This window comes from Kogia breviceps, chromosome 8, assembly GCF_026419965.1.
Source record: "Kogia breviceps isolate mKogBre1 chromosome 8, mKogBre1 haplotype 1, whole genome shotgun sequence".
Classification (NCBI taxonomy): domain Eukaryota; kingdom Metazoa; phylum Chordata; class Mammalia; order Artiodactyla; family Physeteridae; genus Kogia; species Kogia breviceps.
This window is the reverse complement of record NC_081317.1, coordinates 92,590,633-92,721,903: the sequence shown is the minus strand read 5'-3', so window position 1 is coordinate 92,721,903 and position 131,271 is coordinate 92,590,633. Positions and strand designations below refer to the sequence as shown.

General features: G+C 48.4%; 1 protein-coding gene across 15 annotated transcripts; it reads right to left on the bottom strand.

The window, feature by feature from the left end:
- Positions 1–27,069: 27,069 nt before the first annotated feature.
- On the bottom strand, positions 27,070–131,027 carry COL15A1 (collagen type XV alpha 1 chain). 15 transcript variants are annotated; one of them, XM_067039761.1, is made up of 42 exons: positions 130,902–131,012; positions 130,412–130,508; positions 130,244–130,329; positions 95,067–95,614; positions 93,584–93,658; positions 92,013–92,093; positions 86,746–86,893; positions 83,490–83,599; positions 80,932–81,087; positions 79,595–79,747; positions 77,518–77,667; positions 76,861–77,001; positions 72,694–72,744; positions 71,432–71,518; positions 70,134–70,259; positions 69,189–69,251; positions 64,136–64,171; positions 63,578–63,718; positions 63,328–63,396; positions 62,471–62,506; positions 62,283–62,366; positions 60,930–60,995; positions 58,148–58,183; positions 56,223–56,285; positions 53,761–53,829; positions 53,616–53,651; positions 50,543–50,596; positions 50,383–50,442; positions 48,629–48,697; positions 48,470–48,511; positions 45,460–45,505; positions 43,576–43,656; positions 43,107–43,156; positions 42,908–43,009; positions 41,874–42,018; positions 37,968–38,032; positions 36,507–36,635; positions 36,310–36,369; positions 35,513–35,572; positions 30,500–30,685; positions 29,166–29,281; positions 27,070–28,156 (listed from the first exon to the last, which is right to left on the bottom strand). In XM_067039761.1, exons 2-42 carry the CDS (start codon positions 130,420–130,422, stop codon positions 27,943–27,945), a joined length of 4,101 nt encoding a protein of 1,366 aa, XP_066895862.1. In that variant the 5' UTR covers positions 130,423–130,508; positions 130,902–131,012; the 3' UTR covers positions 27,070–27,942. The 15 variants fall into 15 exon arrangements, with proteins under 15 accessions (XP_066895862.1, XP_066895863.1, XP_066895868.1 ...); XM_067039762.1 differs by lacking the exon at positions 130,902–131,012 and adding an exon at positions 130,717–130,868; XM_067039767.1 differs by lacking the exon at positions 77,518–77,667 and having other exon boundaries at positions 130,717–131,027.
- Between the last annotated feature and the right edge of the window lie 244 nt (positions 131,028–131,271).

The following is a 131,271-nucleotide window of genomic DNA, read 5'->3' as shown; positions in this document are numbered from 1 at the left end:
TGCCTGATTTTCTTGTATTCCTTTAAAGAATCTTGAACTTTTTCCTGACAGTGAGCTAGGTTACTTGCAGATTAATTTGATTATTTTGAGGCTTATTTTAAAACTCCTTTAGGACAAGTCCAAAGTAGCCATTCATCTAAGACTAATTTTTCCTCACTTGTAAGGTACGGCCTTTCTGGGATCTCTGTTAAATGCTCTATATATTCAACAAAGTGTCTCTACTCTGGCTGGAGAGAGCTCAAATGATTCCTGAACTTGTCGGAGCTCAGAATTATCTGAGAACAATATAGCGTCTCAATAATTTTTCTTTCCTCTAAAGTTGTTATTGCTGGCTTTGTGGGGTTTCCTTCCGTGTGTGCGGAGATGAATATTCAACCACAGACTCAAACAGACCCCCTATGCAGCTTTCTAAACATTCTACATAGCTCCTTTCTCTCCTGAACTCTTGCCTTGCAAATTCTAGCAGCTGCAGGCTCGCTGAGCGCTGGTCTCTATCTCCTCGATTCAGAAGAAATGTTGAGCATCTGTGTTTGTTACTCATTTGCATATCATCTTTTATGATGTGTCTGTCCAAGTCTTTCACCCAAGTCTTTTATTAATAAGTTACAGGCGTTATCTATATAATCTGGATATGAGTCCTTTGTCAGATGTGTGTATGGTAAATAGTTTCACTCTGTTATTTTATTGTTATCCTCAAAGAGCAGTAATTTTAAACTTTTTCTTTTATAGTTAGTTCTTTTTGTGTTCTGTCCAGAAAATATTTGCCTACATTCAATCACAAAGATATTCTCCTATACATTCTTCTAGCTGCTTTATAGTTTTAGCTTTTACATTTAAGTCTTTGAGCCATCTTGAATTAACTCTTGTGTAAGATGTGAGGTATGAATCAAGGTTCAGTATTTTCCACACTGACATTCGGTTGATGCATGACTTGAAAAAAATGTTCTTTCCTAATAAAACTACACTGGTAACTGCGTCAAAAATCAGTTGATTGTGCGTTTGTTTCTGGACCCTCTTTTCTTTTACATTGGTTTATTTGTCTAACTTAATGCCAATATCACTGTTTTGATCACTACACTTTATGGTAAGTCTTAAAATCATGTAGAGTTAGCCCCCCAACTTTGTTCTTCTTCAATGTCATTTTGCCCATTCTAAGACCTTTACAGTTCCAGGTAAATTTTAATGATAGTTTGTCAATATCTACAAAAAAACCTGCTAGAATTTTTATTGGAATTGCATTGACTCTATAAATCAATTTTGGGAGAATGTACATCTTTATAATATTGATTATTCTAATTTGTGAGCATGGTATATTTCTCCATCTATTCAGGTCTTTAATTTCTCTCAACAATGTTTTGTAGTTTTTATTGGTAGGAGCCTTTTGTAACATTTGTTAAATTTATTTCTAGGTAAATTTTTACATTATTGTAAGTGGAATTAATTAATTTTTTTTGGGGGGGGGGCATACCACACAGCTTGTGGGATCTTATTTCCCAGACCAGGGATTGAACCCCGGCCTTAGGCAGTGAAAGCACAGAGCTTTAAACACCAGGCCACTAGGGAATTCCCTGTAATTAATTTTTTAATTTCATTTTCTAATCTTTTGTCATTTCCATTAAGTTTTCACTTTAATTATTTTTCATTTGTAAAAGTCATATTTGGACCTTTTCCAAATCTGCTTGATCTTTCCTTATATCTCCTTGTTTTTCAATTTGTTCTTTTTAAAAAAACAATATAGCAATCATAGTTATTTCCTACTTTTGTTTGTGTATGATATTTCCAGTATTTGAATTCTTGTGGGTCTATTTCTTCTGTCGGTTGTGTCTCATTTACAATGCCTCTGTGTGAGGATAGTTCCTTTTTATTGAAAGCTGTGCATTTCCTTGAGATTTTATTTGTGGAAATTCTTTAAGGTCTGAGATAAAGGTAGGTTCCTCTATTGAGGATTTGTACTAGTTCTTGCCACCTGTACCACTACCAGTCTCAGATTAACCTAACAAATTATTGGCTTGAGTTTGGGGGGTGGGGGTTGTTTGTTGTCTACTGTTTAGAACACACAGGTAATATGAACTTGGGCCTCAAACTACATGAGGGGCAGATTGTGGTCCCACAGGCTCCATAATGACATTAATTTCCCTTTTTTTGCTTAACACCTAGGGTCTTGCAACCCCTTGGTGGTTGATGGGGTCAGTAGCTATTTCCGGTTTACACAAACTGGGAGTGTAGACATTTGGGGGTCTCACCTTTACGGACAAGGTGTCTAGGGGCCTTGGATGGCCCTGGTCTCTGTACTTCATGATTCCCTGTCCTCTGTGAGGCCCGACAACAGAAGCCAAGTCCACCTGGTTCAATCAATGCCCTCAGAGCCACAGCCAGCACAGTCCTTCTTTCACTTAGTACTCACTTAGGATTTTTGCCTGAGACTCTCTTACTTTCTTGCCAGCTCATAAATGCATTTAGGAAGATATAGTGCCTCTGCGTTTAAATTTTTTTCCTCGGAAGGGTCAATCCACCAGTGATCAGGAATGGAACTCCTACTACCTAACATCCTGCAGACGTCTTAAAAATCGCTATCCAGTTATCTGTTAGAGCAGAATACAGTCGTAACTGTTATAGGTCTCACAGGGGTTCAAACAAAAGCTGTTTTGCAATACAGTATGCGAAAAACCTTGCTTCTGGCAGTGTCTCTACCCCTTCTCAAACATTAAAAACACACTCACAGTCTGTCTCTCCCCACTCGCCTCTGTCAAGCTGGTTTCCCCAAATGCTTGGGTTACTTTTAAGAAAATGTTTTGGTTTTTGTTTTTTATTGTTTTGTTTTCACTTGGACTTTTGTTATGAACGTCTAATTTTAAACACACTTGGACTTTTGTTATGAAAGTCTAATTTTAACACACTACCGACAAAGGATTGCCCTGTGGAAAGTTTCTCTGCTTTGAAGAATTTACTTATTTATTTAGATTAATTCAGTAAAAGTCCCACAGATACTGGAAAACAGAAGTGGACTCTTTTTGCTCACGTGAATTTGTGAGTGTGTATGTGTGTGTATATTTAATCCTGGTAGTTAACCTTTCCTCATTTTTTTTTTTTTTTTTTTTGCGGTATGCGGGCCTCTCACTGTTGTGGCCTCTCCCGTTGCGGAGCACAGGCTCCAGAAGCACAGGCCCAGCGGCCATGGCTCATGGGCTTAGTTGCTCCACGGCATGTGGGATCTTCCCGGACCAGGGCACAAACCCGTGTCTCCTGCATCGGCAGGCGGATTCTCAACCACTGCGCCACCAGGGAAGCCCAACCTTTCCTCATTTTTGACTGCTTGATCTGCAAAGACAGATACAGGTATATTAAGCTCTCCTTCCTACTTTCCTCTTTCCTCAGAGACACAGCTCCTGGGCCTGACCACCCTCCTTACCCCAGAAGAGAACCAAAAAGTAATGCCAATCTTCTGGCCCCTGTGAGTTAGGGCTGGGGGCTAGCAGGCTGGAGCCGTCTTCTCTCTGGCCCCGAGAAACAGTCCCAAGCTGCAGACTGTGGCTCTGTTTGCACCAGTCCTGCCCTCAGACAGCTGGACGTTAAGCAGTCCCGGCCTCCCTCTCCGGGTCTCGGCCTCCCTCTCCGGGTCTCGGCCTCCCGTGGGCTGATAACTAGGTTCTGCCGTGTTCCCAAGTCTAGGCTGCTGCACTGGTCACCTGTGTTGCCTACATCCTCTGTCTGGCCCAGACTCCTTTTTATCACCCTCCTTCCAAGGCTGGAATCTCTGGCCAAAACCAAGCTCAGTGGATGAGTGTTTGCTCCAGGCAGACGGACCTCCTAATGTGGTTGCCTCCGCTTTTCAAGTACCCATTGCTGCTCTCTCTTCGTCTGTGGAAACATCTTGCTCCTTGTTGGCATCTCCAGAGCAGACTGTCTGCACGTGATCACGTGTCACTCTTCCCTTGGTTGCCGCCTGCCCTGACGAGACTCGGTGCCTCATTAAGGTCTCTTACCCTTCCTCTGGGTTGGTCTGTCCTATCCAGTTACATTGTCTCAGGGAGAGCCCAGCTTTTCCCCCTGGTCAGCCAGGAAGATTCCCTGTGGGCAAGACAAATTGAGGGTTTTCAATAGGTTGCCCCTACCCCTTCCCCTTGGATCAAATTTCCCTTTAACCACACGTTCTTAAAAAGAACAAAGAGAAAAAAGAGCCAGAAGATATGGAGCACATAGCCATGTGGCCTCTTTGTAGGAGATCTGCACAAGTTAAATTTGACACACACACACACGCACACAGACACACACACATACAAATTCACTTGCACATTTAGAACTATACATCCAAAAAACAGCACCCACGTTTCACGAGAGAATTCAACAGAAACACAGCAGTACTGGGGAGAGCTTAATACAACTCTAAGTGGCAGATCAAGCAGTCAAAAACAATCAAGAATAAATACCAAGGCTGAGTACACGCTCACACTCCCCCCGCCACACACACACACACACACACACACACACACACACACACAGTCACTTGCGCAAAATGCAGAGTACTTCTATTTTTCAGTATCGATGGGACATTTACAAAACTGATCATACATGAAGAAACCTCAACAAATTCCTCCAAAGCAGCAACAGTAGAGGATAAATCCCTGTCTCTGGTGTGCTTAAAGTTGAGCGTTTGTAACAAAAGTTCAAGTGAAAACAAATTCAAAAAACACTTAACAAAAATTTCCTAAAGTAACCCAAGCATTTGGAGACATCAGCTTGAAAGAGGGAGGAGGAACGACAGCCTGTGAGCATGTTCTCGCAGTTGGAGAAGGGGAGATAATGCCAGAAGCTGAATTTCTCTTGTACTGTATTGCCAATAGCTTTTGTTTGAATTCCCTTCGATACCAATAGCAATGAAGACTATTTTAGTGCCAGAAAAAACTGACGGTGACTTTTAAGTTTGTGCAATGGGTGGGGAGGCGGGGAGTGGGAAGGTGGGGGGCAGAGTGGAGAGTGGACATTCCAACGTATCAGGTCTCCCAACAGGTCGGGATGGAAGTCTGCATTTACAGGCAAGCAGGTGGCCCACAGCCCCCAGGGCAGCCTCCACCCACCTAAGTCAGCAAGCACCAGCCCTGCATAACTCCTTCCTACCTACAGCGCAAGGGCAAAGGATCCCATTCATCTAATTATAGTATCTTGGCCACAAGCAACCTCTAAAAATTCTCTGGGCCCAAGAGGGATGCCGACTCTCTCCTGAAGGTCTTTTGCAAAGGAAATGGCAGAACCTACAGACCTGTTAAGTTACCTGAACTGGAAAAACTAGGATGAAGGAGGATGAGCCTTAGTGGGCTTGAAATTCCCTGCCCTTTAGTTTGGGTGCCCTGTGTTTCCAGTTCCATCTGAATATGGCACTTTTTAAGCCAGACCAACAGGATCCAAGCAGCCATGCTGGCCCCAACCAGGTTGAAATTTCCTGGTGAACCTCCCCTTGGTGTCTCTCAGCATTCCCCTGAATGCCAGATGGCACGTTAAAGACATAATCGCACCCCCAACTCAATAGCCGGAGCTTAGATTTGATCTCATTAAACAAGAGTAGGCTGTTCTGTTCTTTTCCGAGCTCTGAGGCAGAAGACTTGACGTATTGCTTTTTGACCCTTCTCCGGATCTGTTTCCTTACCTGTGGAAAGTATGGAGGGATGTTTGGGAAGACTAGGGAGAGAGTTAAAGCTGCTTTCTAGAATCTGGATCCCCTACACCTGTGGTCAGGGAGGAGAAACATTGCCTCCTAAAGCCTCTCGTAGTGGAGATTCTTTGGGTTACAAGAGAAAGCCAACTCGAAAGCATAAAGCAAAAAACAAAAGAAGAAAAAATGGGCTGAAAGACCAGAAAAGAACAAGGGCAGATGAGGTCATTAGCTCTCAAGCTCTCTTTTTCTCCATCTCTCATCTCAGCCTGTTCTCTGTCTAGTCCTCATTCTCCCCTCCAGACACACTCTTGCATGTATTGGGGTAGAGGGGATGACCACCACCCTCTCCTGCCAGACACTCTGAAACTAAATCCCAGGGATAGACTCTGAATGGCCCAACTGGGGTCAGGTGCCCATCATTTGGGTCAGGGTTTCTCAACAGAGAGGCTACTAGCCTTTCGAGTAGGGACAATTCTTTGTTATGGAGCACTGTCCCGGGAGTTGCTGATGTTTAGGACCCCTAGTCACTAAATGCCAAAGTGCTCCCCAGTCATTGTGACCACAACCACCAAACTGCACACCCCTCCCTTTCCCAGGCCAGGGCTGTGGGGTGCAATACTGCCTTATGGGGAGAACCACTGCCTGGTGCCAAACACTGAAGCCAGGGGCTCGGGGCATGGTGATTAGTGCCCTTGCCACCTGCCCTTTCCTGTGGTGGAGATCAGGATGAATGGGCCATTGGGTTTGGCAACACCGCCAGACACATAAGGCACCGGTGGTTGGGCAGGAGTCATTTCCCAAAGGAATTCTCTCACCAGGTTCCTATTACCAGAAGGGATGCTGTGCAGACAAAGCCCCGTGGCTGTTGGTTGCAGGCCTCTGCCCCCATCTTTCAGGGCAGACGTGAGTGCTCCCAAGGTGAAGCGTTACCATCCTCCTTCCACCAACCAGTCCCCAGGCCTCAGTCACTCCACATCCTAAATCTCAGGACTCCAGCTCAAAACCGATCCCCCCTTCACCTGGCATGGAGGCCCTCCTGGTCCCTTATGTTTTTGACTCCTCTACTTGCTCCCTGGACTTTGTACCCAAGAGGCTGAGGGTCCCTACATCCCCAGTCAGCACCAACAGTCACTTGCTGGACCAAACAAGAGCCACAAGGGAGGTTCTGCGGACTAATCACACCAGGGCAAGTGCTGTTTCTCCTGTGTGAGCCCATCAGAACCAGGCCATGTGGCGTTCCCAGGGCCCTGGCCACCTTCAGAGTTCTGAGGAAGAGGGAAGGAGGGGCTGTTTCTTGAGGAGCCCCAGTGTCTTCATGGCTCCACAGCTGAGCTGAGGGATGAGGCACATGGCTGCAGGAGCCAGGTTCTGGGAAGCATCTCGTGTGAGTCAAAAGCAAAGGCTAGGACATATTTCTCGAAGAGATTTCAGAGAGCTGAGCATTGGATGAGCGCTGCTCAGGAGGGGACAGAGCATGCTAGCATGGCTAGCTCCGCCCCCGGGGTCTCACACCCAGCACCCCAGAGGACAGTTCTTGACTCCTCCTTCAGACTCCAGAATGTAACTCAAACTCCTTCCTCATTTCCATTAAGATAGTTGAGACAGCATGGTACTTTCCAAAGGAATTTAACTGTGAAGCTAAAGGAAATGAAAGAAGAAAATTCTGTAAATCCACCAAGCTTATAGAATCTGTGTCTCAGCTTCTGGCAGGTTCTATTCCACACTCTATTTGAGAGTTCCTTTTATGCATGACTCCATAGTATTTCTGAGGTGGGTTTCTTCCTCCCAGTTCCAACCAAAAGCCAGTATGGGGTCAGGTCTCCTGGACACACTGCTTTCTCTGTCCTAGTCCTCATGGGTAGAGTTGAGTGGGGGAAGGGCGGGTATCCCCCGGAGGGGTGAGACTTCAGCATAAGATCTTTCCACTCAACTGTTCTTTCCTTCTCAAACATAGGTAGGTCACCTCCTCTTAGCCTAGCTCTTTTTTCCTTCTAGGAGCTCATAGTATAGGGAGGGAGATGGCTACACATGATTAATACCTATTGTACTGTCATAACTCCAGTAGAGCTGGACCACCTCTTAGCCCCCTTATCATAATGTTTCACCAAAAGAAACAATGGTCTGACTTCCCCACACATGCAAAATGTCATATAGGTTTTTACTGAAAAGAAAATGTTAATGGTGCCAGAAGGATTACACTGAAATCTCACAATGTATCCTGTGCCACCCCATGCTCTTCCGTCTTTCCGAGAGGCCCTCTATCCATTCTAACGTATATCCAGTAGCCTCCTCCTTCCACTTCTCCCGCTACCCAGATCTCTATCCCAAAAGCCTTGGGAATCTGGCAGGCTGCCAGAGATGGCAGGAGGGACAATTTGCTCCTGTTTGTGTCACCACGATGCAACAGTACAAGTGTGGTGGTGGCGGCCTTCTCTCTTACCACTCTTTTCTCTGTCCATCCCCAAGCATTATTGCTCTCCCTGGGGTGTGTCCCACATCTTCTCACTTTGACTCAACTTACAGTTCTTCCTGGACAACCTCAAATGCTCCCCTGCCTGCCACCCACCCCTGGCATGGACACGCAGCTGATTCCCAAACCCCTGTTTCCCTAGGAATTCAGCCTCCTAAGTTTCCAGGTTCTTCCAGTATGTAAACTACTCCTTAGGGCTACCTGGAGCTTGAGACAGACCTGTGGCTGCCTACAAAGCTCTCTTTAGGGCAGCAAAACCATGACTTTTATAAGTAGGTTATTGATGATGTAACTTGGAAATTACCCTGTGTCTTATTTGTTTGCTCTTGGTCTCTCCTCCCTCCCCAGCAAATTTTGACCTGGGATGGAGGTGGGGTGAACAGTGAATAGCCCATTTGTGTTTCAGACCAGATTGGCATCTCCAAAGTATTTATTGGTGAAATTTCCAGGCCCGTCAAAGGATTTGGTTGGATTCCCTAAGAGACAGATCCCTGGATTAATTGGGACGTGTGTCCCCCCACTGGGGCCAGGGAGTGACACATCCTAATTGGCTGAGCCCGAGGATTACTGTCCATCCCTGAACCAATCATATGGCAACTGGCTGGGATTATGGTAATTGTTAAGGTCAGTTGTGGATGCTCAAACACCTAGAGCTCATCCAAACCACAAGGTAATCCCTCTGTGAACTTTCACAAGATAATATTTACCCTTTGCTACCGGGAACACATGCTGATATTTTGTAATCCTAGCTTCTTGACCAGGTAATGCTCAATTCTATTTCAATTCTTAAAAATCCTGGTCTGAGCCCAGTAGATTGACTTCACAACTCACTAATGGTTCATAGCCCACAGTTTGAAAAATGCCACTCAAGGTTTGCAGAAACTGCTTGCATTGTTTAAATGGTTGTTAAACTGTGTCATAAATTCTCCAGGAGTTTAAGAGGGAAATGTGTAAGGAAGTGGAAGTTGGGTTAATAGAGGTTCCAGGGCTTCCCTGGTGGCGCAGAGGTTGAGAATCCGCCTGCCGATGCAGGGGACACGGGTTCGTGCCCCGGTCCGGGAAGATCCCACATGCCGCAGAGCGGCTGGGCCGTTGAGCCTGCGCATCTGGATCCTGTGCTCCGCAACGGGAGAGGCCACAACAGTGAGAGGCCCGCGTACCACAAAAAAAAAAAAAAAAAAAAAAAATAGAGGGTACAAGGTCATTAAGGGGTGGTACTTGCCACTTGTGACTCAGAAAAAGCCTTGAGAGAAGACATTTTTGAGCTCCAAAGTGGGACTCCAGCTTCAAGTAATGAGACAGTCCACTGGGACTATCCCCCTGAATAGATCAGATTTGGGACTACAAGGGACTCCCCTGGAGTGACAGTATGCACATGCAACACAGCTGGATGCCCTGAGATGTTTTGTTCTATGATTTTTCTTAGCCAGAACCCGACTCCAACCTCTGACAAGACTTCTTCAATTCTTTGGAGAGCGTGGTGAGCAGACAGACACTTTCTTGGTCACGCTAGGGCCAGCCTTGTCCAAACACCTACTGTGAGCAGGGCAGTGTCTGTGTATGTGGAGGATGTGCAGGAGGAGTGAGGATAAACAGGCCATGTACCCATTTATATAAAGTTAAATGACATACACAAGTAAATAATATACTTTTCAGGATACATTCATGTGATAAAGATAAAATTCAGAATAGTGGTTGAGATTGAGAGAGAAAGATACAGGGAAGGGACATAGAGGGTTGTTCAACGGTTATGGCAACGTTTCATTTCCTAATCTGCTAGATACATGGCTGGTTGTTTTATTATTTATTAAACATTAACAATGCAATGTAGACACGTTGTGCATATACACACATCTATTAGGTATGTATGACAAAAAATATAATAAGCCATGAACCCTATGCTTAATGAGCTCACAGACTTAAGTGGAAGACAGCCATAATCACAATGAATATATTACACAATGAGATCATAAGAAATATAAAGAAGCAATTCATTCTGGCTAGACTTATGACTTTGGGTAAGTTATTTTATTTCTTGAAGCCTCAAGCTTTTCAGATACATTTTATAGATAGAGAGATGTTAGATAGATAGATACTAGACAGATGATAGATAGATAGTAGAGAGATGATAGATAGATGACAGATATATACATATCCACATATATAATAGGTTTATTATGAGAATCAATTGATACGTGATGCATGAGAAAATCTTTGACAAACTGTGAAACACTGCAAAAATTTGAGGTAATATTATCACTTTGGGCATATTTTCAACTGTGTATTTCTTCTGTGAAAGTGCTACCCCACACAGTTTGGGGCTCAAGTGGCAGTCTAAAGGAAACAGGTTGTAAGTAACTATCAATTATTCTCAATCTAACAAAACTTTGTGTCTAGCACGATAAAGATGCAAATAAAGACGACATTGGCTACCACGGAATAGCTTGTGATTTTGTCAGAACAGGGACTTGGAGCTTAAGGGCTCCATTGGGACCCAGGACTTGGACTAGCGTGCTGCTGGGGGTGGGGGGAGGGTGTCAGAGCTGAGAGGCGAGTGCCGGGCTTCACCTTCCCTGGGGGCTCTTTCGGTCAAGTCAGCAGACCCCTGCCGCAGTGATCAACACTGGGCCCTGGCAGGTGCTGCTTCTCCCTAGTGCTCTGGCCTGAATGTGGACCAAATGCCCCCCCCCCCCCAGCTCTTCTCAGCCTCTGAAAGCACAGGAACACTCTGGCTTCTGATGCTGCCAGAGTAGGCTCTCTTTCAGGATTGCTGGACCCTGTCCTCTATTATATGACACACCTAACATCAGCCAGATGCCCAGCCCAGCTCTGCCGGCTTCTCCTCCAGGTCCTGGTTTCTGGCTCCTTGCCATCTCCTTTCCACCTTAAGGTCTCGGAGGCTTGTTCTCCAGAATAATGTTAGAATTTGTTGTTAAGACCTAAGAGTTCAGGCTCAAGGACCCTACAGACAAACTGACGCCTAAACTGAGGCTCCGAATATTCTCTCTCCTGGGATAGAATATGTCCCAGAGCTTGGGGGAGACTGAGACCCCAGGTTAGAATCAGGTAGTTTATCAGTCAGAGTCTCAGCTGGACAGGTGGCACACTCAAATGGGGTCACTGGAGGGGAGTTTAATAAAAGGATTATTTTCAAAGAGATGGCCAGGTATGGAGAAACCACAAGGGAGAATGCAGAACACCAAGGGCTCATGGAGGCACTGGTAACAGAAGGTGCTCTTACCAGCACAGGCCTGAAAAGGGGAGGAAGAGCTACTGGTGCCTGGAGAGAGAGTCCTGTGCAGGGAGCTGCTTGATGGGAGCTGAGCTTTTCAATGGGGGAATGCAGCCAGACCTAGAGATCCCATAGACAGGGAACCCGGCAAATAAGTACCCTAAGCTCACTCTTCTCCCTCCCTCCCATCTCCAGCCAACTGGCCTAACCTAACTGGATACCACAGGGCAAGAGAAACCACTGCTGTATTCCAGATGGATCAGGTTGCAGGGCACAGAGCCAGGTGGGTCTGGAGGAGCAATAGGCTCACACAGCCTCACTGTGAAAGTGGGGGCAGCTCGACAGGCCTGCAGAGCCCAACAGTCAAGATGGGGAACCCAGAGGGTACCAGGTAACAAAAACACAGTCAAACAGTAGATTTGGGAAGACTACCTTCAGACCACAAGAATTCAGAGACAAAAAGGCCATTGGGAGGTGAGGGCACATCCTTGATGGCTGCATTCAAGTGTCCCGTGTTTAAACCAAGACAAAGTCACATCTTTGCAGAGATATTTTTGGCATGCAAAAAACGAATTCATTTAGCAATTTCACTTGAAGCAGCAGGCTGAAATTTTCCATCAACTGCTTTCAAGGACATTTAGAAGCAAATGTGTAGCAGACACTCCCTTACAAGCATCCTTGAGTGACTTAATGGAAAGATCTTCATGCAACAATTCAGAAGACCTCAGTGATAGACTTCACTCTGCCTCTAACTCACTGGGTCCTTTAAATCACCCCCCTTCCCCTCTCTGGGCCTCAGTTTCCTTCTCTGTAATGTGAGAGGGTTGGCTATGATCTCTAAGATCCCTTCTGATTCTGGCATGCTAAGATTTTAATAGAAACTATACGATCAGGACAAGTCTTGACACATTGGTCTTGGCAGTAATTTTTTTTGGATAGGAAACCAAAAGCTCAAGTAACAAGAACAAAAATAAACAAGTGGGGCAACATCAAACTATCAATAACAAGCTTCTGCACAGCAAAGGAAACAATCAACAAAATGAAAAGGCAACCTATGTAATAGAAGAAAATATTTGCAAACTATGTATCTGGTAAGGGGTTAATATCCACAATTTATAAGGCACTCATACAACTCAATAGCAAAAACAAAAAACAAAAAAAAAACCAAAAAAAAACAAACCCCAACTTTAAAAATGGTCAAAGGACCTGAATAGAAATTTTTCTGAAGAAGATATACAAATAGCCAAGTACATGAAAAGATGCTCAACATCACTAATCATCAGGGAAATGCAAATCAAAACCACAGTGAGCTACCACCTCACACCTGTTAGAATGGCTGTTATCAAAAAGGTAAGAGATAACTAGTATCAGAGAGGATGTAAAGAAAATGGAATCCTTGTACACCATTGGTAGGAATGTAAATTGGTGCAGTTGTTATGGAAAACAGTATGGAGATTCCTCAGAAAATTAAAAATAGAACTACCATATGATTTAGCGATCCCTCTTATGGGTATATATCCGAAGGAAATGAAATCAGTACCTTGAAGAGATGTCTACATTTCCATGTTCATTGCAGCATTATTCACAATAGCCAAGATATGGAAACAACCTCAGCATTTTCCAACAAATGAATGGATAAAGAAAAATAAAAATATATATATATATAATTCAGTCTTTAAAAAGTAGGAGATCTGCCATGTACAACAACATAGATGGACTTGGATGACATTATGCTAAGTGAAATAAGCCAGACACAGAAAGACAAATACTGTATGATCTCACTCATATGTGGAATACAAAAATGTCAAATTCATAGAGGCAGAAAGTAGAATGTGGTTACCAAGGGCGGGAAGGTGGGGGAATGTTGGTCAAGGGGTACAGAGTTGCAGTTATATATAATGAATATGTTCTAGAAATCGAATGTACGTCATGATGACTATAGTTAATAATACTGTAGTGTATTGTATACTGGAAACTTGCTAAGAGAATAGATCTCGGGTTCTCTCATCTTACACACACACATACACACGAATGGTAACTATATGGAGAGATGGATACATTAACTAGCCTGACTATAGTAATCATTTCACTGTGTATATGTACATCAAAACGTACTTTTTTTTCTGGCCGCACCACTTGGCTTGTGGGATCTTAGTTGCCCAACCAGGGATTGAACCCAGGCCACGGCAGTGAAAACATTGAGTCCTAACCACTGGACCACCAGCAAACTCCCCAAACATGTACATTTTAAATACATACAATTTTTATTTTTTATAAAAAGGAGAACCAGTCATGATGTATCAGCACAGCCAACTTGGCAGTTACTATGTGATTCCGTTTTGCAAGTTACAAAATTGTTTCTTTGAATTTGCTTCTTTCAATTTCTTTAAAATTGCTCCATTTCTCTAACACAGCAAAGAGGCAAGAGAAAATAATTGCTTTCCAGTGGACTCATGCCCATGAAAACAAACCCGAGTGTACTGCTGCTGAAAAGAATCCAGTCTGCCACACTTCCTATTTATTTGGCTTTGGAGAATTGGGCAGAGCAGAACTGAGGGAGGCGTGATACACCGCACTGAGTCATCACCTGAAATGGCTTCCACCTCCAAGAGCCTCCCGCAGTCCGGGCTGCGGCGTAGGCCTCCTCTCACAACTTCCCCCTTAGTGCTATTTCTCCACAGAAGAAGACCCCTGCGCTCACTTCCTCATTACAATTCCTGCCCACAACGTTCATTTCTCTCGTCTCACCTAGAAAACAAAACCAGCGTCTGAATGTGTACTCTTTCTTTGGTTCCTGGCATTAAATCTGACTTCCTGTGAGAGGGATTTGTTGTGTTTCCCTGTCCACCTCCTCCTTTCTTAAGGGAGAGCACACTCACCTTCTTCCTTTAGAGATCTGCTCCTCCCCTGCTGCAGCCCGGCAGTAGATTTTACCGAGGTTGCCAATCACTGATTCTTGACCCCTGGCCACAAAGATGATGATGCAACCTGAGCCTGACCAATCACAGAACCCCACCCACCACCCACCGGCCTCCAGGACTGAATGAGGACACTGATAAAAGCTGGGGCAATCAGCTGGGACTTATAGCCAGTAAAGCAGGGGGAGGAAAGAGACACCTTCTCATTGCCTAGGCATAACTGAGCTAAATAATACAAGCCAGGAGCTTCCGGTGGTCATGCCTTCTGTGCCCTGTCCTTGCCAGGATGAAGCCAACTCAAGGAAGAGAAAATGAGGCCCGAGCACAGAGAAAAGTCAAGGTGAGTGATGGAGGCAAAAGGATGGGAGCAGGGGGGAGAGGACTTGACAATATTGTTTGTTTACTGGACACAGTGATCTCAGTGCCAGGCCCACCTTTTACAGGAGCCAATAACTCTTCTTTTTCTAAATTAAGCTAGGTATAGCTTGATTTCTGTCCCATAACCAGCATAATACAGAAATTGATACCTGCAAAAGGGGGACTTGTGAGTAATAATAGACTCTAAAACGTGGAACTGGCCAAGGCAAGGTGGTGAGGAGGCAGGAGGATGGGGAGAGGCTGGCCTTCCAGGCCACGGACTGGTAAGCAGCCTGGCAATATTTGCCAGCTGTCAGGAAAGGTCTAGGTCCAAAGATGTCAGGATGTCAGAGTGGGTTGGCTTTGCGCTACCCAAAAGGATGCTTCCGTCAAACCTGGGCTGTTTGAAAGCCATAGGGAACAGCAGGGAGATAAAAAGAGAGGTCCTTTCTCTTGCAGCAAGATTTCCAGGGTGCAGAGATTTTGATGATTTTTCCTTAAAGTAATTCAACAGCAGAAATCTGTGGTTGGAAAGAGGGATACCCTGGGGGAGCTGGAGGAAGAGGGAGAATCTCATCCTGAAACGCCACTGGGTGGAACACAGCCCAAGGCCTCTGGGGACCTCCATCACCTTGTGGAGCTTCAAGTCAGCTCAGTCCAGGAGGAGGAGTCCCCAGAAAATGGACCCTGTGGTGAAGAGCAGAGATCGCTTCCCTCTGGGGTCCAGACTGCCACTGCTCAGTGGAATTCTCCCAAGTCCCCCAAGAGGTACGACCAATAGGAGGACAGAAAGAATTTGCTCCTCTGCCAGAGCAATGAGTTTTTGCTGTCCCTGTGCAGAAGAATGGGATGTATCTACTCGGCAAATGACAACTACCTGGAATTGTTTCCCCTTCCCCCTTTTAAATAGAATTTCACAAACATATATGGAGTGGTTCAATGTACCATTTAATCACAGGTGGCAAGAGCATGAGTATGGCCAACTGGCCTCTCAACTAGAACCTGATCAAACTATTGCTTTGTCCATTATTCAACACACAGTTACTGAGCACCTACTCAGATACTCTTCTAGACCCTGGAGATATGATAATAAAGAAAAACAACCAACTGAAACCAAATCTTGCCCATCTCTTCCTTCCCATACCAAGAAGAGTACAACTGTCCAGGCAATGGGCCAGGCTCAAATCCCAGGAATCCTTCTCTCATAACTGAGACCTTTCAGCAAGGCCCCTCCTAAATTCATCCCAAATCTGCCCACTTCTCACCATATCTGCTGCTTCAGCCATATCCCAAGACATCATCACCAATCAGCTAAGTCACGGCAATAGTTTATTAACTGGTCCATTTGCCTCCATGGTCCACTCAGCGCACATAAGTCACAGTGGTCTTTCCAAACAAAAATCAGTTCCTATAGTTTTAAACCTAATAGATCTGGTGAAATCAAAAAATCTAGATAGTTGTCTCTATCTCAATAATAAAATGAATGCTACCTTCAGGAGGCATGTGTTTGTGAGACTCTCTTTGTGTACTTAAGGAGTCCACGCTGGTTTTGTATTTTCTGATGGTGGATAATGTCATGATGATACTACTGCCTCAAAAATTAAAAATAAAACAAGTTCATGTCCCTCTCTTGCTTAAAATCCTCCAGTAGATTCTCAGAGCAACCAGACATAAAGTCCAAACAGTTTACCTTAGTCTACAAGAGCCTAGGTGATCTGCAGCTGCCTACCTAGACTCCCTTGTATTGCTCTGTCTTCTCTCCCATTTACTCTCCCTCCAGCTCCTTCCAGCTTCTTTCTGTCCCTTAGACACACCAAGTGAGCTTGCATCTCAAGACCTTTACAAAATTTGCTGTTCCTCCTTCCTGGGACACTATTCCGCCAGGTCTCTGCCTCCCTTCCATTGTTCAAAGGTAACAGGATGGGGACTTCCCTGGTGATGCAATGGTTGGGAGTCCGCCTGCCAATGCAGGGGATGCGGGTTTAGTCCCTGGACTGGGAAGATCCCTCGTGCCGCGGAGCAACTGAGCCTGCACACCACAGCTGCTGAGCCTGCGCTCTAGAGCCCGTGAGCCACAGCTGCTGAGCCCACGTGCCAGGACTGCTGAAGCCAGCACACCTGGAGCCCAGGCTCTGCAATGGTACAGGCCACCGCAGTGAGAGGCCTACGTGCAGCAACGAGGACCCAATGCAGCCAAAAATAAAAATAAATAAATTTATGGAAAACAAAACAAAACAAACGTAACAGGATGTTCACTGGGACTTTTCCTGTAGTCTGGGAATTCCAGCTAAAGCCCAGAGATGAGAACTAGAGAATGGCCCTTTCTTAAGACAGCGGCTACCATGACACCAGGTTCCTCTCCCAGAGCTCATGGAAAGGTGTCAGACAGTCCCTACCACCCATCCCTCCTTTCTAATCTTCATGAGATGATGGGGAAGGAGAGAAGGAGGAGAGTTAGAGTAAGAATCATCTGCCTTGTGGGGAGTGCAGTGTTTGTGATGAGAGGTGACCTCCCCCTAAGCCAAATATTGGGGAGTCTCCAAAGAACCAGCAATAGAGAGGGGTCACTAAGAGAAGGGGAAATTGGCATGCTGTTCCCAAGTCAGTTATCCTTTTCTAATTTGCCCTTGGACTTAGCTGAGTAAGGTAGAGGAAGATCGACTTTGTTTCAAGATGGGAATTGGGGCAAAAGGGGAGCTACCTATACTCTACTGTTGCCCTGGTGAGATTCCCAGTTGGGCTAAGTGGACATTACAGAAGGCAGTTGGTCCCACCTCCTGTAGGAAGGTCCTCCAGAGGATTCACCAGCATTTGAGTGCCTGCCACAGAGAGGGTGTCAGTGGCCACTGTAAGCTAGAGAAGTAGGAACAGCCAACCTGGAAAGGATGACAGCCCTGGCCAGGTAAATAAAGAAACCCTTGTCCTGTTTCCTCTCCTCCCTCCCACCACAAACACACCTGAAGGGCTTAGCCTTGAAGAAGGAAGGGGAGAATATACCCCAGAACTTGGTCAGACTCCTTCCCCATCTTCATTCCTAGAGGTCAGGATCTCAGCTCAAGAATGCTCTGTGTGAGGGCAGCGGAAAGGGAAAAGAGACTGAAATAGAGTTTGTGACAGAAGTCTTTTTTTAAAAAATATATTTTTCTATTTATTTATTTATTTTTGGCTGCATTGGGTCTTCATTGCTGCACGTGGGCTTTCTCTAGTTGCGGCGAGCAGGGGCTACTCTTCGTTGTGGTGCACGGGCTTCTCATTGCAGTGGCTTCTCTTGCTGTGGAGCATGGGCTCTAGGTGCACGGGCTCAGTAGTTGTGGCTCGCGGGCTTAGTTGCTCCGCGGCATGTGGGATCTTCCCGGACCAGGGCTCGAACCTGTGTTCCCTGCATTGGCAGGTGGATTCTTAACCACTGTGCCACCAGGGAAGTGACTGAAGTCTTAAAGTAGACTTTTAATACCCAAGAAGTCATGGAATCTTCCTGTGTCTGTCCCAGGCCTGTTTGCCCTCAAGGTGCATTTCTCACTCTTTCCCAATTCTGCCCTGTGTTGGGGGTGGGAGCCTGATCCCTGCAGGCCATGCTGCCCAAGCTACTGGCTCAGATGACTTCAGACTACCTTTGGTAGGTGAGGGATTGGAAAGCAGGAGGAAGGAAGGAATCAAGGCATTTTTCTTCCACCCTATCTGCCTTTAGTGCAGTTTCTGGCTGTGGGCTCTTCTTACTTTATGACTCCAGGCTCAGCCCGGTCCAACTTCTGCTGCCTGATGCTCGTTTCTAAGCTCTGGTAACACACTCTCCTTCCTTTGTCCCTCTTTTGATAATATCTGGTTAGTCTTACTGTGTCCTATTCTGTTCCTCAGCTTTCCCAACACTCATGTAACTAAGTGTCTGCATCAGATTCCCTCTGTTTCAAATACTGAGAGTGCTTTTTATCTTTTGGATGGACCTTAACTCATATACTTCCCCAGAGGTTCTATACTACAAAGGACTGTGCCCCAAATATAGCCTGGCCAGGGATAGCATCTGTAGGAAGTCAAATAGTTCTATGTTTATACCTTAATCAAGACATCTCAATACACCAGTTGCTAACATCTCAACTCAAATGTCATCTCTTCAGAAAGTTATCTCAGCATCCCCCTCCCCAAATCACACCTCATTATTTTGTCTTCTTTTAGATATTTTCAGTACCTGATTTCATCTTATCTATTTATTTGTTTGCATGCTTATGATCTAGTTCCCCTCCCACTGGAATATAAGATCTTCAAGGGCAATTACTCTTCTTCTATACCCCAATTTGCTCAATAAATAATTAATAATTTAATGACCAGCATTAGGACCTGGTGGAATGGAATGTACATCATCCAGAGACCCTCAATTTGCAGCAGCTAGATATGATAGCTGAATGTCACTTTGGTTGTCAAATCTCAAGGAGGGGGTGAGTGCATTTTTATTGTATGTGAGTTAATTGTATTGTACATATGGGAAAGAGAGAGAGAGAGAAACCCAAGATGGTGAATGTAATAGGCATCTTTCATTTTCATTTGCCAATTTACCTTTTCTTTTGTCTGTAGCATCATCCTTTCTTTGAAGAATTTCTCCTATCCTGGCCATAAAACTATCTAAGAATATAGAATTTGGGGAGATGAGATTTTTAAAATAATCTTTTACATTTCATTTGTGGTTAGAATATTCAGATTTTCTACATATTTTTGCATCAGTTTTGATCATTACATTTTCATAGCACATCATTGATTATGATACCTCTATAGATGTACTTTCCCCCCCTTTCTGTCTCACTCTCCCCATTCTCTCTCTTTTGCTTCCTGGGATCACCTGCATCAAGTCTTGTCTTAGGCTGTGCATTTGGGGACACCAAAACACTCATCATCACAGTCTGGGAAATGTTTGATGTGGACACAGGATAGGATTAATGGTGGAACTTCTAAGTCAGCCTCCCTCCTGCTTGTGGGGATGCCTTGAAGAAGACTGCAGTATGGATGAACACAAAATGCCATACTGTTTAAGAGCTGTGACACTGGGGACACCTTAAATATGAGAATATTGTGAGAAGAAGCATCCTTGCCTGAGATCTGAGAAAGCGCCACGGCATGGATTGGCAGAGATCTGTATTGGTGGCAGTGGACGGGGGGGGGGTGGTCTAGGTGTCAAGACACCAGAACAGGGTGGTCATGTCAGAGCCAATCTCTTCAAGACCAGCATGACTTCAGCACAGTTCTCAGCATCATAAGCTCCCTGCTAACTGCCGGTGGAGCACTGACACCGGGGAAGTGAGTCTGGCGCAAGGGACGTCTCTGAGTTCCCCTCTACCAGCAGGTACCCACAGGTAAAAAATGAGTAGACCTGATTCCTGGGAAAAATATAAGCAAACCTAGACTATCTGAAGGTAGAATTATTAAAGAATATTTGGGGAAGAAAAGGACTTTGTGTTAATTTCCCACCTAGGAGATCAGACTTATAATTTGGGTTTTAAAGGAAACATGAACCTATTTTATCATCACAAGTTGGTAAAGTCTGGAACATATTTTACAACCATACTATCAGCGATTATTTAGTCCAACCTTTCCCCAAACTCACTCATTTGCCTACTATCCTAACAATATACCATTTGTACTGCTAGTTACCTAATATCTTTCTTGAAACCAACATATTTTTAAAAACTTAAATACCCACGTAAGCTTCATATTGAGTAAAAACAAACATGAAATGATTGATTTGGTGCTCCCTATGTATTTCTAACACATATGAAAGTAAGTATATAGCCATTGGGCTTCCCTGGTGGCGCAGTGGTTGAGAGTCCGCCTGCCGATGCAGGGGACACGGGTTCATGCCCCGGTCCGGGAGGATCCCACATGCCGCGGAGCGGCTGGGCCCGTGAGTCCGGAGCCTGTGCTCCGCAACGGGAGAGGCCACAGCAGTGAGAGGCCCGCGTATGACAAAAAAACAAAACAAAACACACAAAAAAACAAGTATATAGCCATTAAGGGAAAAATCACCTCAATCTAGATGTGGTACACATATTACAAATTGGGAAACACTGATTAGACACAACTATAAATTACCCTGACTTTGTTTCTTATTAGATTTCTAGTGTATTACAATGCCCTCTACTTTGTGAGAGCCTAATTCTCTGTTCATTTATATTGGGTTATAAATTGTTCCACTAAGATTGTTTCTCACAAAGGGTACTTGGGTGTTATAATTTCGAGTCTTGACATTTCTGGAAGTCTCTCTCCTTTGTTCTCAGTTTGGCTGCAAAATTTTAATGTCATAATTCTTACTCTACAGGATTATTTACACATTGCTCCATTGTTTTCTAATTTTTCATACTGCAAACGAGAACTCCAACGCCACTCTGAATTTCTTTCTGTAATGAAAATTTATAGGACTTTTACACTATACTTGAAATTCAGAAATTTTACCAGATGTGCCCTTGGGTGAATTTTTTTGCAACACTTCTGCCCAGGACTAGTGAATCACTTTAATCCATAGCTAAAACTTTCAGCTCAGGAAATCTCCTTTCATTATTTTGTTAATTGATATTTCACTTCTTATCCATTCTTCTCTCTTATGCTATGACTCCTCCTGCTATATGAATATTGGGACATTATATCTATCACTCTCTTATTTTTTTTAATTAATTTATTTTGTCTGCATTGGGTCTTCATTGCTGTGCGTGGGCTTTCTCTGGTTGCGGCGAGCGGGGGCTACTCTTCGTTGCAGTGCATGGGCTTCTCGTTGTGGTGACTTCTCTTGTTGTGGAGCACAGGCTCTAGGCGCCCGGGCTTCAGTAGCTGTGGCAAGTGGGCTCATTAATTGTGGCTCGTGGGCTCTAGAGCGCAGGCTCAGCAGCTGTGGTGCACAGGCTTAGCTGCTCCACGGCATGTGGGATCTTCCTGGACCAGGGCTTGAACCAGTGTCCGCTGTATTGGCAGGTGGATTCTTATCCGCTGTGCCACCAGGGAAGCCCTCTCTCTTATTTTTTTATCTCATGAATTTATCTTTTTGTCTGTGTTCTGAGAGGATTGTATTAATTCTTATGAGTTTACTGATAATTCACTAAATCAGTTTTCAATAGTATATATGTGGCAGTCCTATTTTATTTGGGGGCTCATACAATTATGTATTCTATTCTCAAGTAGTGTTCCTTGCTCTCCTAGTATCCCATCTGATGCTTCTTTTACCCTCTGACATTTCACTGAAACACAAATTTGAATTTTTCAAGTTGGCTCCTGTTCTCTGTAATAATTCTTTTTGATAAAAGCCATTGGCTCTGATTGATCTGCTGGTTCCCTTTTTGAGACTTTTTAATCTCCAGATGACTGAGGAGATTCGTCAAATCAGATATATGTTGCTATTTATAAATACGAAAGCCTGTATTGAAAAGGATTGATAGCTCTTCTGAGTGCTGGCAGCAATTGCCACAGGTCCCCATAAGCTTTCCCTCGCAGGTCCCAGAGTATCTTTGCCTCCAGCCCTGGCTAGCATAGTGCTGTGGGCACCAGCATCTGGACAGACTCACAAGCAGGCCCCGCCTTTGTAAGATATCCAATCACACTAGGTCCATTCTTCCAGAAATTCTCAAGACTTCTGCCTGGTTGATGTTGTTCTTCCTTTATAACAGTGCTGTTTCAGAGCTTTTTCCTCCTCTTATTTTTATTACTTTCATCATTTCAATGAGATTTGGGGAAGTTACTGTAAGCTCAAATTATTATCTTGAAATAAAACCTGCGTGGCTTCCCATCAGACTGAGCCTGATGCAACTGGCTCTGTGGTGCCGGCCCGAAGACCTCCAACTTCCGATAGCCAGCGTTTACATCTCTTTACCTGAGAACTTTCTCTGGCAGCCCGAGCCCACTGCGACTGAGCATGGCAGGTCAGAGGTACTGGAATGTAATGCCCCTCCGCCTTTCAATGACTGGTGGATGTTGGTGTATAAATACCACAGTTCCTTGTCCCTTAGGTGGGAAACTCTGAGGTGCCTGTTCTACACTGGATCCCAGAGTTCCTAAGAGGAGAGGATGATCTGGTCACCCGCAGTGGTGACTAGATGCCCCCTTTAAAGCCTGTCTTCCCTTCCCTATCTCACTTCCCCATTCCGCTACTGGTGTGTCCCGGGATCACCTCCCACATAAACTACTGGTAAATGAATCCTCATCTAAGGAGGACTCCAAATCAAAACACTGACAGTGTGGCAAGTTTTTTTTTTTTTTTTTAGAAAGTTCTCTCTCCTGGTGTAGAGAACGAACTGGAAGGGAGAAGCTGTGGGCCAGGAGATCAGCATGGAGATGTGAGATGCAGTCCTACAGAGGTAAGACAGGAGCCTGCTCTTTGTCTCAAAGGAGGACCAACACATGCAGCAAAGCAAGAGTGCCCCGAGATATTTTTAAAAACACTTTGACATTTGGAAGAACAGAAGTAACCACCATGGAAATATCCAGACTTTGCTGAACCTCCTCGCACCTACTTTACATCTCATTATTATTGTTGCTGTTATTACTAAGAAAGCACTCAGAAAATAATTGTTGAATGAGTGAGTAAGTAAATGACTCCCGGGCTGCTGGTTGGCTGCTGGCACCATTCCCTGAGAGAAGGATCAGAGGAGAAGGAGCACGTCTGGAGGAAGGGGTGGGGGAGGCAATGTCCTATGAACATATCAGATAACAGGGCATTCTGGGTCCTGCTTGGAACTCAGGGTGCTGGGCAGGCTTAGGCAGGGGAATAATCAGATTATTTCACTGTCATTGTGGCACATGCTCCTGTCAATCAGAAGGAATATAGCCCCAGTGCCAGAGCGGAATCATGGAGCCCCTACTGGGCCAGATGATAACATTTTAGTTGTAGGGTCATGCGGAAGATAAGCAGAGGGGCAGGGGAGCCAGGACGCCCAGGGGCTCAGGACAGTGGATATTCACCAACAGGTACAGCTGCACTAGCGTGTACAGGTTGAGCCAGAGCTCTGGGCTTGAAGGCAGACAGAGAAACCAGGCAGATTGGAAGACGCCATCCAGCAAGTCTAGAGAAAGGGCCCCCAGCTCATCTTGAGAGACATCTAGGGCAGGCCAAGGATGGTGAGCACTTACTCAGGGCCACAACCCCACTCCCAGAGCTTCTAACAACTTAACTCAGTGGAGATAGTTTCCTTGACTACCTCTATTTTACAGATGAAGAAACTGAGCTGCAGGGAAGTGTTGAGTGTAGGGTATGATTTTCAGTAACTTGCGGATGATTTCACGGCTAGTGGGTGGCAGAGCCCAAATTCAAACCCAGACAAAGGCCTGTCTACTCTCGACTGCCCTGTTAAGTTGGAGTACAAGATGGAAGATAAAGGTGAGATCAGCCAGCGGTGATCAAAGAACTCTGAGGATGCTCAGCTGTATCTTGGTGACTCAGGAGCTCAGGGAATAACCAGAGAGGTACTCCCCTAGCACTGGGTTAGGCAGGGATTGCACACAGACACTTGCCCCAACTGGTAAGGTCTTTGAGGAGTTGGAGGAAGAGGAGATACACATGGGATTTGAAACAATCTGTGGCAGGAGTATAGGCTTGGTGGATTTGAAAAGTGGGGGCACCATTTCTCCAAATTCAAACATGGTGCTGGCTACAAAAGCATTATTGAATAAGTATCTCTGAATGGATGAACGAATAAACAAAAGACCTGCTTGATCTTTCTCAAACACAGAACTGATCCCCATCCCATATCTCAGCTTCTTAAAATCTTCCCAAGCTGCTCCACCAGTAGCAGGATGAAGTCCACGTACCTTATCCTAGAATTCAGGGCCAGCATCTACCATCACATCCCCTACACTTAGCCCTTCCCTGCTGCTGGGTGCTGGAATCTCTCTCTCTCTCTCTTTGGTCTTTTTCTCAACCTCTTGAGCCCTATTTTCTGGTCATTGCAAACCTCCTCACATTATGGGTGGAGGAAGTATTTCTTTTGCATAACTCATCTTGGATGGAGCTGCCACTCACAGTCATAGACACACAACATGAGTGGGACCAACCAGAATCCTTTCAGGAATTAATATAATCCCAGAGGGAGAGGGAGTCTTCTCTTTCCTCTGAGGCCACCCTCTGGGATCTGGAGTAACGTAAGCCTGGAGCTATGAACAACCCCTGGCACACGAAGGAATCTTGTTCTCGCTGAAGGGAAGGAAGACACATATAGAGAAAAGCAGAAGCAAGACAGACACACACACACACACACACACAAAGAAAAAGAGAAACAGACTAAGTGACGATGTTGCTTGAATCGCTTGGATTCCCTGTCCTTCCTGGTTTCATGAGCTAAGACATTCCTTTTTGTTGTTGGTTGTTTGTTTTTTGGCTTATGAATTTGCCTTGTTTCCCTCACTGATCTCTATTCAGCTGGACTGGACTGCTGCCACTCCTTGAGGTCCATGCGGTCTCCTACTTGCACCCCCTACAGGTTCAAGCCACATGGTCCAAGCCATCTAAATGCAGAGGGTGCAGGAAATTTGAGACTGGCTCTTGTGATCCATTCTCCTCGTTCCCTCGCTTCTTCTGAGTCACCACCACGCAGACACGTCGATTTTGGCAGAGAGCTTGCCCTGGACTTCCCCCTTCATTCTGTGTCTCCCCCAACTCCCCTTCCTTCCCAGATTCTCGGCTCCTTCATGCCCTCCACAGTCTGCCTCCCCCATGGAACCTGGCCCCTGATGTGAGTGGATATGGGACAGCCGCTTCTGTCTTTCTGCTTCTGAACAGGGGACCTTGGATGCTGCCGGCTCCAGACCTTGAGAGTCCACACTATGGACTCAGAGCAAGCACCCCAAGAACTCTTGCACTGTAAAGACTAATGTGGCCTCTCTTCCCTCCCCTATTATGCCTGAGAGCGCTAGCCTGCTCCCCAGCCTTGAATGACATTCAGGCATAAAGTGAAGGCTGGAGACCTTTCAATCATTGCGTTTCACTTGTGTGACAAGATCTAGGTGTGAAATACACCAGGTGTTCAGAGGAGGAAGCATGACAAAAGGTAGGCAGGTTCAGAGGACGGGGGGATGTCACAGAGGAAGCAGAGTCTGCATTGGCTGTTGGCAAGAGGGCTAGGCTAGACCTAGAGTGGTTAAGGCTTTCCCAAGATGGGGCAGGGCACGGACAGCAGCCTGGTAGAGGGGCCTATGTGGCTCACTTAAGTATTCATGAGGCCCTCAGGCTAGTGGCCTTTGGCAAATGACAGGAAAACTGATGTTCAGTGAAGGGCCTTGAATGCCAGGCCCAAGATTTTGACCATCATTCTCAGAGTCTAACCGGGACTGGGGGTGATGCAAGGCCTCTTCTGGGAGGGCCGGTTGGTCATACCCTCCTTCGGTGCACAAAGAGGACTGAGAAGCCAGGGCATGAATGTCAACCGCCTTCCTGGGGTCAGCAAAAGGGGTCTCCCCTCCTTTTGGCTCCCCCAAACCCCGACACCACCCTGCACCTTCTGTGGCCCAGGGCCGTGGTGGGCTCTGGCTAAAACAGAAGACACCTTCTTTTCATGACCTCAGCACCGCCTGCTCCCCTCCCCCCTCAGTTTCTGTCCATGCTAGGCACCCCACCCCCCAGCCACCGGGTGGGTGAGTGAGTCCTCAACAATCCCTTCTGGGGCTTTCCAACCTATAACTGTCTCCATCCCATGACTCAGATTTTCACTGCCCTTCCATTTAGGAAGCCCCTAAGTGGAGGTTCTGGGCTGTCTGCCTTTTTTGGTCCTCCATTTCCTTCCTACCCCAAGAACTATTAGGGTGGACTCACTTCGCTGAGTTTCTGGGCCAGCCCAGCTGAATGGGAGGAAATATCCCAGCATGCCACTTGCCTGGTGATTCTGTTTCTCCTGCAGCATCAAGCCAAGAGCCAGAGAGTCACAGCCTGGGAGCTGGGAGGGAGCGAATAGGCAGCCTTGTGCAGTTGCTCCTTGAAATGATCCTGGGCACTGGAGTGAGACGGACCCTGGGCCTGAAACCAGACCCACCATTCAGCAGCCTTGTGACCTGGAACAAGTGACTTCCTGAGCCTCAACTTTTTTTTTTTTTTTTCATTTGTGAAGTAGAGATAAAACAACTTACCTTGCAGGGTTATGAGGAAAGATAAATGGGACTTATGTGAAGTCTGATATTTAGGAGCTGACAGCTGATATTTCTTATTTTATCCCAACCTCCTTGAGAGAAAAAGGCAGATTTGCCCAAAGTCATGTGTTGAGACACAGTTGATCCTGTTTGTCACACTGGGGCTCTTCTGCCCCCACTGAGTGGAAGACAACAGGCAGGAGCAGAGGAGCATGATGGGAAAATCTTCCTGTTCTCTGATCGTCTCCCGAGGGGTAGCACAAGTGGCGGTGACAGGGTTAGCAAACCCACCCCAGGGCCGCTTCCACATCACTGGTGAAGAATAAAGGAACTGGGGGAAAAAAGTGAAACAGAAGAAAGCGCCTGGAAAAGATGTTTTTATGTTCACTTACATGGAAAAAAAAAGAATCAAAGTGTACAGCATGAAGGTATACGTGTCTCAGAAAATTCATCCTCATGAACCTGTTTGTTGAATCGCAGTTATAATTCAAACACTACCAAATGGAAGTTATAAAATCAGGGTGGGGTGTGGGGAAAGGGCCACCACAGGAAAGGTAGTAATTATGTGCTACTTCTTCTCTAGTTTCAGACCATTGGGAGTTTAAACTTTTCCAGCAAGTCATTTATATAAACAGATGCCATACTAAAATATGTTGTGTCAAAATATAAAACTCCTAAAGCAAGATGGCAATATTTTAGGAAAAAAACATTAGAGTCTGGTAATATCAGAAAATACAAATAGGGTCATCTTGAGCAGTTCTGTTTCTCTGTGTGAACAGCAGTTGCAAACAACGGATGTATAGTAAAGAACAAAACATTTGGTCTGCACATAACTTAGAAAGGGGTACATTTCTAAACACTGACTTGGTAAGAAAACATGAAGGACATCTTACACTCAACAACGGTTAAAAGAAGGAAATCACTTTCTGAAGGATGCAGTGGGCAGAGTGCCAAGGCCTTTGTTTTCACCTTGCTCTTAACCGTGTTGGGATGTGTTTACACTGCATGGGTTTCCTGCAGAATCTAGCACCAATAGATGGATCAGATTTTATCTTTGATCTGAGTCCTTAATGTCTTCAGTTTTGAGTGTATTGAGGTATGTTTTCTTTGGTTGCTGTTGTGATGAATGTGTAATAAAAAACTAATATTTACAACGTTTAAACATTTTAGATTTCAGTGTCAACTCTTCACATAAAAAGAAATTGGAAAACTTTTAAGAATCATGGGAAGGTCATTACTTCCTCGCATCTGTCATGAAACTGTTTTCGATACACAGAACAATTAGCCTATTAGCACAGCTGTATGCTTTCTGGTCCAGAATCTTCCCCGTGCTCAGCGGGGAGGCCAAGCCCATGACTGCCATGTCGGCGGTTCGCCACGCTTCACAGTACTGATCCACAAGACGGACTCCGTGGGTGCTGGAGCCGTGCCAAACGACCTTCTGGGGCCTGAAAAGGAATTTTGTTGTGTTACTTTTTGGAATGATCCTTCTTTGTGGCATATCTCGGTGAGCAAATTGGCATAAGTCTAGTGAGTCAAGTCAAGCTCCTGAACCCTCCACGGTCTGACTGCACATCACCTCTCTGTCTTTATCACTGTTTCCAACTTTCTGAACACACTGCATTCCAACCATATCCAGCTTGTACTTGCTCTGAAATCATACTCTCTGCTTTCGTGAATCTGAACCTTTGCTCATGAGGCCCCTTAGTCTGGAATGGCCTCGCTTTCATTTTCAGTGATTCCTTCTCATCTTTCACAAGTCCATTAAACGCCCCCTCTTACAGGAAGGCTTCCTGATTCTCACCACCAAGGAATAATGACTCTTTCCTCTGTGCTCCTACCATCTTATCTGTTTCTCCATTTTCCAATGACAATATTACGTCTAGAATTGTAGCTAGTCTGTGTCTATCTTCCCACAGACTATGAACTTTGAAAGGAGAGGGGCTGTGTAGGTTTATTACTGTGCCTTCCAGGCCTGGCATTAGGCCTGGCATAGAGTAGACACTGAGGAAAAGTTTACTGAGTTGTTCTATTCTTAAAAGCATACATCATTTTCAAAGAATTAGAGTGCAACTCACAGTATAGGGTTAAGGAATCACCAAGAATAGCATTACTTACCACTTATTAAGTGCCTACTGTATGCTAGATGTTCTCACACTTACCTTTAATTCTCACAACAGTCTTATCCATATGGATATGATTATCCTGCCCATTTGACAGGTGAGGCAACTGAGGCTCAAAGAGTGGAAGTGCCTTGCTCAAGGTCCCATATTAAGTTACTGGACCCAGGTCTCCTGGTTCCATGGCCAGGCTCTCTCCATGGCCCCTGGCTGCCTCACTGAGGCTTTACGCTGGCAGCACCCCAGAGGAGCAGCTGATAGGGGCATCCCATTGTTAGACTGTCTCCTAAAACTGTCTATCATATGATATACTTCAAGGGCTTGCATCTCTACTTACCAAGAAGGATCTGTCATTACGTCTCGGCCATCAAAGGAATATATTGGAACATGTGTGTTGAATTGACCTCCATGACCAGAAAAAATTGAGTCCCAATTATTAAAAAGTACTTGGCCCTATGGAGACAAAATGCCATATTAGAATCATTATACAAACAGCCTGCAAATATTTATCCATTCTTCAAGGCCCAGAAGTCCCTAACCCCAATCCCAGATCCTGGACAGAGTGAGAACTCAGGAAATACTTGTGGTTTGATTTTATCATCTTTCCTTGAACCCTTTTGGCTTTACGGTCTTATTTCTTGAGGTAATTTCTTTTACTATATGTGTATAACGTCTCCTCCCTATCAAAAGTGTGTTTTAGGTCTTTATCATTTGCTATTTTAAACGTATATACTGAGCTTCAAATTTGTGCCAAGCCTTGTGCCAACCTACAAGTGGATGATGTGGAGATGAATTTCTTACTCCTTTTCCTTCGGTTCTTTGTATTCCAAGAATACAATCTGAGGGGCTGAATGTGGTAGAATAGAACCTTGGAAGATGGGATGGGGAGTGCTGGGTGTGGGGCCAGGATGGACTTGCCAGCCTCAAGGTTCCAAACTGGAGTACTGGGGTCACAGGGACCAAAGGGTCTCGAAGCACCTTTGAGGTCTGGTTAGGGGTCAGGACCCAGGATGTGTGTGAGCACCAACAGGGCTGCCCCTCCATAGCCTTAAAGGAGTAGAGGCTATTTCCATGGTACAACTGAGGGGTGATGCGGGGCCCTGCCTTGCCAGGGAACGAGGGCAGAGAAAGATCTGAGGGTACCAAACCAGGGTGCAGGACAGAGTGGCTCTGCTTTGGGACCAGTGCTCGCCAGCTGTTCTCTGGTGCCACTCAGCCAGTGCTCTACAGAAGGCATCCTCAGGTGGAACCAAGAGGGGGTCAAGGAAACTAATTCCAGTTTGTAATAACTTTGAGTAAACTGCTTTCTCCCTGTGAGCCTCAGTTTCCTCATCTGACAAACAGAAAAGTATAACTCCCATTTTTATCGGGAGTATCTATTAAGATCATGGATATGAAGTGCATTGTAAACAAACACAAAAGCTATGTAAATGAAAGAGGTCATTACTATCCCTCCTGTCTGCTCCAAGGGTCATAAACCATCCAAACAGGAAGGGCCATTGTAAATATAAGGCAATGAGGTCCAGAGAGGGAAAGTAACCACCCAAAGTCACACAGCTAATCAGGGCCTTGAAACAGCATACTTCTGATGATGTTAGGATTGGCAACTGCCTCTAGTCCCTGTGGAGACCAGTCCATCCAGGAGGCAATGGGAACGATGTTTATTTTTACCTTAAGGTTCACTATTGGAAGGCTATATCTCTCTGCTTTCCTCACAACTGTAGAGAGATCTTGCAAATGGGAGGACAAGAATGCTTCGTAGGTGGACAACAGTCCTGCTGCCCTGGCCTGCTGGAAGCACTGAAAATCAGCTCGAATGTCCCCAGAAAATGGCGTGTTCAGAGCGACCAAGTGTAGCTGAAAAAAGTGAGAGAAAAGATAGTGCAGTTGAAGAATTAAAGCAAACTCCAACCCCCATAACCATCACATGTTCCTAATAAGATCCCAGACTTGCTGCAATGGAAGGCACGCTAGAGGTCACCTTACTCAACCTCTACCTGACATTGGAATTCTAGCCCCTGCTGGACCATCTTCAGGGAAGGAGAGCTCAGGTCTCCCAAAGCAGCCTGTGTCAGCAATCTGAACAGCTCTAAGTAGTAGAAATTTCTTCCATATATGAGAAAAACAAAACAAAATAAAGCACTTCAGAGATCTGAATCCAGTCTGCAGGCAGGCCATCTGTGGGTCTGCCCCTCATTGAGTTTCTAGGAGGTTTTTAAGCTGGCTTCCGTCCTAGATCTCAGAGCTACATCAAGCTATCTGCCTCCTGCCCTTTCTTCCACCTCCTGAGTAGGCCTGGGGCTGATCATGAGGGACCAGAGGGAAAAGGCATTGAAAGGAGAAGGTCATGCCATTTATTACCAAGACTGCTGGGATAGACCCTTTTGGAAACTAGGGGTCATACAGTAATTCTAGCCTCACATTCCTGCCACCTTGGTCAGGAGCCCAAATAAAAGCCATTCCATAATCTGCTTTCTCCCCCTCTTTCTCTCCCCAAGCCCAGCCTTCTTTTGCGGCCCTCTCTCCCAGCCCTTTCTGTCGTACCCTCTGAATTATACTCCATAGTCAAGGAGTAGTCATCTCCCTCCTCAATCTCATGTCAGGAGTAACTTTTATCTCATTAGCATAGAGCTGGTGCAGGACCCGGGCCCAAGTCGCCAGAAAAGGAAAATATTGTTAAATATCTTAAACCCATCTTCCTCCCTCTTATGTGTCTGAAGACCGTGGCACCCGAAGGAAGAGGCCCTATGGTCTCATCACCTTTCTGCTGCTGTGTTTCTGGGGGCTACACCCAAGGGCAGCCCTGAGGGACTGTGCTTCCCTGATACCAGAGGACACCTAGGAAAGGGGCAGCGGTGAGTGCGGGTCTCCCTGCCACACCTCCAACCACACCACCTCCACCTCTCCTTCTTTAAGGAGATGCACAGAGAAATGTCTGCAACGATGGCTGCTTCTGAATGGTGAGATTGGGGGCTTTTATGTTCTCATGTTTCTATACCTTTAACCACTGGAACATTTCTATCATGGATATCATTTTTATGAAGACAGTGACATTTCCACAATCAAATGTTAAAATGGCTTTTTGAAGATGGTTGTAGTTGTGTAAAATTATAAGTGATTTACTATTTTCTTTCCCACTCTTTTTTTTTTTTTTTTTGTGGCTGTGTTGGGTCTTCACTGCTGCGCGGGCCCTCTCTAGTTGCGGTGAGCGGGGGCTGCTCTTTGTTGTATGCGTGGGCTTCTTGTTGTGGTGGCTTCTCGTTGTGGAGCATGGGCTCTAGGTGCGTGGGCTTCGGTAGTTGCAGCACATGGGCTTAGTTGCTCTGCGACATGTGGGCTCTTCCTGGACCAGGGATCCAACCCGGGTCCCCTGTATTGGCAGGTGGATTCTTAACCACTGCACCACCAGGAAAGTCCCCTTCCCCATTCTTTTTATTCATTGTCCAAATTTTCTACAATGAATATGTATTGCCTTAGAATTTATTTAAAAATTTTGTAGCTACTGCCCTAATGTCTCCCCTCATAACTAAGCTTTTTTTTTAGTCTTTTTTTTTTTTTTTTTTTTTTTGCGGTACGCGGGCCTCTCACTGTTGTGGCCCCTCCCGTTGCGGAGCACAGGCTCCAGACGCGCAGGCTCAGCGGCCACGGCTCACGGGCCCAGCCGCTCCGCGGCACGTGGGATCCTCCCGGACCGGGGCACGAACCCGCGTCCCCTGCATCGGCAGGCGGACTCTCAACCACTGCGCCACCAGGGAAGCCCCATAACTAAGCTTTTTGAAGGGTTACCTACACTTGCTTCTCTATTTCCTCACCTCCCATCTACTCTGCAACCAACTAGAATCTTGTTGGCGTCCTCCATGCTACAGAAATGCTTTTCTCTAGTTTCTCAATTTGAACAACACCTTTTAGTTCTTTCAATGGGCCTCTTGGCAGCATTTTGACACTGCTGGCTTCTATCTTGTTTGGCATTCTTTCTTCCTCTCTGGCAATGGCTTCTCAGTTTCCTTCTCGTATGTCTTCCATCAGCTCCTTTTTGTTTTTGCTCCTCAAAAACCAATCTCTTCTCACCATATAGATTCTCTTTTGAGAATCTTACCATCCCCAAGACAATTTCCATAGCTCTGCTGAAAACTCCCAAGTCTGTATCTCCAGACCAGACCCACCGCAGGGTTGCAGACCTTCTGATCCTGCTTCCTCCTGGTGGTCTCCACTCAGATATCCTACAGGTACCGCAGACTCACCATGCCCTACATTAGTTCCTGTTTGGTGAATGGCAGCACTAAAGGAAACGTGTTTCTGGTGTCCGCCAAGTCCATGCCGCCTTCTTTGAAAGTGTCCCCACAATACTTGCTAAAAAGAGTGGCCTCAGGCCATTCAATTTCATTCTCTTGGCTGCTCTTTTTTTTTGTTTTTACATTTTAAAAAAATTGGGGTATTGTTGCTCCACAGTGCTGTGCTAGCCTCTGCTGCACAACGAAGTGAACAGCCATGTATACACATATCCCTTCCCTCCTGAACCCCACTCCCACCTGCCTCCCATCCCACATACCTAGGTCACCACAGAGCACTGAGCCAAGCTCCCCTCACTACACAGCAGGCTCCCGCCAGCCATCTGTTTTACACATGGCAGTGCACATACATCAATCCCAATCTCCCAATTCATCCCCTCCTTGTGTCTACACATCCACTCTCCACATCTGCATCTCCATTCCTCTCTTGGCTACTCTTATTTTATTTTATTTATTTTATTTTATTTATTTAATTTTTTGTGGTACGCAGGCCTCTCACTGTTGTGGCCTCTCCCGTTGCGGAGCACAGGCTCCAGACGCGCAGGCTCAATGGCCCAGCCGCTCTGTGGCATGTGGGATCTTCCCGGACCAGGGCACGAACCCGTGTCCCCTGCCACCAGGGAAGCCCTACTATTTTGTAAAAAAAATAAATTTATTTATTTATTTTTGGCTCCGTTGGGTCTTCGTTGCTACACGCAGGCTTTCTCTGGTTGCGGCGAGTGGGGGCTACTCTTCGTTGTGGTGTGTGGGCTTCTCATTGTGGTGGCTTCTCTTGTTGCAGAGCACGGGCTCTAGGCATGTGGGCTTCAGTAGTTGCAGCACACGGGCTCAGTAGTCGTGGCACGCAGGCTCAGTAGTTGTGGTGCATGGGCTTAGTTGCTCCACAGCATGTGGGATCTTCCCGGACCAGGGCTCGAACCCGTGTCTCCTGCATTGGCAGGCAGATTCTTAACCACTGCGCCACCAGGGAAGTCCCTTGGCTACTCTTGATTTGACTGGGAGTAGGCCCATGTAGACTACCTCTCCCAAGACTCTGAATTGAGTCAGGTGGTACTGAGCTCTGCAGCTGTAAGATCCCATAGAGTTGAGGCCAGGATCAGTGCCATGGCAACCCAAGGCTGTGCGCAAGTTTTGCAGATGTATCCTATGTCTGTGTGCTGGGGTGGGGGTGGAGGGGAAGCAGGAGGAAAGACCTTTGCAGAGGCTGGCCTGTAGAGATACTAATAGCAGGAACAAGAGTCCACAGGCCCCGTTGTACTTCCTGCGATTGAGTTCCAGGAGGTTCCTGCAATTATCTGAACAAAATCTTCATTTACACTAGTGAAGAAATAGAGTGAGAGTTTCAGGTCTAAGAAACAAAATGATCCCTGCAAAAAAAAAAATCTATCACTAGGGCTTCCCTGGTGGCGCAGTGGTTGAGAGTCCGCCTGCCGAGGCAGGGGACACGGGTTCGTGCCCCGGTCCGGGAAGATCCCACATGCCGCGGCTTAGACCCATAAGCCATGGCTGCTGAGCCTGCGCATCCGGAGCCTGCGCTCCGCAACGGGAGAGGCCACAACAGTGAGAGGCCCGCGTACCGCAAAAAAAAAAAATAATCCAGCACCACTCAGTTACCCAAGCAGAAACCTGGGCATCATTCCTGATCCCCTCGTCCTCACTGCCCCATACCCAACCAATGACCAAATTGTCACTCCTGCCTCCTTAATTTCTCTCCCATCTGCCCACTTTTCTACATGTTCACTGCTGTGATCCTAGTTCAGATAATACAGTAACTACTTAACTGTCTTTGGGTCCCTGGTCCTGTGCCCTCTAATCCATTTGTACATTATAAGCAAGGTAATTTCTCTGACGCCAATCTTATTTACCCTTGTTTTCCTTAAAATCCTTCAATGTTCCCCCACTGCCCAGTGGAAAAGGCCAGAGGCCTTGGCTTGGCTTTCAGGTCCTTGATGACTGACCTTGCCCTATGCAGACTATACTTTTCCCTTCCCTGCCTTGAACTCTACTCCTTCAGCAAGACTGAAATACCTGGAATTAGAGAAATGTACAGTGCTTGCCCTTGCCTCCCTCTGTTCCATAATCCCTCTGCCTGGAACTCCCATTCCCCTCCCCTTACCTGGCTCTCCCTTGTTCTCACCTGTCCTTCAGGTCGTGATTTAAAGGTCACCTCCTCCAAAGAAGGCAGACTTCTTTGACCTTCCTAACACTCCCAGTACCCTGTGTTTGCCTCACCCCAACGACTTCTCACACTGTATTGGAATTACCTATTTTTTATTTGCCTCTCTGGCTCATCTATGTGCATCTTGAGGGTAGGAACTGTGTGCCAAGCATGAGGCCTGGCACATGACAGACATACTTTCGGCATCTGTACAGTAAATGCATGAATTGTACTTACTGCAGGGCTGTCATAATTAACACTTGAAACAGACGCCAGTGGAAGCTGAAGCTGATGAGACTGTCAGGTAAAAAAGGAAAAAAAAAAAAACAGTCCTGAATATGCATTCAATCTGTTCTTCACCGTACACTAAGGTACCAGTGCAATGTTTCTTAGAAAGCTGCTTTAAACAGTTTGTCATGGTCTTTGGACCACTCTTAACTGTGAAGAGTTTCACACATGAACGAAAAATTATCCTCGGAAAGGGGGTGGATATTCTCAAGACTTTTAGGAAGAGTGCTGAATCAAGGAAGAAGTCCATGTTTTACAACCAACTCATTCACTTAATAGAGCAAGGCACCTCTTCAGAGCCTCAGCTTCCTCACTTGCAAAGTGGGAATGCTACTACCTGCCTCAAAGGGTAGCTGTAAGGTTAGAATAGTGGACAATGCAAGCTGCTGTTGTTCTTATCAGGCAAGGAAGTCTCAGTGTCAAATATTAAAGGGCTCTTCTAGATTGCTTATGCCAACCGTGTTTTCACAGATCAATAAACTGAGGCCAAGAGAAGGGAAGTCCCTTGCCCAAGAGGATTCAGCTACGACATGGGAATGGCAGGTCTCCAGCGTCTGGATCCAGCTCTCCCTCCAGCTGTTGTGAGAACGTTCTGTTGGCACTTGGTAATTGTGGGGCTTCTGCCAGATAGTGAACCACGCAGAGCTGGCTGTCCAGAGTCTGGAGAGCTTGATACCGGATGCCAAGGGGATTCAGCAAGTGCTGATGAATGAAGGAGCTAGAGGTAAGGCAGGGAAACGACTCACATTGCTGGAAAGCGCAGGGGGTGGTGGGCTGTCATCCGGAATGGGGATCAGTTGTCCCAGCTTTAAGGAAAAGAGTACGTTGAAAATGAAACATCAACTAGAAACTGTTCGCCTATTTTCAAATCAGAAAAATGGCATTTACAGGAGTAGAATGTTATTTTTAGAGGGTACTTGGAGGCAGTTTGTTAAAGGATTACCTGTAATTTTTTCCAGCCATCTCTGACACGAATGAAAAACTCGGTGCTGTCCTTCAGGTAGATGAATGTCCCTTCTATGACCAAATGGGCTTTCTGCAACATGTCAGCCATGTTGCTAAATGCTGTAACCTGTCAGATAATTTAAAATTCCAAACACTGCGGTTATCATCACAGCGATGGCACAATTTGAAAAACTGGCCTCTTTGTAAAGTCAAATATGAGCCATCTCCTCACAGTCAGTGGCAAGGCTTATTGTGCCACAGAGAGATATATAACTTCATTAATAACCAAAGGACTTTCTTTCCGATAAAACAAAAACATGCATTACCTTGAAACACAAATCTCAATGACAATAAACAAATTAAAACAAAGAAGATAGTATCCTGAGGGTTCAAAGACATTTAAAAACTGTTAACAGAGTTGGCTCTGTTGGACGTTGGTCATTGCCACTTCCATTTGTGTGAGCTGCACAACAGCACCAACATTGTTACATGTGTTTTGTTAGCTCATATGCTGCTCCTTACAGGGTTTCAAATTTCTTTTCATTTGGAGTAAGAAATGTAAGCAAGTGAGTTACTTTCCCTACGTCTTAAATCTTTTTTGCCTGGTTGGGTAGTTCCAGTATTAAATACACAGCAGAAAATGGGGGTCTGTAATTTCTCTGTCTAGAAAATTGCCAGAGATCAGACAGCCATCTTGGCCTATCCAGGCACAGGCATAAAAGCTGGAAAAAAATCTATTGAGAAGTATCAAGCCTCAAAGAAATATCAACCAAGGAAGCTGTTATTTTTCTTTTCAACTGAGAAAGATTATAAAAACTTAATGGTCACCTAGCTTTGAAGATGACTTTGTGATTAAAATGACTTAGGCATCCCCCAAAGGTACCAAATATCGAAATTCCATCTACTGTTGGACAGTTCTTCATCTGGCAGCCCAAATTTCCAAATAAAATCTATCAAAGACCAAAGAGCATTCCTAGAACTCCTGACATCCTAATGAGGTATTTGTCCCTGTTTCTGTGCGTCACAATAATCTCTGTGTGCCATATCCTGCTCCAGTGATCTGCAGGGTAACAAGGTACAAGAGCCATCCTTTGGTAGAATGGAGAAGGCTGCATTACCCTGGGGAAATGCAACCAGCACAGGGCCTCCTGTGATGTTGTTTACAGTCTTGTGCCTGTGTTTTCTGATGTAATATGACTGGCTCTTGTTACAGTTTAGTCGATTAAGGATTGGAAAGGTGGAACTTAAATCATAAATGATTTTGTAGTCTGTATCTTTTTACTTAATAAGTCATCCAAAGAGATAATAAATACCCTGTTTGTGAAGTTATACCATTTCTATTGTCATGGAGGCCTAACTCCAACAGAGAAGGTGTGCCAGCCCCTAAACACTGCAGCCAAAGTTCCAAGGAAACCCATCCAAAGCAGAAGGATGAAGACACACTGATGATAATACTGACCAGGTTCCTGGATCCGGGAAGCCCTGGCTGTCCTGGAGGGCCAGGTGGGCCTGGAATGGCCACAGCTAAGACAAAGCAGAAAAGAGAAGTTACAAAAAAGCACACTCTCTGCAAAATGCCTTCGATGTTCAGCTGGTCACTGAGGGGAGCGTTCACCACCCCACTCACAGTGCTGCAAAGTGTTGCAGCTCGTAACCGAATCTTAGGAGCTCTGGGCCCAGCATATGACTCAGCCACATTGACTGGTTTGGGGGAGAACTGAGATTCTTGACTGTAGCCCTGGATGAAGTCATGCCTAAGACTTTCCAATTTTATAAGTGAAAAATTCCTGTTGTTTCAATTGTTTGTATAAGTCAGTCTGAGTTGAATTTTCTGTCACTTGCATCCAAAAATGCTCTGACTCATACAACTTATTTCTCCCAAGAGACAAGCAGGTAATTACTGAACAGAGGAAGCAGGCTTAGAAAGAAGAAAAGGTGCTAGGCTACAGCGGGGGCAGGGTAGGGCAGTGACAGGGGCCCTGGACGTCCAGCCAGGAGACTCAAGTTCCTGATCTGTCAATTCTCAGCTGTGCGATCTTGGGGAAACAACAAGCTCTCTGAACCCCAGCTTCTTCATCGGTGAAATGTAAACAGATATTTCTTCACTAGCCTGTGTTGAGAACGGAGAAGAACACAAACTAGGAATGTGCTTTGCAAATTGTATAGCATCCAACCAGAGATTCTTACCTTTTGAAGAGTCAAAATGCCCTTAAAAATCAAATCAAGGCTATTGCCCTCTCCCCTAGAAAAATGCATACCTGCATATCTGCAAGTGCACGCGCACCCGCGCACACACCCACACACACAAACACACACACACACTTCTACTTAGAATGTTAGTGGGATGATAGCTCCCTGAGGGACATCTTTGAATTTTCTAGGAGTTTATGGTTCCCAAATGAAGAGTCCTTACTTTAGGCAAACATAAAGAAATGTTATTATAGCAATTCCGCTGCTCTCCTTCTACCTCTCTGATCTCCAGTTCCCCCCAGAATCTGCAAAACTCTTGGCAGAGTTAAGGATGTTTGTACAAGTCCCAGTAAAATTACTGTATGAGATTTTTGAGGTCACTGCAAATAAGCCTGCAGTCTGACACAGGACCTGAAAATTCATACACAGGTGGTGAATGTCTAGTGGAGACAAGGTCTGAGGACTTGCATTTGGACCCCAGCCATGCCTCTTCCTAGGATTTGTGACCTTGAGTCAGACTCTTAACCTCTCTGAGCTTTGGTGCCTTCATCCATAAAATGAGTTTTATAATCTTATGTATTTCATCTCCCTCCTGGGGTTGCTGTTAAGATTAAATGGGATAGGGGCTTCCCAGGTGGCGCAGCGATAAGAATCCGCCTGCCAATTGCAGGGGACATGGGTTCGATCCGTGGTCCGGGAGGATCCCACATGCCGCAGAGCTACTAAGCCCGAGCACCACAACTACTGAGCCTGCGCTCTAGAGCCCGTGAGCCACAACTACTGAGTCCATGTGCCACAACTACTAAAAAAGCCTGCGCACCTAGAGCCTGTGCTCCGCAACAAGAGAAGCCACCGCAGTGAGAAGCCTGTGCACTGCAACGAAGAGTAGCCCCCGCTCGCCACAACTAGAGAAAGCCCACGTGCAGCAACAAAGACCCAGTGCAGCCAAAAATAAGTAAATTTTTAAAAAAATTTTAAAAAAGATTAAATGGGATAATGGATATGGGAGTGTTTTGTAAACTGTGAATTGCTATATATATTATGTGAAGGGTAATCCTTTTCAATGGAGCAAGGAGTCCTAGGGCCCCCTAGTTTAGGGCTACTATGGACAACAGAGTCTCTGAATCCTGTACTCACCCTGCAATGCCCCTCCACCTCTTGCAATTCCTATGTATCCCTCAAGGTTGTGTAGGCACCTATGGTTTTATCCACCCAGCACCTTCTCTCTTTACAGGACCAGCATCCTCACTTGCTCCTGAGATCTTCCCCTTCACCTCTATGACCATTCAGGTCCAGAAGGAGCTGTCATGGTCTCATGTAATCCCACCTCCTGGCCACAGATGATTGGTCCAAGGTTGGGCATCTGGCCCAAGACGGGTCAGTCAGAGTCCTTCCCCAGAACATCCCCACCCCAGGGCTTTTCAAACTAAAACTGAGAAACAAGGCCAAGATTTCTAGATGACGGTGGAAGCTGTAGGTTGTCAGTATTTCTCGTCACGCTGAGGATATGGGCTATGGCGATGAAGCGTGATGCTGCAGTCAGAGAGCAGCTGAGCAAGAGATGGCCAGAGAATCCTCGCAGGGACTGAATCCCCGGTTCCGGCTGTACCTGAAGTCTCACTGCATGCCTGCCACCCTTACAAATTGATTGTTCACATCCTTCTGCATATCCAATAAGTTTCCCTGTGCACTTGAGCTAGTTTGAGTTCCATTTCTGTCACTTGCCCCAAAGTCACCTCCTGTGTAAAGTTCTCCCAGACGCCCCAGACATTGTAGGTCTCCTCCCAGGTGTGCTTCCACCAGACCTGGCTCATGCTAACCCAAACAACAAAAAATGATGCATTCATGCTATTATTGCTGCTGCTGTTATTTTCCACCGTGGGCACAGTGGAAAGAACACAGGCTTCGGAGCTACTCTGATCTGGGTCCTAATCCCATTCACACCACTTATTAGCTGTGTGACCTTGGAAAGGTTCCTAAACATCTCTGGGTCTCACTTTCCTACTCTGTAAAATGTGGATGCTAATACTTTCCGTGCAAGGCTTTCTGAGAATCCAGTAAGATAATGTAGTAGCGTAACCAGCAGAGTGCCTGGCACTTGGTAAGTACTTGATAAGTGGAGATTTTCTTCTATTTCACCCATTTTTCATTTGAGAAAGTGAGGTACCAAGGGGTAAAGAAATTTTTACATAGAAGGGTAGAATCAATGCTGGTCCTCAAGTCCCTTAAGGCCCAGGCATTGACGAAGCAGCCAGGAAGTTTCCACCCACACGTGAAAAGACGTTCATCATTATTAGTCTTTAGGGAAATGCAAACCAAAACCACAATGAGATATCACTTCACATGAATGAATGATGACTAGAATAAAAAAGATATGATAATAACGAATGTTGTTGACAATGAGGAGAAATTGGAACCTTTTGTACACTGCTAGTGGGAATGCAAAATGTTGCAGGCACTTTGGAAAACAGTCTGGTGGTTCCTCCAAAAGTAGAGTAACCATGTATATGACCCAGCGATTCCACTCCTAGGCATTATACCCAAGAGAACTGAAAACATATGTTCACACAAAAACTTGTACACAAATGTTCACAACAGCACTATTCATAATAGCCAAAAAGTGGGAACAACTCAAATGTTCATCAGCTGATGAATAGATAAACAAAATGTGGTATATCCATACAATGGAATATTATTCAGCCATAAGAAGGAATGAAGTACTGCATGCTACAACATGGGGAACTTTGAAAACATTATGCTAGGGGAAAGAAGCCAGTCACAAAAGGTCACATATTTTGTGATTCCATTGATATGAAATGTCCAGAATAGGCAAATCCATAGAGACAGAAAGTAAATTCCTGGTTTCCAAGATCAGGGAAAGATCAGGAAAAAGAGTAGTGACTGCTAATTGGTACAGGGTTCCTATTTAAGGTGATGATAATGTTCTGGAATTAGAGAGAGGTGATGGCTGCACAACCTTGTGACTATATTAAAAACCATTAAATTGTGTACTCTGGATGGGTGAATTTTATGGCATGCAAATTATATCTGAAGTTAAAAAAAAAAAAAAAGAAAAGAAAGAAGGCTCCATCCAGGAAACAGCCCTCTGTTGGACAGTGTGGCTTTGACATGCCACCCAGGTGTGGTGACTCTGGGCACCGCTCACAGTACTGACCTGCTCCTAGGATAGCTGGAGGTCCTGGTGGCCCCGGGGGTCCCTGTGGCCCGGGGGAACCAGGTCTCCCAAAGCCAGGTGGCCCAGGCAGGCCAGGAGCACCTGGGGGTCCCTGGGGCCCGATGATGGTCTCCCCTTTCTGGCCCTGTCAAGTGCACAGTAACAGAAGAGAGAAAGCTCCATTAGTCACTAGAAGTTCCATCTGTTCTTTTCGTCAGGACATTGATAAGAAGTCAGTAAACACCCTCTACCATCATCCTCAATCCTGGCACAAGCCAGGAGGTGGAAGACCTAAAGAGCGGTGGCCCAGTCATTATGTTGAATGACAGCAGAGAAGCCTAGGGAGCCCTGAACTCAGAAGGGCCCCCGGAGCTTATCTAGTCCAGCCTCGGCATTTCACAGATGGAGAAACAGAGGCCTAGAGAGGGGCAGGGCTTGCCCGAGGTCCCAAAGCAAATCAGCAGCAGAGCTAGAAGGAGAACCCTGGTCTCCTGGCTTTGCTTGGTCTATGCTCATGGCGAGTTCCAGGTCCAGAATTTGCTCCTGGTTCCTGAGGGTCAATGATCTGGTCATAATCTCAGTGGAGGCATAATTTGAACTTCTCTTTCGTGATCTGGAGAAACTTCTCATCCTAAGAAGACCAAGCCGGTCTACAGGCTGCTTCTTTGATGAAATTTCAGAAGAATCAGATAGCCCCCTAAAAACATCTCCCTCACCTTCCCTTCTGATGTGTTTACCATTAACAACTCTTTGTGCTGAGTGAGTTTTCCACCACTGATGTGAATAAGGCACGGTGGTGGGTTACCTGGAAGCTTCCTGCGTGCATGTGGCCTTGGCTAGTTCCCTTTCCTCTGTGGCCTCTTCCAGGCTCCCCACCCATTAGCAAGTATGGGGGAGAGAGGCCAACGCCCAAGGCCTGCCTGCAGCCTGTGGTGCTGTGACTGGCCCTTGCTCCCAGCTGCCTCATCACACTGGCGGGCTTCAGGAAGCACCTTGACTCCCTGAGGAAGGGGTGTGGAGGGGTCGCTACTCACCACCAGGCCTGGACTTCCCGGCAGGCCCGGGGGCCCTGACACAGAGAAGCCGCTGTCAGAGTCTCCTTTTTCTCCTTTGATCACCCTGTCTCTGTTCTCCCCCTGGAAGCAGAGAACATCCAGTAAGAGTCAGATGAACCAGTCTCTGACATAAGCCTGAGAACTTGGAAACACAGGCTAGATGTTGAGAAATGCTCACCTTCAAGCTGTTCAGAAAATGTCTCAGGTAAGTTGGATCCACAGGAGGGCCTGAAAAAGAAACACTTTTTAAAAATCCACAATCAATCTCAGAAGTTCAAACACCAAAGCCTCCAAGTTGGCAACCATGATGAGTTCCTAGCAGAAGTGACCCCACATTGGTTTAGCTGACAGAGGGGGCACTGGGCTTGGAAACAAGCACTAGTCCAGATCCTGTGACCCTGTGGCATCCTACGCTTGTCCCTGGTCCTCTCCAGGCCTCGTTCTGCAGATGAAGCTGGAACGATCAGAACTTCCGGTCTCTCTTGACAATGTTCTATCTTGCACACGTGTTGCCCATGACTGGGTCTCTCTGGAATTCCATGGAGCTTGTGGACAGGGTGGTAATGTAATTAGCCTTACTTACTGGCTCAATTGGATTTCTCAGAAACAAAAATCAAGGGCAAGATCCAGAGCAAGAGTTGGGATACCTGGTGGTCCCTGGGCCCCCTGGTCGCCTTTTTCTCCTTTTGAGCCGGGAAGACCCCAGGATCCTTTCTCTCCTTTAACACCTGCCACCAAATACACACACATTAAAAAAAAAAATGATAGTGGAAAATCACCTTCATTCTATATAAAACATTTTTGAGACAAGTTTTGAAACTGAGCCCCCTGAGCTAAATCTACTCAACAACAAAGGCCTATTGAGGGTATAAAATCCTTTGCTATAGGATGGAGAGGCAGAGGTAGATGCAGCAGACACAATTCCTGACCTCGGAAAGCTCTCAAGGAGACAGACACAGTGAGGGTATCGCGCGGCAGGATGGAATAAGTACCATCCTCAAGGTGCCAGCAGTGCATCATGGGAGCCCAGCAGAGGCTACAATTAACTCCCCTGGATGCCTTCATGCACGTGGCCTGAGACTCAACACCAAGTCAAGCTCCCGGTCCCATCCCACCTAAGCCTGGGCAGCACGGTGGTCTAAGGGGAGGGGAGGACTCTCCGGGAGTGCCGCAGAGGACAGCTAACGGTGCTACTAAGTATTCCACTCGCAAAGTTGGAAGAGTGCCAACAGTGAGGTACGCCACTCCCCACAGGACTTGGGAGAAGCACTGCTTCTGCAGAACCGGCCTTAGAGCCCTCTCTCCTCCCCCAACTCTTTATCTGGGAGAGGGGCTCAGAGAAAGCCTCCTGGGAGTACAGAGTTTGGGAAGGGAAGCAGTCCCCTTTCCCCACCTAGATAAGTGGGTGGACACTAGATCTTTGAGTTCCCGGTTCCCAAGAGAGATCAGCTGACCAATGTGTGCCTACACACTGGGGATCCAAGAAAGCAAATCCAGCTCCACCCCTCCTCCTCCCCAAGGTCCACCTTGCAACAGGGGTAGGGAGAGCCTTGAATTGGATCTGAACAAGCAGTTTGAGAACAGCCTGGACTTTGTAACCAAAAGTGACCCCAAACCCATGAAGCCAGATACCAGCAGGGACACCACCACCTAAGCAGGCCCGGAGTGACAGAGCCGAGCCAGAGGTCAGTGCTGGGGGCAGAAAATAAAGGCAAAAAAAGGCCTTTCCCTGTTTAAACTGCAAGCGTTCAGACTTCTCAATCAAAAGGGGCACGCATGGTGTGACAGTGTGTGTGGGGACAGGGAACCAGAGTCACTGCTTGCCTGCAGGCTCCCATCTCCTGGCCTATCCCTCCCCTAATGTGTGGTAGATAAGCTCCTACAGGCCACGAACATGCTGATGTTTACTAATCACTAAGAGCCAGTGCGTCTCACACCGCACTGTGTATACGCCTCAGAGGGAGCTTGTGAAAATGCAGCTCCTGATCTAGCAGGTCTGCGATGAGGCCTGAGATTCTGCATTTCTAACAAGCTTCCAGGAGGTGTTGACACTGCTGGTCCAGGAACACTCTGAAGCAAAGGCCTTCTGAGCTCCCACGGCCTCCCCTGCGTTAGCTCTTGGCATATTGCATTGTAACAACTTTTAAAATAGTTTCACCCAGCAGAGTCTAAGGGCCTGGGTGACAAGAAGAGCATGGGATCCATCTGTCTTAGCCCAGTGCATAGAATAGCACCAGGCAAGGAGAAGCTATCAGTGGATGTGTTATGAACAAACTAACACATGAATGGAAAAATGGAGTGCAGCCTGCTAGCTAGGAGGCTCAGCCAAGATACACAGAATAGGCAGATGGGTGACACAAGCAAACAGAGGTGCCCAGTCCCACAGCCTTTGTCCAGCTACCCATGACACCCAGACAGATCTTCCTGACCACCAAGTCTATGCCCAGCACTGACAACTGGAAACCATCTCTGCAGAGATAGGAGGGTCAGGAAATGTCCCAGAGAAACAAGGTGAAGACAGGAGTGTGTACCATGAAAAGTGATGAGTTCTGAATTTCCAGGATATGTGGTACCAACCTAGAGAGAGAGAGAAAGCCAAGGTCATACACTGCAACCCTGTTCTGGTGTTTGCATGCACAGGGAGCCACAGTCCCCTGTCCTGGGAGCGAGGGGTGAGGTCATGGAATCAGGCCTTCCTTGGGTGTTGTAGCCCCCAAAGGCCCTGAGTTTCCTGGCATCCCTCATGCAAGGCATCCCAGACCTTCAACTGGGGCAGGGTCAGGGGGTGGGGGCAGGGAGGGCATCATGTAGCTGAGCTGGGCTGAGACCTACTGGCTGAACAACTCTGCAGAGGGAAAGCCCAAAGATTTAAGACAAAAAGTCATGGCAATTTTGGTCTGGTCAACTGTGAGTGCTCTTGCCCTCCGTTCTGATCAATCAGGATTGATTCATGTGAGAGATCAAGCACTCGGGCAAGTGATGTACTCAAGCCATGAAGCTGGGCCAGCCGTTAGCTTTGCTGCCATGTGTAATCAAAGATGAGCCCACTGAACAGGAGTTGATGGTGGTGATAATTAATAAAGGGGAGTTATCATTAGATTGGGGGGCTATTCTAGACTTCCCATTAAGTGCCAGGGGTCTGGAGTCCAAGCTATTCAAGATAATATTCCTTCACAGTTCATCCCCAGTTTCCTGCATTTCTTTCTTTTTTTCTTTGTCTATTAAAACAGAGCCACCTGCCACCCTGCTTTTAATAGTCCACCTTCACCTTTTTCCCAGTTAATATGCGGAATCAAAATGATCCCTCTCACACCAGATCCTCCCATGCTTTTTTTTTTTTTGCGGTACGCGGGCCTCTCACTGTTGTGGCCCCTCCCGTTGCGGGGTACAGGCTCCGGACGTGCAGGCTCAGCGGCCATGGCTCACGGGCCCAGCCGCTCCGCGGCACGTGAGATCCTCCTGGACCGGGGCACGAACCTGCGTCCCCTGCATCGGCAGGCGGACTCTCAACCACTGTGCCACCAGGGAAGGCCCCTCCCATGCTTTTGGGTGCAGCGTCACAAGATGCTCAGGGGTCACCAAGAGAAGATGAGGGGAGGGGACAGGAATTTTCCAGGAAGAATATTTCTAAGTTAATGATAAAGGCAGCAGTGCCCAGCTGATATCTTACAGCTATGCTGAGAGTTGCTCCACTCCAGGGGTGGATTGTTAAGGGTAAATTGTTAAGGTATTAGAAAGGGGCTGAAATGAGAAGGGGCTTGTGAAATGCTGGATATGAGAGGAAGCATTTCTTTTTCAAATGTCCACTTTGAGAGCTGGTCAAGAAACATCCATGCCCCAGCCTGCATGGTGTCCAGCCAGGCAACATGAAATCAAAACCCAAAAGGCTCTGAGTTCATCTTTGGCTTATTTTAAGGAACGTCATGACCCCCAAAGGCCATGGTCACAGCAAAGGGTCCTAGCACAGCTCACGGTAATTGCAGTAGCATTTTTACGATGCTCTTGAGTTTTTCAAGTACTGTCCCATGGCCGGTTCATTTGAAGCCTGATATCATGTTTGCTGGGAGGGGCTTCGGGCACCAAATTCACGGTGGGACCTTGCCTCTCTGGGCTGAGGTCTCCCCTTCTCTATGGCTGGGAGGCAGCCATCTCTCAGGAGGGTCTCTCCAGCCCTGACGTTCTAGGATTCCTTTCAGGCCACTGATGTAAACGTGACCTGGTTAGCTGTTGTCCTCACATAGTTCCGGGAGCCAGCAGGCCCCTTGGTCACCTTACAGAGGTGGGTCCTATCCTCTGCCTTCCATGCCAGAGTTCCCTGGGCTGCAGACCTGGGTGTCTCAAAGTTTAGACATGGACAGATGTCTGGGCAAACACTCAGCCAAACTGCGTCATTTTAAAGCCCCTGACCCAAGTCTCATCACCACCTCCAACAGGAGTCAATTAAGAACCCACTTCAAAGAATCTTCTAAACTGTAATTTGCAAGCTCACGAGAACAGAGGCCACACCTGTCTAGTTCACCCCTGTGGTCCCAGGGCCTCACTTGTACTTGACACCTGGTAAGTCCTTGATACATATTTGTTGAATGAATGAGAGAATAGTTATGCACAGTTCCATGACTAATGCCTGTGCATGTGGAGAGGCCCACCCTCCCCGGGTTTCCCCACACCTAATATGGGTGACAACCCGGGGACACTGCACTGACCAGCTGGGCGACCAGGCACGTGTCTGACCCCTTGGGGTGCCTGTACCTGCTGCCTGGTGGTCAGGGGACCTGCATGATAGCCCCAGCTCCGTCCGTCCTGTGACCTTAGACAAGTCAGTGAGCTTGTCTGAGTCACAGTTTGTTTCCTCATTATGAAGGGGGAGAGAAAGTCCCTCCTCTCAGGGTTGCGTGCTGTGCAGTAATATGACAGTTGAGAAAGGACAGTTATAGATTGTAGCCCAAAGCTCCCAATGCAAAGAGCACTGGTCAGAATTGCCTTTTTATTCTCAGCTGTATTTTAAGGGGTCTATTTCCCCCCTTCTTATACTACTCCAAGTACAAAGCTAACGTGCTAACATGAAGCTAACAAAACACACTGCTTTTTTGTGTGTGTGTGTGGTACGCGGGCCTCTCACTGTTGTGGCCTCTCCCGTTGCGGAGCACAGGCTCCGGACGCACAGGCCCAGCGGCCATGGCTCATGGGCCCAGCCGCTCCGTGGCATGTGGGATCTTCCCGGACCGGGGCATGAACCCATGTCCCCTGCATCGGCAGGCGGACTCTCAACCACTGCGCCACCAGGGAAGCCCAACACTGCTTTCTGACTGCATTAAAAGACACACTCTGTCCACATGTGTGCCCTTAGAAGACCCAGTACATTTCAGTGCCACAATCTATTATCTAGAAACCTCGAGTCACTCAAGGGTCTATATGCAGGTGATAGAAGACATCAAAGAGGACACTGACAGACAGAAGGGGCTCAAGACAAAAACTCGTCTTCTCTGAGTTGCTTTCTATGCCAAAGCCTGCTCTATAAGGCAGTGACTATATGCTACTTACCGGCGTTTTGCAGTGTGGCCGGACTGGAACCGGGAAGACGGCCTGTGGGAAGTCAGAAGGGGAGGAGGGAATCAGGACTCCCGACGCGAGCTTAGGCTGCTCTGGGGCTGCTCCCCGCGCCGCCTTCAGGTCTCCCCCACCTCCCCACTGCTAACTTACTCCTTTGATGTTAATCACAGCTCCAGGTGGTCCTGGGGGGCCTGGAGGACCAGGTAGGCCAGGTGGGCCCTAAAAGGAGGAAAGAAAGGCCATTCCTGAGTTCAGGTTATGAATTCAGAGGCAGCTGCAGGACACTTCCCCAGGGTTTGGAGACACAATGAGGAAAGGAGGGTCCTCTAAAGCCAACTAACTCTTCCCATGGGTAGGCCAGTCTCTTCCCAGAGCACACCTATGTCCATGGCCTCGCTGCAACTTCACAACAGCAGAGCAAGTATCATCGCTGGTTTACAATTGGACATAATGAGGACCAGAGAGGGGAAGTGACCTGCTCAAGGCCACACAGCAATACATGGCAGAATGGAGACTGGAAGCCAGATTCTGACCCCAAGAGCAGTACTCAGAGGATACTGAGCCCACCACCTCTATCGATGCATCCCTCCTATGGAGGGGTGGGTGGAGTGAGGCCTTCCCAGGATACAGTGCCTGGGAGAGCCCCTCATAAATGTAACAATAAACGCCAACTCCTGTTAGATGGCAAAGTCACTTTCAGAGCCACGTCAGCCTGGCCTTGGCACCATGCAATGTTTTCTCCACCAAACCTGGAGCCGAAGCTGGACCTGCAGCAGAAGCTGCAGGAGGGGAGGGGGAGGGGGAGGCTGTGACCACAGGTGAGAGGCCTCCGGCCCACGAGGAAGCTCCATGTGATCACTCAAGTGCAGGCACCGGTGTCTGCTGTACCTAGAGCCACGGTAGGCTTGGTGAGTGAGTCAGTGCCCAGTGATTCAATACGATTGCATTTCTGCATTTCTAGGCATACAAAGCGGCACAAAGAGAAGCAGCAACACACTTTGAGCTGCACTTGCATACAGCAAATGGGGGACCTTCAGTGGGTCACTAACTTGTACAGGCCCTAGTTTCCTCCTGTGTAAAACAAGAATGCCACTGAGTTTCTCTTAGGAGAGTTACTATCAAGACTGAGATCCTGTCCTCAAAAGCACTTTGTAGAGTGTCTGATACACAGTAGGTGCTCAATAAATGCTGGTTTCCTTATTGCAGACGTGGGACCCCGCTGATGCTCCGGTGTCTGTCATCTTGTGAGGCCCTGCCTACACAGCTGGTCGACCTTCCGCGTTCTCTCAAGAGCACTCACCGAGCACCCCCAGCAACATGAGAAACCCCCAGGACTATGTAACCCAGGAAGGATGGGATATTACCCGAGTCAGAAGACCTGGGATTTGAAAGCAGACTTCTTTTTTTTTTTTTTTTTTTTTTTTTTTTTTGTGCTACGCGGGCCTCTCACTGTTGTGGCCTCTCCCGTTGCGGAGCACAGGCTCCGGACGCGCAGGCCCAGCGGCCATGGCCCATGGGCCCAGCCGCTCCGCGGCATGTGGGATCCTCCCGGACCGGGGCACGAACCCGTGTCCCCTGCATCGGCAGGCGGATTCTCAACCACTGCGCCACCAGGGAAGCCCGAAAGCAGACTTGTTGAGAAAGCCCAGATCATGTTCTCCCACCCTCCCTCTGGGGTCTGGACGAAGAAGCTTATGCTCCACTAAGGTGGATTTGGTGGCAGGGACCTCCGGAGAGCAAGCCGGAGGGCAGGGTTGGGCTGGAGGATCTTTGGAAGTGGCAGCAGAGGAAGAAGAATAACGTTCCTGAGCACTCTGTCCACGAGCCCTGCTCACTGGACCTGGCACTCGTCCGCCCCTCCTCTGGACACTGGCCCTGGGCTGGGTCCCTGGGGTGGCACTCACCGGCATCATGACCCCTCGATCTCCTTTGGTGCCTTTGAGGCCATTCAGTCCTGGGCGACCCTGAAATCCATGGGACAGGCCTTAGTAAACCCACTGCCCGCAGGCCAGCCTGGCCCGCATGTCCTCCCTCATATGCAATATGAGGAACCCCAACACTTACGGGTCGTCCAGGGAGGCCAAATTCTCCTTTGTGTCCTGGTGGTCCTTTGGGCCCCTGGAGGCAAAGTAAATACCAGATTAGAAAGAGAAAAATACTGTATGATGTCACTTATATGTGGAATCTAAAAAAGCCAAAGTTGTACAAACAGAGTAAGGTGGTGGTTACCAGGGGTAGGAGGGTGTGGGAATAGGAGAGGTGAGGTTTAAGGTACAAACTTGCAACTAGTAGACAGCTAGGTCCTGGAGATCTAATGCACGGTATAGGGAATATGGACAGCAACGCTGTATTAATATTATAATCCTCAAACTGCTAAGAGTCTAGATCTTATTTATTCCAACCTCAAAAAAGAAATGATCATTATGTGATGTGAGAGAGCTGCTATCTCCACAACAGCAATCATATTACAATATATAAGTGTATCAAATCAACATGTATACCTTAAATGTACACAATGCTGTATGTAAAATATATTTCAATTAAAAAAGAAAGAACAGAAACTCAAGGGCTAGGGAGATGGGGGGGCATCCAGCCTACCTTTGGGGGCAGTGGTGACAATGAACCACTAGTAGGAGGACAGAGGGCAAGGAGAAGTTATGAAATGTCCTCCTGCCTGGCTCCTTGTCCCCTGGCCTCTCTGTCCTCAGCTGGACCCACTTGTTCAGTCCCTCCTGCAGGGCTCTACCCCAGTCCAGATGCTGGACCCAACCCTCTCAGCCAGTCAGAGCTAACAAAGAAGCAAGAGTCAGTAGCTCCTGGCCTTAGCTCCCAGGTAGCTGTGTGCTGGGCCAGCTCAGAACATGGACCTTTGCCTTAGGCCTTATGTCCAAGGGTTCTCCGTGTTCCCCTGCTTCACTCCTCATGTCAGCCAAGCCCAATAACCTGCTTCAGGATTTGGTTCCTGCCTTGCTCCCACCTGTCCCTAAGGACCAGAATCTTGGCCTGGCTCCCCAGTTCTCCAGATGAGCCCCTGCCCATGGACTGCATTCCAGTGCTTGCTTTCTGTGTCCTCATGCTCCCAGAGCCACTGCCCTGTTGCAACCTCCTGCCGGAACCCTCATGCCTTCCAGCGTCTGGGATGCATACAGTGTACCACCTCTTCCCAGAACAAGCTCTACGTCCAGTTGACACCTTTCCTGTTTTGTAACTGGGTCTGTCCTGTCTCCCAGTGGAAAGACTGGTTTAAGCCTGGGGCCTATCAAGCCCCTTCTTCCTGCTCTATTAATGTGTTCAGACTTACCCTGAAAAATGGCAAATAGACTGCATTGAGACAGGCTCTGTATGTAAAGTACCCAGACCAGGTTACTCTCAGGAAAAGAAAAGCAAGGAGTTAACAGGCCACAGGCCATGTGGTGGTACGTTCTAGTGCAGGGCTTCTCAAACATCAGTGTGCACAAGTCACCCGGATCTCATCAAAATGCAGATCCAGTGGATCCAGGGTGGGGCATAAGGCTTTGCTGTTCCAATGAGCTCGCAGGTGATGCTGATGGTGCTGGTCCACGGGCCACACTTCGAGTAACAAGGCTCTAGTGTTGTAAGCTATACTAGTCATGAGGGCCATAGACAGCCCATATGACACCTTATGCAAATTAGAAGAAGGTGCCCCCTTACTGTCTGTGCTTGGCAAGCTGTGCACAGCCGGGCTTCAGTGGCAATAACCACCCCGGCCATCTGCAGCAGCTTGCCGGCCACCGTTGCTAACAATTAGTATTTCCCACCATACTGGGTATTAGTAAGTGTTACCCAGTGGTTAACACAAGACTCTCCCACTCTGCCTTAGCCTGTAGCTAGGGCCAAGAACACCTCTCCAGGGCATCCATTCTGCCTGACTTAAGGGACCAAAGGCTTTAGAAGGTCCTTTGAAGGATGCACCTTGGAGGTTACGGGCCATTCATCAAGGACACGTGCCTGTTAGAGAAACGTGAGGTCCCTTCTCCCCAGGCCTGAGATCCAGCTTCAAACAAACCCCGCATTCAAACCCCAACGTGCAGTTCTCCAGCTCAAAGTGTTTCAGAAGAATGAAGGTGTCAACTGGAGGCAGTGTGGTGTGCTGGGAAAAACCTGGACACAGGGTTTGACAGGCTGGGTTCAAATCCCTGCTGTGTCACTAACAAGTTGTATGGCAGTGGGCTAGTTACTTAACCTCTTTAGCCTCGGTTTCCCGGTCTATAAAATGGGGGTTCTGACATTAGCCTCTTAGGGTGGTGAAAATGAAATGAGATGATCTGTGTTGAAGCATCACTGTCTGACACATGGTGGATGTTCTATGAGTTTTCTTTGTTCTTTGGGAAGAAATATATGAGGGGCAAGTTTAGGGTTCATCTGGAGAGAACTGGAGCTTAAAAATTGTTCAGCAGCCCCCCAAACTTATAGATTTTCTGGAGCAGTAAGGCAAGAAGGACCCTATCATGTCATCTAGTACTCATTCAATACCCTCACTTATAGATGGGAAGACAAGAGCCCAGAGAGAGAAGAGGACTTGTTTGAGGTCATACAGCAGATGGGCAGCAGATCCAAGACCAGAAGCCAAAAGGCCCAGGTTCCCTGGGTAATGACAACCTTTAGCTGGCAAGACCCGTACAACTGTGGGTCTCACCACCATCCGCTTCCCCTCTCCTTCTGGACACACAGCTAAACCACATTTCTGAGACCTATCCACACCCCCACTCCCACCCCCGCCTCCTGCATCAGAGGTCTGGCCAGAAGTGGAGTTCATCATCTTCCATGGTCTCTTCCCCCTCCCCAACCTCATGGAAGATGCCATTGTGGCCCGGAATCCACCAGAGGGCAGAGTCACAGGATGCAAGCATCCTGGGTCCCCGAGTGACTGCTTGGAGGGGAGATGCCCAACTGGGAACCACCACAGTGGACTCTGCATAAGTGAGAACTAAGCTGCTATTGTGCTGAACCACTGAGATTTTATTTAATTGCAGTTAGCCTACCTACCCTTGACACAGATACATTTTGCCACATCCTTTTTATTTTCACAGCTGGGACAACTCAATCTAGTTGAGCCAAAGTATGATAAATGCTTCAAACCCCAGTCCAGATGCAGGGGCAAGACACTCTGGCTTACCATCGGTCCTGGGGCTCCATGCTCTCCAGGTTCACCCTAAAACAGGGAGACACGGACTTGTTACTCAGATGAACACGGTTTGCGACAGAAGCAAAGATAGGATGTAGAAGATGTGTGCCTTCAGGGTCTGGTGACCTTTAATTACCTTTCGGCTCCTCAGCCTTTCCAGAGGAATATCCCCCGTCAGGATGGCGCCCGGCTCTCCCTTCTCACCCTGCAATTCAGAGAACCTTTTGATGAAGCCGGGCCTCCGCCTCACCGCCTTATCCAGAGGCTCATCGCCATGATTTCTCTGGCCTTCACGCTGCCTCTTCAGCCCCACTGCCCGACATGACCTCTTGCTAGAATACTGCACAGCCTCCTAAGTCATTAAATGTTCTCTGGACTGTTCCCTCCATGTACCATCAGTTACTGTCCGAAAGCACAGGTTGGGGTCCTGCAAGCCCCTCTGGGGCTCCTGCTGCTGCCAGATCAGCATCCCCACTCTCAACCCTCCAGGAATCAGTCCCAACAAGGTCTGTCCCACCCCTGGCTGTGTGGCTCCCCCCTGAGAACCTCTGGCTCCTAATATATTTGGTGGCTTGCTTTCCTAACAACTTGACTTGAGATCTGTTTTCACCTAGAATCCTTAGTCTTGTTAAAACAGCTACAATTGGGAAAGTGATGACAGCATGAACAGTGGAGGCCTCTCCAACACAGGGGCCCTGAGTCTCCATGTGGAACTCGGCCTCCAAACTCCAGGCTCCTGTGCAAATGCTCACTTGATCAGGCAAAGTTATCTCAGTCGCTGGGAAATAGGGGAGATGGGTAGACAGGTGGCAGGGACACAGGATCCTGCCCCCAATCCTGTGCTCAGCAGGGCCATCTACTATCCCAGGAGACTTCCAAGAAGATATATGTCCAGAGAAAAGGCCAGGGAGAGGAACCATTCAAGGCTCTGGCCCCAAACTTCTATGCTAGCCCCTGGGGAACTGGGCTGGACCACACGAAAGTCTCCCTTCAACAGGGCTGGAAGCAGCCAAGGCAGTGGCGCCAAAGCAAGCCAAGCAGCCTCTCCTCTCCGTCCCCCAATCCCACACCTGATATTTGGATCTTACCACTTCGCTGGTGAGGAAAAGCAGTCCTGAGCACGCCAGCAGCAAGAAGAAGCAAGCACAAAAGCATCAGAGGCAGAGCGAGAGAAAGCACGTTGGCTGCAAGGATCAGAGCAGACCTGCCTGGGTGCTCTTCCCAGTTTTCAAAGTGGCAGGGGATTAGGGGAGAGATGGCACGTAGGTCCCTCTAGATCCACCCGACCTTGCCACATAGAAAACAGAGCGTTTAAAGCAAGAGCCAATCCTGCTTGACCAGGCCTCCTGCCAAGCCAGAACTGCCCTGACCCCACGCCATCTCTGTAGGCCCGTGGCAGCAAAAGGCATCCCAAGACATGGTCCCATGTAACGCTAAACTCAGACCCAGCACACTGAATCCTCCACCCCCTGGAACTGTGGCCCAACAGACACTGGAGACTCTCTCCCCCTCCGTAGGGCTAGTGGAAAATGGTGGGGGGAGGAAGGAAAGAGAGTAGCCTAATGCTCCCTCCTCTTAGAGACACACACACCTTCCTTGACTCCCCAAGGCAGGCTCAGGGCTGCTCCCACTGGCTTTATACAAACCCCCGTTACAGCAGTGACCATGCACTCTGCTGGCCGTCTGCATGTCTGTTCCTCACATCTTATTTCTCTATCCCTAGTGCCTAGTATAGGAAACTGGCTGGCACACCTTAGGGAATGGATGTAATCTGGATGAGTATATAAATAGATGGATGAATAAATGAATCCAATCCAGAATAACTGCAATCCATTTATGGATGTCACTCTCCCCTTATCTATAAAAACCAACTGGGAAATTAATTCTAAGAGGCAAATGTGGAAGGGTACAAAGGTCATTTCAATGCCCTTGGACTTTTCAGGAAGTGCTCTGCATGCTAAATATTCCAAAACTTGTGGACAAAGACTGCCATCCAAGTGCGGAATGCCCCCGCTTATACTAATAATAGTTTAATAAAATAATGATTTCTAAATATTAGCATCACTGTATTCACTACTTACACATCTTTTCATCCAACAGATGTTTTAAGTACCATTTGTGTACCAGGCGCAGTGCTAAGTACTGGAGCTACAGAAAAGAAAGCGGATGTGCCTGCCCTCGGGGGGTGCACACTCCAATGCAGGTGCCTGCAGGCAGTTAGGCAAAGCACAGCGTTCAAGGGAGCGTGGGGTTGAGTTCTCTTTCTAAACTGTGATGAAAATCTGTTTCTCCACCCACCCCACCTTCACCCTGGAAGAACCTTGAGATCATGAAAGTTAACAGCCGGGGAGTGACTGCTACTAGATACAATGTTTCTTTTGGCATGATGAAAATGTTCTAGAATCAGTTAGTGGTGATGGCTGCACAACCTTGTGAATATACTAAAAGTCACTGAATTTCACAACTTAAAGGGGTGGATTTTATGGTGTGTGAGTTATATCTTAAATTTTTAAAAAGTTAACAGCTACTTTCAGCCCATTTGAAATATTTACCAAATTCTAGAGCACCATCCCACCCAGATAGCTGGGCCCTTCTTACCTGTTCTCCTTTTAGTCCTGGAAATCCAGGCACACCGGTGTCACCTTTTGGTCCTCTGGGTCCCTAGAAGGAATCAGTGGAGGGTATTCGGTTGTTTGTTAAGATTTAAATGCTTTAACTAAACAAAGTTGCTGTTCCAAAAAGTAAAACAACACAGAGTGCCAGTGGAAGTCACAATTAGTCACGATGTTTTCCTAATATTAAGTGGTCTAGAAATTGTGGTCTGGTGGAAAGAAGGCAGCACTGAGTGTGAGGAGGCCCGGAGGCCCCACTCCTCTTTGAACTGTGGTTCCCTCCAATGGGCACCACCCCTGCCCACCCATGGGTCCTCGGGGCCGCCCTGCAGCCCACCGCCCCCATCATTCTCCCTCCATGACTCCTGCCCCTTCTCTGGCTCCCCACTACCCACGGGATGGGATCCAAACACCCTAGCCTGACACCCAAACTGATCCCAGTTGGCCTCAGCGCCTCATCTTCCACTCCCGTCACTCCACCGGGGGCGAGCCTACCCCCTTAGCCTCTCTGCACCCCTTACCCGCCCGCCACCGCCATTCCCTCTGCAGAACCAAAATTCTGCACACCCGGTCAGAGGTGACCTCGTCTCAACTCCAATATACACTTAATATCTGCGACAATGACTCACACAGCCAGACATCTGCCCCTAGAAAAGAGTTTCAACACTTTATTGCAATTTACCTTTTCACAAGTCCCTACCTTCTGGATTAACTCAGTGGCCTTCAAATATTTGTTATTATTATTTTTTTAGCAGTGAAACTCTTTTCATTCTCCTTTTTCAAGTGAAGTCAAACAAAAGCCCAATGTATAAAATACATCAAATGGAGCCTCGGCAGTGGCCTGGATCCTGCCTATGTGGCCCCCTCCTTACTCCTGAAGTGGACCCAGAGGCTCTTCTGGGGAGCCTAGGGCTCCCTTGGGAACACAGAACCAGTCATTTAGAGAAAAATGTGTCTGGAACATGCTCTGGCTTAGGAGCAGCCAAGCTGGGGCTGGAGCTCAAGCTCACAGTTCTGGCCTCTTCTCTTCCTAATTAAGAGGTCTTCTCCATGGTTGCCACCCTCTCCTGTTTTTTAATGTCTATTTCCCATGTATTTTTAGTGTCAACATAGCACACGCTCCTTTTAAAAAATGTAGAAGTTCAGAAAAGTATAAAAAAAAGAAAAAGAGATCATTGTAATTCTACCATCAACAACAAATTTCTATTACATTTTTTGATAAATTTCCTTCATTTATCCTGGAAGCAGTGCATGTCACCATTGGCATTAGGCCTTTCAGAGCTGCAATGTATGGAGAAATTTTGCAGATTTCACTCTGGAGCCTTGGGCTTCAATGCAGGCTCAAACTTTCAGACTAAACTGATCACTTTCTATACAGAAATGCATTTTCACCTTCCATGGTGGAAGCCCCATAGCGTGGTGCACACAGACTATTAATTTTGGACTTCCAGGCTATGATTCCCCTCTCTCCATCCTCCATCACCACCATCCTCTCTCTCTAGGGATTTTATCTACTCGGATTCTATCTATTTGAAAGGCTTGATTCATCCACTCATTTATAGGAAGCCAACCACCGACTCCAGCTCTGGCTCCGGCTGCCCTGGGCTAGAAAGAGATGAACAAGACCTGACCCCCTGCAAGCTGGTCACAGTACAGTTGAAGAAAAAACGATAAGGGTACAAATAACTGTTATTCAAGGCAGAAAAGAACGACAGCAGAGGTGAAAATAAAGCCCTATGGGATTCAAAGGAGGGAAGGATCACTCCAGATGGGGGCAACGATGAAAGGCTACATGAACAAGACAGCACTAGAGGCCAGCTGTGCAGATGGAGAGGAACAGCATTCCAGGCAGAAGGAACAGAATGCACGCAGCTTTGGGGCACAAAGGAAGATGGTTACTGTGCTACTCACTGGAAATCCTGGCAGCCCAGGCAGGCCCTCGGGGCCCTGTGACACAGACAGACAAAGCAGGCAGGTTAGGAGCAGCATTTCCAGGCCAGCAGGAACCTGTACCTCAGGGGCCCACTCCCTCCAGCACCTTCCAAAGGCCCAAGCATGTTCCCACACAGTGGGGCTCAGGATCCGTTTTGCAGAGGATGCCGAGGCCCGGGAGGGGAAGGAACCGTGCGGTCACACGCTAGCTAGCACAGAGCCAGGAACTGCTCTGGAGTCTGGAGCCTCTGCTCCCCCGAGCCAGGACTCTCGGCACTTTAAGTCCCAGCCTCCTCTTCCATGAAATCGCTCAGTGTCAGAAACCTCTGGAGCAATGAATGCAGTGCTCAACCTCCACACATATTCTAAAAAAACAAGTTCCTAAACTCTGAGGAGTGGGCCCAAAGGATGTGCTGGGGTATTTGGGGGTGGAAGTGGGGGCAGTTGGTGAGACTCAGTTCTTTTCCCTCAGTAAGCGGGAGAATTTTAAAGGACCAGCCATTTTTTTTTTTTTTTTTGCAATACGCGGGCCTCTCACTGTTGTGGCCTCTCCCGTTGCGGAACACAGGCTCCGGACGCGCAGGCTCAGTGGCCATGGCTCACGGGCCCAGCCGCTCCGCGGCATGTGGGATCTTCCCAGACCTGGTCACGCGAGCCCACGTCCCCTGCATCGGCAGGCGGACTCTCAACCACTGCGCCACCAGGGAAGACCAGGACCAGCCATTTTAAAGGCTCCAGGAAAGAGAAAATTTGTGGTTCACTCCACATGGGGGCCGGACTCTATTTCCTCCAAGTCCAGATACCCACATACTTATTAAAAACATAAGAGTTTGGCAGAAAATACATATACAGAGAGATATAACTGAATGGCAACAACTTTCTCAATATACTGTACAGTCAGTCATCCCTTGGTATCCGAGGGGTATTGGTTTCAGGATCCCCTGTGGATACCAAAATCCCCAGATGCTCAAGGCCCTTATATAAAATGGTGTAGTGTTGGCATATAACCTACATACATACTCCATATACCCATACACTTTAAATCATCTCTAGATTATTTATAACACCTAATACAATGTGATTTACATTTACAATGTAAATGCTATGTAAATAGCTGTAAAACCAATGTAAAAGCTATGTAAATAATTGCCAGCATGCAGCAAATTCAAGTTTTGCTTTTTGAAGCTTTGTGGAATTTTTTTTTCAGCACTCTTTTATCCAAAAAAGTGGTTGAATCTGAGGATGCAGAAGCAACAAAGGACTAATATATATATATATATATATATATGTGTGTGTGTGTATATGTATATATATATATGCATATGTATATATATATATATGTATATATATATACATATAATATACTATATACATATATCTATATGGTATACATAGAGTAGAAAAGTATAAAGGTACAACGGGGAGGGAACGGCCTCTGAGTAGGAATATCTTGATCTTCCGTTAGGGATGAAGGAGACCCTTCAGGGCCTGGATTTGCCAAAGAGGAGGACAGGGATTGGGACAGAAGGATTCTCAGGTGGGGAAAAGAGAGAAGGGGTGGGGGCAGACAAGACCCAAGGACTCTTAGAACAGAGATGTTGATTCTTAGATCTTAGCCTGTCTGTGTTTTGCTTTAGACTTAAGCCACCTAACACTCTAAACCTCCAATAGTTTGAGAAAAACTTTTGTGAAGGGACTTGCTTGTTTGCTTTAGGGTTTGCTTACTGGGGTGTTTTGGATGATTTTAGTAGAAATCAAGGAAAGGGAGACCCACTGGATGTAATATAGAAGAGACAGTGAAATGACCCACAGACAGAGGCCATTCAGCAGAAGGAGATACTGGCTCTAAAGGAATTGTGCAGATATTTGCAGAAGTCTTGGGGAGAGCACTGAATTTTCCCCAGGACGTGGACGGCAGAGGTTCAGGACAAGCTCACTGGGGACTGCAGGGTGGGTGGCCCCGGCAGACATCTGGACTGCGCCGCTGCGGAAGTATAAGCCTTAATCTCCATGTCGGCTTCCACAGAGTGCCACAGTTTGCAAAGCAGTTTCGCATCCATCACCTCTCATAAGCTGCCCCAAAGGCTGTTGAGGTGTTATTAGAGAGATGATGAGAGTCTCAGAGCATTATGTAGAGGAGATGGGGCTGGAACTCAAGGCTCCTAAGGCCAGAGCTCTTTCCTCTCTCCCCAGCTGTCACCAACAGATATGGAAGATGCAGTGTGGATTCATTGCACAGACTGCAGGAGGAAGCTTCCTTCCTCTTAGGTCCTGTCGTGTCATAGACTGACTCTGTGGATTTGCAGAAATAAGGCAGCTTCTTTGTGTGTTCCTGATCTCTAAATGGGGCCAGAAAGACTGAAGCCAGTCACATTCCCTCCTCATGTGCCAGTTTCCCCATCAGCACAAGGATAGTTCTCTCTAGGCTCCTCCCATTCTGGGAAATGAGATCATGTAAATAAAAGCATGGCCAAAGCACTGCTCAGACATCAATCAATTTGTTACTTATGATTCTCTGATTTCCATTACACATAGTTCTGATGCAAGGGACTGGAAGCTTCCACTGCATTGGACAAAACTCCCTGCACAAATTAATGTGACAGCGACTTCTCAGAAATGCAAAGCTCTCTTTCTATTCTACTACTTCGAGACACTCTAGCTCTATGCTTCAGGAGCTCGATGGATTCCAAACCAACCCAACTGAGTTTCAGCTGGGGCGTCTGGGTAGGGCCCTCACTCTAGGGCAGCTGTGGATACACACCGGAGGCCCGACGAGCTCAGGAATGTCTGAGAGATTCATGAATCCATGGGTGATGTTGATCAAAGGCTGAAAAGAGAAAAATCAAAGAGACAGAGGGTGGCACGTGTCCCACCTTGCTCCTGGCAGTGAGGCCTTAACTGAAGTCACCCCGCATGGCAGACACAAGAAGACACTGACAACACCCACCCACTGCCAACACACCCATCCCTCCCACTTACAACATAGCCCTGAGCTGCCTTATCACTTTCCTCTTTGATTAATCTTAAAATTGCACCATACATAAATGCCTTTTTCTTTTATAATTTTAAATATATATTTAAATATATTTATATGTTATATAATTATAAATTAATATTAATACTCACAGAAAACAGTGTTGTTGGGTGTGTGTGTGTGTATTTGTCCATGTGGTTATTTTATATAAATGGCATCAGGCTGTAGGTATTATTCTTCAACTTGCTTTTTTCACTCAATCATACAGCATGGAGGTTTTTCCATATGGAAGTTTTCGGTATGAACATTTTTAGTTTTAACAGATTGCCAAAGAGCTGTCTAAAGGGGCCGTACAACTTATACTTCCAACAAAGTACATGAGATTATCTATTTCACTACACCCTTACCTATACTTGATATTTTTAAATTATACTCCAAAAAAAAAACCACCTCTAGTCATTCTTTTTTCCACTTATTTGGGACTTTTTGTCTTTCTGTCATGTACCAGTATGACATTATTTCTCTTGGAAGGGCCACAGTTTTTCACAAATGTGATGTTCTAATATTCAGTGGACTGTGATCGTGTCCCAGCCCACATCCCACTCTTCTCTCCAAATTTCCATCGTTCTTCATCCACCCCCATGTCCATCATCTCCCTGTGTCTTGGACACACCCATGTTTTTCTCTTCTGTGCTTTGGCTCAGAGTGTCTTGACCACCTGAGTTCTGGAAGTCCTGTTCTCCATACTTACCTGGTAAATCCTTCTTAGCTTTCAAGTCCCTGCTCAAAGAGACTTCTTCCAGAAAGTCTTCCTTGATTTCTCATAACCTAAACTATCTTTCCTCCCTCGTTCCCCCACTTATGTTCCTTGCCTCTCGGTTACAGCTCTGTTACACTCAGTCTCTTGACTGCAAGTGCTGCCAACCAGAAGAGAGGGTTCTGGACACACTATGTGTAACAATAGTGGTACCAGGGTAGGAACAGACAGGTGGGCCATGCTGGCAGGTAGGAACTCCAACACCAGATGCCAGCTACATGCCCCCTGCATGAAGAGCAGCCCTGAAGGCTCTGAAGTTGTGGACAACCTTCCCTCCCCTTTAGCAAAAGCAGCCAATGCTGGTGACACCTGGTGATACTCACAGTAGATAAGACCTCGATGCGCCCTGGTAGCCCCCTGGGCCCAGGGGGTCCAACAATGCTGGCTCCATCCATCCCTCTTTCACCCTGGATATAGCAGTGAGAGTGGAAAAAATTCACTATATGTGGATAATGCTCCTAGAACCAGGCTGAAAACTTCTCTCACCCCCACTTCAGATCTGTGACCTCACCTTGGGTCCCTGGTCTCCTTTTTCTCCTTTGGGACCCTGGCAAAACAGACAAACAAATATTCTTTGGGTTTTTTTTCTATTCACTTTGCCCACTTTCCATCTATCCTCCCATCTTGCCATCTCTCCCTAAGCTCTTACAAGGATTTTGTCCCAGATAATGGGAGCAAAAGATGAGGGGAAAATTCCCCTTACAGAGTCAGAAGGAAGGAATATCTCATAGACAGTAAGAGGACCAGAGGCCCTCTCCCAGCATGGGGTGAGTGTCCTTTTGACCTTGAACCCAAAGCACTCTGCATCTGGGGTATGGGGGAGGTCTTCCTATTCAATCACGGAGGGGGCTGTGCTTCTCCCCTTTGCGAGGCTCAGCTCCTCCTGCACTGGTGTGCTCAGCTCTGGGTACCACTTGGATCTCAAATATAATGAGATCCTGGGGATTGGTCCTCTTGAGAGCAGGTATCATAGAAGAAGATGGACAACACCTCCCTGGGGGGTAGATGTAGTGGGGAAGGGTACTTGTTAGGAGCAAGGGATTCTGAAATGGGGCAAAGTGTGAGTCTTGAATGGGCAGCAGGAAGGAGGCAATGAAGCAGAGATTCTTGATGGTAAGGGACTGCAGAGAGAGAGAAAGAGAGTTTTCAAGTTTTCCCACATGATGTTTTGTGCAAAACCTCTGTGCTACTCCTCAAAGAAACAAGCTATAAAGAGCACCTGGTCTCCCCACCACACAGCTGGAAGCTGGAGTCGCCGAGAGGGTGAATTAGTGAAAGTAGCAGAGGCAGGATGGCACCCCACAGCTTCTCCACTCCAGTGTGACAGCATGACAATCCTCAAAATAAAGGTGTAAAAAGTCAACCTACACTTGAAGCCGTTGGTCCAGAGATTCTGGGCTCATGAAACAGCCTGATGCTCCCAGAGCCTTCAGCATCCTAGGGAAGGAAGAAGAATGAGAATTTCAGTACTGATTCCCAAGCACCTCCCTGTGCCAGGTGTGGTGCTGGGAGCTGGGGCTCAGTGGGGAATCAGCACCACCTTGGCGTCCAGTTAGCTGGCCTTTCCAGCCGTCCTTAGCGCACGTTGTTCTTTAACCACAGAAAGGAGGAAAAGTACCTCAAATCCAAGTCCCATTGCACATCCAGGGCCTCGGGGCCCAGGGGGCCCAGGGGGCCCTGGGGGTCCCATGACCCCAGGAATGCCAACTTGTCCATTTTTCCCTGGGGGTCCTGGTAAGCCTCTGTTGCCGGGATCACCCTGTAAGGAAGGGGACAGGCTGATTATCTAGCCTTGGAGTCACTCACGGAAGGAACAACATCCGCAACTGAGTCAGAAAATTGTTCTTTGAACTTAATTAGATTGTTGGATTCTCTGATCAGTGCTACTTAATTGTACAGAAACAGCCATCTTGCCAATTGACATTTCACTTGGAGATAAGCTAACGGTGCTCATTGAATGAATTAGGGTGGAGGGGGTGAGAAAGGAGAAAATCTGGTGGGTTATTCACTCTGCTCCAGCTGTTCTGCCTTCCCCAAGCAGTTCCTTCCAGATGTTTCTCTCTGACCCATGACATTTATATATTCAACACTCTAGCCCAATAGTTCAATTATACTAAACCCAGAGAGAGGGGAGGAAGGGGGAGAAAGCTTTTTCTTTTTCATTTTCATTTTTTACCTTTTCACCAAATGAGCCATTAGGTCCTCTTGCGCCCTGAAGAAAACAAATGGGGGCCAATTAATATATATTTCATTAGGTATGTTTAAAAGAAAATGCAGGATTGCAGACTCTTAAGTAACAGGACATTAAAATGGGGCTCTTCCTGCTCAGTTCTGACTGATGTCTCAAACCTGAGCCCATTACAGTAGTTGTAAGTTTGCTAAGCAGGTCATGCTGAAAGCTTGTGAAACCCATCTTCCAACTATTATCTCATTACCTACCTCAAGAGTGCAAAGGAGAAGCTGAAGATTAACCAGGAAGAAATTGTAGAAGAATTCCCTTGGAGAGCTGTCAGTGTACTGGGTGGGCCTGATTCCCCTCCTCGAAGCCAAGGGAAGGGACTTCAAGAATTTGCTATATATTCCCTAGGTTTCTGGAGATATGTGGATGATGGCTGGCTCTCTTCTGGAAAAATCTAAAGACCAAAAGCTGGCTGAAATAGCCCCAGAATGGGGGTGGGGGGGTCTCTAAAGCAGGTTGTGTGTCCACTGCCAATAGGAGACACAGTACAGGTTTCCTGGGCGGGGGTTAGATGTGGATCCCAAGGAAAGGAGCCAGCTGCGAGCTCAGATAGAGGCGAGGACCAATGCAGGCTGATGGTCAGGAGTGGTCAGCTGCAGGAGACCCTGCACTACATCAGAGGACTGCAGTCGGGGGGGCCCCAGCTAGAGAAGCTCCAAGGAAACCACAGAAGCACCCGCAAGAGAAGAAGCCAGAAATTGCATGGCCACACAGAAGGCCCTGATACACCTGCCATCTAAGGCTGTGCCTTCTCCCAAATCCCTCTTTCCCTGGGCCAGATTCCCCTTCCTATATCAAATCCATAGAAATGACAGAGTGGATAGTTCCAAAACAGTCATGCTCAGAAATAAGATGGCGGGTGATACTGAATCTGAAACAGTGAGGAATGGCAAAGAGAAAACATGGGAAGCTGAAGCCAGAGGCTTCGGTGGTGGAGAGAAACCACAGGTAGAAAACTCTCAGGCAAGGGAGGAGTGGAAGCCAGGAGCAGGGTGTGGCTCTGACAGGGAGACAGGTTGAAATTCTGGAGCTCGATAGCCATGGAGCCCTGCTCGTCTCCCCTCACCTCCCACATCCACTCCTGCTACAAGGATAATAAGAGTGGTTTACTGGAGCAAAGGGATAGGGCAGAGCCCCAGGTGGCTAGTGGACCCTGGGAGATCCAGGGGTACCCCAAACACCTAAGATCAGCCGCTCAGGTGCCCTGCCTGATGGCACATCCTACTCTTCCCATCACCTTCCTGAAACCTGCAGAAGTAGCTACCACCCAACTCCCTAGTAATTTGTACAGAGGCAGGAAACAGACTAAAGAGGGATTCCAAGTTCTAAAGCAAACACCCAAACAAGAAACACTACACATTTGAGGAAAGGCAACACTCTGAAAGAGAAACAACAACATCAACCATGGAAGGTTTCCTGAGGAAACGGCTAAGAACACGATCCAATCAGGAGTCTAAGTAAATACTATATATTCTCAGGGAGAAAAGGGAGGATATTACAGCCAAGAAACAAGGACAAACTATTATGAAATAAGAACAGTGGTTATAGAAGAGAATCAGGGCTTCCCTGGTGGTGCAGTGGTTAGGAATCCACCTGCCAATGCAGGGGACCCAGGTTCGAGCCCTGGTCCGGGAAGATCCCACATGCCACGGAGCAACTAAGCCTCTGCGCCACAACTACTGAGCCTGCGCGCCTAGGGCCTGTATTCCACAACAAGGGAAGCCACCGCAATGATAAGCCCGTGCACCACAATGAAGAGTAGCACCTGCTCACCGTAGTTAGAGAAAGCCCGCACGCAGCGACAAAGACCCAACACAGCCAAAAATAAATAAATAAATAATATTTTAAAAAGAAAAAATCAATTAGAGACCTTAGAGACAAAAATATATAACTGCTGAAAGTACTCTACAGAAGGGTTGAATAACAGAAGAGACACACCTGAAGAGAGAACCACAGAAAGAATCCCGTTACTCTATGGGATGGTGGGAGGAGAGGGGTGCTTGCAGAAGGAAGCAAGGCTGGCTGGCTAGACTCTGTCACTTCCCTGCCTGCTGGCCTGACATGGGAAAAAATAAGTGTGACCTTTTATCCTGGGCAGAAACAGAAAGAATCGGGTTCCAGTTTTGTTGCCCAATCTGCAGGCTACAGTTTCTGTGTCTGGTTTTCTTGGGTATGAACAGCCACAGCATCTTCTGCTGCCTGACGCAATCTGTCCTTGAAGGAAGTACCAACCTTATGCATTTTTTAAGTAACAAGTCAAATCACGGTCAGGGATATTGTGAACTAGAAGTTAACTTAGTCCCATATCTTGACTTTTGGACTCTATCCTCTGAAAACATTATTATTGTGTTGACAGTTGACCCCATTCAAGAAAAAGATGTTCGTAAGGTAAAAAACTGTACTTTTTCAATTGCCTTCCTGACTCTTTTCAAATCAAGAGTACACCTTGTAGCAGTTTCAAAGGAAGTTCTAGAAGATATGTGGGACCTTGATTTATCTTTCTCAGAAATAGATGATTTTATCCAGCTTGTACATATGAAGGCAGGAAATGAGTCCCCTGTCACTGGAGGTGTGTAAGCTGAGCAGAGATTGTGGAGGGACATCAAGGATCAAATGTATCGTTGGATCTTATGTGGTGTTACATCCCTGAGATTATTCATTTTCTTTAGCAATTTTTGTTATTTCACATTCAGACTATATTCTCCTTGGTTTACTTTTTTAGGGGCATGGGGGTGGGGGGTAAATGTCATGTGCGAGGCTTTCCTCCAGCTCTCCAGATGCAAATTTCCAAGTCCTTCTAGAGTCTACTTTTCCTTGACCAGAAAACATCATATACACACAGGGCAACAAATTAGGCCTCACAGCAAATTCCAGGAAGAAAAACGTGATTTATCTGCCACAGTGAGTCTGGGCAAGCCTGCTGCTCTGTGCACAACTGAGCGTCTGAGCAGCTGCAGAATGTGCCTGTGAGGGTGTTTGTGTGTGGATGGGGGCATAGGCGTGGGTATTTTTAAGTCCGAGACCAGCCAGGGAGGGGTGTGTGGGGAAGGGTGTGTGGGGGAGGGGTGTGGGGGGAAGGGTGTGTGTGTGAGGTGTGTGTGTGAGGGGTGTGTGGGAGGGGTGTGTGGGAGGGGTGTGGGGGGAAGGGTATGTGTAGGGGGTGTGTGTGGGAGGGGTGTGTGTGGGAGGGGTGTGTGTGGGGAAGGGTGTGTGTGGGGAGGGGTGTATGGGGAGGGGTGTGTGTGTGGGGGGGTGTATGGGGAGGGGTGTGTGTGGGGAGGGGGGGAGGGGTGTGGGGGGGAGGGTGTGTGTGAGAGGTGTGTGTCCGAGGGGTGTGTGTGGGAGGGGTGTGTGGGGAAGGGTTTGTGTGGGAGGTATATGTGGGAGGTGTGTGGGGGAGGTGTGTGTGGGAGGGGTGTGGGGGGAAGGGGTGTGGGGGGAGGGGTGTTTGGGGGGACGGGTGTATGTGGGAGGGGTGTGTGGGAGAGGGGTGGGGGCAGGGAAGCTGGTAAGAAGAAGGAAGACGAGAGTTAAGTCTTGTCATGTTTCCTGCAAAATTTAATTTCTTATGAAACAGTCAGTACACGTAAAATGAGTTCTATAAAGCTCGACAATTGTTTCTTCTTTTTCTGAGAAATGAGCTTTCCATGAAAATCGAGTTACTGTTTCAATAAAAATACTCCTGAGAGCTGACGGAAACTGGAAATTCAGTGACAAGGATGGTGTCTAGGGAGTCAGCACTTGCCACGACTCCGTCCAGGTGGGGTACACAGAATGCCTCCAGTCCCCACCCCAGCGGGGAGGCCTCTCCCTCCTCTGAACCCCAGTGAAGCTCACGACTACATCTCTAGAAGGAAGCTCACCTTATCTTTATTGCCCCCCTTTGCGGAACATGGGAACGCAGTAGGGGCAGAAACCCGGCCCCACAGCACCACGTGGCTTAACAGAAGACTACAGGGGCTTACAGAGAAGGGAGAGACTGAGGGCGTGTGAGACTCAGGAACGGAAGGTGAAAGGGGCACCTGAAGAAGTTTCACTCATGCATCGAACTGCTCACAGAAGCCTGGGCTAGGTTCTAAGGATACATAGACAGTGCTCATGCCCTGCTTGAAAGGCTGGGGTTGGGAGCAGACTGGTAAGCGAACAGCTTCAGTGACCCTGGCTGGAGGGGTCCTGCAGAATCAGTACTGTGCTAATGGGAAGCAGAGGAAGGAGGGGTGCTTTCTGCTCACAGGGTCCAGGAGAGCTTCCCAGAGGGTATTTCTGAACTGGGCTTCTAAGAATGAGGAAAGGGGAAGGACAGCCCAGAGAGGAAACCACAGGCCAGGGCCAGGAAGCTGTGCAAGCCCAGAGCCTTTCAGTAGGGCTGGCTGGCTGGCCTGGAAGCCAGGTGTGTAAGGGAGCAGCGGGAGGTGGAGCTGGAAAGGTAGGTCGGGAAGGGCCTTGAAGGTCTGCACATAGCGGTGGCTCTGTCCTACAGGCAACGGGGAGCCGCTGGCGCTTTCTCAGTGGAGAGGGCAGTGAGTGGTGAGAGCCTGCTCTAGGAAGATGGACTGGGCAGGTAGCTGGAGGCTGGACTGTGGATGGGGAGAAGGGGGCACCAGCGAGGAGCCTGATGCCCACCGCATGCAGGCCAGGAGAGATGAACGTCAGGTCAGGGCGGAGAGAGAGGTGGACATCAGATTGGCCATTCTTGGCAACAGATGGTTGATGGTAGGAAAAGGAGAGGAGGGAGGACTTAGAGACGACGCTGCTTTTGAGTCCAGGGGACTGGGTGGATGGCAGTGCCATTCACGGAAGCTGGGGACATGCAGGAGTGGGCAGGGGAAGACGCCGAGTGCAGGTTTGGGCATAAAGAGCTCCGGGAGGGGGAGACATCCAGCAGTGCAGACCAGGATGGGATCAGAGGCAAGGTCAGGCTTAGACGTCAGAGAGGCAGGGTGGGCCTGGTGATTCCCTGTGTTGGAACCCGCCCCCCTCTTCTCCGTACCTTCTCCCCTTTCATTCCAGGAAGGCCGGAGGCTCCATCAAGTCCAGGCTTTCCCTCAGGGCCCTGAGGAACACCAAGGATAATCAGCCCACAACATCTCCGAGAAGAATCAAATATGAACCCTCTTTGGAAAAGGAGGCCAGGGCTGGGAAGACCCAGCGGGTGAGGCCAGTGGGTCCAAAGCCTTGTGTCAGCCCATAGCAGAACACCTGTCCTGGCCCCAGTTCAGCCACGGCCGGCTGTGCATCTGTGGACGAGGGTCCTTCACTCTCTGGGTTGCATTTTCTCTTCTGTGGGGAGTCGGGGGCAGGGCTGGACGAGGTAGTTTCTGGGGGCCTCCCACCCCGGGCCCAGCACTGGTGCTCTACGATTCCGAGATTCTACACGAGCCTGCATTTCCTGTACTAAGATAAAGCAGCGAAACAATGTGTAGGATGATGTTTTTCTTGGCTGCTGCTGCTTTTTTTTTTTTTTTTAAATAAATTTACTTTATTTATTTATTTTTGGCTGTGCTGGGTCTTCATTGCTGCACGCGGGCTTTCTCTAGTTGCGACAAGCAGGGGCTACTCTTTGCTGCAGTGCGCGGGCTTCTCATTGCGGTGGCTTCTCTTGTGGAGCACAGGCTCTAGGTGCGCGGGCTCAGTAGTTGTGGCGCACGGGCTTAGTTGCTCTGCCGCATGTGGGATCTTCCCGGACCAGGGCTCGAGCCCTTGTCTCCTGCATTGGCAGGCGGATTCTTAACCACTGAGCCACGAGGGAAGCCTGGCTGCTGCTTCTTATGAGTCTTAGTAATATCTCAGCTGAGGAGGAATTTGTTTACAAACACTAGCTAGCTCCTCACTCCCTGTAGTAAGCCTTAACGCTGGCGTCTGCAATCTGTACCCCCTCCCTGGCTAAAGGAAGCCCCATAGGCACGGGGTGGGGGCAATAGCTTCGGCAGCTCACCGGGGGACCAGGTTCACCAGCAGGTCCATCTTCTCCAGGGGATCCAGGGGGTCCCATGAAAACATCAGTTCCTGGTTTTCCTGGAATCCCAGGTAAGCCAGGTGGGCCTGGGGGACCTGGAGGACCCTAAAAACAGACACCTTGTTAAGAAACAGTGCAGGAGGGGACAAATATATATGTTCCATTCACTCCATTTCTGAAAACAACTCTACAAGTAGGAACTGGTATTCCTACTTAGAAGATGGGGAAACTGAGGCTTAGTGACATGTTGTGACTTGCTCAAGAGCTCACACACACAGCTAACTAGGAGCAGAGCTGGGATTTGAATCCACGCCTTTTTAAGCACATTATATCATGTTTTCTCCCTAGATGTATGTACATAATAAAAATATCATTTGTTGGAATTCTCCGAGGTGCTCTAATTTAGTTTTCTGATTACCTGAGAGGTTAGTTCAAAACTGCCTATTGTTAACCTTTATTAAAAACATCCCAACAATGTACTAGTCTCTTTAGCCTCGGGCTGGGTTGGCTGATGCCAACAGCTTGGAAGTCCCAGCTGGGTCCTGCTCCACTCAGCCAGTGAGTCCTGAACCCTTCCAGCCCTGTCATGATGAGTGAGCAGACGAGCAGACGAGTGGAGCCTTCTAGGTGGGGATTCAGCACGAGGGCTCAGAGGAAGGGATGGAGATGAGGTTGGGGCCCTGGGGACAGAGGCAAGAGATGCAGCTGAGAAGAGAGGTGCTCCCGGGGGAAATCTAGAGGGACCAGTGGGGGCCCAGTCTTGGGCAAGAGGCTGGGGGAGCAAGAGGTGCCGAAGAGGCAGGATGAGTGGTCTGAAGAGGTAGGGAGGGGGCCACCTCAGGGTAGGAAGGATTTTGAGAAGGTTCTGGAAGCCCTAGTGTGAAATGCTATCTAGAGAAGAGGCCAGCAGGTCTCTGTAATGGGTAAGGAGGTGGGGGGGGTCGCAGAGCCAGGTGGTAGAGGTGAAGGTCATGGGCATACCTGCTGTGAAAGAGCCTGCTGGAGAAGGCTACCGGGGGAAGGAGGCAAGTGGCAAAGTGGGGCTCCTGACTATAAACTAAGGCTCAGACTCACTTAAAACTGATGGAAGACGGAAATGCCAAACATATACAAATGTAGAGGGGAAAGTATAGTGAGTCCCAGGAGCCCACCATCAGCCGCAAGAGTTATCAACGGTGGCAATCTGCTTTCATCTGTTATTGGCCCCTGTGTCCCTCCCTCCTGGATCCTCGTGAAGGCTGCCCCCGACACCAGGCTGTTTAACGCTTCACACTTACTCTTAACAGCTCCTCCCTGCGCACCGGGTCACCAGAGCCGACGTCCAAGCCCCAGCCCAGGCTGGAGCCCTCAGCCTCCACTCCCACCTGTACAGAGAAAACGTTCCCAGGGCTTGGTTTCACCTGCTACTCTCCGAGGACAGCTGTGTCACTGAAAGTTTTCCCATATTCTGTGGCCCTATAATTGCTGCTGCCAGCTTTCCTTCTGGCTTTTTCTCCCGGTCCCCTCTACAGCTGCCTTCCTCCCTCTCCCCCTCCCAGCTGTGCGGCCAACATACAGCCAGTCCTCAAACACAGGACACTCTTTCACAGCCTCTTTTGCTGCCTTTCAAATCCCTACTCATCCTTCAAGGCCCAGTTCCATGGTCACCTCCTCCATGCAGCCCTGCGCAACCCCATTTTCAGATAGAATTCACCTCTCCTACTCTGTGTTCCCACCAGCCACTGCGGGGGTCTGGATTTGGCAGTAGGACCACCTGACTTGAAGCTCAGTTGTGCGTGTGTTGGTCCCACTACGCTAGGACTCCTCCAGGGTCGGCCAAATCCTGAAATACCTCTGGGTGCCCAGTGTCCAGCATGAGATCTGACACTGAGAAGGCACTCATTATGTACTTGTTGAATGCCATCAAATTCCTCCAAAGAACAAAAGGAAACTTCCAAAACACCTTTCTGCTACTCAGTTCCTGAAGATGGGAACCAGGCAAGGCCTAATTCAATCATTGAATAAGGAAGAGCTGGGTTAGGGGTTACACCTGAGTTTAGGCAGGTTGTGGCAGTGTGGACATATAGGTGGGAGAAGGAAGGTGATGCTATAAAGGTGAGGAGACAGGAGGCTGTTGCCAGCATCCAAGGGATAAGGAGGTGCTGCACAGCTAGACTCGGGGGCTTCGGGACTGACTGAATTGAGGGGGGGGGCACTCGAGGATGTTTCCTGGCTTCTCTCTTCATGATCAGGAAGATGGGGTACCATTCCCAGAGCAGGGGAACCCTGGGGGAAGAGCAGGCCTGGGAGCATGGTGACAAGCTCAGTTTGGGATATGCTTAGTTTGAGGGACCTGGGGGTCTTTCAGGGCACAGGATATAAACGGGATGTAAATAGTTTCTGTTCCTGGACTCTCTGAGAGAGTCCTGGTACAGGAAAGAGAACTGAGCTCTGACTGGAGGGCACTTGGGGGCAGACGGGAAGGATCCGCCTGTGCCTGTTTTGTGCATCCCCGTCCCCTGCACCCTGTGCATGTGACAGGCCTGGGTGGGAATCTCACCGTGGGTCCAGCAGGTCCAAGGGGGCCAGGAAGCCCCTCCTCAGCTTCACCCTAAAGAGAACAAGATGTCAGTGGAACACTGGGCACCCCTTCCCACTCCCCTCCTCTCTCCAGAAACTGTGCTTATTCCAAGAGGAGGCTTATGCAGGAGTTCTATATACCTAATTTGTTGAGCACGTACTATGTGCCAGGTAAAGTTTTCCACGTATTAATTCATTTAATCCTCACCACATCCCAGAGAGAAGGTTCTACAATCCCCATTTTATACATGAATAAACAGAGAGAGGGGTGTGGCAGAGCCAGACATGAACGCCCCTCTCACCCACTGCCTTGGGTGACTCTGAGATTCGAAATGATCCAAAAGATATTCCAGAGTAGGTACTCCCATGACTGTCCCTATTGTGTTATTAAACTGTCTGCTCAGGAATTGGGGCACCCATTTCAATTCATCACAAATTCCTGACACAGGCACTTAGGGTGATCTATCTTCATTACTTATGTGCCACAATGAAATCCTGCATGTTCATCTCTCTCTTTCACCTTTCTCCCCACACCTTGCTCCCTCTCTCTCTCTCTTCTTGGAGCTTTTAAAAAATCTCATTGGATGGGAATTCCCTGGCGGTACAGTGGTTGGGACTCTGTGCTTCTGCTGCCGTGGCCCGGGTTCAATCCCTGGTCGGGGAACTAAGACCCCCGCAAACATGGAGAGGCCAAAAAAGAAAAATTAAAAAAAAAATTTTTTCAGCATCTCATTGGAAAAGTCAGAAGCCCCCTTGACCGAAAAACCACCATGTATTAGGAACCTACCAACCCTCACAGTTCTACTACTTTAAGGCCACAACTGCCGACATTTAGGGAGGGTATTTCCTTCCAGGGTTTTTGCATGTGTCTATTTTTAAATAGTTAACACCACAGTAGGACCACCTGACTTGAAGCTCAGTTGTGCGTGTGTTGGTCCCACTAGGCTAGGACTCCTCCAGGGTCGGCCCAGTCAGTATACTGAAGTTCACAACCAGCTTTTTTTCCACTTAGCATTATAAGTAGGTATTTTCTTCCATCATTAAATACTCCTAATAAGTATAATTTTAATAGCTGCATAATGTTCCATTATTTGAACATCCTTTAATTCAGTTAACTCCCCTATTGTTGGCTAGTTAAACTGTGTCTAGTTTTTTTCCATTATGGACAACACTGAGATTAACATCCACGTACACAAAGCCTTTTTACCTAACAGACTATCTCCTTTAGGATTGATTCCTAGAATAAAAGTGTCTGGGTCAACAATACGCAGCTTTATGGTGTTGATATGTGTTGACCAAGAACTTCTGAGCAGTAGTAAACCACTGACACTGTCACCAGCGTAGCTGATCTCACCAGGCCCTCACCAAGTGCCAGCTTCTGAAAGCACAAAATATAAAGGATCTAAGGACAACTGAACCAGGTTTCCCAATAAATCAATGGCAAAAAGAAAAAAGTAGGTGGGAGACAATCATAGACCAAAAGAGACTTAAGAGACACATCAACCAAACACAAAGTAGACCTTGTTTGGATTCAGATTCAAATTAAGTGCAAAAAGGCATTTTTAAATAACTAGGGTATTAGATAATACGAAGGAACCACTGTCAATTTTGTTAGATGGATAATGACATCCATTATTACCACTGATGGATGCCACTGTGGCTAAGGGGGAAAAAATGTCTCAGATCAACCTATTAACAATACACATTAACATGTTTTTGAGTTAAATGATACAATGTTTGGGATTTGCTTTAAAATACTCCAGTCTTCCCCTTCCCTCCACTCCAAAAACATGGCTGTAGGAGGTGGAACAGATAAAGCACGACTCCCATAATGTTGCTGAGTGATGTGTATGTGGTGGGCGGGGAGGTTATTATACTATTCTAAGTCCTTTTGTGAATTTTTAGAGTTTCCGTAATGAAAAGTTTTAGAAAAAGAAAAAGGAAAACTGGCTCTATGTGAAGGTACATCGCCAGCCAGTACTGCTGCACCTGATGTGGCATCACCGTGGAGAGACAGTCTTGGTGTTTTGTGTGTCCCTTGGGGTGAGAAGCAGAGGAACAGGGGGACTTTGTTTAGTGAGCCCAGGGCCACAGGCATCACAGCCAGCCTGGTGGGTTCCATGTTCGTTGCCCAGTAGAGTCTCCTGGGAGCATGAGCCCCAGCACCAGGGGCTCCTCAACTGGTCTGGCAGTGAACTCGGACACCTGCAGCAGCCTAAGCTTCCCAGGTGTCTCTAAGGTGAAGAAAAGGTTATGGGCTTCCCTGGTGGCGCAGTGGTCGAGAGTCCACCCGCCGAGGCGGGGGACACGGGTTCATGCCCCGGTCCGGGAAGATCCCACGTGCCGCGGAGCGGCTGGGCCCATGAGCCATGGCCGCTGAGCCTGCATGTCCGGAGCCTGTGCTCCGCAACGGGAGAGGCCACAACAGAGAGAGGCCACGTACCGCAAAAACAAAAACAAAAGTTTAAAAACCAGAGCTCTCGCTTGTCTCCTCTTTTTATAGACAGCAACACCAAGACTCACCACAAGTCAGAACCTCAGCCTCCCGGCTCCCATTCTGGGGTCTCTCCACCATACCACACTCTCAGGGATGTTCTAGGGCATGAGCTCTGCAGGCCAGCACGCCTGGGTTCAAATCCCAGCCCTGCTCTTAAGGGTGTGCCACAGCAGGCAGGTTCCTTTACCTACGTCTCACTCCCCTCACCTGGAAAATGGAGACGATTCTCCTTGTACCAGAGAGTGGTGGTGTGCATAGAATCAGATCAAGTTGGAACCCAGAGTGCTTAATAAATGTCAGTGCAAAAGGCTTATTTCCGGCCCCTTGACTGTGAGTTCCTTGGGGACAGGGACGAGGTCATATTCATCTCAATCTCCAAGTGTATGGACTGAGGACCCTGAGTTGCTATGCACTGAGTCAGTGAGAACATCAGTGAGTGAATGAATAAAAAATAAAGAGACCAAGCAGTGCTTGATGACCACCGGGTGCTGTAGCCGTGGGGATTCCGGATTCACAGCCAGATCTAGGATGTCCGGTCTCACAGCCCTCCCATCCCAGGTCAGCCCTGGAGTGCTGTGGCCAAGGGATCACATGTCTGTAACTTGAGTCAAGGCTCTGAAAGCATGTGTGACCAAGTGCTGCTAGGGGAACTGGCAGGCCCAAGCTGGTCACCAGTGGAATTCTTTCCTTTAAAAATATTGACACTTCAGGGCTTCCCTGGTGGCGCAGTGGTTGGGGGTCCGCCTGCCGATGCGGGGGATGTGGGTTCGTGCCCCGGTCCGGGAGGATCCCGCGAGCCGCGGAGCGGCTGAGCCCGTGAGCCGTGGCCGCTGGGCCTGCGCGTCCGGAGCCTGTGCCCCGCAGCGGGAGAGGCCGCAGCAGTGAGAGGCCCGCGTACCACAAAAAAAAAAAAAAAAAAGTATTGACACTTCAATGGCAATTTAACTCCCCAGTTCACACAAGCCCATGCTGAGGACCAGCTCTGGGTTTCCCACTTCTAAAAGACAAAGTCACAGCCCTTAAGAGGTGACAACCTCGCACCTGTGCACAGAACTTTCCGAACAGTCCTTGACCTGCATTCTGACTTGACCTCACAGCCACCCTCTTCTACAGATGAGGAAACTGAAGCCTGAAGAAAGGGATTTGCGTGAGGTCATACAGTTGCAACCCAAAAACTCGTGTTGGAAAGGACCTGAAGGTGACCCTCTGCCCCCCCCCCCACACACACACACAAACACACCTCTGATGCTTCTGTTGCCTCTACAGTCCCTGCCACGTCTTACAAGCTTCCCCACCTCCAGGATGGAATCTAATGACATTTGAGAAGGGCCTTTGTATCTTTAGGCAGCTCTGCCTGTTAGAAAGCTCTCATTCCAATTAAAGAAGTGGGCAATTTGGGACACAAAGCCAGGTGCCCTAGGTTTTTACCTCTTGCTTCTTCTTCTCCACAAACTGCAGCTTCCTTGTGTGTTCCTAGGTTGGAGGACCCTCAAAAGCCCAAATTCCGCATTTTGCGAACCAAAATGAAAACCTCCCTCTAGGAAAGCCAGGAGCAGGCCCCTCCCATGCCTCTGGCCTTTCTTTTTCTCCTCTGTAAGACCGGCCAAGTCAAATATTCATGCCTCTACGCAAAGTGAGATCTTCACTTACCGGAGGGACCCCTCTTTCAGGAGCTACTGTGGGTATGGGAAGCGGGGGCCCCTCAGGGAGAGCGCCACCCGACTCTTCTGCCCCAGACGCAGGAAGGGGCTGCTCTGTTGTGGCTGCTGCTAAGTCTTCATCACCAGGACCCTGAGAAGCCAAACCAAGACGATGAATCAAGTCACCTCACCCATGATGCAACGTGCACAGTGCTGCTGGGGAGTTTTGTTGACTTTCCTTTCGGTGGCACTGGCCCAGTTTCAAAGCACTTTCCTACCTACAACTGTCATTACACCCGACACACTCACAGAAGCACAGACTCATAATCCCCTTCTGAAACATGCATCTCCTCTAAACCCCCTCCCCAGTCATGGTGCTAACTGCCTCTCACCCCAGCAATGCTGTCCAACTTTGGACCACATTCCGAGAAAGTTCTCCTTGGACAAAGATGGGGGTAGAGGGTTAGGACAAAGCCTGCTCCCCTGACCCCCTCGGCTATGCTCCTTCAGTTACATCCTGCCTCCCTCTGGTTGGTGCCGACCCAGATAAATGCTCTAACAAAGCTGCCTGTGCATTTGGCTCTGGGAAGGCCGGCAACTGCTCCTGTCTCGTAACCCTGACCTCTCTCCCCACCGTGAGCCAGAGAGGATGCTAGGAGACACTTACAGAAGTGACTATTTGCTTGGGGGCTGCTGTGGGTGTGAGGGGAACCAGGCCATCAGTGGGGAACCCGCTGGCCTCCTCTTCCTCAAAAGTGCTGAGGGGCACTTTTGCTGCAGCTGCTGCTATTGTTAAGCTTTCTTCACTGATTGGACCCTGAAATGAAATTGGCATAAGGGATCGTGACACTGCATCCACACCCCTGGTTGGTGGGTGTGTGATTATGGGGAGGAACCTGCTGAGGCCGTCACGCACCTCTCAGGTCATCCCCTCCCTGCCCCGGAGAACCCTCCAGCACACCTCTGCCGCGTGCTTTGGCCAAAACCTGCCCATCCTCAGGAACGGGCACTCCCCTACCTCCACAGGAAGCCCTTCTATCTCCAGACAGCTCTGCTAGTTAAGTTCTAGTTTCTGTTGAGTAAAGACTTGGTAGAACTGGGACCTGATCCCGAGTTTTCTCACCCTGTGACAGGGATTTGCCTTCAAAGAAGAAGGAAAGGTAAGGAGGGAGGGAAGAGAGATGAAGGGGAAGAGAGATGAAGAAGAAGAAAGAGAAGAGGAAGAAGCAGCAGGAGAAGATGGTCGTGACGATTTGTTAATTACAACAATCCATGTAACTGCCAAGTTGCCTTGGGAGCTCCATCACCTGGCCGGGGCATACCTTCCCCACTGTAAAGTTTCCTTGTCTGGACATTAGACCAGAGGTGAAAGGCTGGGAGTGAATGTGTGGAATGATCTCAAAGGCCAGTGTTGACATGTGATGGTCTGACAACCCCCTCCCTTTCATGCACTCTGCAAACATCGACTGAGTCCCCGACGTCAGCCGGGATGAAGACAGATGAATGAGCAAGACGTATGTGATCCCTGGCCTCACAGAGCCTCCAGCCTGGTAGGGAACCAGTTGTGATGAGGCCTTCCGAGGAGACATTTGGGGTACTCTGAATGTGTCTGACGGGGAGACTTCACAGCCTGGGAGGCACCTCCCTGATGAAGCGGTGTTTGAGCTGAACTCTAAAGGATAAGCAGGAATTAAAGGAGGGAAGAAGGAGGAGGAAAAGGTTCCAGGCAGAGAGGAGAGGGTGTGAGAAGATTCTAAGGCAAGAAGGAAATAGGTATGTTCAAGAAACTGAAAGAAGGTCAGTGAGGCTGGAGCGCCAAGAGCAGGGACAGTGGCCCAAGATGTGGCCCTAGAGGCTGGCGAGGCCAGACCCTGCAAGCCTTGGAGGCCAGGTGCGGGAGCGGGGTCTGCAGCAAGGACAATTGTCCACAGAGGGCTGCCCCCACCAGGAGGAGCCGGGGGCAGAGAGGATGGAGGAGGCCAGGAAGGGCCTTAACCATTGCCCGGGCTGGGGACGCGGTGTCTCGGTACAGGGGCCTGGAGCCGGAAAGGGTAGCAGGAGGCAGATCTGTGATGTGTTGAGGTAGAAAAATCAACAAGACTTGACACGTGACAGAACGTGGAAGTAAAGAAGAGGGAAGAGAATTCTGGATTAGGCAGCTGGGGGATGATGGTTTCATCATCTGAGATCGGAACACAAAAGGAGTGGAGACAGCAGTCTAGGTTTGAATCTGTTGAGTCTGAGTGTCTTAGGATACTTGCATCCTGTCTTCGGGAGTTGGAAGCAGTGTCTCCGTGAGGCCTGAGGAGAGGGCTGAGAAGCCCTGGCCACGCCCTTGGACCCTGCCAGGACCTGCCTGCACCTGGACCCTCCACTGAGCTCTGAGAGCCTGTGCTTGTGCCCAGAAATGGGCATGGCTGTGCCCGCCATCACCTCCACCACTCACCCCCAGCTCCTGACCCCTGCATCAGCCCTGGAACTCACTCCCCCCTCACTGACTCACACATCTCCCCACGGGCCCGCTGGGGCTGTCAGCCTGCGCTGTCCCCACACCTCCAGGGCCCACAGTACACTCACCAGGCATCGGCAGACTCCACCTCTGAGGGAGTATTTGGTCAGAGAGGTGTGCCCTCCCCATTCAGGTTCTTCTGGATTTGCTGAACAGAATGGAGACCGGCCCCCTGAGAAGGCCAGGACCCGCTCCCAGCTGTGACCTCAACCTTCCAGCACTTTATACTCCTTACCAAAGTGACCCCTTCCCCAGGGTCCGGAGTGGGCATGGAGAGGGTCAGTCCCCCGGTGGGCACCCCGCTGGCCTCTGCTTCCCCGGCACTGCTGACGGGCCCCTCGGTCTCCCCTGCTGCCGTCGCTGCTGAACCTTCTTCGTTATCTGGACCCTGAATAGGAAGACATCACAAAGGAGCCCCATCATGGATCCGCTGCGCTGTGGCCAGGGGAAGCTAAAACTGCCCGCCCCCAGGTTACCGATCATTGTGGTGACAGATCCAATGGATGCTTTCCAGGCCTTTACTCACTGGGACTCTTGGCAGGAGGTGACGTCGTTGGCCACTCCCAGAGCAAGAAAAACACCACCCCTGACCCAGACCTAGACCCAGCCTCCAAACCCACCCCCCTCCTCCCACCTCCAGGCTTGCTTCTCCCAATCTTTCTAAGATCCTACTGTGACTACATCACTTCCTGCTTGAATACCCTTCATGCCACATATTGCGTTGATATACGATATTTGCTTTTCTCTTTCTGACTTACTTCACTCTGACTTCTGTATGTACAGCAGAAACTAACACAACATGGTAAAGCAGCTATACTCCAATTTTAAAATATTTTAAATAAATAAATAAAAATGAGAGCAAAAATAAATAAAAGTTATATATTATTTAAAGGAAAATGAGCTAAGATCAAATAATTGAGTTTGAGGTCACTCATGCTTTACTGAAAGCTGAAATTAAAGAGCATGTATAAAATCTGGAAAAAAAAAATTACCCTTCAGTGACTTCCCATTTCTGCTGGACACTCAGGCTCCTCGGGGTCCATGGTCTCAGAGGCTTCTCTAGCCACATTTCCCCTCCCCGTTGCTCACACCAAGCCCCACAGGCATGCTGCGCTTGTTTAGGTCTTTGTGTGCTCCTGTTGATGCCTCCAGCCCTTTGGTCCCGCTGGCCCACCTCCCGAACACATGTCTCACCCCCATCACTTCTAAGCATCCCCCTGGTCTCACCTTCAGCCTCCTTTCCCCGGGAAGGCTTCCTGGCCCCCCGAGTCTGGGCTCTGGGCCCCTTTTGATACTCCCCTGTGCTTCTCCTATTTTTCCCTCTTCCCTCTCTGTTCCCAGGAGCTGGGTCTATCCTCTTCACCTGGAGCCCAGCACAGCACTCCACAAACACCTGCTGAATGAGTCAACAGAGGCCTCGGCCTCCAAATCAGTGTCTACTGGGACTCGGCCCCACAAGGCTGTCACTCTGTCCTTTGCAAACAGGTGAGGAAGGCCAGTGACTGCTCCCACCTGAGACGCCACCAAACTCCAGAAGCAAGTGAAGCAGAGCGTGTACTCTGAGCTCATTACCAGAGTGACCCCTTCCCCAGGGTGCTCGGTGGACATGGAGAGGGTCAGTCCCTCGGTGGGCACACTGCCGGCCTCTGCTTCCCTGGCAGTGCTGATGGACACCTCGGCCTCCTCAGCTGCTGCTGTGGCTGTCAAACCTTCTTCCATACGTGGACCCTGGGAACAAAGGTATCACTAGGGACCACGTCACTTGCCCATGCCCCTGATCAAGGTGGCTGTGGCTGGAGAAGACTGACTGCCTGTGCCCTCCAGCAGCTTGCATTTCTGTAGCTTCCTTCCTCAAGGCACTTTGTTATCTGTGGTGTTACCCCAGCTCCACAACAGTCCCAGAATCCCTGTGGCAGGAGAGATCGCAAGGCACGTGTGTCTCCCATGTGATTCCAAGCATCTGTTTGCCACACCAGTGACTGGGAGATCAGTGCCTCCTGAGACACATACAGCTGTGCCTCCTGCTATAGCGCTAGACACTTCAATCTAGACCTGTCTTCCTCCCTGTGACCTCCCCTACGTGTGCATTCAGGAGCCATAAGAACAGGGCAAGTGTCTTCATCCCTGATGGTGCTTCAGAGATATGCAGGCGGCAACCCCGTCCTCCTCAGCCTTCTCCAGACTGGACACCCCTCTCTTTCCCTGTGACTCAGTTTCCACGGGAAATTCACAGGCAGATTCTCTGAAGGTTACACAGCAGATGCAGGAAATGCCAACAGAGAGCAGCTTTGGCTGTTGGTGTCACCAAACCGACTATGTTTTATCTCAGTTTCACAAAGGTTTTTTTAAAAAAAAATTTGGTTGGGGTTTTGCTTCATTTTGCTGCAAAAAGTAGTTCTGGGTTTTTTTTTGTTTTTCAGCCACACCTCATGGCTTGTGGGATCGACCAGGGATTGAACCCTGGCCCTGGCAGTGAAAGCCTGGGATCCCAACCACTAGGCCACCAGGGAAACCCCCCAAAATGTAGTTCTTTTGGATACTAAAAACACTAGGCTGATCAGAGTTAGATATATTTCTTTGCTGAAGGACTTCTCAGAGCCTTCTCTGTGACAAGAATACAGAGTGGATCATTCCCCAAACTTACTGGCCTATAGAATCATTTTTCCATATAACATCAAATACTTACAGAATTATTGTCCCCCCAAAACAGAGAAAAGATGATGTCATAGGATTTTAAAATGAGATAATTTTTCTGACTCAATGTCAGCTAAGGCCCCAAAGTACAATCCCATAAGCCTCAGGTAACCTCGTGTTCTAAAAAAAGGAGCCAGACGACTTACATGGCAAAGAGACAATGAAATGGAATCAGTTCTATCAGCATTCGCCCACCACTTGCCTTCGGCTATGTAAGAAAAGGTAAAGAATTCATTTAGGGGTTGAGTGATTAGAGACTTTTGTAAGAATTCCTTTGGAGACAATTTTCTGCCCTCTGTGGCTCCCCCCGGCCCCCACCACAAACCTTTTGGTGAGCTGGGTATGTAGTGTTTGGACTTTGGGAGGCAAAGGGACTGGTGTTTGATTCCCTCTAGGGAAATACCAAAGGCAAAAGCAGGGAGCCATCCAGACTGAGTCAAGAGCGAGAGACAGAGATATCTGCCCTGCAGTTGTTTTCCTGGTGATTGACTGATATGACCCTTCCAAAGGGAGCCAGCTAAAGCCATCTGGAGATGGACCCCCACCCAAAGGGCCCCCTAGAGGATCAGGGTGACCAGCATGGGGTGGAAGCCCAGGCAGAAGTTAAAAGGCCAAAAATGGACTTGGGTCCTAGATTCCCTGCAGGAGGACCTCTAAGGAATCACAAAAGCCCCTGTGAGAGAATGTTCCAGCAACCAGATAGCTTCCCCACAAAAGGCCCAGATCACTGTCTGACCAGCCACATAAAACTGTGTCGTTTTCTCCAGGTGGGCCAGACTTTCGGCTGGGGGGAGGGGGGCGGGGGACAGTGATGAGAGGGAGGAGAAAGAAGTAAGAAAACAGAGAGGAAATATCCCTAACCATGCTTCCTTCCCTGCCTGGTTATATTTGTATTTTTATTGAATTTTTGATATTATGCTGCAGGGATTTTGGAAATACCTGTGAAAAAAGGCTGTTAACCAGATAGTAACTGGGAGAGGAGAGAAGTGTCTTGAGTTTTCACCCCAGGATAGGGGAAAGAATGAGCTGACACAAGGTTTTTAGCAGAGGCCACAGGTGAGAAACATAATTTGCTTTAATCTGGCACCCTCCCGGTGTCCAGCATTTAAACAGCTAACTGGCTTTGCAAGTGTAAAAGCCAATTACCAAACAATAGAGCAAACACACCTGCAGTTAATCTCATTCTCTCTTGAAGGGGCTCAAAGTGCAGAAGAGGCTGTGCATCTTCACAAGAGGAATTGTCCTGGTGCATCCCTGGGGAGACTCTGGGGCCCTGGGACTCCCACCTTCTCTGTACCAGCAGGAGGGAGGCAGTCTCCCTGATATGCAACTAAAACCCTTGTGATTCTCTATGGTGACCAAGACAAGTCACCATCAAGTCTGAAATAAGCAAGCAAATGTACTACTGACTCAGATGAAATTTACCATTCACTCACCTCTTCAATGACATGAAGGAAGGCCCCATCCCCCGAGCCAGTGTCAGTAATGCGGGAACCATCCACAGTATCAACTGTCTCCAGTGTGTCATTCAGCATCTCACCAGACCCTACAGGAAGCAGGCATTCTTCACTTAATAACTGCATTTTGCAAATGAAAAAGAATGTGGTCTCTTTTCACCTATGACTTGAAAAGAAGTCCACAATACAGGATTAAGAGGGAAAAAATGTTGCAGAAAACCGGACAACGAAAGGCAGTAATTACATGGTGGTTTCGATCACAGGCTCTGGCATCAACTATAGGGTGAGGATCCTGCTTTGCCGCTTACTAGGAATGTGACCTGTGGCTCAGGTTCCTTGCCTATAAAGAGGGGATCATAATTCCTATCTCCTAGGGTCATTTTGAGGATTATGTGTTACAAGCATTAATTAAACTAATGCAAGAAAGGCACTGAGGACAGCGCCTGACATATAGTTAGCAAGGGATAAATGTTCATTGTCAGTGTGGTTCTACATTTGTAAAAGGAAGAAAAACTATATATGAGAATACACGTTTTATCATCATTATATATATTACCATTATATAATTAATATATTGATTATTATATATAACATATAAAATATATAGATAATTATGTATATATGTCTGTGCAGATAAACCACACATACTAGGCTAAACCACAGTACTTAACAGTATTGGATTCTTCCAGAGGACAGCAGAGGAAACTATTTTTTTGATTCATACAACTCGGCATTGATTGAACTGTTACCACAAGCATGTATTTCTTTTGCAATTTAGAAAAACAAATGGAGTCCTAAAGCAAAGAAGAAGACATTATACTAACATGAATGCCTGCCTGTTACAGGCTGGACTGCAGGCTAAGCACATCCCATGCACGGCCTCCTGGAAGTCTCCGGCTGGCCCATCTGTCCTACCCACAAGCACCTCCATACCACCTCGCAGCAGGTGGGCAGAAGCAAGGCAGGAATCCTACCTTTTCAGTATCCCCACTATCACCCCACGGTGTGTGTTCTGCTCTGATCTGCACACTAGCACCTTCTGATTATTAACCCCGTTTTGCAGAGGAGGAACAAGGTCCCACATAAGAGGCTGCGAGGGGCCCTGAAGCCAGGCCTTTCCTCACACACTGTGCTCATGCACGTCCCATGGTAAGGACACTGGCGAGGGGGAGGTGCTGAACTATTCAAGGGACCCTGTGCCCACATGCACTTAAAAGACTGAGTGTCCAGGAGTGGTCAGTCTCTCACGGCTCTCTCGTCCTCCCTGCTCTGACCACCAGGGGGTGCTGTGCTAGCAGGCAGAGAGACCCCAGGCCTCTTGAGTCCCCACCCCTTGGAGGACGGAGTGGGGGGTGACAAAGGTCTTACGCCAAGATGGTGTCAGGGACCCTTGGGATGCAACTCTTGGGAGGCTTTCCCTAGCCAGGGACAGGGCTCGGGGTTCAGCCCCTTCCTCCTCACTGAGCTGTCTGCTCAACAAGAATGAGGATCTCCAGCCAGCTCTACTGTTTCTGCTTGGCCTTCTGTCTGCCACAGAAGTAATCTGGCAGACGCCGGAGAACAGGAGAGCTGTGCTTAGGCTGGGTCCCGCCTCCTATGCACTCACCCCTCAGTCTAGGGGAGGCCCTTGCCTCCTGGCCCTGCAGCCTCTGCCCCCTCCTAGCCCCTCGCTCTGAGATCCTAATTCCCCCCAGGAGAGCAGCATGTGCAATTCACAAACCACTTCCACACCTGCAGCCACAGCATTCAGTCCTCTCATCCACCCGGGAGGCAGGGGTTGTGAACGCTCGCAGTGGACGGTGGAGGAATCCAAAGCTTGGAAATGCCGAGCAACTTGCCCACGCCCGACAGCAAAGAGGTGTCTGAGCAGGGTTTCCGTCCAAAGGGTCTCATCCAGCAGTCTTTCCACAGCTACACCCTGACTCCTTGCTGGTATTGTAACTTTATTAAATTATTATACAATACTTTTCTATTCAGTACTATATACCTTCTCTCACAGACAGACTTCCCAAGTTTAGTTGCTAAAATAATATTCATTTACTGAGGGCAGAAGTAAAAGGAATAATGATACATAGGATTTTAGAAGACATAAAATACCGAAGTACAAAAGAAAATAAAAACCACCTACAATCCTGCCACCCAGAGATAACCACTCACAGCATTTTGTTGTATATTATTCTAACACACACACATACACAGGGCTCTACATGGTTATATATAAATAAATAACATATATTCAAATGTAGGGTCACAGCACACATATAGTTTTGAAAGCTGCTTTTCTTGTGGGGTACACCATGATCACGTCTCTGGGTCATTAACTTTTTCTGTGTCACCAATTCCAGAGCTGTACATGTGAATGTGGGCAGTCTGGATTGTTTTTGACCTTGTACCTAAATCTCAGTGCTCTGGTGTTGGCTGTAACTTCAGTTTGAATGGTTACCCCTCTGATAAAGGGCAGAAAATGCAGGCCGATCTCCGGCCATTCTGCTGCCTGGGGGATCCCGTCAGATCCTGGGCTTCTGCCAGGGCTCCTCTGTATGGCTGGGCAGGGGCGAGAGCCCTGGATGGGTAGTCAGGAAGCCAGCACTGCCCCCAGGGCCTGCCAGTGACCTCCTGGGTGTCTGCCCCTCTTTGGCCATCAGTTAGTTTCCCACATGCGCCAACAGGAGTTTAGATGGCCTGATCCTCAGAGAGTCGGCGAGTTTGTGGCCAGGGCCGGAAAGAGCAGGGATTCTGGAGTCAGGCCCGGGCGCTGGCTCAGTCCCACCACTCCCTAGCTGTGTGACTGTGGGCACATCACTCACCTTTCCAAGCATCGGTTTTTCCATCTGTAAAATACTAGCTAATACTAGCGACTAGTAGACATGTTGTCAGGATTGGAGGGCAAGTATGTAAACACTTGGCACACAGTAGGTATTTAATAAGCAGCCACAATTATCACAAGCTTTTCACACCCCAGGCCCTTCTGGAGGGGTGGTGGAGTCTGGGGCTTAAAAGTTCTGGCATCCAAGATTAAACGCCGCCTTTGCCATTTAGGAGCCGTGGAGCCTCGGCTGGGTGACATAACCTCTCTGCGACTTGATTTCCCCATCTTGTTTGGGAAATGAGGATGATTATAGTCCCTTCCTCAGGGGGTTGAGGGGAAGCTCAAGTGAGATGCTCTCTATCACATATATCACCCAGTCGTCACTCAACAAAACCCACTGCGTATGAAGGTGCATCGGGGACTTGCCTTGCTTGGGGCTGCTGTGCGGGACGGCGCTCATGTTGGTGGTTTCCTGGGCCCCCTCAGGTACAGGTTCACCGGAAAGCTCTGCATCCTCAGAGGGAGAGGACAGGGTTGGAGGCGTGTTTATGGGGCCAACTCTTGCTTCTCTAGACTGCAGGGGAAATGAGACCCAAAGGATTTACTTGGCAGGAGAGCAGAAAAGACGGCAGTGAGTATCACTGGAGAAAACAGTATCTCCACAAAAGCTGAATAAACCCAGAAGAAAGCCTAGACCTGCCTATTGTGCACCTGGGCGATCACTGAGCCACCCAGGCCCTAAAAAAGGGGTATGTTAGGGTAATTAAATTTTGTTCAGTTTACAGCAAGACTCTGATACTCCTGGCTGAAGCTCTTTGAGCACAGAGACCACATCCCTGTGATCCCTGCATCCCAGGCTAGCACAGAGGAGGTGCTCAGTAAAGACTCGTTAAAGGGAGGGAGGGAGGGGGCTATGCTCAATAAAATCTGTATAAATCCAATCCCAGAGGTACACTGGTCCTGTATACCTATGAAAAAAAAGGGTATGGTTTCCTTTCTAGGAAACTTCAGCTTCTGTGTAACTTTTCCAAAGCCAGTCAATGTCTTCACCACCTTTACCAACTAGGAAAAAGCAAACAAACCGAAAACCCCAACAGTTGGAAACAGAGCAGTTCAGAGAGCTAGGCAGAAATCCTGATAAAGGGCAGCAAAGGTCATCCCCAGACCCAGGATCGGTGAGCAGCCCCTGTGACCCAGGGCTAGTCAGATAGTCTCATCACTTTCTGAGCTCAAGGGGCTAGGGTGAATGGAAGGATCCTACAGACCAGTGTGGGACCTGTGGTATGAACAAGAAACAACTAAGACACTAAGATTTCAGGGTAAATTTCTTACCACACCTATCACTTACCTATCCTGACTAATAACAGAAGGTTTATTTCCTTAATGTCAGAACCTAGTATATAAATGATGAATCTCTGGTCCATCAGAACAAAGAAGATTCTTATGCGCCCTATAACTTAGGATTTAATGGTTCAGTTCTTATAATCAAATTCGAGTCAAATCCCAGCTCTCCACTTATTAGCTATATTATATTGAGCAACTCATATAGCCTCACTGAGCCTCAGCTTCCTCCTCTGTAAAATGGGGCCAATAATAACTACTTAAAAGTTATAAAATGCATGGAGGTGCTTGGCACAGGGCCAGGCCCATAGTATGAGCCCATAAATGGTAGCTATCATCAACAACCCTAGATGTGATTTCTCTGGGTGTTAATACTAAAGGTGATTATCATTTTGCTCAACTGGACTTGTAATTTTTTCCATAATGAATACGGAATACTTGTGTACTAAAGAAAATATATAGTTTACTGTACCTTAAAATCTCCAGGGTGAGGGCGGAGATGGAAGGCTTCAAGAAGTTGAGCCTTGAAGAATGAACAGTTTCAGAGAACAGGGATGGAAGGAGGCATTGAGGTGAGAAAGGACACAGCACTGCCAGGGCCTGACAACCTTGCTTGACCAGGGTTCGAGGATGGAAGCAGGGGGATAAAGCCTGGGGAGGCAGAGAGAGGGAGGGGGCTGGTTCTTAGGTGAGAAGTCTGGCCTTAAACCAGAGGCAACAAACTGTGTCCTCTTCGGGTATCAGGACGGGGGAGATGTGGGCAGGTGTGTACTTTATATATTCTTTTTTTTTTTTTTTTTTTGCGATACGCGGGCCTCTCACCGTTGTGGCCTCTCCCGTCGCGGAGCACAGGCTCCGGACGCGCAGGCTCAGCGGCCATGGCTCACGGGCCCAGTCGCTCCGCGGCATGTGGGATCTTCCCGGACCGGGGCACGAACCCGTGTCTCCTGCATCGGCAGGCGGATTCTCAACCACTGCGCCACCAGGGAAGCCCAGGTGTGTACTTTAGGGAGTCCACCCTGGTGTCAATGAGAGCATGGATTTGGGATGTTGAAGTTTAGGCCAGGAGACCAGGAGGGTGCACTAAAGAAGCCCAGTGAGGCAGGAACCAGGGAGGTATAGTGGGAGCAGCAAGCAGTCACTGCCCCCCAACCAAGGAGAGGCTGGGAAGAAGACCAAGTAAGAACTCCCCATTCCCCAGCTGCATGGTGATCTAGCAAGGTAGTAAGGACCCCTGCCCCAGGCAGGTTCCTCTCCTCTCCCTGCCAAGGGTTGGGGAAGCCACTTCACCATGGTTCCCTAGCCTGGAGCAAGACTGCTGGTGGCTGGAAGCCAAGTGGCTTTATAAGGGACTTGGGATTTGAGATGAGGCAGGTAGGGCAGGTGAGCGTATGGGAAACACAGGACAGCCAGGTAAGGGTGGGCTGAGCTCAGTATAACTCAAGGTGGCAAAGTTTGAGTTATATGAAATCACCAACTCCAGCCTCTCAGCTAAAAACCTCTTCTGGCAAAATCCCAACAAGGCAGCCATGAAGCCTGGGTTCAAGGCAGAGCTGGTGAGCTGACCCTCGGCAGTCAGGGTCAGGTGTCCTGTCCCCAACAGGCGGCTGCTGGTTTTCAGGTGTTAGTGTGGATGGAGAACCAGTGTAGCCTGTGACAAAATGGGAATGTCGAGCCTTAAGACTTTTTAATTAAAATGGGGTCATTTGCTGGCCCACATTCAACACATTATTTCCTGAGGCCCTACTGTGTGCCATGTCTTGGCTGTTCCCCGGGATATAGAAATGAGTAAATAAGAAGGGCATCTGTCCTTAAACTGTTGGACTACTGGGGAGACCCAGACCCAACTAACTGTGATGAATGTGACACTTGGGATTGCTGGAGTGAGAGTCACGCGTGAGGAGGGCAGCGTGGCCGTGGCCTCCAGTGATGGGCTATGGACTGGATCCTGAAGGAGTGGGAATTGGCCAGGCAGAGACAGGGTGGGCAAGGGTCCTCCGGGCAAGCAGAACCTACAGGAGCCAAGGCACAGACAAGGAGTGAAAGGGTGTGGTGTGTTGGGAATCTGTGAGCATTTGGGTGTGGGTGGAAGAGAGGTCCTGGCTGTGGAGCAGAATCACCTGCAGAGCTTTGTGTAAGTACAGACTATCAGATCTTACTCCAGACCTCCTGAGTCTGAATGTCCAGGTATGCAGCCCAGGCAAGAGGCTTTTTTTAAGACCCTCCCCCAGCACTCACCCCCCTTCACGCACACATACACACAACACATACAAGCACACACACACACACACACACACACACACACACACACACACACACACACACACACACACTCAGGACTCTGATGCAGAGCCAGGGCTGAGAACCATAGGGTATTAATTCTAACTCGGCAAAGATAGAACTTTCCAGAAATGGAAAGGTGTGTCAGCAGATGCTGACTTAGCAGGGGGGGAAGAATTGGGGAGCAGAGACTCCTACCCTAAATGGGGAAGGAGGCGAGGGGGGCCTGGCTTTTTAAGGCCCTGAGTGCTCAGGCAGTCCATGAGTCAGTTCACTAGTCATGGCTTGTGTCTTGAAGGGTGGCAGGGTTGGAAAGGCTGAGGACAGGGAAGTGAGATTCATGCCAAGAGAGAAGCCAGACAGAGAGGGGAGGGGAATGTCTGAGCTGAAGAGGGAAATTCCCCAGCCCTGGAGGGGGTGGGGGGAGGTGGGTGTCCAGGGAGGGGAGCCTTCCAGGAGAAGGTGAAAGGGAGAAGTCCCTAGCTGGGGGTGACATGACTGATAGTGGCCTGGGCCCAGGCTGGAGACCTGGCTCTGCCACCTCCAGTCTGGGCAGCCCCGGGGCAAAGTGCTTCACTCACATGTACCTCCGCGCCTCCTCTGGGGAATGAATGGAAAACACCACCCTGCAGAGAAGGTTACAGCCCTCCCTGGCCAGCACCCCCTCCATGACATCTCATGCTCCTAAGCTCCACTCCCCTTTCCTGTCCATCCCTCAGGGCCACCACGGGTTATCAGCCTCTCTGCTCAAGTCAGCCTCACTCCTAGCTGTGAACTGGTGCCCCGGGGGGCAGAGTCAGGCTAGAAAGCCCAGGGGACCACAGCTCTGTGCCCTGCTGCCCTATGCCCTGGCCATGCCAGTGGGGTGGCCAAGGGCTGATGGGCACACAGGATTGCAACACTGCCCAGAGCAGCCACCCGCCAGTCACCATCTAGGCCGGCACCTTGGACCCTTGACTTTCTCCATCTCAGCTACCCCCAGATCGGCTGTGGTTCTGAGGATGCACCCCTGCAACACCGCCCAGGCCGGCAGCACAGGGTCACGGCCTAAACCCTTGATGGGGCATGAGGGGACCTGTGCTCTAGCCTCAGCTCAGCCACACACCCTAGGGCCAGTCTCCTTCCCTCTTTGGGCCTCAGTTTGCTCATTTGTACAAAGGGCAGTTTTCTGTACACATCTGAACAGAAAGAGGTGACCTTTAAGTCCCTCCCACACTAACAGACTCTGGTCCTGTTCTGTACCACCCACCCCTCTGTTACTGGAGGTCTATAATTTATAGCCCCCACCTTATTTCTAGCTCCCTGCTTTCTTCTATCAGAGATGAGTCTGTAGACTGAGCTGGACCAGTCGAGGAGATGGCTGGGGCTTCTGTGCTCAGTGACGCAGACACTGCTGGCTCTTTTCATTAAAACAGGCTCCTTGGTGTCTCCACAGTATGATTCAGTGCTTTCAAAACCACTTCCTTGTCTTGGCCACGGGGCACATTCCCAGGAGGGAGGAGGCCCACACCACTGGGAGGATGGCTGCCTTTCCCGTGGGGCCAGAAAGGAGCTCCTGGGAGGACTCTGCATCTCATAGGAGTGGGGACCCCAACTTCCTTCTCACAGCCAGAGCCCTGAGCAAATGTGACAGCAGCCACCGTTCAGGGCCACCTCCCTTGTGCCAGGCACTGGGCCGAGACCTGCCCCTGCATGGCTTCATCTAACCTCACAAAGACCTCATGAGATAGCACGCTGATTATTGTTTTATGGGAGAGGGGCTGAGGCTCAGAGAGGCTGAGTAAGTCACCTAAGCTCACACAGCTGGGAGGTGATAGAGCACAAAGTTCACCTTTGGACAGCCCTCTCGTGGCCACAGCACAGGGTGGCACCCAGGTAATGGTGTTCCCCTGCAGTTGGGATTTTGCAAAATGCCCATTGGCCAGTGCTTTCCTGACCTCCCCCGGTGAACTGTCTAATGAAGTCACAGTTCTGAGAACAGAGACGTCAGACTGGGACTCTGGGTACTCTCTGATAACGCCCAGCCCCCTAAAAGCCGACTAAGAGGACATGGCACAGCGCCCAGTACTCACCGGGGCTTGAGTGTAGGTGACAGCTTCCAAGATCTCAGCTACTCCGTCTGTCTCCTGAAGCCCGCTGGTCTCTCCTGACGCCTGTGTGGAGACAAATCATGCTTGGCGGGGCGGGGGGGGGGGGGTCAGTTTACAATTGCAGAGTCACAGAAATGAACTCCTGTGGAGGAACGGTGCGTGTGTGAAAGAGAAAGAGAGAGATGGAGATGGATGGAGACGGAATGGGATGGAGAAGACAGCATATGTCTTGGCTATATTCTTTCTGTTTCCTTCCACGTTTCATTGCTCAAACAAAAAACTACAATCAGTGTAGTCTCTCTAACACACCTACCTGCATTTTGCCCAGGTGCCCTTCAATCTCGATCAAAAGGCACTCCCCCTTTGCATGACTGTCACCAGAATTTCTCACCGGGAGTTGTTACATTTGAAATACATCCTCGCTTTGCTACCTAGTCTTCACAGTTAGCCCCCTCATGGCAGCCAAGACATCCGTATGCCATGATTTTGTAACTTATTTGTGGACCCTTGTGTTGTTTCTATTTGTTCAATAGCAACATGGAGATGAAGGAATAAATACACACAAAGCTTCCCTTCTTTCAGTGTCATGGGAACGCCAGGCTGGGATCACAGCCTCAAGGAGAGCAAACATTCTCACAGATCCAAGTTCCACCTTGGAGGGGGCTTTCCAGCTACACTGGCAGCAGTTTTTACTAGATGAATAAAATCAGCTTATTTTTAGCTTTGGGGCTGACACCACCCAAAGAGAAGTAGAAGGTCTAGGAATATGTCACGCTCGGCTTGTCTCTGCCTTTCCTGCTTTACGCCACGGCTTCTGCCGGGAGCACCTTTTCTTCTTCATCTGGGTGACACTTGCTTGTCACCGGTCAGGCATCAGCTCCTGCCTGACCGGCTTCCCATTCCTCCTCCTCCACCTTCCTGTCCCAACCTGACCTCTAGAATTTGGGTCTGAGGGCCAATCACACTCAGCTCTGTCACTGCAATTGGGGTGGTGTGTGTGAGCCTCTGGAGGATGGAGACAGTTCCCAGTTCATCCCTTTATCTCCAGCATCTCCCCAGGTCTGTCACCTTGCAGGTGCTCAGTCAATTCTGGCGGGAGGGAGGGAAGAAGGGAGGGAAGGAGGGGGCAAAGGACCCATCTTTTGTCTCCTGCCCACCACCACTGCCCCCCAGCTGAGGAACTGATTCATTTGCCAAGCATAAAAGCTAAATTTAGTTTTGTTTTTATAAGAATTTACACCCAGAATGTCTTAGAGTTTTTACTTCGATTTTAGAATCCTGACACCCTTTCTTGGCAGGAAGTCTAGAAACCATGCCATTGACTGGCACAGCCACAGAAGAACCTAACACCTTAGAAGAAACACAACTCCTCCCCTCCACACACCAAAGACACGGCTGAAGTTCTTAAAAATAATAATAAAGCCAAAAAGCCCAAAATAGGACTTGACGCAGTGCCTGCCAAGATGAGAGATTTCAGAGACTCCATGACGTTGGGAATGAAAAATTGCCTGAGCGCCAGCTTCTCTGGCTGCTGTGGGGAGGTAGGGGCTCACCGAGGATCCTTCAGCTTCACACAGCTCCTCGGGAGTCCTGGGGTCACGGTGGATGGTGAGCTGCTGTATAGACCCCTAGGGAAAAGCAGAGGGGTCAGAGGCCACGTCTACAGCACAAGCAGCCATGGGAAATATGACTTTTTTGTAACAGAGAAGAAGCCGTGAAAGGACAGGTGTGAGAAGTGCCGCCCATAGCCGTGACAAGGAAACCAAGCCACCTCCAGGCCTGTTCTCATTCAGGGGGACTCTCCTCGGGCCAATGTAATATGAGCCCCACTAACTAGAGAGGTCCTTGGAGAGCATGGTGTTCAAAGCGCAGACTAACAGCAGCCTCCTAACTGGTCCCCAGGTCCCCAGCTTGTCAACAACAAGCCCTAAAATGCATTAATGCATTCCTCCCCTACCAGAAAGTGTCTCTCCCCCATGGCTCAATGCTTCCCAGCTGGAAGGACCTGTCCCCAGAGTAGGTGTCCACCAACCTCCCTGCTTCCGCCCCGCCTCCCCTCTCCACACCTGACAGCCGGTTCTCCATGACTATCCCCAAGTGAGTGTTTCAAAATTATTCATCAGATTTTAACTTCTTAAGATCCATCTTCCGCTGTACTACAGATAAGCCCAAACCCCAGGCCACAGGCCTGTCCAGAATCAGTTGGGAAGGTATCAGTAAGAATAGTGCTGATTAGGGCTTCCCTGGTGGCGCAGTGGTTGAGAATCCGCCTGCCGATGCAGGAGACACGGGTTCGTGCCCCGGCCTGGGAAGATCCCACGTGCCGCGGAGCGGCTGGGCCCGTGAGCCATGGCCGCTGAGCCTGCGCGTCCGGAGCCTGTGCTCCGCAAAGGGAGAGGCCACAGCAGTGAGAGGCCCACGTACCACCAAAAAAAAAAAAAAAAAAAAAAAAAAAAAGAATAGTGCTGATTAAATGAATAACTACAGTAACTTAGGGATCTGCTTTAGAATGGCTTATTCATAAAAACCCATTTTGACAGCAAAATCAGTTTTCCGGTATTTTTTTCAAGTCACATTATCCAAAAGGAGAGAGAGAAACTACCTCACACTCTGGCATCCCAGCTATTCCACCTTTGTAGAAATTACATGCAACTGCCACCCTTTTCCAAAGATAAAATCACTGAAGGATATAACACATCTTACCCTTTCTATAATGCCTTAAAACATACAAAGTGCTTTCACACAGGCTAGCTCACGTGACTCCACAACCCTGGGGCCTAGGTTTTCTTATCCCTACTTATAGATAAGAAAACATAGAGCAGATCAGAGAATCCAGATACTGTCTAAAATCATCAAGCTACACTGAAAACTCAGCGCTGGAATCTAGGTTTTGTGTTCTGGGCCTAGCTTTCTTCCCACCGGCGTACATGCCTCTTTGAGGACATTAGAATCAGATAATGACAAGAATAGTTGCTTGTGTTTGTCGCACGGTGTCCAGCGGTGTCCCCGCCCCCGATCTGCAGGACTTGGACTCACAGTGAATCTCTCCAGCCCCGTGGCTCCAGCGTTGCCGACGAAGATTCCCGCACTGGGCTCGAAGGCCAAGGGCCGGGAGGACCTCGGGAAGGGGACGTGGCTGTGCTCCTCGCAGTCCACAAGGAGGGTCACTTCCTCGCCGTGGACAACCATGGCAAAGCGGTTCCACCTGTGGGTCATCACGGGCACCAGGAAGGCGGCAGCCTCACGGGACACCTTGGACCCGGGCTCCGTATAGTAGAGGATGACCCGCTGGCTGCCGTCCTCCACTCCTGAGAGCCGCAGGCCCAGGTAGATGACCTTCTGGAAGGCATCTGTGATAGCAAAGAGCACGCCGCCTCGGGCACTGCTGGGCTTCGCCATCACGCTGATGGCAAAGTCCCTGAAGAAGGTGGGTGGCATGAGGGTCCTGGCCGGGCGGCCGACGTTGGCACCAGGCCCAAAACTGTAGGCCGGGAAGCCGCCATGGCCAGTGACAAAGGACACGGACGAGGGCAGCGGGACGCCGATGAGCTCTGTGAGGTCCAGGTGGCCCTGGGAAGCCAGTTCTGCAGAGAGGGAGAGAGGAGGCCATGCTTCACATATATATTCTACTACGCTTGGAAATGAGGAAGAAATAAATTCAGGAATGAAATGGGATCCTTCAGGAACCCCACTGTTGTGTCTTAATTACTCTTTTTCAAACTTTTCTGACAACGACCGACAATAAGAAATGCAGGGCTTCCCTGGTGGCGCAGTGGTTGAGAGTCCGCCTGCCGATGCAGGGGACACGGGTTCGTGCCCCGGTCCGGGAGGATCCCACATGCCGCGGCGCGGCTGGGCCCGTGAGCCATGGCCGCTGAGCCTGCGCGTCCGGAGCCTGTGCTCCGCAACGGGAGAGGCCACAACAGTGAGAGGCCCGCATACCACAAAAAAGAAAAAAAAAAAAAAGAAATGCATTTACATGGCCACCCAATATGCACGTTTAGACAAATATATATCTGTAACAGTGAAACAGATGTTTCATAAAACATTATTTACTTTTAATACTTACCAGGCACTATGATATTTTCCTTTCTGTTTAACATTTCTTTTTCTCTTTTGTTTTATTAAAAACATGCTGGAAACAACCTACTGAATTGATGTCGTTACCCATGAACAAGTCATGATGAGCAGTTTGGAAAACATTTTAAAATATTCCTAGAATATCCCTACAGGGTTCTCCCATCAACTTAAGGACTTTTTTCTCCCATTTCTTTCTTTAAAAGAGGATAGGTTTGGGACTTCCCTGGTGGCGCAGTGGTTAAGAATCCGCCTGCCAATGCAGGGGACACGGATTCATAGCCCTGGTTCGGGAAGATCCCACGTGCCGCAGAGCAACTAACCCCACGAGCCACAACTACAGAGCCCGCTTGCCTAGAGCCCATGCTCCGCAACAAGAGAAGCTGCCGCAATGAGAAGCCCGCACACCACAACGACACTCGCCGCAACTAGAGAAAAGCCCGTGCACAGCAACAAAGACCCAACGCAGCCAAATAAATAAATTAATTAATTAATTTTTTTTAAAAAGTGGATAGGTTTATTTTGTTTTATTTTGAATGAGGTCTACTGTTTAAGTGCCTCAGGGTGTGGGGAAAAAAGCAGGGACAAAACGAAGTGTTCCCAGACCTTAGGACAAATACGTATCATCGTCATCGCCCTTTGTCACTGTGTCATCATGGTCAGCATCATCCACATTCCCCGGGCTCTCACTCTTACCAGGCTCTCATCTCTTCACCTACATTAGCTAGCTCATTTACTCCTCACAACAACTCCATGAGGGTAGGTACTATTATCCTCATTCTACCCCAGAGAAAACTTAGAGAAGGTAAGAAATTTGCCCAAGGTAAGCCCCTCAGGAGAGCATCCCACTAAAGAGGTGTGCTCTTAACCACTACCCCTTGGGGGGAGAAATAATAGGCCTCCATTGTGGTGGCCTGGAAAGGACCCCAGGTTCATGAAGCTTGGTCCACCCAACCACCGTCCCCTGGGAGAAGGCTGCAGGCTGGCTTGCAGTGACGTGCACCCCTGTGCACCTGCGGTGATGAGATAGGAAGGCAGGTCCCAGAGAGAGGTGGGCAGGAGCTCTGCAGGCGGGACAACAGATACAAACTTGATTTTGAAAAAGGAATGCTTGAAAAAGGAATGTAAGATATTCAGTTTGTTTACTATGTTTAGATTGATTTCATGTTGAGATGATAATTTGGGGAAATTCTGGGCTAAATAAAATATATTATTAACATTTTTAGAACAAGAATAACATGAGGAACAGGCATGGGCCCACCATTCCACTTAAGAAAGAAAATATCAACTCAGCAGAAGCTCTCATGGACTCTCTGATCCTATTCTCCCTGCCTATGCCCCAGAGGCAGCCACTCTGGGGGTCTGGTGTTTATTATCCCCATGCATGCCTTTATGTGTTTACTACATGACTATATGTCTCTAACAGAATGCAGCACTGCTGTGCCTGTCTACTAACCTCATATAAATGTTGGCATGCTGCATGTATTCTGGAACTTTTTTTTCCCACTCAACGCTGTATTTTTGAGATGTATCCCTGTTGAGACATATGGTTCCAGGTCTCATATTTTCACAGCAGTACTCTAGGTATACATAAGCCACTATGGATTAGTTCACATTTCTGCTGATGGAAAGTGAGGTTTCCATCACTATTACAACCACTACTACTACGGACTTTCTTCTACACATCTCCTTGTGCTTACCTGTGCAGGTAATTCCACCACTTAGGGTAGAATTATTGGATGATATGGGTATATGCATCTGCAGCTTCACTGAGTGTGGCTAAATTGTTCTCTTAAGCAACTGTGCCATTTTAAAAAAATTGAGATATAACTGACATGTAATATTGCTTAAGTTTAAGGTGAACAAAATGTTGATCTGATACACTTATATTATGTATTGCAGTATGATTACTTCCCCAGCATTAGGGAAGTAATAGCATAGCATCCCTAACACCTACATTATATCCCATAATTATCATTTCTTTTTGGATGCAATTATTATCTTAATTATCATTAAGATGCAACTGTGCCATTTTACATGTCCACCAGAAGCATGTTTTTGCCAACATTTAGGGGAGGTAGAGAGATGAGATTTGGGGAGTGGTCCATGGGGCTTTTCAACTACAGTGATGATGTTTATCTCTTAAACTAGGTGATATTCAAAAGTATTCCTTGTAGTATTCTTTATAAAAAAAATGCCATGGAAAATATTTCACAACACTCTAATGAAAACGATTGTCTCATTCTCAACAAAAGGGCAAATCTGGTCATGTTGAGGCCCTGATGAGAAGGCTTCTCCGGCCATCTGTGCCCTTAGGGCCGGTGGCAGCCTGGGCGCCTGGCTGGAGAGGCCTTTGTGGTCTAGACCCAGCCGCACTCTGACTCCCCAGCACACCTGACGCCCTCCCTCCAGTGCCCCAGGCCATCACAGGTCCCCTCCCCTCCTTGTCAAATGCTCTTCCCTCAGCCACCACCACCCCCTCACCCCACCAGTTATTTTTACCAGAATAACTAACTCCTCATTCTCCAAGACTCCCTCCCATGAAATCCCTTGTTTCACCTCCTGACCTACATCTCCTTCCAGGCCCGTGTCAGATGCCCCCTCAATATACACTGAATTCTTCAACTCCCAGCACACTCCAGGCCCCTGCTGGGTCACTTGTCTCTCTCCCCATTGTACCACAAGAACATGGACCACACCATTTATCTCTGTGTTCCCAGTATCCAGCTCAGTGCTGATGAATGAATGCATGAAAAGATGAACAAATAAATGAATTAAGTCCAACCCCTTCAGTTTACAGAAAGAAGGCAAAACTGAGGTTAAAGGAGGGAAGGGATTTGGCGGCTAAAAGCAGATCTGATTCTCAATCCAATGCTTTTTCTGTCCAGTTTGCAATTTGCATTAAAACAGAAACTAAAGTATGACAAACCCCAGAAGGCAAAAATAAAAAGATTTATAAATTTCATTAAATTTAACAACACATAAATTTTTAAAGTTCTGCATAGCAAAAATAAATCCCCACCGTGTCAAATAAAATCCCAACCTGGACAAAATTATTTGCTACACATATCACAGACAACAGATGAATTATGCTAATACACAAAACCCACGAATAAGCAGGAGGCCAAAAATCCAACAGAAAAATGGGCAGAGAACAGGAAATTCTTTCCACAGTAAAAGAAAAGAATATGGCTCTTAAACATATGAAAAGATACTCAACCTCATTCAGAACAAGAGAGATACAAGGTAAGATTATGAAGAGATACCATTTTCCCTAAGAGATTGCTAAAAATCACAATGTTGGATAATATTGTGTTTAGCAAGAGTCTGAGGAAACAGGCCATCGCATGCACTGCTGGTGGGACTGTAAACTGGTACCACAACTGTGGGAGGGGCACTTTGATGATATTTATCAAAAGTAAAAGTGCATATGTGCTCTCTGACCCAGCAGTTATACCTGTATGAATTTTCAGAACAGATACAGTTACAAACGTGACATATAAAGCACTTACAAGAATATCCATGGCAGTATTGTTTAAAATGTATCTAAATGTATCTAAACCATTCTGTCTTGGAATTCTTAGGAATGGTTATATAAATAATAACTTTGGGGACTTCCCTGGTGGTACAGTGGTTAAGGATCCACCTGCCAACGCAGGGGACATAGGTTCGAGCCCTGGTCCGGGAAGATCCCACATGCCATGGAGCAACTAAGCCCATGCGCCACAACTACTGAGCCGGCGCTCTAGAGCCTGTGAGCCGCAACTACTGAAGCCCGCGAGCCACAGCTACTGAAGCCCTTGCACCTAGAGCCCGTGCTCCACAACGAGAGAAGCCACCACAATGAGAAGCCCGCACACCGCAATGAAGAGTAGCCCCTGCTGGCCGCAACTAGAGAAAGCCCACGCGCAGCAACGAAGACCCAACGCAGCCAAAAATAAATAAATAAATAAATAAATTTCTTAAAAAAAAAAAAAAAGTAACTTTTGATATACCCATACAACAAAATACAATACAGCCTTTAAAAAGGTATGGTTCCTTAGGTTTTAATATGAAACGATGTATTAACTAGAAACAAACATATAAGAAAAACAAGGTGCAGAATAGAATTGCTATCAGTTGGAAATACATATATTAATACATAAATATATTAAATATATTTTAAAATATATATTAAATACATCTAGAAAGATACACCAGAAACTGGAACCAGAGATTGTCTCCAAGGAAGGGTGCTGGTGGCTGGGAGACGACAGGAGACTTTCTTTTCACTGGATACTCTTTTCTACTTTTTGAATTTTACCCCAAGTACATGATGTGAAAAATAAAGACATTTACATATTTTTAAAGACGTTAACACCCTACCTCCCCTTTTAGAAAGTATAAAACCTTTTCTTCATGTTTCTCCTCACTCAAATACAGCCCATCTCTATAGAAAGAAGAAAAAGTGAAAAGAAAAGAAATAGAAAGAAAAGCAAGCAACCCACTGAGATTTCTTTTCTCCCCTCTACAGTTTAAAGATAAAACAAAACAAAACCATGAGTAACCCTGCTGATACCTTCACTTTCTTCTCCACTTAATCCAGTGAAAGCTTTTCCTCTAGCTCCTCTCTCTCTCCTACTGAGAACAGGAGGAGAAGTCCCTCTCTGGTGGGATACTCCAGGTTTGTAGAATGTGTGGTTCCACAGGGAGTGAATGACCGGGCCCTCTCATCCAGCGGCTTGTTTCTAAGTGGTGTCCTGAGGGTTCAAGGGACAGCTGGGGGTTCAGGGTACTCAAGGACAGGGGCTGAGAGGTTCCCACCCAGAAGCCTGCTTAAATCAGCCCAGTGCTGCCATGGCCAGTAAAGCCCAGGCTTCCATGTGGCCATTCTGGGAATTCTTAGTTCCAGGAGGATTCTGGGTTGGAAAAAAAAAAAAAATCACCAATCTATCCAATCTCCTTATCTTATAGACAGGGAAGTGGATGGTCAAGGAGAGAGTTCCAGGACCAGGAGACATAGCCAGAAAGCAGTAGATGGAGCAGTGAAGCAAGGACAGACAGAGGGGAGGTGTGATTCTGTCTTGGGGTGACTTGGAATGACAGGTGACCTGGAACTGGTGTCCCTCCCACGACCCCTAAGCTGCCCCAGCCCTGCCAGGCACAGACCACTGGTTGGCCAGCTGGACAGTGGGCAAAAGAGGCAGCCTGCAGAGGAGAACTACCCTGGTGTTGGATTCAGATCCAGCCTTTGCCGATTACGAAGCGGGAAGCTTTGGGGCAGATATCTTACTGCTGATGAGGGGACATCCCACCCATCTCACACATGGGGACCAAATGAGATGATGGAGGGAAAGTGCAAGTGCTCAACAAATGGTAGAAGCTGGTCTTCTGTTTGATTCAAAGGCATAAGCTTAGCAAAAACCAAAGTCTGCAAAGAGGTCATTTCCTAATCCTACCTGCCCCCTGCTGCCCAGACCTCAGCCATGAGAGAGGACCGGAGTGCAGGCATCAGGCCTTGCTTCCACTGGGTCGGCCACAGGGGGAGCCAAGCCACAATCTAGAGGAAGTCCAAGTCGGCCCAGCCATGCTCTCAGCAACCACCACTCCCTCCACATGCACGGTCCCACAGCGTGGCGTGGCAGGGAGCGACCCCTGGCCTGGAGTGACCCATGCTCAGGGCTGCGCCTGAGCCTGCTGGCTCATTTCTCCTTGGCCTCCAGCAGGAAGGCCACCTGCTCAGGCGGCCACCAGGGAGGGGAGAGAAGCCAGGGAGCCAAGACAAACAGGCCCAGCAACTTGGTCCATAGGCTTGTCCTAGGATGGCTCTGTGCTGGGTGGGAAGCTAAGGGTGGAGATCACAGCTGGTAGGAAGACATCTCACCATCCCTGAGGGGCAAGACAGGAGGGGGCAGTGCTAACGGGGGACTGACTGCAGAATTCTCTGGCATCAGGAACCTTGGGGCCCTCTGTGGGAGGTGGCCACACTTCGCCACAGATAACTACTTCACTCATAGGACATCTGATCTCAGTCTTAATCTCTCACTTCATTAATGCATAGGGATAGCTTCATTTCCAATGGAGGTTCTTCAACCCACTTTTCCAATTCATGAATTTGATAACATTCATAAAGCCCCTACCTCACACCTTGTGTGCAGCTGGGGATATGGAGCTGAACCTAGAATGCGGGCTCTCAAGAAGCTCATGATCTAGGTGTCTCAGTTAGCAGTCATCCGCTCATGCTACCCACAAGCTCCAGAGCCTTCAGTGGCTCCCCAGTGCCCTCAGGATCAAGTTGAAATTCCACTCAAGACACCTTTTGCTTCACCGCTTCATTCTCCCCCTTTTCCTGTCCCTGTCTTTGCTCATGCTGTTCCTTCTATTGGTAACATCCTCCCCTATCTTCTCACAGCCAAATCTTTCTAATCTCGCTCAGCTGCACCCCAAGACACTGGAGCTCCACTCCCACCCTATACACAGAGCCATAGGCATGACTCCCTCCTTCATATACCCACATCAGGGCTTGGCAGAGAGCAGGCACTTGGCGTTGTGGCCTGAGGAAAGGGAACAGAGAGATGCCACTGGACCTCACTCTCCTCAAATCTTTGGTTTGGGCTCCTGGGCACAACTTTGGTGCAGCCCCTCCCGAGGGCACAGGGAAGAGGAACCAGATGGCTTTAGAGGTGGACTGGGCAGAGGAAAATCTGAACAGTCACCACATGGTGCAACTTTCCTCCCAGGGGTCCAAAGCCAGTTTCCATGGAAACCAGGGCAGAATCCTAGTGCTGAAGAAACAAACAGGGCAGGGTTCAGGTTTTCCTTCCACAGAGATGACAGTGACCTGGCCAGAGGAGGTGAAGAACTGGAACCCTTCCCTCTCCTCCTCTCCAGGACAGCTGACATCTCTCCTTCCCAGGCAGGTCTCAGTTTCTCCTTCTATGTAATGGGCTGGTTCAGCCCTTCCATCTGTGGGGTCCTGAGGCAGTGCCTGGGACTAGCCTGGGCTCTGGAGACTTGCCTCCTCAGGGGACTATATCTGGCTTTGCAAAGCGCCATCTCACAGATGACTATCTGGGACCTGAGCCCAGTGCTTGCGCTTGTTAGCATTTTAAGCCCCACGGGACTAAGGAGCATTCCTCTGGCTCTAGGTCAAAGAGGGTTGCAGAGAAGCCAGACAGGGTGGCTGAGGACGCTCCAGGAACGTGCACAGCAGCGGACCCTGGCGGCCACACGGAGAACTGCACCCATGAAACCCAAGGAAGGCTTCCTGAGCTGCAGCTGCGAGGGACACCGCCTGTGCCAGAATCACAGTCAGGTCTGGAAGTGACCCAAGAGAGCAGGTCTGAGGTCAGTGGGGAGCTGTGAACAAACCAGGCCTAGAACCCTGGTGCCTCCCTCCCATCCTCTGCCCCTTTCCTACACCGGCTGCCTGGGAAAGCAAAAGGTGTCCCTTCCCCATGTCCCACTTCCACTTGCAGTTGTGAAGACTACAGAACACTTCAGTCAGCTTAAACGGGGACTCACTGACTCCTCCTGCTCCCACTGGGGGCAGGGCTCAGGGGGTCCAGGTGATCCAACCTTGATGAAGCCAGCAGGCTAAGTGTGTATAGGTAAAGTGGGGGTGACTGCCCTTGGGACCCCAGCAGGGTCCCTCTCCCGTGGATTTCCCTGCACTCACCCCTTGGGAGAGAGGAGGTCCCCAGTGCCTCCTTTGCTGCCTGCTGGGAATTCACCAAGCCACAGACTCTATGCAGAAAGACTGCACCTCACCATTTGGAGAAGGAGTTTCCTCTGCCACATCCCTCCACGCCAAAGTCCACCTGGTTTCTGCTTGCACATCTACACTGTCCAGGAGCTCAATGCCCCCAGGACAAGCCTGGCCACTGCTGGGCAATTCTAAGTCTTCTTTCTCCCAGTAAGCTAAGGCATGTCCTCCTGTAGCTCCCACCTGCCTGGCTGGGCCTAACTCTGCCCTCTGGACTTCCACACCATGGCCTCTCAGACACTGCATGGAATGGTGGACAGGGCCCGGCCGGGGAGGCAGATTCTGCCACCAACGTAGTGTATGATCTCGAGTAGTCCCTTCTCTCTGAGCCTCAGTTTCCTCGTCTATGAAATGAGAGGCTTGCATCAGATGGTTTCCAAAGGCCCTTGCCAGGTCTGAGTGTCTTCAGTTTTGCATCCTCATCTCCCATCTGTTTTCCAGTTTCTCTAACCACCCTTAACTTCCTTCAGCCCACAGCCTTCAGGCCCAGAAAGAATGTCTCCAATGGGGATCAGCACAAATCCAGCTCTCCCCCTACAGATGTCCTCGTCTTTGGACAGTGTGGCCTGGCCGGAGGTGGGGAGCACTGTGCCCAGGAAAATGTCATAGCTCTGCCTGTGAGGAAACATCACCACACCCAGGCTGGAGTCCCCGGAGGCACCCAGCTCTACCTGACTCCCTTCCCGAGGAAAATGGACGCGGCAGAATTCCTCCTGCAAGGGTTCAATCCACACCCAGCAAAGATGCAAGAGGTTCTTAGAAAAACCTACCACCCAATACATTTCTTAGAAAAAAGAACTGTTTCCCTGCCAGGGAAAAAATCCTGGATCAACTTGGAAGAAAGACCTGAGCTTGCCAACAGTCAAAGACCTCATTTTTCTGAATTACAGAAGAGCATTTTTCTACATGTAAACTTAGAACGCCTCTTTCCCTTTTCCGGTTTTCATATATAGCGCAGGAATTTTCCTGCTCAATGAAGTTACTGTATGAGCTCTCCTCTCTCTTTCTTTCAGGCCTCTGACCTCAAGTGAGAAAATGATGGTTTTGAAGGGGCCTGGAGGTGGTCAGAGTCCGGGCAAGGTGTGGGCCCTGCAGCTTGGTTGCCCTGCCTAGCAGCTGGAAGGAGCTGGGCCCAGCTGGGTGTCCCAGCAGGAAGAAGTCTGCACCCACCAGCAGCCTCTCTGGTTTCGAAGCATCCTCTCACCTGTTCCCTCGCCAGGGGGTAGGAAGGCAAGGTGGGGCTCATTCTCTCATTTGGCAGAGGGAATCAAGCCCCAGAGAGGGGAAGTAACTCACCTGAAGCCCCAGTGCGGAAGCCCACCTATTACAGCCCGCTGCCTCCTGGGCTTCCCCCTCGGTTCTCCCTCTGTGTTTCTACAGTCCCTGTCCATCCCTCCACCGCTACACCCTCATCTCTGCATTCTGCTGCTTAGCTCCCTTCCTTCCCTGATATGCCTAGACATGGGCTCCTGGGCATGGGGCATGCAGACTCATCTCGCAGCCCCTGGCTCCAGCACGGAGCCTGGCAAGGGTGACCTATGAATGGATGACAAAAAACAATAACATCTGTGGCTAAGATTCACTGTGGGCTTGCTGCATGAGAGGCACTATTTGAAGAGCTTTCCACCAATCATTTCATCTTCACCCTTGATTCTTTATGAAGTAGATAATATTATTATCCCCAGTTTACAAGACAGAAAACCGAGGCTTGGAAAAGTTAATTACTGCCCCAAGGCCATGAAGATAATAAGCAATTGCAGTCAGGATTCAAATCTGACTAGGCAGTATCATGTGTTATGAAGGCTGCAGTCCTAGCCACACGTCAGAGTCACCCAGGGAGCTTTTAAAAAGACAGAGGTCTGCCCCTCCTGCCTGACCCTATGGAATCAGAGTCTTCCAGAGTGTGGCCTGGGTGAGTCTGATGCCCTCTCCTGGTTGGCAGCCACGGGTAAGGGTTAACCTCCTGGGGTTTTGTAGCAGAACGATCTGGGCTTGAGCCCTGGGTCTACCACTAACTGGGGTGTGAACTTGGGCAAGCCAATTCGCTTCTCTGAGCTGTAAACTAATGTGTACAGCGGGGCAGCAATAAAAGCTGGCTCCCAGAGTCACCATGAGAATGGACAACACGATGGGCCAGGAGCACTCAGGACTCGGAGAGGAGGCCGACTCTGGGCCGAGTGCCCTCATGGTCTCTGCAGTTCCCTTCACAGCCCCCCTCCAACTGTTAGCCTTTACAGAATTAATAACAGAATCAGATAAGTAGGCCCAGAGACGAGGGAACTGAGGAGCTAAGCCTGGAGAGAGTGGTATGACTCCCTCATTCTGTGACCGGGGCCTGCAACACCCACCTACACACACACCCCACACACACACCCATCAGCTAGGCAGAACTGGCTCCAGTGCAAGAGCCATACGCAAGCCCCAGGAAGCAAGCAGTGAGCCTTACTCTGCTACTGCGGTGCGGGTTTTCAGACCCCTTCCTCGCTGCCTTCCCCAAACCTGGGTTCAGAGCCACTGCAGGGACCCCGTGCACCAGGCGGTACAGTAAAGGCTAGCAGATGTGGGCAGGCATGAGGGCCACGGGCATCTGGGAAGGGTTTTGTAGTAACTCCTCTCAGTTTATGGCCCTTCCTTTTCCATGTGGGGAACAAAGACTCTTTGAGTGTGATGAGGCCTTGACTCCTGAGGATGACATCAGCTGTGGTGAGTCATTACTCTCGGCAGCAGCTCTGGAGGACTCAGCCAGGGGCTCTGCAAGGAAAACTCACAAACTCTGCTGAAGCGGGCCTGGAGGAAAAGGGGCCTGCCCCGGGCACGTGAGGGGCACCAGAGAGGAACAGGTGGCAACCTGCTGGAAGTGGGCAATTCAGGAGCTCCTGAATATGCTGAGCTCTGCACTGCAAGGGGACACAGAACCAATGCTGGCAGGGCAGCAGGGTCAGGGTAGATGACCAGACGGTTCCCAACTATTCCCTGGGGCCAGGGATGGCAGGAGGCCAAGGAGGGGCACGGAGGAGGCCACCAGCAGGAGAGGGGAGGCTAAAGGAGGCCTGCCTCTCAGCTCCCTAACACACGCAGATACAGTCACACATGCACACACACACACACACACACTCATCCAGATTCACACTCATAAAACCACACTCATATACACACACTCTCACCTATTCACAACACTCCCACGAACACTCCCACACACCCTGATACAGATATCCATACACACACCTTCACCCACTCTCATCCCATACTAACACACCCTGACACCTTCACACACTCACACACACATCCACACACAAATCATTCGTGGAGACTCACACATTCACACACCCACACTCATCTACCCTGATCCATACACTCCCACCAAAGCAACTCAGACTTTATTTGCTTGAATTTTGGGTTCCAATTACAGCCTCGTTTGAAAAGGATTCTGCAGCTAAAAACTAACCCCCCAACATAAAGCCACCCATTAGAAACCCTTCCACGTTACAGATGTTGAAGTGGGGGCACTGCAGGGGCAGATGTTTGCCTGGGGACCCACAGAGAGTCTGCAGCCCTCTCTTTCTTCTCTAGCTTCCTCTTTAAAGGTCTGGAGATCTTTGGCTGCACTTCCTACACACAGGGTTTCAGTTTCTCTGATGTGGGCACATTTTCTGGATTCTGCCCTTATCAGTAAAACCTTCTCCTCAGAATATTAGATTCGGGTCATGTCTTCACACAGCATCGAACCCAATTAACTCATTCTCTTGGAAGCAATGCTAGAAATGGCTGAGCAAGAAGTATGAACCGCAGGTGATATGGGCACCTGGAAGAGCCTGGCACAGGTAGGTGCCCAATAAATGTTAATCTCATGAATGTATGAGGAAAGTGTAACAATAGCTCGTGTGTAGTGAGCCCTTATTATGTCCTGGGCGCCACGTACTTTACCTGCCGAGCAGTGATTCTCAACCCTGGCTACACAGAATTACCAGGGAGATTTTAAAAAACTATTTATGCCAGGGGCCCACCCCCAGAGATGTTGATTCAGTTTGTCCAGGCATGGCCTGGGCACCAGCCTCCCAGGTGATCGTGATTCACAGCCCCGGAGCTCTCCACAACGACCCCACTCTTACTGTTCCCAGGGAACAGAAGCACAGAGAAGTTAAGTAACTTGCCCGAGGGCACACAGCTATCAGGTCCTAGAACTGATGATTTTAAGATATGAACCTTAAAGGTCTGAGGCAAGGAGTTGAGTGTCCCTCTTCTCCTCTCCTCTCCAGGATTGTCACTTCAACCCAGGGCTGCCCCACTCCAGGGAGCACACCGTGACTGTCCTGGCCCTCAGTGACCTTGGGCCTGTCTGCCTCCCTGTTCCCATATTGCCCTGCTGCCAACCCCCAATGCTCTGAGAGCATCAACACTCAGCCCCTGCCTCTCCGGAAGGAGCTTTGCCACCTGCGAGACACAGTCTCTCATGGGCTTCATCTTCTGAGCAGATCTGGGAGGGAACTGGACTGCCACTGCTCTCACTTCGGCCAGACTGACATATGTTCCAAACTAGAGAAGGATCTCCAAGCAGCACAGTATTAGGGAGAAAGATTCAGCCAGGTCTGGCTTCAAATCCCAGCTCAGCATTTAAAAGCTGTGCAACTTTGAACAAGACACTTCATCTCTCTGGGCCTTGGTGTCTATATCCATAACACAGGAATAATGCCACCTACCTCAGGAGAGACTTTTGAGAATGACTTGAGATGACAGACGTAAAATACTAGGCAGAGGGCCTAGCAAAGCATACATTCAATATAGCACAGTGGTTGTTGTTACTGCAATTATCGTCAATGATATCAGCCTTCTTTTCTTTCCCCTGAACTGTTGTCTATAATTGCCAGGAAAGATAGGTTTGTGCAATTTTCCCTCTAGGTCTCAGTTTTCTCACCTGCAAAATGGGGTGAAATGACCTCCTTCAGCTTAGTTGCAGTGAAGGTCAAATGTGGTTCTGCACATGAAAATGCTTTGTTAAGTGTAGCCTGCTCAGGTATAAGGAGCAACTAACATGGACAGAGAGCTCCAAATAGTGTAGGGGCCTGAGAGGGCTGTTTTTCTCAGATTAGTGAAATTTGAACATGCTGAAATGCTATAATGTGGTCAGTGGAACTTCATAAGCATAATTTCCTGTCCCATCCTGGGAATGGCTTGAATAAAACGGAGCTGACCAAGAGGAGCTAGAACCTGGAAATTGGTTTAGCATTCCCACTCCATCCCAGGGCAGGACGCTACGGTCAGGCTAACTGCAGCTGCTGGAAGAAACAACAACTAAACGATAATAATAATGGCCCATGTTCACTGTAGTGGGTTGAATGATGGCCTCTAAAATGATAGGTCCATATCTTAATCCCTGGAGCCTGTGAACGTGACCTTATTTGGAAGAAGGGTCTTTTGAAGATATAATTAAGGATCCTGAGATGAAGAGACCATCCTGGATTATACAGGTGGGCCTTAAGTCCAATGACAAGTGTCCTTATAAGACACAGGGGAGATTTGACAGAAGAGAAGGTGACATGATTATGAGGCAGAGATTGGAGTGATGCAGTCATGAATCAAGGAATAATGAAAGCCCCCAGAGCTGGAAGAGGCAAAGAAAGATTCTCCCCTAGAGCCTCCACCGGGAGTGCAGCCCTGCCAACACCTTGACATTGGACTTCTGGTCTCCAGAACTTTACCAGTTTGTGGTAATTCGTTAGAGCAGGCAAAAAACCTAATACATTCATTGAACACTTACTGTATGCCAAGTCCTATTATAAGTGTGGTGCCTGGACTGAGTCATTTAATACTCACAATAACCCAGTGAGGAAGGTATTATTACCTGTATTTTATACATGAAGAGATTGAGATGCAGAGAGATGACGTCATACAGGTAGTAAGTGGCAGAGACAAGATGTGGACCCAGCCTGGGTCCATTCTCTATGGACACAGGGTTAGGCAGGGCCCTAGCTGCGATGGGGCTTCCCTCGGATCACAGCACAGCCACAGCAAATGAGCTGCCTCCCAGACAGGCTGATGGGAGGCCGAGTCCCCTGAGTGACTAGATCCCACTGATTTACAACAGGGAGAGGCAGCCGGGGCGCCCCAGCTGGGGGAAGGAGGTTGGTGATCTGTGGGATGCAGAGAGGCTTGGGAGGTCCAGCCCAGGGGCCCTGGGCATGTCTGCGAGGGTTCTACAGCCAGGAGGAAGCTTGTGGCCTCCAAGGGAGCTGCTCCCCAGAGAAAGCCTGTCCCAAGCCGGAGGAGGCCACGCTTCCAGGAGGGGCAACGATAGCTATTTCCCTTGCCTCCCCACCTTCCCCTTTGCCCTTTCCTGAGGGAAGTTCTCTCCAGCCACACTGGGAAGCTGGGCCTCAGGGTTGATTTTTTACTAAATGCCTGCAAATGGATCACCCCATCTAGCCAAGAAGCCCTCCTTTGGTAAGTTTCCCAGGAATCTCCAATTCCTCACTTCTGTGTTGTTATCTGTTTGTTTGCCTACATCTCCCACCAGCCTGTGAGCCCTTCGGGGGTCAGGCATCATCTGTTTCATGTTTATATCTCCCAACTTCACCCTCACCCCTCTAGCACAGGGCTTGCCTGAGTTAGGCAAAAATTGAGCATTGATGGAGGAATGAATGAATGAATAACGCACACAGGAGTGAATGAATGAGCTTAATGGATTCTTCAGAAGAGTGACCGTATGCCTGTCTTACCACATTACATTTATTGTCATCAATACATACAATCAATAGTCTTTTTCAGCAATTACAAAGAACTCTAATGAATGCCAGCTGTTTGTCACAGTGATTCCCACCAGCACCATTTAGCTCAACATGCACTTAACAGCCTAGCTCTCATCTGATACAACTGTTGAAGTATAATATAATATTAATAGCCAAACAGAGGCCTGATGTTAACTTTTCTGAGGGCTGCGATCTTCCATCCTTTTGGCTGACCCTTAAGCAAGAGGGTGCAGAATGACCAGCCTTCTGAAAAATGCCTGCCTTGGCTCTCACCTGCCAAACCGAGCTGGGAGTGCCGCTCTAAAACACACTGGCCTCTTAGACTTCAGAGTGCATTGCAGCTGCCACCCCGGAACAAGGGTCTGGGTAGAGATTGTGGACAACGTATGCTTCCCCTTCTCGTGATATACTATTAGGTTCTTGAGGTTTGGCTGGAGACCTCAGAGAGGTTGCTCATCGCCTATCTGGGGGTTAGAGCATGAGCTGGGGCCACTGGGCAAGGTGGGGTGGGACAAGCCAGCCCTCAAGGTCCTGGGAGAGAAAGGGTAAGATTCCTGCTCCTTCCTGCATCCCCCCACCCCCAACCTCCGGCCCCACGTTGTGAGGCATTGGGGAGGGAGGGGCATCGATGGTGGGAGGAGCTTGAAAGAGTAATTCTGGAGTTTTCTAAGTCTCTAAGTAAGGCATGTCCTTGGGTATTTCTTGAGTTCTTTCGCATGATTGACACCATGTGGTCCATAAAATCTCTTACAGAGTTAGAGGTGCTAACCATTGTGCCAGCCCCGAGAGAAATGCAGCCACAAGGGGAGGATGGATCTCGGAAGGGGAGGCAGGAGCGGACCTCCCTGTCTTTCACTCTATCCTGGTCCCAGTCCAGGGTTCTGGCATTGCCCACAACCAGCATCCAGTGGCCACACTTGTCTGGACTTGGGCCTGGGGTGGACTCTGGAAGATCAAGAAGACTCAGACTCTGGTCCCCGAGTAGCTCTCAGCCTAGCAGAGAGGGCAAGACACCAACACACAGAGTCCTGATACAGGTGCCTGAACTGAAGGACGGGGCAATGGAGATGGGCCTGGAAGGCTCTGCACAGGTGAACATGGTGGAGCAAGCAGAGCATAAGCAAACCCATAGAGTTAGGAAACTGGGGGGTAAGTGGGTAGTGCCGGGGGATGGGAGCAACGGGACTCTTAGGTAACCTCCAACATTGGCACAGAAAGGAGAGAATTATGAAGCCAGTTTAGAAGTGTGAAGCCAACATCAGCTCATTTACTCTCAGGACGATTTGATAAAGTGGGGACAATTGCTCTCCCATTTTGCAGATAAACAGACCAAGGCTGAGGGAGATCAAGGCCACAGAGCTGGACTGGTGTGGTTAGGACTCACACATGGGTCATCTGAGATCCTTCCCAGCTCTTTCTGCTCTTAATCACTTTTTCACTCAGGAGACTGGAAACAGATTAGGGAGAGCCTTGAACGTCAGGCCAAGGAGACTAAAATTTATGCAACAGGCAATGGGGTGCCTTGAAAGGTTTCTGAGGAAGGCTGCCGCTGACCATTTTAGGAGGCATCACCACTTCACCTCGAGCTGCCGCCCCCGGCAGCCGGGCCCCTTCCTTTCCCTTGCCGAGCAGAGGGTGGAATTGGGCGATTTGGAATGTGGAGCGAAGGCGGTCATTTGGCAACAGCAGGAGACATATTTTCCTGAAGCCTCTCAGCACTTGTCATGTGATGCCCTGGGCAAAATCAAGCTGCCCTGGGAACAGCCCAGGGCGTCCCAACAGATGAGCTTGTATGAATTCAGCCAGGGCAGGGAAGCAGCTGGCAGAATGAATTCACAGCTTCAGCAGGAGCTGTGAAATCTCGCCTACACTGAACAGCCTGATAGAGGCCTGGAGACTCGGGGTGACCTTCAGAGCTGGGAAGGACTTCAGTCCAGTGTCCCCAAGATGAGAAAACCAAGGCCCAGACTGACGATGTGACTTGCCCAGCATCTCGTGTTTCCACAGTTATCAACTATCCAGGCCACTCTCACCCACTGCCCTAAGAAGGTGAGGCGCAGGGAAGTGCCTGGTACACAGTAGGCACCCAGTACAGGAATGGGTGCATAGTGGGGCCTGTGGTGCTCACATATAACAACCCGATGCCATTGAGTAGGGGGAAACAAACGACGTAAGCAATTTGTCCTACAGCTGTTATCAAACACACTGCTTCTTTCTACAGATTTTCCTGCTCCACTGTGCAGAGACCTGCTCTCCGTGGGATGCTGGAGCCCCGTTTGGCTCTGAGATGGGATTTGAGTTTAAGGGAACAGCCAGAACAGATGGTGACCCTGAAGTCATATTTTGAAACAGGCTGACTCTTGTTTAATCTAGATGAAAGTGCAGCTTGATGGCCTCCAAATGTTAGCTGGAGGAAGAGCCTGTGCACCTCCAGAGTAATGGGAGAGGGAACCAGACCCTCCAAGGTGCGTACCAGGAGATGCCCCTAAATGGAGGCCTGAAACGGAGGGTGACCTCTGGGGCACCCGAGGAGGATGAGCCTCGAGCCTCGCCCAGCAGATGCAGGGGAAGGACGTGTAATTCTGTGCCAGAGAGACCTGCACGTAAGGCCTCATCCACTTACTTGCCTCGTGCCAGTTCCTTAACTCCTCTGAGCCTTAGTTTCATTATCTGGACAGAGAGGTGACAATACCCAGCTCTCAGGGTGATGGTACAGGGTAATGTCAGGTGCTGAGCACACCTTATTTATCTGTCCGTTCATTCATTCATTCATTTACAAATATTCTCAAGCACCAGCCACCAGGTGCCTGGCACTGCTACTGTGGGAGATTCACGGGTGAACAGGACAGATGTGTCCCCTGCCCTCACGGCGTGTGTGCTCTAGCACTGTGTTCCTGGATGGGCAGGAAAACCACCTGAGGGCTTTAGAAGACTGATTCTCGGCTCCACACCAATCAGGACCTTTGGGGGAAAGGCTTTGGCCTCCACATGTTTTAAAAGCTCCCCAGTGACGCTGCTGCGCACAGAGTACGGTTCATGGTTTCGGGGAGAGCTCTCACCCACCAAGGGCTTGTCTTCTCGGGCTCTACTCTGAGTGCCTCACACAGCCTGGGAGTTGGGACCTCCACTACCCCCTGTCCAGATAGGGAACCAACCCTCCTTCTGAGCAATTTGCCCAGGTCACACAGCTGATAACTAGAAGAATTGGTATTTGAAGTCCAGCTGATGTTTCCAAAGCTCAGCTCTAACCATACGCTGCCGGGCACAGAAGAGACCCTCGGTGTGTGTGAATTCCTGTCCCCCGTCTTTCCTCCCACATCCCTGAGGATGGGACAGAAGGACAACATGTCTACACTCAAGCAGCAGCAAAACTTGGGAATTTGAGGGTGGTGTGATGCCACCCACCTGGACATCAGAAAACCCAGTTCTAAATCCAGTTCTTCTATATTCTGGCTGTGTGACTCTCATCACGTCCCTTTTTCCCTCTGAGCCTCCATCTTCCCCTCTGTAATTTAGAAGAGCCAGACTAGAGGATCCTGAAAGTCCAACATTTTCTGGGTCCTCAAGGTCCCCGGTGGGTTTTGATGGGAGCGAGGTATTTGGGGAACCCACGGACACTAAAAAAGGAGCTTAGGAGCCCCAGCTACCCAAGGTGCATGAATGGTGAACTGTGTTTCTCCCACAAGGAGAATGGACCACACAGGGTAGGAGGCTGCCTCCAAAGAGATTCTTAGAAACCTTGAACTTGAGTGGGGCTGGCCAGTCTCCCGCATGCATATACATGAACAGCATTTTTCACATTCCACCCAACCCTCCCATGCTCATGTACCCACACACTTATTCCTGGAAAGGTAAATGCAGATTGAGGAGGGAAGTTTCTTACAGCCACCAACACACACACATCTATTCATTCAACTAGCATTTATTCAGCACATGCTGTATGGCACCACTGTTCTAGGTGCTGGGGATCCAGCAGTGACAGACAAGTTCCTTCCCTCGTGGAGCTGAAAGTTCTAGTACAAGAGCTATGGAGAGCAGTGACCTCCATCTTGTCAATAGCAAAAAAAAAAAAAAAAAAAAACATGTCAGTAGCCCCTTCCACACACAAATGCGTTAGGTAACTGTTGATGGAGGAAACGTTTATAACAAAAACGGGTTCTTGTACCCGCTACCATAATTCCAAGCCTCCCCCACCAACTGGGGACCTCAAATCTACATATAACATCATCTCCACTAAAGCATCACCATTAGAGAGAGGGGACCTTATACCTGAGGGCCTGGGTCTAGCCAGAGCCCCCCAGAGCTTGGAAATTTAATTAAAGCCTCCTGCCCTTTTTTTTTTTTTTTTTTTCTTTTTGCGGTACGCGGGCCTCTCACCGTTGTGGCCTCTCCCGTTGCGGAGCACAGGCTCCGGATGCGCAGTCCCAGCGGCCATGGCTCACGGGCCCAGCCGCTCCGCGGCATGTGGGATCCTCCCATACCGGGGCACGAACCCGTGTCCCCTGCATCGGCAGGCGGACGCTCAACCACCGCGCCACCAGGGAAGCCCACGCCCTATCTTTAAAAGCACTTAAGTTTTGTACTCCATAATAATTGTGGGCTGTTTAACATAAAAATATTCTAAATTATTTTCCAGTTGCTACTGGACTCCCTGAGTTATGAACCGCTGAGTAAAATGGATGCAGGAAATAAACAATGTGGCTTTGCACACTGCTGTCACACAGCCAAGGACCACGAGTACACCCAGTTTAAGAAGCAGGTCTCTAAAGGAATGGCCTGGACAGGAGTGGGTAATGAATCACCCATCTCCCACCATCTCTAAAGGAATTGCTTCCCACGTGAAAACACCTAAGAACTTCCCACCCAAGTTATTCCCCGGCAAGACCTCTCTGTTCCCCGGCAAGAGAATTCTGCATGTGCTGTGGATACACATTCTGAATACAGAGATCCAGAGAGAGAAATCAGAAGAGATAATATAAGATCTGGATGAGCCTCAGAGCTGGTCCAACCCCTTCATTTCACAGACAGGAAGAAGCTTTTCAAAGCCAAGACTAACTGCAGACTAACTGCAGAGGGCAATTCTTAGAATCCTTTTCTCGTGTGACCTTCACAACCTCTCAGCCAGGCAGCTGTGATGGCCTGGGAGGCTCTGGGTGGCCAAGGTAAGACCAGAGACTCTGCTCCAGGCTCTCACTCAGCCCTGCTTCCCTATCATTCGACTGCAAGTCTCTCATATACACTTCTCTTGGGCAACACAGAGGTGGAGACCCTGTGCCCCTCCCTGAAGCCATAAACTCTCCGGTAAGTAGAGGCAAGAGCAGGGAAGGAAAGAGCATCCAGAGGCTCTCAGCCCATGGATCCTGGGCTATGAGCACTGGGCAGGACCCAAGGGGGAGTGGAAGCCCAGATGCTCACCCAGGGCCAGGCTCGGGAAAGCAGCTACTGGACGGAGGTTCTGCTTTCATGCTGGAGACCCCCCACTTCAGCCCCGTCCCATCCTGTCCTGTCCCATCCCTCCTTTACCAGGCTCAGAGAATTGACTGCTTAGGCCACACCAGCGGCTGCTTCCATCCTATCCTCATCCTGTTGCCTCTATCTGGAACATTCCACTCCTCTTTTAACCCAACAGCCCCTCCCCCTTTCCTGGCTAAATCTATTCACACCTCAGATCTCATCTTAAATGTCACAACTTGGGGAGACTTTCCTGACACCACCATATTAGAGTGGCCAGGCATGTGCTTTCATAGCTCCCTGCACTTCTTAACACTTTTTACTGTTTATAGACATTTAGGGTTTTTTCTACAACCCTTTATTTAGTGTGTATGTCCCCCATTAGATTCTAGGCTCCATGAGGAAGGGAACCATGCTTATCTTATTCATCATTTTATAGCCAGCATGTACCACACTGCCTTGCACACAGTGAGCAGTTAATAGATATTTATTAAATAAAAGTGAGTGAACAAATGAGTGAATGAAAAACCTACCAGGCTATGACAGGCAGGATGACCATTTATACCTAGAAATTTTGGCATTAATTCTATCCAACTCACCCACCCATACTTGCAAAGTCCTTGCTTATCTCCCTGCACTGGAAGGTCAATGATTCTGAACCCTGAAAATGAATGGCGCTGTCCCGGCTCTCCCCATCCTTAGGTAGACGGGCTTGCAAGTGACTCTGATGGAAGAAACCAGGTACAAGCAATGCTGAGGGAGGCCATAGGAGGGTTTAGGAACCATGTCAGTTAGCACTGAGGTTGAACCTCGTCACCATGGCCATTACCCTTCACTGAGGGATCCTGGTGTGCCAGGCACTGTGCTAAGAGCTTTGGGGACCTGACTCCATGTACTCATCCAAAGAACTCTGAGATAAGTACTATTATCATCTCCACTCTACAGATAAGGAAACTGAGGCTAGAAGAGGACTAGTAAATTGTCCACGGTCACCAGCTAATACGTGCAAAGCCTAGAACCAAACCAGCCCTGCCTGACCCCTAGCCCCAGCACTTGACCACCACACTACAAGGCGCGCCCCTCACTTCCGTTTCACTCCCATCAGCCAGGGGCCGGGGTAAGGCGTAGATTCTGTTGCAGCAGGTCTGGGGCTGGACCGGGGAACCCTGCATTTCTAACAAGCTCCCCAGTGGTGTTGATGCTGCTGGCACAGGGACCATACTTTGAACACCAAGTCTGTAAAGGAGAAAGAGGATTTCAACAGGGCAGGGGGAGTATTCCAGACTGTGGGGCAGCTCTAGCAAAGGTAGGAGGAGGGAACATACTTGTAAATTCAGAGACAAGCGGAGCTCGTCGTAGTTGGAAGCCAGGGCACCGTAGCTGGAGCCAGGGCACCAGGAGCGCTGCGAGGGGAGAAGACGCCTTGAGCTCCAGCCCGAGGAGAGTGGGATTTAAGGTGCTGTAAGGGAAAGCAGGGAAGGGTTTTAAGGGCTTGTGACATAATGGGACCAGCCACTCGGGTTGCTGTGAGAAGATGCACTAGAGGACAGAGAGATGGGAGGACCTACTGGCCAGGACAGGGAGCTGCTGTGACAGTCCCTTAGTGAGCATGACACAGGCCTGAACCCAGTGGGGCAAAGGGATGAAAGGAAGAGATTGGATGCAACAGACCTTGCAGGAGCAGAATCAGTTTCTTCGAAACAAAGCTACAACACTCTTTCCAGGTGCTAAAAATTTCTCAACCAATCCATGCACTGCAGCAACAGTGGAGAGATGACAAAGCTGATGGCAGATATAAATTGAGGTGCACACAATTCCAACAAAGTCTCAACCAAAACAACTCTGAGAAATGGGGCCCACCAACCACTTCTTCCAATCGGCCGTACAGTCTCCGTGGTGACCCAAACTTTTCCTTTCTTTGCAGATTAAGTATCTGAGCCCAAGAACAGAAGTGACTTGGTCAAGCTTCCCATGGAGGGTCCAGACCCCAGGAATCCTACCGCTAGCTTAGTGCTGTGCACCTGAGAGCACTTCCTTCAGCAGAGAAAATGAGGACATTCAGCCGTAGTTTGATAGCAGCCCACACTTGCAAATATTAAACAAGAAAAACCATTCCACTTCTTCAACTGGAAGCTCATATTCTAATAAAAGGGGAGGGGGGGAGACGCTGAAATGAAGCCATCTACTCTAGACAGTTAAGCCTGAAATAAAATTAGAAAATGTGTCACGTGGAAAAACTGCAGTGAGAAATGCTTTCTTTTTTCCCTCCCTTTTTCTTTCTGTGGGAAAGTGAGCAATTAGGCATTTTAACTAGACAGGGAAGGAGAGCAGCTGTGGTCTCCATTTTGTACCAAATACACACAGCCGTTGGGCACCGTTCTGTATCCTGACCCGTGGAGCAGGATGTCAGTGAAGGACGGGAAGTGGACTGAGCGCTGCTGAGTTGAATCACCTCCCCCAACCACCGCAAACCTTGGGTGAACTGAATTCAGATATCCTAGAATGTTCCCGCTAACAGTGCTTTTAGGATTCACCTGGTCCAACCCCTTAATTTCCCAGATAAGCAAACTGAGGCCCAAAGAGAGCCAGTGATTTGCCCAAGACAGAAGAGCAGGGGGACAGCAAAGTAGAGCCCCTCCGGTGCCTCCAGTGTACCAGGGCCCCACCATGGCTGGTGGTGACCTGAATGAATATAGCAGGCTTCCACTGGGTTACTCGTTAAACAAGCATTGACTGAGTACCTGCCAGAGCCAGGCATGGGGCTAGGTGCTGGGGGGTACAGGGAGAATAACCTTATGTTGGACTCGCAGGGTGCCCCACCCCTGACATTCCAGCCACCCTGGGGGCTGTGAGCTTTGAGATCAGGCTAAGAGGAAGGATATTCTTGGAGATGAGGCCAAAACAGCATAGTGGTAGGACTTCAGAGGGTCTCAAATGCCATGCTAAGGAGTGTTAAAATCATTTCCTATGGCTGCTGTAATAAATAATTGCAAATGAAATACTTAAAGCAACACAAATGTATTACCTTGCTGTTGTGTAGGTCAGAAGTCCAACACAGATATGGGATAAAAATTAAGCAGATCATGCTCCTTTCTGGAAGCTTTGAGGAAAAATTCTTTTTTTTTTTTTCTTTTTCCAGGTTCTAGAGGCTGCATGTATCCCTTAGGCTTGTGGCCCCTTCCTCCATCTCCAACACCAGCAAAGAAGGCTGGTCAAGTCCCTCTCACCTCACCTCACTCTCCCACTTTTAAGGACGCTTGTGATTACACTGAGCCCACCTGGGTAAACCAGGATCCACTCCCTTTTTGAAGGTTAGATGATTATCGATACTAATTCCATCTGCAACCCTAATTCCCCTTTGTCTGGTAACCTAACATATTCACAGGTTCTGGGGATTAGGATGTGGACACAGTTGGAGGGCCAGTACTCTGCCTACCACAGTTGGTTAGCATAGGAAGATGACAAAAGGTTCTAAGGCAGGGGGTGACATAATAAGAGCTGGTTTTACACTGCTGCTCAAACTTGAATGTGCATGTGAATCACCAGAGAGCTTGTTAACATGCAGATTCTGACAAATTGGGTCTGTGAGTGGGACTGGAGATTCTGCATTTCTACTAAGTTCCCAGGTGATACTGATATTGCTGGTTGGTGGACCACACCTGAGGGGCAAGAAGCTAGAAGACTCCCATGGCTGCAGTATAGGGGGTGGGTGGAGAGAATGGAGGCCAGGAGACAGACCTGTTTGCTGAAAACAAAGACAGAACAAGCCAGGCACTAAGACTGTGCAGCTGGAAGGGGAGAAGCAGCTGGCTCACCTAACTTCAGATGGTTCTTTGTGTGACGCTGTTGAAACTGCATGGATTTAGGTGTCGTTTGCCATCGGCTTTTGGACTCTCTGTTCTACAGGATGCAATGGTTCTAACTTTCCAGCACTGGGAAGGCATACCTTCACTTTTCTTTCATGAAGAGTATTCCATCCCTGACGTATCTGTTACACCCAGCCCCTGCTCCCACCCGCTTTGGCCCCCCCACCATTACTGCCACAGTCATTATCACCATCACCATCATCACAGTGGATGGCTGGAGGGTGGCCTTCCAGCAGAGCTGGAGGCTCACACAGACTCTGCTATGGTCCAGGGTTCCTAATGCTAGGTTTTCACTAAGATCTCCACAGTCCCAGGCTTTGAATATTCATTCATGAATGTATTCGAACATTCATTGTGTCCATTTGGTGCCACGTCAGACGCTGAGGAAACATGGATAAATAACATAGGGTTTCTGCCCTCAAGGAACTCACAGAGATGTGGGAGCAGGAAGGAAAGAGGTACAGAACTGGTCACCAATTACAGGCCCCATGCTTCCCTTATTACTCCTCAGAGTAGGAATTATCGTCCCAGTTTACAGATAAGGAAAACATGGATAAGAGAAGTCACTGGCCCCGGGTCAGTCAACAGAGCTGAGATCTGAACCCAGGACGTGGGTTCTGGGGTCCAGTGGCAGCTCTGCCTCTCACCTGTGTTGCAACCACAGACAGAACCTTTCCTTTCTGGGACTCAGGATTGTCACTTTTGAAAGGAAAGCCACTGGACTGCATTGCTTGTTCTCAACCCTGGCTGCACTTTAGAATCACACCGAGAGCTTTTGAAACCTGCCCAAGACTGGATCCCAGGCATATTAAGAATCCTGGATGCGGGGAGGACTGGGCTTCAGATTCCTCTTGAATCCCCGAGGTGATTCTAAGGTGCAGCCAGCGTTGAGAATCACCAAGGTCCTTGTGACCTGAGATCTTGCATTCTAATTTCCTGAAAAAGCCTCTTCTCCTCTAGCCCTACCACAAGGCCCATGCCAAATGGATAACTGAATGGTAGGGGCGAGGGAGGAATCCCCAGCTCCATTTAACTAAGGGCAATTTGGAGCAATAATGCTGGCACTGTCCCTTGCGCTATTGTCATTTTCTCCTTTCCGTTAGAAAAATAGCATCAGTGGACAGAGGTGCAGGTAAGTTAGGTAGGTATTCTCTTATGCTGTTGCAGGGAGTATAAATTACTATGCCTTTCCAAAAAAATGCAATGAAAGCCTTAAAAAAAAAAAACACAGGCAAGCACTAGACCCAACAGTTTGTTTTAGGAATTTGTGCTAGGAAATAGTCACAGGAATGAATGGTCAAGTACAGAGCTACAAGAATAGGGTCACCACAATGGTGTTTATAGATGTAAACAATTGGAAACAGCCTAAAGGCCTAAAAGAGGCCTAGTTTAATTATGGGACATCCACATAATGAAATACTATTTCGGTTACAAAGGATTTAGGGAAGAATATTCAATGTTCCAGAGGAAATATCTAGATAATTGTTAAGGAAAAAAATGCCAAGCAACAAAATACAGTGTACAGAATGATCTATTCGCATTATAACATAAGTGCATATTTAGGCACAGAAGATAAACTTGAAAAACAGTCCACCAAATGCTAGCAGGATTTATCTCTGAGTCACGTGAAAACATGTGACTTTTTTTAACTCCTTTTTTTTTTCCAACCTAGATTTTTACAATGACTATTATTTTTATTATCAAAATATTTTAATGTTACTGAAAAATATAAATCTCTTCTTTCAAAGCTTGCTTACCTCCCTCCGCCTCCTCCACCTTCTGGTGGAAATGGACATCCCTACTTTAGTGTTGAAGAGGCTTGCTTGCACCCTCAGGACAAGGTCCACAGCATTCAAGCCAGCTGCTGCACACTGGTCCCTACTACTAGACTGTGAGTCTTTCCAGGATGGACACTGGGTCCAGTGTGGCTCTTTAGTCACCCTGCCCCCTATCCCACTGGGCCTCAGAGAGGGCAGGCAGCCAGGAGATATGGGAGGAAGACAGAAATCTATAGTAGTAGCCAAAACACAGAACAGGGCAGACAGTTTTGAGAACATCAGCAGACGTTTGCTTTGGGAGGAGACTAGTTGCAAAGACCTCCTGGTGGTAGAGGGGGCTTTTAAGCTGGGCCTCATTTGAGTCCCTCAGTGATAGGAGGGGTGACTCCCAGACAGACCTAAAGCAGGGCTGCTCTCTGCAAGCCAGACTCTAGCCAAGCTCCCCAAACCAAAAAAGGGGCTGCCCTAACACCTGAAGTCAAGGGTCCTGCTCACTTAAGAGAGATATGAGGGCCCTCAGAACTGTTTTCTGCCCTGTCCAGTTCTTTAAGTCATCCATGGCATGTAACAAGTGTGAAATGAATTGGACTGGATAAAGTTGGGTTGGGATGGATTACACTGGATTAGGTTGGGTTGGGCTGGGTTGGGTTGAGTTCATTCTGATTGGAGATAAGGGGTGGGTTGCACTCAGTAGATGACCTAGGCCTCATTCTTGCCTCATTAGATCTTGCCCAGGAAGAGGTCTGGGGCTTCTCCAGGTTCTGCTCTAACCCTAGACTTTTTTCTCTTGAATTGGGGTAGCAGAGGAAGGTGGTCAGTCAGCAAACTGGGCCTCTCCAACACCTCTGACCTACCTCAGCTCCCTGGGCTCTGTGTCAACAGCAATAGCTCAGGCCCCACAGCCGCTCCTCCGACTTTGAAGCCTTAGTTGCTCATCTGTTCTCCTTACTGCATATTAATGTCTTAAATTGAATCTTATTGTTAAGATTGCCTTGTTTTTTATAACCCTCACCTGCCCACCACCACTATGACACTCCCAGTATCCAATCATATCTTGAGAAAATTATGCAATAAATCAGTCTATGCTAAGGAATTCATAGTTTAATGGAGGAAGCAGGGGTAACTTCCCTTACTGGATTTTAAAACACGTTACAAAGCAACAATTATCAAGACCATGTGGGATTTTTTAAAAACAACACATACGCACAAGAAAGCAACCAATAGTATGTATAAAGATTCCACAAAAAAATTCTATTATTAAAAGAAAAATTTTATATGATAACCAGAAGCAACACTAGGATGGAGGAATAGTTTACATTTTAATTAGTATTTCAGGGAATCCTGGGTACCACTTTGGAAAAGAACTGATCTCAGAATACACTCTATGTAATCTATTTAATCAATGGTTCATTTTAAATGGATCAAGCTGTAGACATTCAAAGAAAACTCGAAAATAAGCTCATATATTTAGCTAGCACAGAAAGATAAATGTGCAGCTTTTGACAAAATAGAGGCTTTCAGGAATAAGATGAGTGGGATAAGCTAGAAAATATATTGTTTACACAAATAGATATAATAAAAAAAAGATAAAGAGCAAAGTAACATTAGTATAAATTCCAACCTAACCAGTTATTAAAGTCATTAAACAAAAGAAAACTAAAAGCCCTATAACATGCCCTGATTACTCAGCCATGGCCACTCCACAGCTGGCAGAGTCGTGAAAGACTCAGGATGACTTAGACACTGCAGAGGACATGGTAAATCGGCACATTCTCTCTAGACCAAAGTCTGGACCTGCCCATTCATTCCCTCTTTGATTCATTGAAAGAGTTTGGGGAGCGGCCACTCTGTGCCAGGCCCTGTAGGTTCTGGGGTTCAGAGTTGGGCAAGGCCCAGTCCCCACCTCACAGAACTTCCTGTGTAGTGGTGGGGGCAGACAAGTAATCAATGATCATGGTCCAGTCTGGGAAGCCCTGTGACTGAGAGATGGTGATATACAGTGTTAGCCCAGAGGAGAGATACTCAACATGCCTGGTAGAACAGGAGGACTTCCCAGAGAGGAATCTTAAAGGATGAATGAGGGGGTGCCAGGTAAAAAAGGGGAAAGGCATTTTCAAGAAGGGACCGGCCCATGCAAAGACAGAGGTGGGACAGGGAATATCTCATCCAGAAACCTGCCAGTGAGCGGCTGGTGTGAGCCCAAGTCAAGAGGGACATCGTGTGAGTAGAGAACAGGAGGTAGGCGGAGGCCAGACCACAAGGGGTACTTGGGGGCAAGGAGCATGACTCCATCCTAGGTACATGGAGAACCCAGAGAGAGCAATTAAACTAAGGAGCGGCATGATTCAATTTGTATCTCAGAAAGATCCATCTAAACAGATAATAAGAACTATCCAACTAGTTCTGTTATTTGATGGGCAAATCTGTTTGAGGGAATCTAGTCAAAGGAAATAATCCCAAAAGAAAACAAAGGCCATTTGTCTGAAGATGTTCCCAGCAGCACTATTTATCATAATGACAAAATGGCCAAAGTCCACGTGGCCAACTCTGGATGAATGAGGCATGATCCGCACCCTCAAAATGCTCTCATAGGAAGGAGAGAGAAATAAACATACTGTCAGTAGAGGGGGGACAGTGGCTGGTGCCTGGAGAGACAGGTGAAGGGCTGTGGCAGTTTAGTGATGAGAAAGCTTAGCTGGGGAGATCCAGGGAAGGTACCCTGGAAGAAGTGCTGTTTAAGCTGGGAGGTAGAATTAGGCCCTAAAGAAAAACAAGGCGAGGGAGTGTATTTTAGACAAGGAGATTCATCACACCTTGTGCAAAGTCAAGGAGGATGCAAAATCCCAAATATACATGGGGAGCTGTGTGTGGTTCAGTGTGCCAGGGGTTCTCAGCCTTAACTCTGCTGCAAAACATATAACGGCAGAACATTATGCCACCACAGGCATTCCTAACTTCACAGAAAACCAGAAATTTAGCCAGTAATTAAAACACTACAATCATTCATATTCATCACAACTTCTAATGGTATGTGAGCAACATGAGTTCATTACAGGCTGGGGCACAGGTAAGGTGGGAGGCCAGTGATGTAAAATCTTAGGTGTGACTCTTACCCCCTTCTCTCTCACTCAGGAAAGCACATCAGCTGGCCACCATCAAGAATGAGATGATTAGAGGGAAAACCTGAACCTGCCCTGACTGGTACTTAGAGTTTCCCCCAAATGGCCAAGAAGCACATGAAGAGATGCTCAACAGCATTGGTCATTCAGGAAATACAAATCAAAACCACAGTGAGATACCACTTCACACCCACTAAGATGGCTGTAATCTGAAAAGTAGAAAATAACAAGTGTTGGCAAGGACATGAAAAAATTGGAATGCTTGTACACTGCTGGTGGGAATGTGAAATGGTTCAGCCACTGTGGAGAATAGTTTAGGAGTTCCCCACAATTTAAGCATGGAATTATGATATAATCCCGCAATTCCACTGCTAGGTATACAACTGAAATACTTGAAAACAAGTACTCAAATCCATGTACCCAAATGTCATAAAAGCACTAATCATAATAGCCAAAAGGAGGAAAGAGCCCAAAAGTCTCCATCAATGGAAGAATAGATAAACAAACTGCGGTAAACAACGGACTATTATTTGGCCATAAAAAAGTGAAATCCTAATATATGCTCCAACGTGGATGGACCTCAAAAACATTATGCTAACATAGGCAGAACACTCTATGACATAAATCACAGCAAGATCCTTTTTGACCCGTCTCCTAGAGAAATGGAAATAAAAACAAATGGGATCTAATGAAACTTAAAAGCTTTTGCACAGCAAAGGATACCATAAACAAGACCAAAAGACAACCCTCAGAATGGGAGAAAATATTTGCAAATGAAGCAACTGACAAAGGATTAATCTCCAAAATTTATAAGCAACTCAGGCAGCTCAATAACAAAAAACCAAACAACCCAATCCAAAAATGGGCAGAAGAACTAAATAGACATTTCTCCAAAGAAGATATACAGATTGCCAACAAACACATGAAAGAATGCTCAACATCATTAATCATTAGAGAAATGCAAATCAAAACTACAATGAGATATCATCTCACACCGGCCAGATTGGCCATCATCAAAAACTCTAGAAACAATAAATGCTGGAGAGGGTGTGGAGAAAAGGGAACCCTCTTGCACTGCTGGTGGGAATGTAAATTGATACAGCCACTATGGAGAACAGTATTGAGGTTCCTTAAAAAACTACAAATAGAACTACCATATGACGCTGCAATCCCACTACTAGGCATATACCCTGAGAAAACCATAATTCAAAAAGACTCATGTACCAAAATGTTTATTGCAGGTCTATTTACGATAGCCAGGACATGGAAGCAACCTAAGTGTCCATCAACAGATGAATGGATAAAGAAGATGTGGCACATATATACAATGGAATATTACTCAGCCATAAAAAGAAATGAAACTGAGTTATTTGTAATGAGGTGGATAGACCTGGAGTCTGTCATACAGAGTGAAGTAAGTCAGAAGGAGAAAAACAAATACCGTATGCTAACACATATATATGGAATCTAAGAAAAAAAATGTCATGAAGAGATTAGTGGTAGGACGGGAATAAAACACAGACCTACTAGAGCATGGACTTGAGGATATGGGGAGGGGGAAGGGTAAGCGGTGACAAAGTGAGAGAGTGTCAGGGACATATATACACTACCAAATGTAAATTAGATAGCTAGTGGGAAGCTGCCACATAGCACAGGGAGATCACCTCTGTGCTTTGTGACCACCTAGAGGGGTGGGATAGGGAGGGTGGGAGGGAGGGTGATGCAAGAGGGAAGAGATATGGGAACATATGTATATGTATACCTGATTCACTTTGTTGTAAAGGAGAAACTAACACACTATTGTAAAACAGTTATACTCCAATAAAGATGTTAAAACAAACAAACGAACAAAAAAACCCACATTATGCTAAGTGAAAGAAATCAGATGCAAAAGGTCACATATTGTATGATTCCATTTATATGAAATATCCAAGACAGGCAAATCTATAGAGACAGAAAGCAATTTCGTGGTTGCCGCTGGCTGGTGGAGTGGGGATGGAGAGGGACTGCTTGATGGGAATGAGGTTTTCTTTGGAGTGATGAAAAGGTTTTGGAACTAGAGATGATGGCTGCACAACATTGAAAATGTACTAAATGCCACTGAATTGTTATTATGAAAATGGCTACTTTTATGTTACGCGAATTTCACCTCGATTTAAAAAAGTAAATCAAGATATCTAAATGTCCAATACATATACGAAAAGGTAATCGACTTAATAATCAGGAAAACAGGGCTCCCCTGGTGGCGCAGTGGTTGAGAATCCGCCTGCCGATGCAGGGGACACGGGTTCGTGCCCCGGTCCGGGAAGATCCCACATGCCGCGGAGCGGCTGGGCCCGTGAGCCATGGCCGCTGAGCCTGCGCGTCCGGAGCCTGTGTTCCGCAACTGGAGAGGCCACAACAGTGAGAGGCCCGCGTACCACCAAAAAAATAATAATAATAATCAGGAAAACATACATTAAGATGACAGTAAGATTCTAATGTGCACCCATTACAACTGCTGGAGTTAAGGCCACTGACAACACCAAGTGCTGATGAGGATGTGAAGAAACAGAGACTCTCCTACCAGCTTGACGGCCGTGAGCCCTGGCACAACCATAGTGGAAGTCGTGCTGCCATTGTTCATTTGGAGGGCCTGCCTACCCTGTCAGCCAGCACCGCACTTCCACGTGTACAATCAACGGAAATGTGTGCACATGTGCACAGAGACGTGGACAAACAGCATGTCAGAGATACGCTACAATATTAGCCCCAAATGGAAACCACCCAAATGTCATTGGGAAAAAATGGATAAATAATGGACAGTAAATTAATACAGTGGGATACTGTACAGAAAGGAAGATGAATAAACTACAGTGAAATGCAACAGCATAAATGAATCTCAAAACTTAATATTCAGGGAAAGAAGCCAGACACCAAAGGAGACACCCCGCATGTATAAAGCTAAAAAAAAAAAAAGAAAAACTGAACTTCAGAATTTGGGGATCCATGCTTAGGTACTAACGTTATTTTCTAAAAGGAAGGAAGGAATCACCGTAAAAGTCAAGGGGATGGTTACCTCTGAGGGGAGGGAGGGAATAATCACAGCCAAGGGGCACAGCAGAGCTTCTGGGGGCTTTTCCATTTATTGACCCACTTACATGAAAGTTTTCTTTGTGAGAAATCATGAGACTGTATTTTTGTGCGCACTTTTCTGAATAGATATTATATTTCACAATAAAACAGTTTAAAGAAAAGTGGATCATTTGCACATATTAACATTTTGTTAGCAGGAACAAATTAGTTATAACACCCCTGCCCCTGTCTCACAACAACTTCCTTAACTTCTAAAAGAGCAGGCATTCCAGTGACACTGTAACTTTACCAGCTCAGCCCTCACCCACTAGGGGCACAAAGATTGATGCGAGGGACAAGGGGCCAACTGACAAGGGTCTCTTTAAACAGGGTGAGCCAGAAAACTCTCAGGAGCTGAGAAGCCTGGGGTCTCTGGACCACGTTTCCTCATCTGAAGCACAGTCCCAGTACCTAGCTCCTGGAGTGATTGTGATGATTGGGTGAATGAAGGATGAACATATCACACATATGAAGTGGTTTACAAGTGTTAGCCTTATTAAACTTCATGCCAGATTTAGTTTGCAGGAGGATATTTCAGGTCTAGGAAGATTCTCCCCTGGAGGGACACTGAATATCCATCAATCAGCCATCAGTAATGGGTATTCCTAACTTTAGAGAAAACTAAAAATTTAGCCAGTAATTAAAACACTACAATCATTCATTCTTCTCCTGAGGGTTTCCTGGCACTCTCTTTTTACATTAAGGAAAGGCACAGGACTTCCTCTGTGTTAGAAAAACAGCCCTGACCTGCCATCCGGAGAGCCAACCTACAAACGCAGGAGGAGAAAGAAACACCAGATTTTCTTTCCCCAGACCTTCTTCATTTTGGGGGTGGGGTTGCAGCAGAGTTCACAAAAGACCACAGAACCTGAAGCTGCCCTCTGCCGCTGTGTTGGCAGTACCTTATATCACATGCAAAACTGCAACGTTCCGACACGGGCTACGGTGCTGAGAAGCCAAAACTGTGCTCCAGCTGCCCTTTGGTCTGCAAGAAATGCCAGACTGGATGCTCTGGCAGGAAAAGTTGTCATTGTGTTTGAGTCTTCTCCCAAAGAGGCAAGGATCTGGGCTGTCCCAGGCTTCCTTCAGCACACAAAGAGTTAACCATGGCCACCCAACAGTCCTCAGTTTCCTTCACAGAGACAGAGGTTGTGTCCATCCCCCCCCACACACAAACCCCGTCTCCCAGCACACTTATTCTATGGAGACTGTGTACTAATCTCCTAAATCCAAAAGCAGTCCAAGGCTACTATTTGGAGAGTGGTAGCTCTCCTGCAAAACTGCATGGAGAAAGGGCTGAGCAGGGAAGGACCAGAGTCTAGAGACCTTGGCACCCAAGCCCTGCCTTTTGCACAGGCCAGTTCCTAAGCCTCTCTCACCCTGAGTGTCCTCTTCTATAAAAATGCCTGCATTGCTTTCCAACACAGCTATTGCAAGGATCACCCTGTAGTTTCGATCACTTATTTTGTGCCCAGTATGTGCCATGGTGTGGAAAGCATATTATTTCTAATATCTCTTTTAATCTTCACAGCATTCCTAGGAGGAAAGGTCCTCTAAGTATTCCCCCTTTTTGGATGGGGAAACTGAGGCAAAGAGTGGTGAAATTCATTGTCCAATGGCACCCAACGCAGCCACAATTCAAACCCAGGAAGCCTGAACACACTTTAACTCAAAACTGTTTTAACTCAGACTCCACTAGTCGTACAACCGCCTCTGGGTCCTGGTGGGGAAAGTGAGGCCTGGGAACAGAAGGTATCAGATCCCCTGGTCCCCAGTCCATAGCTCTTCCTATCACGCATGGAGTTACTGCCCACGATGGATGGGACTTCCCAGTAACTCAGGGCTAAGTTAGGCATCAGGGCAATTCAGTCCCGTTATTTCTTGCGCGGCAAAGCGCCAGGTGTCTCAGCTGGCGGTCGAGCTTCCGCACCTTGTACAGAGGGCACCAGATCTGCCCTTACAATGAGCCAGCCAGCACGCGCGATCTGAGCGCGGGCCCTGGGTGAGCTGGAGCTAACTGTCCCCGCGGAGCCGCTGGCGCTGTCACTGGGCTTCCAAAGCCCCCTCTGCCCAAGATTGGAAGGGCCACGCCTAGCTCACAGCGCTCCACTCGCTCCGGCCGCCCAGAGACTCCCATTCGCCCCCTCGAACCCCCGGCAGCGCCCGGGGAAGCCGTGGCAGAACCACCAGTGCGCACCGAGAGGCGAGGACTCCCTTTTATGTCCAGGAATGAGGCGCGCACCGCAGCCGCGCCCGCAGCCAAAACCAACTTCCCCCGGGTGCGGAGGTAGCCGGTGCCACCCTCGGGCCGGGCCGCTTACCTGTCGCGGAGAGGGTCCGGGTGACAGCGGGGAGAAGCGCAGAGATGGAAAGTAGCCACAGCAGGCGCCAACACTGCGTGCCCCTCCTGCGAGAAGTGGCGGAGGGAGAGAAGGTGAGGCGGCCGGGAGGGGCCGGGGGGAGCCGGGGCACGGGGCAGCGAGTCCTACCTTTGCGCCATCCCGCAGTTCCGCGAGCTCCCGAGGGCACCAGGCCGCCGAGCTCCACGGACGGCGACGGGCTCTGCGCGCGGGCCGCTCTCCCTTCCTGCCAGGAACAAAGGCGGCGCTGGGCAGGGGCAGCGGCGGGCAGGATCCGGCCCGCGCCCTGAGTCACCCGCGCTCTGAAACCCGACTCTGCCGCGCCCTGCGGTCCCCCGTGCGCCGCGCCGCGCCCCACCTCGGGCAGCGCCGCAGCGGCGCACTCACGTCCCGTGGCTCCTGGCCGCGCTGACCGCCTCCCCACGCCCCCTTACCCCCTCGACAGATGCGCGCCCCCCAGCCGTGGCTTCCACCCAGGCGGCCTTGTGTAACCGAGAAAAGCCCCGCGCCCGCGCTCTGGTGGGTCAGCGGGCAGCTGCCTCCGGCCCTCACGTCTGTCCCTGTCCGGGCTGCCCCGCAGACAAAGCACTCTCTTTACGGGCCAATGAAATCCTCTCACCAGCCCAGGAAGGCTGGAATCTCTCTGATTTCCCTAAATGACAACGAAGAAACTGAGGCTCAGAGAGACGCAGTGAATGTCCCAAGTTCACACAGCTGGATTGGGCTCCTGACTGCTGTGCCCCGCCCTGCACGCCTGACACACAACCCCCTTGAATGCCCAGGAATGGGCCCCTTGGGGCGGTATAAGTGATTCATGTAAATAAACGTCGCAAAGAGAACCCTAATACAAATTTTAAATTTATCTACTATTGCAAGGTTTTCCTCTTTATACTTTGCCGGCACCACCATCCTCCACCACCAGAATGTAAGCTCCAGAAGGGCAAGAATTTATATTTGTTTTGTTCTCTGTCTAAACTAGTACCTGGCAG

Coding starts and splice junctions, on each gene's coding strand:
- COL15A1 (XM_067039761.1), bottom strand. Junction 50,597..53,615: donor ATGGAGCCCCAGGACCGATG/GTAAGCCAGAGT, acceptor CTTTGCCTCCAG/GGGCCCAAAGGACCACCAGG. Junction 42,019..42,907: donor CGGGAAGTCCAGGCCTGGTG/GTGAGTAGCGAC, acceptor TGCACTTGACAG/GGCCAGAAAGGGGAGACCAT.